The sequence below is a fragment of the Cyprinodon tularosa genome, unplaced genomic scaffold (assembly GCF_016077235.1).
Source record: "Cyprinodon tularosa strain WSP-4 unplaced genomic scaffold, ASM1607723v1 ctg695, whole genome shotgun sequence".
NCBI lineage: Eukaryota > Metazoa > Chordata > Actinopteri > Cyprinodontiformes > Cyprinodontidae > Cyprinodon > Cyprinodon tularosa.
The window spans coordinates 244794-366977 of record NW_024039446.1 but is presented as its reverse complement, the minus strand read 5'-3'; the positions used below and the strand labels follow the sequence as shown (position 1 = coordinate 366977).

Sequence of the window (122184 nt, the reverse complement as noted above, 5' to 3'; positions counted from 1 at the left end):
GTTTTTTTTGGGAAATAGATCTGTATTAGAGCGTAAATGGGAGACTTTATTGTGAAATTTGCTCTGGGGTATGTTTTGAAAAGGTCCCTAGAGTCTAATAGAAACAAGCTGGTAGAGTTTGGGTCATAATGCTGGGCCATTTGCATCAATTAATACACAAGTACAATACGGAGGCTTTTATTTTGAAGAGTCACTGGAGTCTTATTTTGAAAGTCTAGCAGGGTTGTGTGTTGAGACCCAGCAGTGATACTTGATGACTTTCCAATCATTAAATCACTCTTTCCCCTGTTATTAGGGCAGTAGATGAAGTGAAAATGGGAGGCTTTTATTTTGAAATTTGCTGTGGGGTGTGTTTTGAAAAACCCCTAGTCTCATTTTTTTTTAAAAGTGGTTGAGTTTGGGTCATAATGTTGAGCCATATGCTGGGAAAAAAATATGAGTTTAATGTAGGGGCTTTTATTTTGAAGGGTCCCCGGAGTCTTATTTTGAAAGTCTATCAGGGTTGCGTGTGAAGGGAAGGGTCATGGCCAGTAGTCATATTGTATCCACTTCCTAATGTTAAATCAGTGTTGTCTCCCTCCATTAGATTAAAATGTGCTGTTTAAAGTGGTGGAGGTAAAATCCTTTGAAGCACGGTTACCTTGACAACGCTTAACGAGCCTGTCAGTGACAGAGAGACATGCGCATCACTTTCGTTCCTTTCCTCTCAGGCTTTTTTGAATGGGAATAGCAGCTTCGAACAAACGAGTGCTGAAGACAAACCGTAAATGGTATCTAAAAAATTATTTCAGTCTAAGCCAGAGCTATCCTTTGTCTCCAATTGGGATAACGTTCATGGCTGTAGCTCATTCACAGCCTTAATGGGAAGGAGAAATTTAAAGGTTTATAAATCCTGCTGGTCTCATTAAATAACATGGAGTCACATGGTAGAGCAGAGCTCTCAAAAGCAAAACTTTCCCTCCGAACAAACGAGCGGTGAGCCAAAACCGTATTAGGTATTCAAAAAATTCTTTCACCGTGAGCGTCAGCCATCTTGGGACTACAACTGGTGTAACTTTCATATTTCTACAATATTTCGTCTAGGCGTGGTGACGATGTAAAAAAGTGTATAATTGTCAAAATCTTGATTTTGGGGTTCGGACAGATTTGTTACCCCCGAACAAACCTTTTTCCTGGCTAAACGATAAAAGATATCAACACACTTCCTTCAATGTGAGTGCTAGGAAGGTCTGAGGAACAACTTCCACAAGGCTCATGTTGCTACGTCGAACGGTTCCCGAATGGGAGCGATACGAAAAAGTCTGTTTTTTTTAATTTTCAGTTCGGATTTTCAGAGAGCTCTCATTGGATTTCTATTGGGGAAGTGTGGACTTATTCGTGGTCTGGGCCAAACTGTCGGAAAACCGTAAATGCCACACAAATTAGGGTTACATTTTCTGAATCCTGACAAAAATCCCTACATTTTGATGTAAAATTTGTCTAGATAGAGTAAAAGATGAGCGAGTGAGTTGAAGCTGTTCGGCATGAGTGAAATGTTTGAAAACGCTAGAGTGGCACACTCTAGCAGCTGAACATTCCGTCCATAGACTTCCATTATAAATTTGAAAATTTGTAAAAATTGTTTAAAAGTTTGAAGCTTCCCTGAAGCAAAACTGTAAAAGTTAGCAAAAAGCTGAGATAAATAGTAATAGCAGAAAGATACGGAAACATTTTAAAAGTTGAATGGTGTTTCTAGCTGAAAGTATGCTGAAGTAGTTAAAGGTCAAAGATGCTGAAGGTTTAGCTGAATTTTGCTGAAATCTAAGAATTCTACATGCATTTCAATGGGACAAAAAAAATGCATAGCATTCCCACTTGATAATAAAGAGAAACAGAAAAACAATAAGTGGGAATGCATAAGCATTCCCACTTGATGAGTTTAACTGAATAAACTACATTTCTTCATGAGCCAATTTAGAACCAGCCACCGGAATATTATATACAAGGTATAAAATGCTGCAAATGCTGTACAACATTACACGCGCAAAGCATAAATGAACTCCCAGTGTGCCTCATTAATATGCAGAGGTCAAGTATGTACTACTATAATAAGATATGAGAGCCTGTTTAGTTTCTCTATGCCAGGGGTAGGCAATATCAGCCATTCAGTGCCACTGCCCTGCAGCTTTTGCATGCATCCCTGCTACAGCACACCTGGGGAAAAAAGGCTAGATAACCTCCTAGGCATGTCCATAAGTTTAGCACAGGCCTGGCCATTAACCAATAATTTGTTTCAGGTGTGTTGTTGGAGGGATGCATGCAAAAGCTGCAGGACAGTGACACTAGAAGACCAACATCGCTGAATCCTGCTCTACATCTAACGATAATGCGAGAAGACTAGCAGCCTTGATTTTTTTGTTTTGTTTGTTTGAATTGTAACCTGTCACTGTAGCTGGTGCATTGTTAAAATCTATTGGTCACTTCTTACATTTACTTGCATTTGGGCAGTTGGGTTGCAAATTTCCACCCCTGAGGAATTCATGTGACTGAATGGAAGTTGCCAGAGTGGGTAAAAGCTACAATTAATTAATAAAATAAAAGAAGCCAAAAAACTGGATAAGCTTCCCACCAAGGTGTCTATATGATAAAATATGGGAAAAACAGGTCTACATTAAACTTAATATATTGAGATGATAATCAATGTATAGATAAGTAGATTATCTTGGATCATTAATAAACAGCTACAACAAATCACATCCACTTTTAGCACATATTCATATTATATATGTATAAATGTATATCAAAACATATATATATAAATATACATACCATGGAGTGCCTATTATTCATATTTATTAGTATTCTTTAATGCCGTTCACTTAGAGGTTTCTTTGTAATTTGGAGTAGTGTGTGTCCAGTCCAGTTGGTCCACCAGTGTGGGACCAGCGGGTTGTTCTGAACAGCTGTATTAAACTTATTAAAGCAATCAGAGTGAATACCTCACACCTTTTTAATTTTATGTATTGATCTGTGAGTGGAGAGATTTTGTAGATTATTATGAACCATATTATTTCCGTAAATAGCTGAATGCCACATTACTCTCTTTGCGTGAATTAACTGTTTCAGTTTATCTTGTTTTTTCCTTTTGTTTCTAGGATCTTGCTTTAGAAGTGTTTTATTTAATAAAGACATAGCAGATATGTTTGGCTGCAGTTTATTGTGTTTTCATTTTCCACGTTGGCACGCAGGTCTTATGATCAGCTGGACTTTGGAGTTTTAGCTCCAGAGCGGAGCTCAATGTTCTCACAGAGCAAACAGGTCAGATATTCAGAATCCTCCACCGCAAGGATATCAAAGGCTTTTCCTTCACTTGGTCAATATTTAACTTGAGTTTTCTTTTTTGGGAAATACCCTGCTGTGCTTTCTGTATCCCATGTTTCCTCGTGCAGTCCTTTCAGTTTTTCTCAGAAAGCTGCCTTAAAAACACATTTAAAAAGTGAGGAAGATCATGCAGTTAGTGAGTCTTCATCAAGCAGCTGCACTGTGACTCAATTTAATGCCATTTCACGCCCTTTTCTGCTTGCTACCGGCTCTTCAGCCAGCAGTCCGCCTCGATAAATGAGTCCTCCTCCTCCTCTGGCAGGCTCCCCTGTGGGGTGTGGCCTGAGGACAGACAACGGACAATGGTGTTCCTAAATCCCAACCCCCCCAATATGCTCCCTGCATCATTACACTCCTGCTGCCCCACCCTGTTTCCTCAGTCCCCAGAGGTTTAGATCCTAAAACGAGCACACCGTGGGGAGCATCTGTTCCTCTCACTTAGTTTTTCCTCTTCCTTTTGTCTTTGGCACCATCGCTTAGCTCTTAATTCTAACAAAACTCACCCTATCACTCACATTTATGAGCACCCTTCTTTGTGTTTTCATGCAGGTGAGCAGGCAGAAGGAGTCAAGCCAGAGACCAGGTCCCACTGTGCAGATATCTGAGATGCTCATGACCCACCTGACAGGTCAGTGCACAACTGCAGACACCTTCAGACACATAAAACGATTAGAAGCTGAGAGCGCAGGTTAATAAAGCTCACCTGGAGAGAATGTGTTGGTATTCGAGAGGGAAACCAGAGATACTCAACGATCTTTTGAGTTCCTCAGATTTTGACATTAGGGCTCTTTGGAGATTTTCCATCATAAAAAAAATATATAGCGGAAAACCTATTTTCTACGCTCTGCTAACATGTCAGCAGATCCCAGGTATTCTGATCATGATATCTGAAATGGGAAACATCAGAGAGTATGTCTATTTTATCCTAGCTGCATCGTTGCTGTTAGACAGCTACTTCTTTAGCCACATTTAGTTTTTATGATCTGGTCGACATTTGCCCCTTTTGCAATACAATATACAAAATTCCACATTATTTAGCTTAAATTTATCGGTTTGCCACAACCAAGTTTTTTACTATTTGTGTGATGGGTTAAATGGGGGGCTGCTCAGTGGTGCAGGGAGTAGCACTGCTGCCTTGCAGCAAGAAAGTTTTGGGTTCGATTCTGCAAACTTTCTGCATGGAGTTTGCATGTTCTCCCTGAGCATGCATGGGTTCTCTCCGGGTACTCCGGCTTCCTCCCACAGTCCAAAAACATGACTGTTAGGTTAATTGGCTTCTCTAAATTCCCCTTAGGTGTGAGTGCGTGCGTGAGTGGATGTTTGTCCTGTTTGTCTCTGTGTTGCCCTGCGATGGACTCGCCCATTGATAGCTGGAGATACTGTAGGCACCAGCACCCCTCACAACCCCACTTGGGATTTAAGCGTGTTAGAAGATGGATGGATGGATGGTTAAATGGGATGAGAGACTTTGTTAGCTGCAGCAGGTTCCTGTCTGCTGAACTCCTTAGAATGCAGCTAAAACTTGACTAACACAGAGCAGTGGCAGGTTTATGAAGCAGGAGAAGTTTTGAATGACTTTCTGTATCCACAAGATCAACTGGAACTCCGTTAAATTTGTTAGAATCTCAACAAGTCCTTTCAACAGTAATTTTTGCTCCCTACTTAAAAATCATCAGCCTTGCTAACTAGCTTTTTGCAAGTTTCCTCTAATAATGTGAGGATTCATGTTTTGTGATCAGCTCCTTGTGTTTGAGGTTTGAAAGCCTCTTTACCATCCCTCTAAACTTTAGCTTCATATAAAGATTTAGTATTTGAATTCCCAGCAGCAGTTTTGGTCTTTGGTAGAGCAAAAGCAATGTTTTAAGTTTGCTAAGGTTATGAATAATTTTCAGTCCCACTCTGTGTTTAGAAAGCGGATGTTTGAGTTACTTGGATCCATTCACAATATTCCTTCTATACTGAGGACTTGTATTGTGGTATTTTACAGCTTTTTAAACCGCATGTTTAAAGCATATGCATCACTTTGATGATCATCAATTTCAAATTAGTGTTCATTATAACTCTACAAAGAAAAAGCTTAGTGACTTTAATCAACATCAGACAAAACGCCTTCATTGGAGCATCCCCTGCTGATCAACCGCACTTTATATTTGCAATAGATTTTCTACGTCAGTTATTTTGTCTAAACACAAACATCCATAATGCAATGGTTTATAAATCCACTTTTGCATCAAACGCTTATTTTAGTTGACACTTCTAAGTAGGTGAACTTGATTTACTTCCCTAAAGTTAGAGAATTTTTTAAAGAACACGCTTACAGGAAAACCTCTGCACAATAATCCGTTTTTGTGGCATTGTTGTGAGATTTAAGCTTGTTTTAGTCTATGTCTGTAGTCATCCATGTAAAGTTACATGAAAACAAACAAAAAATAAAAATCAGAAAAGGGGGAAAATAGTATTTTGTTTGTTTTTCATCTTTAATAACCATAAATTAGTTGCCGTTACAGCCGCGGTTCTCAAAGTGTGTGGCGCGACCCACTGGTGGGGAATTGAGACGTGACAGGTGGGGCGCGCCAAGTTCCGGTGTGTGTGTGTGTGTGTGTGTGTGTGTGTGTGTGTGTGTGTGTGTGTGTGTGTGTGTGTGTGTGTGTGTGTGTGTGTGTGTGTGTGTGTGTGACTATAACGTGTGAGAGCAAACTGTCCTTATAGCTGTATGTTGCCGCTTTTTAGACTAATCAAACCCACAAAGTAATCATTACTAGCCTACATGCAGTCTAATTAAAAGAACATTAGATATGAGAAAAATTTCACCTGGAACTGAAGTGCCAAAATGATGATTGACGTGACGTCGGCATATTATTTGTAACGGAATAAACTTTCGCGCCCCAGTGTTGCCAACTCAGCGACTTTGTCGCCATATTTCAGACCCCTCCAGCGACTCTTTTTCAAAAAAGCGACTAGCGACAAATCTAGCGACTTTTGGAGAACATACTCCGTCAGCGCTCCGCCCCGCTGCGCTCCAGACCGCCTGCACAAAGCAAAGCCTACAGCCGCCGCTGTCCCCTCCGCTCCGCTCTGAGTTCCTTGGAGATCGTAGAGGGCATGCGCCAGATGAACCAGGGTTTCCGCGGATCATTAAAAATAATTACAATTCATAATTCTTTTTTTAGTCAAGCCCTTAATTGGCACTAAAATTAATTAAATATGTTTATCGTTGCATTTATGATTCTTTAATAAAAATGCTTCTAAAAACAATTTCATCAGATATATTATATCGCTATTAATTTGCGTGGAACTGTTTATAAAGCCGTATGTTCGGAAAGGAAGCTCGAGGCGGAGAAAAAGCTAGAGAATATATATACGTATATATATGTGTGTGTGTGTGTTTTTACATACATACAGGAGTCATGGAACTGTGCTTACAGCTCCATATTTCATGTACACTAATAACTTGTGTACATGGTTCTTGTTAATGGCATTAAAATCATTTCAAATAGCATTAAAATAGCATTAAATTAGAGTCACTCATTCCTGTATGAACCCTGTGAGCGCTTAATTTAGTATGACATATTAAAAAAATCCCACCATCATCCAGCATATGTTCAGTTTCTGCCCAAATATATATATATATATATATATATATATTTTTTTTTTTGTAGATTTTTGTAACAGAGATAAGGATAATTCAAAACTGCTTTTTTTTTAATGAACTTGTTCTCTACAACTCAGCATCTCTTTTCATTCATGTAATAAGAAGTTTCTTTTGAATGGATTTGATTAAACTTTAAGTCCCTCGGTATAAAATAAATATTTTAATGGAGATGAGAAATCTGCTTCCTGGTTGGTGAATAACCAATAGTTTGGATCCAATCATTTAAATAAACGGTGTTAGTTTTTTTTATTTTTTAGATATTTATAAGAATTGTGCTATAATTTCTAGTCACCGATCTGTTGCTACTATATTTTAATTTGACGAACCGGAATTTGTCAAGGTTCTTTTTCCTGTTTGGTGCGATTGCAATTGCGGATCTTGACCTGGCCGGACCGGAGCGGAGCAAAAAATAGCTCGGCTCCGTAATTTGTCGGTGACGGACGGAGAAGACGTACGTGGACGGAGACGTGCGGAGGAGTAGCGGTGGATGTGGAACAGCTCTCATTGATTTCCATGAAAGACAAGCGCTCCGCACGACGTACGTCAGCGGGGCGGAGCGGAGCGGAGCGCTGACGGAGTATGTGGAATCTGGGGGTTACGGGAAAGCACGTATCGTTCCTTTTCTTGTCCTGCTGCCGTGGGGCGCCTCCTCCCTCCCAAACCCCGTTCTCCCCCGCTATCGCAGGAGTCGCTCTCAGCGCTGCAATGTTTACCCTCAGCGTCCAGACTGCAAATAAAGCGCACATGCGCCGGGATTGGCGGCGCAGGTTGATCATAAATAACTGAATTTGAAATATTTTATCTTAAATAAATAACGGCGTTTGATTCACACAGCCACATGTTCATGTTTCTAGTTTGGAGTGGAGAGGGAGTATCCACTCATCGGGCAGAGAGCTGTGTGCATTCTTCTTCCCTTTGCCACATCATATCTCTGTGAGATGGGCTTTTCAGCTGCTGCTTCACTGAAAACAAAGCATGACTTGAGAGTGGCAGTATCAAGCCTGCAACCCCGTTTTGAGAAACTGTGCAATGCAAAACAGGCTCATTGCAGCCACTAATGCAGGGATAAATAGACCTGTATTGCCTGTTGGATTTCACTTATTTTCTTTTAACAGATTGCAGAGTGGCACATTAATTTTTTCTATCTTTGAGCTTGATACAAATTTTGACACAGCTGCATTTTTATTTTCTTTATTTTTGAGCTTGCTGTTATTTGACGTAGATAGTTTGTATTTAGATACTACTTGTTACTTCAATAAAATTGGAACATTTTAAGATTGTTTCATATTTCATTAGCATTGTGTTGGGGCGATGGGGACAGGCGGGGCTTGAAAATTCCCCCTTGTCCAAAGTGGGGAATGACAGAAAAAGTTTGAGAACCACTGCGTTACAGTAACTGGTTAGAAATAGTGTCACTTTGTCAGAGAGCGCAGTCTCCTAATGGTTGAAGAAAAGCATATAAATTATATTTGGTTTAATTTTTGCAGTAGTTTTTAGACCTTTTGAGCAGCAGTAGCAGTTTTTTTGTATTTTTTTTATAGGTGTTACAGATCATTTATCTTAATCTATTCTCCTCCTGGTATTGGAACTGGTTCTACAGCTGAATTTTTCTTCATGGTCAGTAATAAAACACATAAATATGTGTAATACTGAATTTATCTCCTACAGTAGATTCATGGGCACCATATTTGTATCTCTGACTCTTTACTAAAAGGCTGAATTTAAACACGATGTTCTGCTGCTGTATTGGTCTCTCCGAGCTACAAAGGGTATTTTTATGCCTCACCCACACGTGACTGTTCAACAAGATGCTTTGATTTGACCGGCTGCACGCTCTGATGTTTCATTTTGCATCATGCAGCCCACAGCCATGTGTCACAGTTGGCTTGGACCAAACTGATTACTGATTTAGGTCCAAACGGATTTTCTCCAGTGCAGAAACGGTCTGTCCTACTTACAGAGACACCACTGCAGCCCAACCTGCTGTTTCCAGCTGGTGCTGCTTTAAAATACCCCCTCCAACCCCCAACACACTATCCCCTGCCTCCTCCTCCTCCATCTCTTCTCCTCTCCTTTTATTTCATTTCATCTCTCGTTGCTCCGCCTATGATTCCCCGCTTCGTCCCTCCCCCTGCTCTCCGAGCTGAAACCTCTGCTGCGTCAGACACCTCCATTCATGAAAAGCGTGACGTGAGCAGGTCCTCAGCGACACTGAGAGGATCCACGCCGCCCACCGACTCACAGCTCAGGTGCTGCGGGAGTCACAGGGATGCCTGCCTGTTTCCCCCTCTGTCCCTTTCTGGACGTTTCTTCCTGGTCTCTTCCTAGTTTTCCTCCCCAGGGTTTCCAAACTGACCTCCATCCCATCCTCAGAGCCGAGACGGGACCATGAATCTGAGCCGTGTCTGCTGTGAGTAATCTGATAATGATGTGGAGGTGTCTCTCCTTCTCCTTCTTGGCTGATTTGCATCTGTTATCATACATGTATAGAAGAGAAGGGGCTCGTGCCGTTTGTGTATGTCTGGGGGTTTTGGTGTGTGTTCGGCAGCGGTGCTGCAGGAGTGTGTTGAGCAGTCGTGCATCGGTGCGCGTTGGAGCTATTTTCGGCTCGGCAGTGACGCCGCTGCTGCTTTTTGATGCAGTGTTATCTGTGCCCTCTGAAGGACAGGTGATGTAGGGTAAAGCATCACTCGTCAATTTCGTTTTTTATTTCATTCACTCAGACAGATTATTTCAATATAACCTAAAGGTTTTTCTGGAACTAATATTATTGTACACAAATCATACTCATCATGAGTGTGTCATTTAGCCTAAACGAACCCACTCTGCCTGCTTTAGTAGCTTTGCTTTGCCTCCCCCTGTTTGCACCAGACTTTTAGTTTGCTCGGCAGCTGGAAAGCTCAGAGTATGCCTACCTCTGTCCTCTGCTAAGCATGTTTATATAACTGTGGAGGATGAATAGCCAGCGGTCGGGCTTTAGAAGAGAGGAAGAGGAGGGGTGGTGCAGATTCACTCCTCCATCCTTTTTTTTCTGTTTTTGAATTGGACCAAAATTAAATAAAGTCCGACTTTGAGATTTATATATGTATGTTTCTCAGACCAGGCAGGGATCATGGAAAGCTTGGAACCACCAGGAGCACTAATGTATATTGATTTCCTGGCTTTCTGCTGTAGCAGACCCAGTCCCACTGGACTCTTATGACCCACTTTCTGCTCTTTAGCCTTGTGGATTTCCATCTTGCATCCATATAAAAAAAATGGTGTCAGTCACAGCCAGCCTCTTGTAATATGCATGTTGGTCTGTCTCTGTTCTTGTTGTTAGCAGTCCAGGCAGACCGTCCCATTAAAACAGCACAAGGGGAGTTGTTGTGGTGGCAGCTGCTCTGGTGTTGCAGGGTTTTGTTTTCTGTGGTTGTGTGTGTGCTGTTGTCTCCTGGTCGCGTCGGGCAGACAGGCCCAGTTCACACGGAGCCGGCTCCTCTTGTGCCCTTTGTTGTCGCTCTGGGAGGCTTTCCCATCAGAGCTCGGCCAGTACAGTAATGTGCCGCCGGCAGCAACAGAAGCTGCAGAAAACTAGTCATTTTTGTTTTTTTCATTCAGATTATTCTGCTTTAGTCTTTTTCTTGTGTTTTGGTTTCATTGGGACCAATGGTTTTCCTCGATCGCCTCTTTAGCCTTCCATCCCTTTACCTATTTCGCCATAAAAAGAGAATGCTTAAGTTGTCATTAATTACTTGGACTAAAACTACTGCCTGACCCAAAAGGATGATTTTAAACTCCTTTTATATGGTTCGCTGCTTATGCCATGCTTTAAATGTTTATGGTTCTATTTTGTGACACCCAGTCCATAAATGTCTTTGCTTTTTAGGAAATGTAAGTCTAAAAGAGTTTGGCACCGAGCATAAAGTTATAGCAAAAAGAAAGAGCAAACTAATTCAGTTGTAATGTTTTGGATACCTGAATATAATGACCAGGTCATCACCGGGTTTTTAGATAACCGAGTTTTAAGCAATTGATCACAAATCGAGTGGAGATTCAGCTGTTTATTTATTTATTTATTATTACATTTGCTGAATAATCATCTTTATCACTGTAATTGAATTCAACTGGTATTATTCCAAGTACTGGATGTTGCAGCAAATTCACCCTGACATCAAACTGTGCGATGGTTAGCAACAAGGCATTAGCACAGAGCTAAATATCAGGCTGAAGAGGCCTTAACTAGAAAGGTGAAGTTTTTGACATGACATTTAGAAAAAGGTGAACAACTATTGCCTTCTTTTCCTCTGCTGAATGACTCTTCTTTTCAAATAAGTGAGTTAGAGTGAAACACAAAGCTTCCTTTAGATCGATGAGACCAAAATAAAGATGTCTGGCCACACTGGATTTGTTTCTCAGGCCCAGAACCAGGACATGTTGTAGTCATTTCATCAACCATAACTAGGGGTGATTACAGAAGTATTTTATCCTACATATCCTATTGCTAGAATTAGGCTAAAACTGCAGGAACAAGAAGGAGCTCAATTAATTATTATGTTCTAATGGTTCTTAAAAATTTGAAAGACCCATAAACAAACAAAATCTTGTTCAAATTATTGCTAGTTTCATAAAAAAAAACCTCCACAGAGGGGGACAGCTCTTACATTTTGAGTAATAAATTATGAAAGATTGAAATCCAAAGTGATTTGAACAAATTTTGGTTTTAATTAAGATAATTTAACAGCCTAATAATAATAAAAAAGGGAAATGAAGTCCTGGTATATAAATGTAAAAGCTTTTTCACCCAGACTGTAGTTGCTGACATTAGCCTCTGCATGGCCGTGCGATCTGGCTCTGCCTCACTCAGAGCCTGGAGAATGAAGCTGACGTGTCTTTTCTTCAGTTATTTATTTTCTCCAGTTCTGGCTGGTACCAGCTGCGGCTATTTGAGGCTCCAATCCTGTGTGTGTTCGGAGCGCTAATGATTCACAGCCTCTCTGTCTCAGACATTTGGCGGATTCCTCCAGAACATGACGTTGAATCCATCAGCTCTGACAACATGGTTTGCTAAACTCCCATCTGATCCACCTGATCAAAACAAAACAAAACAAGCAAAATAAAAACAATAACATTTCCCCCACCCGGTCTTTTGCTTTGGATTCCAGTCAAAGCATTGACCTCGTTTGTGTTTGAAATGAACCTACCGCTAAGCAGGTGTTGTAGGTGGCCTCCTTTTCTTTCCAGCCATCATTGGGTATTTAGTTCTGCACAAATGAGTCACCAGCAGGTTCAGAATAGGAAGAAAAAGGGATTATTGGGAGAGATTTTTGAACTACAAATTGCGTTTCCCACAGCGGCAGATTATTCCTTTCACCTGCTTACTGTTGCTGACTCTACAGAGACAGAAAAACTGATTTATCCGTATAATCAAATCAAACTAGTGAGAGTCAAAACCTTTTTTCACTTCTGAATACCTTCTACTTTTTACTACTTGAACTATAGCTCTGTCCTCTGAGAATTCTGAGTATGTGGATTGTGTTTTATAACTCTGTTTACTCACACAGTGAGCAGAGGCCTTGAACGGTCCATAGTCTGGGGAAACAAGTACAGATATCAGAGTTAAGCTCTTCAACTATGACCGAGAAAAACAGACTATCACATGCTCTGTGGAGACCAGCGCAACTCTCACCATCTGTTTGTCTGGAGAGAGGAAGCGGAGCGGGACCGAAACTTTGCAGTGCAGGTATTTGTCCCAGAAATGAACTTCAGATGTTGAGAGAAGTCAATACTTCCTATAACCATGTGACGCTGGACTCAGAGCTGCGCATCCCTGGTGTTTATAGCTCTACCAGTTCAGCACACATTGAATCTTTCTTTGCTAGATAACTGAGGTTGTATCAGTTGAGTGGAGAGGATCTGTTTGAGTTTTAGTCTTCTAATAGATCTGGACTTTGACTGGGCCATTTTAACTTATGTGTTTACCTTGATCTAACTAGTCTGTTGTAACCCTGGTATAATGTTTAGTCAGGCTAGTTGTTTTTTTTGCTTTAAATTTAGCTCAATCCTTCCTTTTAACCAACATTTTCTCATTTTACTTTTCTTTTTTACAGTAGATAAATGATTTTACTCCAAACACCACATTGTTTTTATTAAAGCAACATTTCTGGGGCTGGTTGTGTTCAACAGCTTCATGAGTTTGGCCTTCAGCCTCTACTAAGCAGAGCACCGAATGGGATCAAGCTTGACTGCCAGCATAGGGTTAGGATGGATGCTGTGTCGACATGGTAACGCATGAACGATGAGGTGGGATAGACGCTAAATTAGTTCTTTGTTGGAGGCGCAGCTGTCACCTGAAAAGAGGTTCCCCCCATGGGTTGGTCCCAGCAGGGCTCCTACTAATGAGGAGAGGAGCCACATAGGCACAGATGCGAGCACAAATGTTATGTCTGAGGAAGTGAAGAGTCTCCATTCTGGCGTTCATACTAACTGGACATTTCAGCTGCTGTTTGTAAAGATACTACAGCCTTCCTTCCCCAGTGGATTGCTGGGAGTAGTGGGATTATTGGATCTAGCCAGACACGCCCAGGGCATGTGTGTGTGTGAACCTGATCCCCTCCCCTGCATCTCCACCAACTGCTTGGCACGAACACACTCACTTAATAAGGGATACAATAAGGGAAAATTTCCAACCCATTAAGCAGGAATTTGCCTTTTAAAAAAAGAAAAATGTTTCTAAATGATCTTCAGAAATCTGGATGTGTTTGTTTGACTCTGTCTCTGTAACCCTGTGGAGGGATTAAAGGATCAGCTCCTGATAATTTCTCCCCCTCTGTCCCTCCCTATCTGGCTGATTCTCTATAATATTCATCCTGCTTAGGTGGTGCATCGTGTCCTCCTCTGAACCAATATCCATGCTTTTTAAACTCTGCTTTTTAATCATCATAAAGCGGCAGTTTGTGTCCCTGTCTCAGTCACGATGTCTTTCGGAAAGTCCTGTAAATAAATGACTAAGTAAATTAAACCCTCTCCATCAGGCTCACAGATCTTCCATTAGGGATTGATGAAAGGCACCAAGAGGTTTCTTTCCTCCTCTTGGTGTCAGGAAACAGACATTAGAGGTTGGGAGGCATCTGCGCTCTGTGGTCATTAATCAGCCGAGATAATTGTAGAGTTTCAGTTGAGCTACAGGGGTTACCGTACGTCTTTATGCCGCTGCCCGGCCGACCACATCCACCCACTGCAGGGTCAACGTCAGAAGGCCAGCTATGAGGATTGTCTGCGAGGTGGAATTACACCGCCGGTCCTCGACTCGCACGGTTCGTTTGTCTCTACTTTGGTAGGGATGGATTTATTGGATACCTGAGAGAGCGTTCTCTCCTTCCCCTGCACTCTCAGCAGGCTGCTTCCACAAACGCCTGCATTATAGATGAGCTTCTGGCAGCTGCCACACTCTCACAGCGCTGAGGTTACCCCCAGGGGATACACAGAGATACACTACATGGGTTTGCACAAACATGCAAACATTAGCTCCACTACTGCTCATAAATCTTCACGTAGCTTCCAAAAGTCAATATTTCATGTATTCGGATAAATTGGTCTTTGACATTTTTCTCTGGACATCTTAAAGCTTTTATTAGCTGCTTATTAAAATCACTTAAAAGAAAATTAGAAAGTCTGTCTGTTGGAAGTAAGATTAAGGGTAGTTTCTAGATTTTGTATAGGAACTACAAATTTTTTTAAGTTATCTTTTTAAGGGATGACCTTAACTTGTCCATTTCAAAATGTTTTTAAAGATATATAATCTAAATTTGTAGGCAGATGTCCAGTTCTTATAGCAGATTCTGTCTTATCATGCCGCACTGTTGTTTGGGACATCAGAGTAGCATTTAAAATATGTTTTAGTTTTCTTCCTACCACAAATTGTCAATAATTGTTAGTTTAGTAATGATTAATGTTGACATATTGTGAGAAAGCAGGTGCTCTAAAAAAGTGATTTTTACAAATTGAAAATGACAACAATTTACAATATTTAACTTACCGTATATCACTGATTAGCAGTTGTAACAATGCTAAGCAGTTATGTCAAAGGTTCTCCTCAGGAGAATGTACTTTTTCTTAATGCTAACATTTCCTAAAGGCTGCCAACTTTCCCAAATTTAACAAGCTTGAAAACCGTAAACGATAAAAATGTGCAGCTGTTCTATTTTTTGTTCAGCCTTCCTGTTATTCGTTGAATGTCTTGCTCTCTCTTGAGCTCACTAACTGCCTGATTGAACTGCAGAAAGGCATCACCATCATTAAAAATACAGTTTTGCTTTAAATAGCCTCATATATCTAATTGCAAACAACTCCCTGTTAGTGAAATTAGCTATGATTAAGTGATTTTCAATCCGTAACGTACTTCACCAAAGAGTGTTGATATCAGTAGCACTTTGAATGCGGTTTTCATCTGCTCCTCAATCAAGGCCGATCAACCTGAAAATTATCACCTTGTTTGAGTCATGAGTGAATTTCTCTCTTTTAAACTATCATTGGGTTGCAAAAATTTTAACTTTTTTTATTTGTACAAAGATCCTGCCGTTTTACAGGTGATTACTAAATAAACCACGCAGTTTGTAAAATGTTAAAAGCCACAGTGGTCAACAAGTTTTATAGCATTTTTTTATTTCTGGCACCTCCTAGAGGCATTGATTGAAATAAAAACACGCTGACATGAAGTCTTACTGATGAATCTGGCCTGAGGTTATGAAGTTAAAGAGCAGAAAGAATGAAAGCTATGTCATCTATATTTTTGCTTTCACAGTGCAGCAGTTACTATTTAATAGTCCTAACCTGTAATTAAAGATCCAACATTAATCATGACTAAGAATTTAGGATATATATTTTATGAAATCTCTTTTATAATCTTTCCATCCTTATTCTCAATTCTACAACCAGCAGTTTTTTTAAATAATTTCTTTTATAAAGGCAAAAAAAGAATGCTATCCATACCAACCTGACCCTATGTTAACATTTGATTAGCTTAGTAGTTAAATTATGAATTATCTTTTATTCACCTCATCTTTCAGATTTTCCTCTCACACCTAGGCTTGGTTACAGCCTGATTTACAGAACTCCCTGAAAACATGAAGTAGGCCAAAAGCAACACTTAATTTTCCAATGTAAGTCACTGGCAACTATCAGCCTGGAATGGGGGACAATGCCATTTCAATGGCTTTGAGACGCCGGTGCACCACAGTGAGAGGCATCATCCACAAATGTAGAACACATTGAGCAGTTGCTACTCTTCCCAGGACAGATCTGTCTACCAAAACCAATCAAACATCACATCCACGACTCATACAGGAGGAACCCAGGTCTGAAGCGCTGCAGGTCACTTTAGGTCAGCGTTCGTGATGCAACAATAGGAAAGAAACTGCGCAACAATAAGGTTCTAGTCTACAGAAAGAGCACACATGTATGTCTCCTGTTTCTAAGATTATCTTGAAAATCAGAAGATTATCTTGAAAACCGAAAGCATCATGCCTCCAGTCAGACCTGGTGGCCTAGGGCTGTTTTTCTCTTTAAGCAAAGCAATGATGACTCTTAATTTTCCTCCCAACCAGTAAATCCTAAAGGAGAAGGTCCCACCTGTAGTTCCTGGCCTGAAGCCTAAAAACAGCGTTTGTGCGACGGATCAATGGTCCATATAAATAACCTAAATTCTACCTCTGGTTAAACAAAAAACAACAAGGATTGTTTTGAGCTTAAACAGGCCACTGTTAATAAGAAAAAAAAAAGAATGTGGTTTAATTAAAACAGTTCTATGAAGAGTGACTGATATTCCTCAAAGAGACCTCCATTTTTTTATTCTGAACAGGACCCTCTTTTGTTAAACTGATGGTTTTGCTTCTGAAGGTATGTGTGGTGCTGCTCTACCACAGAATCTACGGTAAGCAGAGAGAGTGGGCCGTGTGTGCCAGATGTCTTTTCTCTCAACCTTTAACCCTTCTGTTACCGGTCAGGGATCCCAGGAAAGCCCCAGTCTTATCTGTATCTGTGTGCAGCTGCTCTGATCTAGCTGTTTGCTTTAGGTTTCCCTGAACGCTATTGTTGGTATTTAGACTTCTGTCTCTCTTCTGCTCATCGTTTCTGCCATGTTTGCACGTCATTGCCTGAAATGATGACCATTAGTGTAATCTCTCTCAATCCCCGATCTGTGAAAGAGGATGAGAGGATTGAGTTTTTGTTTGTAAAAGTAATTTTCTGACATTGCAGCAACATCTGTAAAAAAAAAAATCTTTATAATTTAATGAAGCTATTGTTTTTTTGGTTTCCCTTTTTATTCTGCAGGTGTTTATCAGCATCCAGAGAAACCAGTGCGTTAGGACGCATCCCTCCCACTGAAACGCGGCTGCCCACTCACATGCACGACACCATGGGCAGCTCCCCAGAGGTGCTTTCCTGGACTTCCTGCCCCAGTCTTTTGGTGGGGAAGCTGAAGGAAGAGCTTAAACTCACTGTGGTTGGGGACAACATGAAGAAATCCAACTCTCCTAAAGCGCAGCCTCATCCTCCTCAGGCCTTGCCTCCTACTTTACCTCCTCAGATCATCACAGACCTCGCCCCGCCGACGAACCTGCCCGTTCCCCTGCACACTCCCGGCCAGGATGAGGACTCCGTTTTGGGGGGCATCAGCCCAGGAAACATAGCCCTGAGTGTGGACTCAACGCGGAGTGAAGGTGGACACTTCGATAACAGCGTGCTTCAGCTGCAGGAGCAGGAGGAAGCCGGTTCACCTGCTTCCTGTGAGCACGGTGGCTGTGGGAGTGGCATGGATGAGCAGGGAGAAGGAGACTGTCCGGTTGACCGAAGCGAAGAGGGGAGGCCGAGCCACCCGCGGCACCCCGACGACATCAAGCTGCACTTCCAAAGAGCCGGGCCTGGGTCTGGAGGCTTCCTGGAGGGGCTGTTCGGCTGTCTTCGACCCGTCTGGAACATCATTGGGAAAACGTACTCCACAGAATACAAGCTGCAGCAGCAAGGTTTGCTTTTGGTTTCATCTCTCCACATGGTGTCGGTTTAACAAACTAAATCCTCGCTGTTTAATTAAAAGGCTTTGGCTCTTCAACTCTTCTGAGAAACAATCAAACGGTTCTGTCCTGTAATGCACTCCTGAAACTGTAACTGAATATCTGTCCCCAGCTGTAGTCTGAGGCTGCTGTGCTGCTGTCAGTTAGAATTAAGGTCATGGGTAAAGGTATATTCACCTTGCTGCGGGGCTGCCTGCTTAGACTGGATGCTCACAGTAAAGATATGCGTCGAGGTCGAATGAGCTGAAGCTTTCATTGGTTCAGCAGTGGGCTAAAAAGAGGCAGCATAACTTCTCCTGGTCAAAACTGGCTGTAAAGCAGCAGATAGAGAGAAAAGGCAGCAGTGCATCCTGAAGGATCTTAGCTTTGTTTTTGCTGCACAGCTTAGTTGCAAACATTTCACAGAAATAGTCCCGCTTTATGAAGATGTCATTTTCAGATTGATTCCTGTATGAGTGCATAGAAACCTCATCCCATTTTTGTCCTGTTTTATTTACAACACTATGTTCGGTGGAAGGAAGTTCCTGTAAGTTACTTAGTATGAAGGTAAATATGTGCCAAAATGAACGAACTTGTGAATTTAATGTGAAAACTTGAGAATGCAATGTGAGAATTTGTACCACAAAAATCTGAACTTGTATGCCAAAATGTTCTGCTGTAAAGAAAAACCGCACACACACAAACTGAATTTGAAGTTGCACTAAAAGACATATCAGGCAAGAACATGTAAAAAAAAATTACACTTGTCAGTCCAATCTTCACCTGAAGAGGATTTTCACTCAAATCTGATTTAAATGTGAATGCACAAAAAAACTATTTACTGGTGTGTTCATATAGTTTTACACAAATAAAATTACAGCTGACAAATGATTATTGATAGTTTATTTGTAATTATTATTTTTTTGCATCTTGCATTACAACCTCAATTTAGCCATTACAGCTTCTTGAATCTGCTGCTTCAAGAACACAAACACGCTCTCGCGAGACACAGCACGTTTACACCGCACTTTGACTTTTGTCACATTCCTTGCGAGATATTTGTGCCAAAACGAACTTGTGTTTGAAGATGTGAGAGCAAATGTGGGGGGGGGGTTCTATAGGCCAACCAATCACAGGCTGCGTCTCAATTCGCAGGCTGCGTACTTGGGAGGACGCCTTTGGAGCACTTCTGGCTTCTTTTTTTTTTTTTTTTAGTAGTTGAAGAAAAAGAAGAAGAAAGTCGGATTTTCTTGAAGTTACGGACAACCGAAAGCAGCAGCAGCGCCGGCAGTAGAGCGGAGAACACCTTTAAATGTAAGTAGTTTGTTTTTGCTTTTTTTAAATGAACATCTATTAAAATACATGACGGTAACAGAGCCACCGGGATGTGTAGGACCAGCTAAAGCTTAAAGCTAACCTGTTGATACGTGATGTTCATCAACAATTAAAAGCCTTCATACAAATGTCACTATTTTTTATTTTAACCTACATCTTACTGTACTGATAGCCGTATCCCTCTCTAATCAGATCTATTTATTCTCAGTTTATTACAAAGTATTAGAACTTTTAAAGCTTAATGCAGCTGAAGAAATAACATTAGTCCAGCTGTACTGGGCTGTTAATACTGTAAACGTTTTGTTTTAATACTGAATAATGTATAGTTAATTTACAGTACAGTATAATAAGGTTTAAAGTATAATTCACTTGAAGAACAATACAGGCGTAATTATACAGAACAGTCATTTTGCCTGTTGACATAACAGAAATATGCTTTACATGTCATTTTGTTCCAGGGAGCAGACAGAGGAGTGGATAAAATGACCACTTCATCATCGGGGCCAAAAATACTGCTGCAGTCGGATGGAGCGAAGAGTTGAGGCAGAATTCCATCTACATGTTGCATTTCTATGTAAAAGTCACACAAGTTAAAAGAAGTCCTGTTCAAACACCAACGTACAAATATATAATAATTTGATTGCATCAAATGATGCCCAGATGCCACTTTTTGTAAATCTCATATTTGTGATAGAAGTGATCCTTGTGTGGGACAACTTAAAAAAAAAAATACAAAGTATGTTCAGGTTTGGATAATGTGACACACACACACACACACTATATATATATATATATATATATATATATATATATATATATATATATATATATATATATATATATATATATATATATATATATATATATATATATATATATATATATATATATATATATATATATATATATATATATATATATATATATATATATATATGTGTGTGTGTGTGTGTGTGTGTGTAGGGAAATTACATCTTACATTTATTATATTCATGTTAATTTTGAGTAAGCTTAAAAAAGTAATCTCCAGGTTACCATTCCAAAGTCTTTTTCTGTAGAATTTCATTAATCCATCCAAATCATGAAACCTTCCTTTTTTCTAGCTTTAAAGAAACACAACAGAAAACAGGGGGTCAGTGGGAAGCCTACTGCTGCCACCTGGCCCTGGTTTGTCCTCATGGATGAGGTATTAGGACAGAGGCCCCCTAATGCCCCACCTGTCCTAATTGCCTCCATCCCTGAGGAAACACCAGGGCCAGGTGCTGCAGAGGCTGAGCAGCATCAGGGTGAAGATGAGGAAGAGAATGAGGATGAGAGAGGAGGGAAAGGAGGAAGAGAAGAAGGAGTGACGAGTTGGTGGATTTAATCAGGGAGGATATCAGATGGCAGAGGGAAGCGGGATAGGATGGACAGATTATTTCATTTATTGGAGAGGATGGTGGACAGACATTATTATTTTTGGTGTTTTTTTTTTTAACAAGTTCAGGTTATGTGTTGCTGTTATTAAATTAAACTATTAAATTGTTTATAAAAGTTATTGTTGTCGGTGTGTTCTTAAAGTCTTTTATCTGTTTCATCACTTCTTTATAATTTAAGTAAACTTAGAACAACTTCTCAGTGACATCAGTTTATTTTTAGAGAAGCAAGTATTTACAATAAACTATTAAAAACATTTTTAAGTATTGACATTAGATTTTAAAATTAACTACTACAACTATTTACAGAAGATATACAGTAAATATTACTAGAGAATATATATATATATATATACATATACATATATATATATATATATATATATATATATATATATATATATATATATATATATACATATACATATATATACAATTGTGACTGAGCAGGAGTCCCTGGTGGTGCTGCTGGACTGGATGCGATGCCACACAGATGACCTTGGAGTCTTCTGACTGTAAGTGGGACATCATCTGGGGGGTGGGGGTGCCTCTCTCCACTGTTCACCACATCATCCATCAGGGTTTGCAGGGCTGACCCAATCGACAGCTGCCCCAATTGACGGCTGCCATGTTACTAAAAAAGTTTAAAATGACGAAGAAAATAATGACTTTACTAAAACTGTTTTCATTACCCTGAAATAACAGCTAAAATGTGATTAAAATGTGCTAAAATATGACAATCTAAATGTAATGGTGGTCGGGTAGACCCTCCTCCAGGGGCAGACACCTTGGCAGACAGCTGGTCCCTCCATGGAGCACCACTGACTGCCTCCAACACGTTCTCCCCTCCTCATCCTCTGGCATGTCATCCTCTGGGGCCGTGATATCACCAGCTCCCAGGCAGATGTTGTGCAGGACAGCACATGCCGTTTTGACCTGTAGAAAAAAATAGACAAAAATATTTATTTTTATTCAGTCATCTATCTTTATTACATGATTTATTAGAAATTAAATTTTACTTAATCTAGATCCACTATTTAACTTATTTTTTCGTTTTTATATTTTTATTTTTTTCCTGTATTATGTTTATATATATATATATATATATATATATATATATAATTGCAAATAAAATCAGGCAGTTAGGGGATAACAATTTAGACAAAAAATTATTTATTTCTCAACAGTTTGGCTTCTCAACAAAACATTAGTAATGGTGAAAGTAGTTATTCAAGTCAGTTATTTACAGGGTTTGTACACATTTAAGTATTCAATTCAAATTACTAAAGTTACAAACAAATAAATTACAAACTTAAAAATAAATATAAAATTTGATATTTAAATATATTCATCAATCTGCTGACAAGCGTTTATTTAATAACTGGTATATTCTGATCATTAGCAGGCCCCTGTGGGTTAGAATAGGGCTTGGTCGTCATGACATAAGCACTTCGCGTCGCCGCCATGTTGAATGCGTCTTTTACCGCGGCTCAGACTATTGCCTATGACTACCGCGTACTGTACTCCCTCTCAGCCGTGTTTTAATTTGATTAATTTCACCTTAACTTGATTTCAACCATGGTAAACCGTTGCTGTATTGCGGGCTGTAACAGCGCAACACGTGATCACCATGGGAAAAACATAGAAAATGGGTTAACTTTCCACCGCTTTCCTGACTGGAGGCGTAACCATGGAGACCAAGCTTTCAGAGATAAAGAGTCGTCGGCTAGCTTGGATCGCGGCTGTAAGACGACCAAACATAACTTTCCACAGTATTCCAATGTCATTGAGAGTGTGTTCCCTGCATTTTCATTCTGGTAAGTTAAAGATGCACGGTTTTATTTTATAGCCTACATTGTTTATTTCCTTCAAAGTTGGGATCTTTTACGGGAAAATAATAAAAACGGCAACGGGAAAATGCTCAAATACGCGAGAAACCCGGAGGGTTGGCAGTTAACGTTACTAACTACACCTTTTAAACACATAGCAGCTAGTTAAAAGTAGATTAAATGCGTGAGTGGTTGTTAGCACTAGCGGTTAGCAGTTGCTAAACTAGCAGGTTCCAGAGCCCGTCTGATCACAGCTTACCTTCGTACGGATTACTGTGTTCCCACTGTTTGCTGGCTTTATGATGTGCAGCTCCTGAACCCATCCATTCATGAACTGCACATGAGACTCCAAGGACTTGTAGCTTCGGAACTGTTTTGAAGTATAGGCGCTCACTCATCGGTGCTCCACTCATTGCTGGAACTTCATATGGATCCAAATGATTAATAATGCTGATTTTGTCAACATACCGGTCCCTGGCTTCTCTATTTAATGTGTCCCGGTAAATTCCAGTTCCTTTTCGGGATTTTAACATCTTTTTTCTCTCTACTTCTGTCTCTTCTTTCAACAACAACGTTGTGTCAGAGCTATGTTTACGTAGCAGTCAGTATGGCTGCGACGTCCCACAATGCAACGTGGATCCCGAGCCCTATAATAGCAGGTAGATCTTACCTCTCCACTGCGCACTGCCAGCCTGTGAAAAATCCGTCGCAGGTTTTGCTGCCGCCGAAGCCGTCAAAGCGACTCTCCTCCTCCAATAACAAGTAAATAAAAAAAAAAAATAAAAAAAATTTCCATATCTATTTTTTTGTTTTTGTTGTTTCTTTCCGTATTTCTCGAGCTGTCGGATTTTGTTTGGCGCTGTTTTTGGGGTAAACGTGATGACGTCGTGTCGTAACCAGGAAGTGCTCCAAAGGCGTCCTCCCAAGTACGCAGCCTGCGAATTGAGACGCAGCCTGTGATTGGTTGGCCTATAGAACCCCCCCACCCCCCCACATTTGCTCTCACATCTTCAAACACAAGTTCGTTTTGGCACAAATATCTCGCAAGGAATGTGACAAAAGTCAAAGTGCGGTGTCAACGTGCTGTGTCTCGCGAGAGCGCGTTTGTGTTCTTGAAGCAGCAGATTCAAGAAGCTGTAATGGCTAAATTGAGGTTGTAATGCAAGATTAACATATGCAAAAAAATAATAATTACAAATAAACTATCAATAATCATTTGTCAGCTGTAATTTTATTTGTGTAAAACTATATGAACACACCAGTAAATAGTTTTTTTGTGCATTCACATTCAAATCAGATTTGAGTGAAAATCCTTTTCAGGTGAAGATTGGACTGACAAGTGTAATTTTTTTTTACATGTTCTTGCCTGATATGTCTTTTAGTGCAACTTTAAATTCAGTTTGTGTGTGTGCGGTTTTTCTTTACAGCAGAACATTTTGGCATACAAATTCAGATTTTTGTGGTACAAATTCTCACATTGCATTCTCAAGTTTTCACATTAAATTCACAAGTTCGTTCATTTTGGCACATATTTACCTTCATACTTAGTGTCAGAGGCGGGACACCCTGCTGATTTCAGCTCATCCAAGGACACCTTAAAGATAAATCTATTTTTTTATTCTGCGTTTGTTGCTCCTCAAACACCCTAATGCCACTCTGGGCAACTTCCAATGTTACCCGTATCCCAAGCAGCTGTAACGATAACTTGATTAACTGCATGTTTTTTGTGGTTTAAAAGAAAGTAATGTGATAATACGACTGTAGTAGGATATTTCCCACCTTTATGGGACCTAGATCCTGCAAAACAGAAAAAAGCAGAAACCAAACTTTAATTTCTCTTCGCACTCAACTATATTATAATGAATTTACTTTACTTTAAAATAAAGTTAGATTTCCCTTTTTATAATGCAGTTACAAGCACGGTTTGTCATTAAGTTGCAAAGGATCTCAATAGAAAGATGATCTGTTTGAATGGTGCAGTGAAATCTTACAGCTTCAGATGCATACAGTAAAGGAAAAATAAAGCCATTTAAGTAAGAGAACGCATAATGAATTGGTGACATTACAGCAGCATTTTCTTTTTCCAAATGTTTTGATAACTTAAGATATAAACCAGTCAGAGAGGCTGCCAAAAAGCCTGATGTCGACTACTGGTCAGCCTAGTTAGTGGAACTATGGAGTGCAGTATGAAGTAACCAAGCCAGAACATTCAGGATCATTCTGGTGCAAAAATGAGAAAGAAATCACTAAACCGGAATGTTTGGTAACAAAATGCTGCAAGGTTTGGATTTTTTTTTTGCAAATAGAACTGAAGTTTTTCCCAAGGATGAAAGAGGATTGAATTATGACCATTGGCAAATATTAAGCAGTTTTTACCTTTAACAAGTAAATAAAGATGTAAACTGAGCGTCTACAATCAGTGCTAATCCAAGGATGCATTCAAATCAAAAAGTTAAAAAAAAAACATGTTAGCAGACCTTAAAATATGATAGAAATATGGCAGAGTGACAGGTCAGGTTGTTTAACAATTGAACTGGTTAATTAAATGATGTCATAATGATTTATTATGGTCTGATGGAGCACTTTCTGTGTTGTTTCTTTAAATATATAAGATTAGTACAAAGATTCTCTTCCTCTTATAACAAAAGATAGACTAGCTTATTTAAGATTAAATCAGAACAGACCAATAAAATGCGACTGATCTTGTGGCAGACATGTGGGAGGTCCCGTTTGAGGAGATTTCCGAGCTGCAGTGGCTGGGCAGCGGCGCCCAGGGAGCCGTCTTCCTTGGCAAGTTTCGCTCCGAGGAGGTGGCCATCAAGAAGGTGCGGGAGCAGAAGGAGACGGACATTAAGCACCTGCGAAAGCTCAAGCACCCCAACATCATCAGCTTTAAGTGAGCTCAAACAACAGAACTTCTTATCTGCTACCCTGATGCTGTTTTTTTTTTAACTCATTCTCTTTTTTTGTCTGAATCAGAGGGGTGTGCACCCAGGCGCCTTGTTACTGCATCATCATGGAGTACTGTGCGCAGGGTCAGCTGTATGAGGTGCTGAGGGCTGGGAGGAAGGTGACCCCCAGGCTGCTGGTGGACTGGGCCACAGGAATCGCAGGTGGCATGAACTACCTGCACCTACACAAGATCATCCACAGAGACCTCAAGTCTCCCAAGTGAGTCTCTTGTTTAAATGCTGTTATTACATGAGAGGATAGACATCCTCCTCAATGTTTCGCTGTTTTACTCTAAACTGGATCAGGTTTCCAATGCATTCTGGAAATGATGGGGTTTTATTTTAGGGTTTTAGAGATCTAAAATAGTCTAAATAGAAAAGCTTGTCTTTAATCCCTTCGGCTCTCTTCAGTTTGACATTTCCTCAAATGTTACACTTAATAAAAGCAGGCCGCTCCTCCCCTCCTCCTCCCTCTGTCTCATCCTCTGCAGTCGTGCCTGCAGCTCTGTCTCTCTAATCAATATCATCATGCTGCAGCAGAAAACACTGTATTAGTCAGCAGAATGATGGCTGGCTGAAAGCTCTGTAAAAAGGTCAGTCTCATTTAGCTAATGGGATGATTCAGGAATGCTTTTCACAAGAAAACACTTCAGTATACCACAAAAAAACAAGATACGGTTCTTTAAATTCAGCGAGAGAAGAAGCTTTATTAACAAACTGTATCGTTAACAAAAAAAACCCAGCTAATTCTGCTAATAATTCTGCTCCTTCTGTGTTTCAGTGTTTTAGTGACCCACAACGACACTGTGAAAATTTCTGACTTTGGAACGTCCAAGGAGCTCAGCGATAAAAGTACAAAGATGTCATTTGCGGGTACGGTGGCGTGGATGGCCCCAGAAGTCATAAGAAACGAGCCTGTGTCTGAAAAAGTAGACATCTGGTGAGCAGAAACCCACTCCTCATTTTGAATAAAATAGCATCTAATAAAGTAATTTATCTAATGCTGCAGTTTTTTGAGTTTCCAACCATGTGTTCTGCAGGTCATTTGGAGTTGTGTTATGGGAGCTGCTCACAGGAGAAATTCCCTATAAAGATGTGGACTCGTCCGCCATCATTTGGGGCGTTGGTAGCAACAGCCTACACCTTCCTGTCCCTTCTACCTGCCCAGACGGATTTAAAATCCTCATGAAGCAAACATGGTGAGTGTTGACTTTACTCTGACAGCTGCTTGCGGTTTTACTCCGCGACAAATCGAACCCCTTCAACATTCTCCTCAAATCCAGGCAAGGGAAGCCGAGGAACAGGCCTTCGTTTCGTCAGATCCTCCTTCATCTCGACATCGCCTCTTCTGATGTGCTGGGAACTCCTCAGGAGACCTACTTCAAATCTCAGGTTTGCATTTCAGACGAGAATCCTGCATACCTGGTATTACTGTATGCACCTGTCCTCTCACAAGCATCTTGGAAAAATGTTTGTTTGCTGGAAGATTTTCAGTTTTTTTTCAAACTTCTTTTGTTTTATACAGGAAATTTCATTTAAAAAGTAGCACAGTATGGAAAATTAGCCACATTTATTACACACCGAAATCAGAAAACCATGATCTCCATTTGCGTCAGACCTCCTTGGGCAATACTTTTTATATTTCTAAACATTTGAGCACATAAACACAATATTCTGTCCCTGCTGATGAAAACAGCGTGTTGGTCAACAGTAGCTCCTCTTCTCCTAAGGCCAGATTTAATGGTTTGGTATGATGGTCTTCCTTTTTAAATGGATGCCCTTCTGTTAGGTTCGTATTTGTGCCTTTCTCTTCCTGTTTTTAATTAACGAATTAAAAAGTGCTCTGTGAGACATTCAAAGAATCTCCAGGCTTATTTCTCACCTGGCTTATGTGCCCCTTCTTCTTCATGATGCCATTTATTCCAATAATACAAAGTTCCACCTTTTTAGTAACGAGGGAACATCTGGTGATAAGTGATTGTGCTGAATTTTGGATATCAAGAAAAGAATAGAATAGAAAATGCCTTTATTGTCACACAATGGGGAAATTGTGGTGTTTACAGCAGCAAAAGGTTATAGTAGAAGTGCTCACACAATGTGCGTCTTAGAAAAGAGTATAACAAATAACGGATAGGAAAGTAGAAACAAATAGAGTATTGTACAGTGTTTTTACAATATGAATACTCTGCATCTGGGGAATAGATGGGGTCTGTCTGCACACATTCTTTATTTTTGTTTGGATTTTTCTCAACTTTGTTATGGTGGATGACTTGGTTTTGTCTGCAGCTATTTCAACTCTACAGGTGCTGGTCATAAAATTAGAATATCATGAAAAAGTAGATTGATTTCAGTAATTCCATTTAAAAAGTGAAACTTGTATATTATATTCATACATTACATACAAACTCATATATTTCAGATGTTTATTTTGTTTAATTTTGATGATTACAAATGACAACAAATGAAAATCTCAAATTCATCATATCAGAAAATTAGAATATTACTGAAGACCAATAAAAACAAAGGATTTATAGAAATGTTGGCCAACTGAAAAGTATGAACATGAAAAGTATGAGCATGTACAGCACTCAGTATTTAGTTGGGCCTCCTTTGGCCTGTATTACTGCAGCAATGCGGCGTGGCATGGAGTCGATCAGTCTGTGGCACTGCTCAGGTGTTATGATAGCCCAGGTTGCTCTAATAGTGGCTTTTAGCTCTTCTGAATTGTTGGGTCTGGTGTATTGCATCTTCTTCTTCACAATACCCCATAGATTTTCTATGGGGTTAAGGTCAGGAGAGTTTGCTGGCCAATTAAGAACAGGGATACCATGGTCCTTCAACCAGGTACTGGTAGCTTTGGCACTGTGTGCAGGTGCCAAGTCCTGTTGGAAAATGAAATCTGCATCTCCAAAAAGTTGGTCAGCTGCAGGAAGCATGAAGTGCTCTAAAACTTCCTGGTATGTGGCTGCGTTGACCCTGGACCTCAGAAAACACAATGGACCAACACCAGCAGATGACATGGCACCCCAAACCATCACTGACTGTGGAAACTTTACACTGGACTTCAAGCAACGTGGATGAAGTGCCTCTCTTCTTTTCCTCCAGACTCTGGGACCTTGATTTCCAAAGGAAATGCAAAATTTACTTTCATCAGAGAACATGACTTTGGACCACTCACCAGCAGTCCAGTCCTGTTTCTCTTTAGCCCAGGCAAGACGCTTCTGACGCTGTCTGTGGTTCAAGAGTGGCTTGACACAAGGAATGCGGCAGCAGAAACCCATGTCTTTCATACGTCTGTGTGTGGTGGTTCTTGAAGCACTCACTCCAGCTGCAGTCCACTCTTTGTGAATCTCCCCCACATTTTTGAAGGGGTTTTGTTTCACAATCCTCTCCAGGGTGCGGTTATCTCTCTTGCTTGTACACTTTTTTCGACCACATCTTTTCCTTCCCTTCGCCTCTCTGTTAATGTGCTTGGACACTGAGCTCTGTGAACAGCCAGCCTCTTTAGCGATGACCTTTTGTGTCTTGCCCTCCTTGTGCAAGGTGTCGATGGTCGTCTTTTGGACAACTGTCAAGTCAGCAGTCTTCCCCATGATTGTGTAGCCTATAGAACTAGACTGAAAGACCATTTAAAGGCTTTTGCAGGTGGTTTGAGTTAATTAGCTGATTAGAGTGTGGCACCAGGGGCCATCAATTTTGAACCTTTTCACAGTATTCTAATTTTCTGATATGATGAATTTGAGATTTTCATTTGTTGTCATTTGTAATCATCAAAATTAAACAAAATAAACATCTGAAATATATGAGTTTGTATGTAATGTATGAATATAATATACAAGTTTCACTTTTTAAATGGAATTACTGAAATCAATCTACTTTTTCATGATATTCTAATTTTATGACCAGCACCTGTATGTGTCTCACTCCATCTTGGTTACAGGCAGAGTGGAGGGAGGAGGTGAAGAAGCATTTTGAGAAGATCAAAAGCGAAGGCACTTGCATCCACAGGCTGGACGAAGAGCTGATCCGCCGCAGGAGGGATGAACTCAGGTCTGTCAGCAAAGGCGACCATGAATTAGAAGATAAACAGGAGACACCAGTTTATAGATATTATACTAAATTATTATTATTATTTTGCCCTGTCAGGCATGCTCTGGACATCCGGGAGCACTATGAGAGGAAGCTGGAGAGAGCCAATAACCTCTACATGGAGCTCAGTGCCATCATGCTGCAGCTGGAGGTCCGAGAGAAGGAACTGATGAAGTACGTTGATGTCGTTTCCTTACAATAAGGCTTTACTGGCTGGTACTACATCAGTGTTTCCTCTTTCCTCAGCAGTAGAGTTCATTCCTGTGATGCTGCTTTGCAGGCACAACTCTAAATATTTGTTCTGTAGTTTCATCGTTTTTGTTCCCGCATTCAGTCGTCATCCTTATCCTGTAAGGCATCTGTTTTCAGGGGAAACTAATCAATCTTGTTTTGTCTCTCTAGAAGAGAACAGGCAGTGGAGAAGAAATATCCGGGCAGCTACAAACGTCACCTGGTCCGGCCCATCGTCAGATCCAACGCTATGGAGAAGCTCATCAAGAAAAAAGGAAGCATCTCACACAAACCTGGAATGCCGAACACTAAAAGGTCTTGTTTGAATCCACCATGATTTTTAAACCATACTCGACACACACACAAAAAAAAAACATTTTATATTTTCAAAAAACAGTTAACCCAAAGAAATCAGTTACAGGTTTTAATGCTGACAAGAGACAACCCACATAAACTCATCGACAAACAAAATAAGCCAAACATGTCATTTTAGTTAACCTCTGTAACTATTTGGTTTTATTCTTTTAATTTAATTTTCTTTTTTTCTTCTATTTAAGGGCTTTTCCTTGTATTTTCCATTATAGTTTGTAGAAACATGGAGCTTAAACTTTTTAATCACATCCTTTATTTTGGACTGCCTTCCATATCATTCATTCATTGAGCTAAACTAGCATTCATGGTTTCACCTTCACAACACATTTCATCAAAGCAAAAACTGACAAGATACAAATAATTATTTACATTTAAACTTTTCCATCTTATAGATCCAGGACAACTTATTAATGTAAGGAATTAATCAAATGCATAACGTTAAAGCTGATCATCTAGTATTATTTATCAATTGAAACAGCAGCAAAAAATCTGGTCTTTTAAAGGTAGTAAGCAAAGTGTTATTATACTATAAAGGCTAAAACCAGCTGTGTTCTTATTATCACCACCTGCTGGACTGCAGGTATATTGCAGTTTATCTCAGGCCGATTTAATTTTATTTATTTAACTTATTATCTTAAGGCATACGGTGGTCTTTAGAGGAAAAGAGGCTTATCATAATATTAACCTTTTGCTATTTTAAGTTCAGTGTTTCCCTGAGGTTCACAAACAACAAACCTACAGCTCTATAAACCATAAATTAATGGGAAAAACACATGAACATTTAACTAAGGCAGCAGTTTGGGAATTTAATAACTGTAATTTAATAACTGCAGAAAGATCATTGAGTTTGAATGTCAGCATGTACACATATTAATGGTCACATGTTAAGACCCCAAATGATTCTACTCGCTCCGGTAATGAGCTCCTGATCTTAAAGGTTGAAAAAGCTCAGATCCTTCACACTAATCTTTTGCTACGAACTAATTAAAGTCGAGACTTTAATAAAACAAGAATAATAGTTCCAGTCAGAAAAAAAATCATAAGAATAATTGAACTTTATTGATCTCACATTTGAGAAATTTACCTCTGCATTTAACCCAGCAGTGGGCTGCCATCGTGGGGCGCCTGTGAAGCAATCAGGGGTTAAGGGTCTTGCTCAGAGACCCAGAGTGGCAGTCTGTGGTAATGGGGTTCGAACTCAGGATGCCAAGCTCTATCATCTAGCCACTAGGTCGCCACTTCCAAAAAAATTGTTGGTAAAATTAGAAGATATTAAACCCAAAATGCTCAAAAGAGTATGAATCATTTTAGACTGAACTTTGTTTTGCTTTTTGCTTTTTTACTCAACTTAACTTATACTTGAAGGCTTTTTTTCCCTCCTTATTATTATTATTATTTTTTTTTTTGTTGTTGTTGCAAAAACCATTCTAGATGTGCCTGGTTTTGATCAAAGGATGAATAATTGGAAAAGCACTGCCAAGTAAATCTGATCTGATCTGTAAGGCTGTGGGCCTTTTTCTCTACTGCTATTATTATTATTATTGTTATTATTATTATTATTAATTTTATTGCTAGCATCATTTACCTTTTCAAATATGAGGAGGTTTTGAAATAAAATCCAGAGTCCTGCAGTAAAACTTTATATTACTTTGGCCACATCTTTTCCGGGGTTATCAATCATTTTGAATGGGGCAGTACTTTTCTTTTGTTTTTTTACTTTTTTTCTATTCTCTCCAGACCAGTTAGGTTGCCTTTTCAGTAAAATATGACTGTAAATTTCCAATCAGCATTGAAAGTCTGAAACCGATGTTCATATGTGGCTGCATCGTGTATAAACTAAAGCAGTCTTTCTAAATGCGTCTCTTATAGGCCGGACCTGCTGCGCTCTGACGGCATCCCCAGCATTGACCCCCTCCCCTCACCCTCGCCTCTGTCAGGCAGCCCCAAAGTCTCCACTCCCCCTGGGAAATCCCGCTACAGAAGCAAGCCTCGCCACCGCCGCGCTAACAGCAAAGGAAGCCACAACGAGTTCCCCGGCGCCTTGAAGTCCATCGCCGGGGCCTCAGAAGACACCCAGTCTTTGCAGGAGACACCATTCCATCATCACCACCATCACCACCACCACCCACCTCCTGAGGGCCAGTTTCTTCCCCTGAAAGGCCGCGAGGAGGCCGTTGTCAACTGTGCCAACAATCTGCGCTACTTCGGCCCCGCTGCCGCCCTCCGCAGCCCTCAGACCGACCACCTGCAGCGCCGCGTCTCTGACTCCAGCCCTGACCTCATTTCCACAGCCGTGGATGCCGACACGCGGCAGCGGACTTCCTCCACCAGCTCCAACCCCATACCAGGTGCTGGTTTATTATGCCCCTGCTGCCAGGCCCACCCTCTTCCCGGCTGCTTGCACTGTCAGGAGACCCCTCCCACACTAAGCCAACCAGAACTGCCGCACTACTCGCTGCTCAGCACCCAAGAACACAACCAGTCCTGTCTGGGACCTCCTAATAAAGAGGCACACTCAAAAGGAGAGGACACTAATAACACTGCCCTGCAGGAGCAGGAGCTAACCCAGCCCAAACAGCCGCTGCCGTCTGCTCTGCCCCGCACCCTCAGACCCCTCAGAAAGGTGAGCGTCCCTTAATCAATCTACCGACTGGTTCACACCCCTATCCCCCATGTTGTGACAACACAATCACAAATTTTAACATGTTTTCCTCAAGTTTTTTCTGTAGCAGAAGGAAACTGATTTTAAGAACAGAATCCAGATTAAATATGTCTATAATTGGGAAATAAAACAATGATTTGTGAGGATCTCAGGTGTTTGTTTGGTAACAATAGTGAATAAACATTGTCATAAAGCTGCAGGGAAGTTTAGAGAGGAGTGGGTTGTAAAACTATGTCCAAAGCAATGAACATCTCTTGGTTCAGTTCACAGTTTTCAAAGAGACTATAAAAGGATTGTAAACCTACTAGTTTGCTTCATGCTAGTAGAGAACGCTACAGCCGTGTGAAAGTAAATCTTCCTCTGAGATTTGATCCAAAATAAACTTACTTAAGTTCATCACTCTAAATAGGGCACCTCAAAGGTAATACATGATGTTGGCAGTGTCATGCTGTGGGGATGTGTTTCTACTAAATAAAGTGCAATAGGGGAAATATGTTAGATCCCTGCGACTGATGATTAAAATCCAGTCCTGCATCAGTGGCTGCTGTTTGAAGACGCTCCTCATCCAATCTAAGTGAACTGAAGCTACTTTTCACAGAATTAAAGGCACAACATGTTTGTGTGGAGATGTGCAGAGCTGGTTGTGACATCTATGTCCAGGAACCATTAAGAATTTTCTTTTGTCACTCTTTTATAAAAAGTTGTTTATTTTCCCTCAAAAGTCCCTCTGATATCCAATACAAACCTCTAGCTGTAAGGTCAGAGAATCTAGAAACACCTGTGAGGTATGAATACTTTTGATAGACTCTTAAACTAACAATCAGCTTAGTGTAAGGTAGTAATGTGAAGTAGTGGGGTGTGTTAACTTTAGGGTACTGTGTGTGTAGCGTGCCTGTCTGTATTAACGGGCATTGCTGCCATTTTTTTTCAGGGTGGTGATGAGTCATCTGAAGAGGAGGAGGGAGAGGTGGACAGCGAAGTAGAGTTTCCACGGCGACAGAGGTAAAATACTTTGCAAACTGACTTTTAATCGCATCTCAATGTTGTTAAATGAATCCATACAAATTAACCTTTCCATCTAATAATAAAGACGAAGCCAGAATGAAGCAAGACTAAGCAACTCAAATAAACGTTATTTTTCTCCATGAATGCCTGCAGACCCCATCGCTGTATGAGCAGCTTCCAGTCCTACTCCACCTTCAGCTCAGAGAACCTGTCTGTGTCTGACGGGGAGGAGGGAAACACCAGCGACCACTCGCACAGCGGACCTCTGGAGAAGCTGAGCGCCAGTCAGGAGGAGCACCTGGACGAGCTGCTGTCGCACACGCCGGACATCCCCATCGACATCTCCACCCAATCCGACGGCCTCTCCGACAAGGAGTGCGCTGTGCGCAGGGTGAAAACGCAGATCTCACTGGGGAAACTGTGCTCCGACGAACACAGCTATGAGGTCAGTGAAGCTGTAGCTTTATTTTTGCACTTAACTGAAAAAAAAAGACTCCAAATTATCCGAAACTGCTTTGAAAGTAGTTTCTACCTAAACCACAATCATTTTTATGGCCATTTGTTCTTCTTTTGTCTTTGAAACCATTAAGGCTCATGACCTACGGTACTTACCTAAAACTATCTTCTTCTGTGGTGGAGGGCTGATTAGAAGCAGGAGCATTTGCAGCGTCGGGCCGACCGTGAACACAGAAGCTAATCTATTGCAGCTGAACATAAGACTACTGACCTGCTTGAACCGTAAAGAAGAATTAATTAAAACTCCTCAAAAAAAAAAAAGAGAATCTGAGAGAAACGTAAAACAACCAGTTAAGAGCAAGATAGCTGGCTTGAAGTGCAAATAATTATATTTTACTCAGTGATGGTAAAGAAAAACCCAAACCATTTATTCAAAACAACGTTTGGTTTTCAACTAAAAACAACAATTAGTATTTAAACCATAGAACAAATATCTTCCATCGTGTTGAATCATTACTCATGCTTTGTTTTTTTTTACCTTATTTTATGTGCAGAACCCGCTGCAGTTCGGGGACTCGGACTGTGACTCATCAGAGGCAGAGTGCTCCGATACGACCATCAGAAACAACAAAGTCGGGGCTCCGTCGTCGTGGTGAAAGTGCCTGCAGGGCGTCGGATCGATTTTTGTGTTTTTAATTTAGCCTGGTGGCCACCGTGTCCTAATTAGAGGGCTCCTCAGAAAACACAGCAATAAGAGGACATCATAGTGAACAAAACTCCCCCTATAGTCCAACGTAACCCCCCCCCCCCCCCCCCCCCCCCCCCCCCCCCCCACCTCATCCAAAGCGTCAACCCCCGTCATTGCATCCAGGCAAACTCATGGCAGGGATTTCCTTTTGAATGATGATGTAGATAGTTTTATGTTCTTAATTTATTTTTGTCTGAGTTTTGAAAAGAAATTTAGGATTCTCTGATTCATACAGAGAAGAAAACAAAAACAACAGACACATTTAGTGTGTCTTAGTGAGATATTACCACTAGATGAAGGAGCAGGAGGACGTGTGGAGGGGCTGATACCTCCCAGCAGCGCTACAGGCCTTCATCTTGCTACAGCTGCTCTGAGAATCTCCGTGTCGGTACTTTCTTTGAAAAAAAACAAAAAAGACAAAAGCCACCTCTTCATTGAGTTTACAGCGTAGTGACCCCGGTATCCCTCATCCTTTTTGCTTTCTTCTTGTCAGGACTTTGGCCGAAACAGGGACCAATGAGCTCACGGAAACACTGTCAACACCAGCATGAACAACTCGCCTTGCAAATGCAACTGGTAACCCCTAAAAGAAAAGAAAATAAAATGGCGATAGGCGTGTCATTATCAGGTTCTCTTCAAAGCTATTAGAGCATGCTAGCAAGATGCAAAACGCTTAACAAGGACTGCATGAAGCAGAGAAGCAGGCAGCAATGAGGACGACTCGTCCGAGAGATAAAAACAAAGACACGGCATCAGCAAACAGACATCACAACCACTGTTTGGTGCGAATAAGCCCCCCTAACCATCAGACATTGCAGTTTCAAGTCTCATCTCAGGATCGCTCAAGGACTGTGAAACTGGACTGGACCAACTATCGTGTGAAAGAATGTTCTTCGACTGGCACATATTAATATAAAGGACCATGGAGGAAAAAGAAGAAAAACAAAAACTTACAGAAAAGCCTTGATGTTCAACCCTTTAGTTCTGTAGGTGTTTCTTAGCTGCAATCCAAATGCAGTATCTCTTTAAATTATTACTTTTCTTTTTTTCCTAAAACTTGGAAAAGCAAACCACTTACCATTTTCTTGCAGTGTTATTTTTTTTAGGCTGATCCATAATGATACAGATGCGTCTCTGTAAAAAAGGAATGTCATGAAAAAGAGGTTCTACACCCCTAAATGAGTCAAAGTCCATCAGCATTGTAGTCACTATATCCTTTCAGTTTTATTAATTTGGATTTAAAACTAAAACTGTTCAAATATGTTTTCATAGCAGTTTCTGAAATAATTCTATTTTTAATGAGATATGAGATGGCACAACCTCCACTATCAGGCAAAGCTGTACATGGTTACTGCTGAAGCTTCCCAGAGAGAACATATGAAATGAAGGTAAAGTGAAAGGAAGAACTAAGGCAGAAAAGGTGCACAGCAGCAACAACCACAGCATTAAGAGGAAAACAGCAACACAGAATTAAAAAGTCATGAAAAGTCAATCAAAATGAATGAATATACATCCATATTCTTTCCTTTTGCTCTTAATTAAAAGGTCCTACTCTCTTACTAAGACCTTATGAGTTAGTTCATTCACAATAAACATGAAGGCCGTCAGATTAAACTGTTGCACCCAGCTGGCTTCTTATATTCTGCTTTATACTTTCTTATTGTTCAGTTTTTTGCTTTATTCCTATAGGTATTGAATTTACACCACTAAGAAAGGCTCTTAGTTTTAGGTGGAATTTACTAGAACTTGCAGAAACCCTGTTAAAATAAGAAACTCTGGCTGTGTCTGAACATCCACCCTAACCCCTAAATCCCTCAATCACTATATATAGTGCGGGGACTATTTAGTGGACTTAATAGTGAACTCAGTTAACTTACCATTCGGACAGATGATCACTACTTTTCTCCCCCCGTTGGTCATGTGACTCCGCCTCCCCACACGGTGTCTGCGCCATCTTTGTTCTCTCTGACCTCCAAAACAAACCCCACTCTTTCTGGGATATATCTGCTTGTCTGGTGGCCATGGATATTCACTACTTTTTCATCCACTAAATATTTGAACACTCATGTAACATAGCGTAACCCCTCTATAGTGCTCTATATAGGGGGTAGGGCGGCTGTTCAGACACAGCCTCTGTGTTTAACGATTCTAGTTTCACTTTTTTAATTAATTGACTAGAATAAGTTGTCTTTTTGATGATATTCCACTTTTTTTTAGACACATTCGTAAATATTGTTAGCTGAACAGCAATAATGCACATCAGGTTGGCTCTCAGGTGACAAATGAGGGTGGGGGGCGGGGTAAGTCCAGCAGGCTGGATGTAACCATGGTGACAGGGGGATTAAGGGGGAGCAGTGAGTGAATATATTTTATAACTGATCCTTTCCTCTTTTATTCCTAACTTGCCTTTTTGAGGTAGGATGCTCAGGTTTTGTGTTGCTGAACTACAGCAATATATCAGCTGCCACTAGATGGTGACGGTTACATGCTTATTTTTACCTTTTCTGGTGGAAAACTCCTCCTATTCTGTTACTTTAAATCTCATAATCCAAGCAATACAACTTTTTTTTCATCTGATCATTTTAATAATAATAAAAAAGAGATACTGCATTTATCGAAGCATTATTATTTTTAAATCCTTCCCCATTTGTAATAATCCCATCAATGGGGATGGTCTTGAACGTTAAATGATGTCAGATCAGACGTGTGTGAGGATGGTTGTGAATCTGCATAAGGAACACAAGCCAGAGGCCTCAGAGCTTTAAGCTACCCTTGGTTTTCACCAACCATATATCTCAGTGTTAATCCTGTACATAATCCGATGTAAATGTAATGTGATACTTTTTTTGTTTTTTGTCCTCTTTCGTTACTGTGTTGCACAGCTGAGAGGCCGAGCGCTCGGACAGGAGGAGGTGATCTTTGTATCAGTATTGAACACTACTGCAGGAAGATGAATCTTGATGAAATGAGCTCGAGAGCTTTAAAAAAAAAAAAGGCTCCATCTACCTTCTTCTCTTTTGTTTACGTACATGTGAAGTAACCCCGTGTAATCTGACCGAGCTGATAATAACACTTCTTCTCTGGCGCCCATCCTGTGAAGAATGATTGTTGTGAAGTTTTAACTTAATTTTTGATCTTTTTATTGTTTTATTTTTCTCCTCTTTGTAGCTGGCCTACATTATTATTGAAATTAATTTATTTGGAATAAGTCATCAGGAGTAGTATTGTTTTAATTTCAGGTAGCTTCAGAAATGTCATGACCAACGGTTTCTCCTTTTGAAGGAAGCACAATGAATGGGTGTGGGGAAGAGGGCAGTATCTGGTTGCATCAGCTGCAGATGAACCATTCATCCTTTAGATTAATCATCGTAGTTTAAAGTATTAAAGAAGTAGTTAGCAGAATCGTTAGTTCCTCCAGCTTTTTCCAGCCTCTCGTAGGTCGTTAGGAATCCCCTCTGTCACAGCAGGGTGTTTGAACCAGAGGGAACATGGAGGGAGACTATTAGTTTTCTTCTCCTGCAGTGATTCCTTCTTTGCTTTTGTAATCAAAATCTGAAATACTTGTCTGAATTTCTGTAACAGTTATTGCCTCATTTTGTTTAGCAGACATCTATTTATTTTGTTTTCTCTCATTTCCAACCCTCTTCCCTGTTGAATGGCATTATGATCAACCAATCCTGTCAATTTTTTTCTGTATTATTCAGTGTACAGTGCAATAGGAAAATAAAATCAAAGCAAACAAGTTGCATGGAATAAATGCTGATGTACTGTACCAACAAAAGCATAGTATGTCTTTTTTTTATCATAAAAAAAAACAGGGAATGCATATGCAGTGCTTGGAAAAAGTAATAGGTTCCACATTTTGCATTATTAATCCATCATTAATCTATAAATATATTGAATTTAGGTTATCTGTGTTAGTTCAGGGGTGTCCAAGATGTGTCTGTATATGAGAATCTTTCCTCATATTTTTATTTACTGGTATGTTTTGGGTTGAACTTTGATTAGGCCATTTTACAAAAAATACCTTTTGCTATAAACTCTCACATTACAGCTCTTGATTGTATCTGAACCTCTTCCCTTTTCTCAAGTCTGCCTCTTTAGTTTTTTCTTTTTTTTTTTTTTTTAGGATTGCACTATATTTTTTCATCGATTCCATTTCCAACCATCCCCACAGAACAATGCCACCATCTTCTGGTTTTAATGTTGGAATGGTGCGTTCAGGAGGATTTAACGTATTGTTTTTTTTTCCCTCCAGACCTTCTATAGATTTTTTTTTTCATGTTGGCCTAAGAGATAAATTCTGGTACCTTCTTACGCAAGTTAACTGTGTCTTATACACGGTTATAAGGAATTTCTTATTAAATGCTGAATATGTAGAGTGACTAACAGCTGTGATAATAGAGTTGCAGATCTGATTAATGCTCTCCTTTCCTGGCCTGTAAGATGCTGATCTGTTTACATCTTCATCTGATCTAATCATGGATGTTCAATAGTTAGGTTATTCATAACCAAACCTCCAGCTTCCTCCCTCAACCTGTTTGCTGTAATCCTTGTTTTTTATGATGCTGTTTGTTTATTAATCTTTAATAAATGCTGGCAGTAACCGACAGGTAGATTTATAAACAGATTAAATCATACTAATTGGGTGCCGCCTGAAGAAATTTAGTTTTACTAGATTTTATTCAGCAGTATCTAAATAAAGGAGACAGGAAATCTACAGAGGATCCATATCCTAATGTTTAGGTTTCTATTGATTAAAAATCATTTAAACCATGAATTACTTTTTGTCTACTCGTGCACATAAGATCCAATAGAATACAATGATGTTCCTGGTTGAATGCAATAATGTTTTAACATTCAGATTTTCTTGTTTGTTTCTGGGAAACTTTTCTTCTCCATGTGGAGACATACTATCAGTAGGCCTCAAAGCAATTCTGGCAAACTGTCCACCTCCTCTGGAGGGGGGAGCGGTGCTTTGCTAACTCTGTTTTCAGCGGGGGTGGGGAGCTGCTGAACATTAATGAGGATATTGTCAGAGGATGGAAGGAATACTCTCAACCAGGATGGCATGCCTTCTGTGGAGAAACAAGAGACGTGTTCATCACCCAAACTGAAGTCAAGTGGTGTTCAAAAAAACGTCATGGTTGCAAAGCTTCAGAGGCGGATGAGATCCGCTTTAACTCGGGTCTCAGGATATGTTTGGGGTGTCATCGCTGATATGCCTCTTCAGTATCCCGTGATGGTATGGGACAGGGCCCCTAGATTAGCAGACTGGGGTGGGGGTTCCCCTCTGTAAGAAGGGGGACTGGGATGTGTTCCAACTATAGGGGGATCCCACTCCACAGCCTCCCTGGGAAAGCATGTGCCAGGGTGCTGGAGATCTGGAAGATTGTGAGAAGTGTGGTTTTCTTGCTCTTCCCTTCCAAGCCAAAGGAAAGTTTCTGCCTCAAATGAGTTGGCTTAAGAATCTTGGCTTCCTGTTCATGATCAAACATCTCTACATGTCAAATGAACTGTTGGTTGCTGCTATTTTCCTCTAAAAGAAGCAGAATAATTCTGGAAAACATTTCCAAATGAGCTCTCCTTCTTTAGTCAAATCCTCAGCTTCTGTCTTTACCGCCATGATCTTTAACCCCAAACCTTAAGTTTTAAATGCAGCTCTTGTTTTATATATAATGCATCTAAACATTGCACAGTCTGACCTGTGGTTGAACTTGCAGGGCTAATGACTGCGTTGGAAAAGAGCAAATATGTTTCTACACAGCTGCTTTGCACCAGTTGCAGCTCTGGAAACGCTGACAAAAGGATCGGAGAGACTTTGACACTCCTGACGTGTTTAAGACCCTCAGGACAGGCATCATGGAAAGTTATGTGGACTTTAAATGCTCTTTGTTATGATCCATACAAAGCTACAATATTTGGCAGACTTATAGGCTATGATAGATAAAACATGATCTTTTATTATTTTACATTGCAAGCTTCCACTTAAACTTCATCAGACAGCCTGACTGATAAAGGGCTTTTGCTGCTAAACTTCATACTCCTTCAAAAAAGGACAAATAGGAGAAAAAAAGACTTGGATTAGTTTGCTGGAACTCTCACTGAGGACAAGAAAAGTATGAGTCAGCTGTTTCTTCAGTGTAGCATTTCACAGACTGCCCTTAAATTAGCGCTATGTTGGCTATTTTTCTCCTGAGAAATGAAAAATGTAACAGGTGCTGCTCTGACACACCTACGATGTGGTTTTGTTCTAAATTGAGAACATCTTCAGAAACATTTGTTCAAACTGATGGTGTTGGCTCTTAAAATGGGAGCCAATTGCTACGCCCCAAGTCATGTTAATGCCTATTTAAGCTCTACAGCTAAATTAGTCAATATCTCCAAGCAGGATTAATTAAAATGACCTAGTAAGTTTTGTTAATGCAGCTGTGGTTATTGCACAGGCGTAACTTTCTGATGGACTGGTATGGACATGTCCCCACCAATAATTTCAATAACTGGACTTTGGCAATGTTATGGGACACATTTCTAAATTTGATTTTGCTGCTTTTGAAGGAGGATATTCACTAATGTAGCTGATAGGAAAAACATCCATCAATTTATCCACATTTTCCTGGGTTGATTGATGAATGGATGAATGAAACTGAAATAGTTTCCATACTAGGAAGACATAATATATGCTGTTGGCATCAGAATCGGCTGTTATTCATCCTTTTTTATATACATTAATGTCTACCTACCTATAAATATCAGTGTATTATGGTTCTTTTGTGTTCTCAACAATAGGAAAGCATTCAATAAATACGTTTCAGCTCATTTTTGGAATTTTTTTGTTTGTGTGGAGTTACTATAGGTCCATCAGCTGCCACCCTTAGAGTGTCCCCACCGACTTTCATCACAAAGTTACACCCTTGCGTTATTGGTCTAAAATACGAAAGCAGCAGGAAAATAGCTTATAAATTCCACAACTGCATTGATTTCTCATTTGTAAATTTGAAATATTGGCCACTATAATGTGTTGCGTCTAAAAACATCTGTGTTGTGTGTCACCTATGACCGTAAAAAAACTTTAAGGTGAACAGCCCTGGCTTTTGTCCAAACATTAAACAAAACCAGGAGGAATGTAGTTTTATTCCTTTCATTAATATTTTGATAATCATTTTGTGGTGTTTGCTTGTTTTAAATTAGGATTTAGATTGATTTCAAGTAAAGAAAAAAAAAAAAGTTAAAACCTATACAATGACACTCCATCTTACTACTGGATTTGATTGATTGATTTTATTGATCTCACAGTGGAGAAATGTAGTCAAAAAGGTACATACGTTATTTACAGTGCGTCCACACACACACATATATATATGTATATATATATATATATATATATATGGGGAATTAAATACTAATTGCACATTAGATGTTGCACAAGTTATTGCCGTTGCCATTGAAGTGGAAGTAGTTTCCTGTTCTCAGTTGTGTTATTTAAACAGAAACGTTGTGAAACTAACGCGGGTAGCAAAAACTTGTAGTTCAGCTATATCTTCCTGACATGAGCCCCTGCTGCTCTGTCACGTTTTCACCAGGCTTTTCTTTTTTTTCCTGTTTTTTCAGGCTCCACCTTTTTCACGTCGCAGGAAGCTGCACTCAAACGCACCTCAATAGATGTCCTTAATGTAATCAAGACCAGGATGGTTATCTTTTACAAAGGGTGTGGCAGTTTCTGCATGAACGACTCGGTTGATACGATTAGCATGATTAAATCGATTTATTTTATTCACTGTTTACTTGCTAAGTAACCCCCCCCCCCCCCTTTTTTTTTTTTTTTTAACAAACAGCCCGGTTCAGCGGGTATGCGTGGAAATCTCAGCAAATAGTGTGAAACGGTAATTCCGGGAGGTTCTGGAATGTAAAATAAACGCTCCCTGAAACGCTCCTTTGAGTGGATGAGGGCGGAGTCAATCCACGGAGAGGTGTATCTGCTGTGGGGGTGGAGGGGGGACTCCACGGATACACGAGGGTTTGGTTTGAGCCCGCTGCCAACAAGGAAGCGACCAGCTGGGAAAACACGGAGCAGGGACTGCAGCGTTTATTTTATCGACCCTAAAGTAACGGGATTTTATTTCCATTTTCCACATTCCGCTGTCTTGACGTCATCATGTCTTCCATGGACTTTGAGAAGCTGAAGATGACTGGAGCAGGTCGGGCCATAGCGGTGCTTACCAGCGGTGGAGATGCACAAGGTGACCTTAAAGCTCCTGATCTTCAGATGTTTGATGATTTCAGCCTTTGCTGAATGTGTGGATGTTAAACCGTGTTGCAGTGCAGATCTGACCCCCCCCTCAGGGTTTGTTTACACATGGAGGAGCTCATTTTCACCTTCACAGATATGAGAAGTGTCTATTCTTTTATGTTCACAATTAGAATCTGGGCCAAATGTCGCAAAAGGTCCACAGTGGGTCAATTTCCTGCCGTTTATAGCATTATATTAAAAGGTTAATGAGGTTCGGATATGGAGAGGGCCAAAGGCGAGGCCCCCAAGAGGCCCTGTGTGGATTGACAGCCCATGCAATGAACTAGGCTAAGATCTATGAAATAACCGCAAGTTCCAAGCTTCAACTCCTTTATTTTGAAATCTTATCTGTTTGCTTTTATTCTTGTTGAAATATGATAACAAAACATTTATTCTTAGTTTTGAATTAAATGTCTCTATTAAATCATGTAGAGCAGATGCAGCAACAGAAGTGCAGTTACTTCTGCTGTGATGCAAAGCTTGGTATCAGCTTCAGTCTCTAATCCCAAATCTAATGTCATTTTAAGCCTTAAAAAACACTTTTAATGCTGAATCATGGATTTTAATTATTGAACTCTAACTTAGTGATGCAGTGGGTACCACTGCTGCCTTGCAGCAAGAAGGTTCCGGGTTCAATTCCCGGCTCGGGGTCTTTCTCTATGAAGTTTGCATGTTCTCCCTGAGCATGCATGGGTTCTCTCTGGGTACTCCGGCTTCCTCCCGCAATTCAAAAATGTTTTATTATTAAGCTCTTAAAATGGTTTTATGTTCAAAATATGACTGATTCTGAAGCTGACTTACTATTTTTATAGTTTTTTATGATGATTGTGATTTTTTATTAGTTTAAACCTACTCACATCCACGCACTGCTACATATTTACCCTGAACATCTAAGAAGGTGTTGGGCAGTAGTTTATTTAGCTTAACAGCAGTCTACCTGCTATACTGCTGTTAAGATCAACAGATTCTTTACATGCCAAGCCGTTGTTTTTCATAAGAAACTGTAGATTTCCTCTAAGGCATGACTTGAAGAGAGATCATCATGGCTGCTAGAACCTGTAAGGCCAGTGATTGTTTTTGAGATTCTGGTGTTGGGTTACCTTGGGTCTAATGTCAGAAAATTGTCATTTGGTTGAGTAGAGATCCATAGAACTAGCCATATTGTTACATAAGTTAAACAGAGGTACATTTTGATTATTTGTATATTAAATTTAAATGTTATTGGCCTTAAAACATGTTGTTTGTAACCGGCTGAAACAACTGTTGTCTGTAAAATTAGCCGTTTTAATGCTACTTTTCCTTGCTGTTTTCTGAGCTCCATGTTTAATATGTTAATCTGTAGATTATCATCTAAATCACTGCAGATTTAAAAACAAACAGGCTGTCTTAGCAGCTATAGATATGGTTACAACTCAGAAGACTTGCTTTCCCTATGTTTATTCTAAATTCAGTGATAAAGAAAAAAAAAATAAACAAACCAAGAGGTTTTTTTTGCTGCACAATAATCGCAGCCAACTCAAAGATTTGCTCACTCGATTACGTAATAATAGTGAAAGGCTTAAATGTGAGCACTTCTCCCCTCCCCACTTGCAACATGCTCAGTAAGCCTTATGTGTCATGATCTGCTGGGACAAATCTTGTCGGCAAATGGCACCTTTGCCCAATAACTGATAACGAGGTAAAATGCAGCTGCACACAGTTTGATTTTCACATAAAAAATAAAAATAAAACAATGATGCAAAAGGCGGTGTGCAGATCAACTGAAGCTGGATGTCATTTAATTCTAACGGTATGTGTCCCAGGTATGAACGCCGCTGTCCGAGCTGTGACCAGAATGGGCATTTATGTCGGCGCCAAGGTCTATCTCATCCATGAGGTAAATGAAGAGTTTTACGACCCGAGTGAATCTACACGCCGTCACTTCCTCTTTTATGGCTTGGCTGGGACTGATTGCAATGTTCTTGTGATATTTCAGGGATACGAAGGCTTAGTGGATGGAGGAGACAACATAAAGCTTGCCCACTGGCACAGTGTGACCAACATTATCCAGCTGGTGGGTTAAAAGGCAAACGCTGTGATGTTTCTATGTAAAACCAGGAAACTTCATATAATTTAGCTATACTAGATCCTCTTTAGATCTATCAGGTGCAGATTTAAAAATAGACACATTTATTTTTTCATTAGTATATAATGTTTGCTCTAGAAAAAAAAACAATGAAATCTTCAGCCCACTCTGATGGCAGTACGTTTGGGTCTAGACATCATCTGGCAGTTCTGCTGACATCTTGTCTTCATGCTTGTTTTTATTGTGCACATTCAATAGTTTTGAAAAACAGCTGTTTATAGTAAAAGCAAATATTTTGCTACAATTAAACAGTAAAATGAAGCCTAAGCGAAGCCACATTTTGCAGCAATATTTTCTGAGATTTCATGGTTTTTTTCTTTTTTTAACCTTTGCTGCAGTAGATGCTAATTCATCAATCCTTGCCTCCAAAACAAGCCTGAGCTTGTCTGATAGAAAACCCTGTTAGTAAAAAAACAGAGCAATAAAAGTGATGGGTGGTGCTCCAGTAGGTTGCTATTGTAACTGGAAATAGTTCCAAAGAGTTTCATTAAACTGTTTTGCAAGTGATGGGGGGAAAAAAAACTAGTAGCCATTGAGTAGCCTTCTTTCAGCCAGCTGGCTGGCAGTTTGAAGCTAAATTTAAAGGAAAACAATCAGGCACGTCATTAAAAAGACATTATGTAAAAATGGGTGGCTCATGGGCAACTTTTTGTTGCTGTTCCAGGCAGGTCGATCCCTTCCTGTTTAGTTAAGAAACACAAAAGTTATTTAAAATTCGGCCTAAACAAAGGGGATGAAAGTCAGACTTAGCTCATTATTATCATTATCACTCATCATTAGAAGAGTGCATGTTCTTTGTCTCTGTTCATCAATAATTTGGTTTGACGATTATATTTATAATCGTTCCTTTACGTTTCATGATCTCACAGTGCTAATCTTTCACTGTCACAATAGCTGAGGAAATAAAGATGTGATCCTGCCTTTCGTTTTAGCAGCAGATCATTTGTTTTGGTTGGTTTTCACTTCTGTCTGTGCTGCAGGGGGGCACGGTAATCGGCAGCGCCCGCTGCAAGTCATTCCAGACGCGCGAGGGCCGCATCGCAGCCGCCTTCAACCTGGTGAAGAAGGGCATCACCAACCTGTGTGTGTGCGGTGGAGACGGCAGCCTGACGGGAGCCAATATCTTCCGCTCCGAGTGGAGCGGCCTGCTGGATGAGCTCGTGCAGAAAGGTCAGCTCCTCACAGGGATCTGCTGAAGTTGCTGTTTTTAATCAGGATGTCTGATCAATCTAGTGTTCATGCCATCCCCGGTGCTGTGTAATTAGTTTTAAAGAGGAAATGACATCTTTGGATGTTCAGGGAGGATCACAGACACGCTGGCGAAGCAGCACAACAACCTGAACATTGTGGGACTCGTGGGATCAATAGACAACGACTTCTGCGGCACTGACATGACCATCGGGGCTGATTCTGCACTGCATCGTATCATGGAGATAGTCGACGCCATCATGACCACAGCGAACAGGTCAGACTCAATAAACAGCTGTACTGTGATGCATAAAAGCTCTGATTTATTACAGCTTACATGTGGTTTATTACAGTTTTATGTCCCCACATATCAGGAAGTTAATATTGTAGTAATTAGGACCTGGATAAAAAGGGATGCAAGGATTTTTATTTTTTTATTTTTTTTAATTATCAATAAACTGTCAGGCATCCGTTTTCAGCACCTTTATCAAGATACTTTCCAGTAATACGCCTTTTGCATTTGTCTCCACCTGCTTTACTCAGTTAAAAAAATATTTTTTTTTTAACCATAGCTCAAACTCTTTCCAAGCAAGAATCTTTCGACTTGCATGCTCTTTGTTATGTCTTACAGTAAACTAACTTGGATCCCTAAACTCGCCCTATCTACAGCGAAACACGGTCATGGCGGCATCATGCTTAGTGATAGTTTTCTTAACCAGGGACAAGGAAGTTAGTGATGATCAATGGGAAGATGGGTGGAGCCGAATACAGATCAATCCTGCAAGAAACATGGCAGCTAATTGATCGTACTGCATGCCACCTTTTTCTTAGTAGTTTTATGATGTAAACAACTTATGTTTTCTACCTTATAATAATGGGATGCCTTGTTTGTCTATCAGATAAAAACACCGTTAGATCTATTCGCGGTAATCTGATAGATCCTAAAATGTGCAGAGGATGTACATATTTTAATACGATACCGTTGCTGTGCTATATATATCATTTTCAATATTCAGTTTATTTTGAATTCAGGAAAACAATATAGATCTGTTTCCCATTGGTAGTAAATAGGTTTTCTGAATCAGACATAACGTAATTTTCGGACTATAAGCCACGACTTTTCACCCATTTTTCGACCTTGCGGCTTATATAACAATGAGGTTATCTATGGACTTTTACAGCTAACGGCCACTAGGGTAATACCTAAATCTATGGATTTTACCATCCACCATGTTGACGTCACATTTCCTTCAACACACAAGTATGGTAGCCTCGTGCCCGGGAATGCGGAGGTCCTCCGGAAGCAGACTTCTACCGCGAGTGGTACGAGACAGAACGGCAGCGAGAAACACGGACATTGCAAGCGCGCAATTTAGCTTCTGCGGCTTATATTCAGATGCGGCTAATAGTCAGAAAATTACAGTAGTTCATCCAAGCAGTTATGGTGAAATCAGTGACTAACTTAGACTTAATCACATTTAAATGAAGCAACCAAAGGCAGTTAGAAAGAGTGTTAACGGTTTTAGTTGAACCAGAAATTGTATCACCTGCTGTTTGCGCAACTATTTCACAGACCAGCCTCTTAACAGACACAAACATCAGATTTAATGTTTAAAACAATAGTTTTTTGTTTTTTTTTTCATTATTTTAAGTGTAGACTGTTACCTATATTCAGCTTCCAACCTAAGAACACGAATCATGTTTTTTTTTTTAAATATATATTTAATGTTAAAAGAATGTGATCATAAAACACGTTTTTTCTCTGCGTAATAGAGCTTCAGGTCTGCCAGGTACAGTAAGACTATTACTTAATGCGGTTGTGTTTGGGGCCCCTAGCCATGTAAACTCAGCAGATGGTATTTTCCAAAACTTGTCCAGACTTGCTCGCAGTTTTTCTTTGTTTTGATTTTTTTTTAATGTTTTAATGCTGCTTTACTTTTTCCCTCCTGCAGCCACCAGCGCACCTTTGTTCTGGAAGTCATGGGTCGCCACTGTGGGTGAGTAAGCCATAGATTATTCTCTGTTCTTCTCTATGCAGTGGTATTAATTGGTGTGTTTTGGCTGAAGGTATCTGGCCCTGGTGTCGGCTTTAGCATCTGGAGCAGACTGGCTCTTCATTCCAGAGGCTCCTCCGCTGGAGGGCTGGGAGGACCGCATGTGTGCTCGTCTGGAAAGGGTACGGCATCCACACACAGAAATAACCCAGATTTCACCGTAGGACCCTTACTCACAATGCCCGAAGGTTAATCCAAGCACCATGCTTCTGCTTTTTGACTTTTTAAAAATATTTTTTCTTTTTCTTTCAGAGCCGAAACAAGGGGTCAAGACTCAACATCATAATTATTGCAGAGGGAGCCATTGACTCAAATGGAAAACCGATCTCTTCAGCTTATCTTAAAGATGTGAGTTCTTTGTTTTACAGACTGAATAACTCAGATAATGACTTTCTGAAAGAAAGGGGCATGCTATTCAACATTAATAGTCCTGCTCCTGCTATAGGACTGTTCCTTAGTGCATGTACATTTCTTTGTACTTCATTGTAAAATGAAATGGGTGATTTACTGATATATTTGTACATATGTTTAAAGCTGGTGGTGAAGAGGTTGGGCTATGACACCAGAGTGACTGTGCTGGGTCACGTTCAGCGAGGAGGAACTCCGTCTGCATTTGACAGAATCCTGGTGAGCGGCACTTGAAAAAAAGTGTTTTTTTATTTGGTAATATTACAGCATTCGGAACTTATTTATTTGTTTCTTAAACCTGTTGAATTTGTTGAATTTGTCTTTTAGAATTTGAACACCTATGTACCTTTTTACCCTTTATATATTGGCCTTTTGGTTTGGCTAAATGCAGAAACAAAATGCCACTATGATTGTTAACATAGAGCTGTAGGTTCTTCTGCTGATTATAGAAGCTTTTGTTTGAATTCAGATGTCCAGTTTAGAGTGGAGGTCTTCAACTGGGGGTCCATGACCCCTAGGGGGCCCACGGAGGTACTGCATGGGGGTCGCGAAAGATTTGGTGGATAAGAGTTTTTTTCTTTTTTCTTTTTAATATTCCCCCCTGCAATTTTTTTCCACTAAGTGAAATGTCCTGGGGGTCCTTGGCCTGAAAAACTTTAAAGACCCCTGGTTTAGAGTATTATTGCTGTTTCTGCATCAATGCACACTTCCTTAACCTATTTTTTTTTCTAAACTCATTGAAGAGCATGCTGTTTTTTGGATACTTACATTTTTATAAATTTTTAGCAGGGCACTTTACAGTCAGCTGTATTCAAGTAAGAATACAATGATTAAAACAACAAAAACATTAACATAAAACAAACATCTCTGCAAAGCATTCTGCAGATTCATGTGGTTTCAGCATTACCATATATCCTAAAAGTCATTGCTTTTGGAAGGTAGTGCTGGTTTTACAAGCCAAAGTCCACTTATTGTACCTTTGTATTATTATTAGCGCTTCTGCAGGACCCCAGCGTAAAATAAAGGTAGTCATTTGGAGTCATGGTCCATTTGGACTTACATTTTGGGATGGTGGCTCTAATTGCATCCAATGAAATGGTGGAAAACATTTAAAAAATATAATTTATCTCGTCCTTGCACAGTATTAGATATAATACAGAGTACTAAAATGTTATATTCTTTGATGTATTCTCTTAGATATTAGAAGAAATATTCAGCTCTAGACTAAAGAACACAATTAAGAAAATTAACACGGCGATAAAGTGATAAAGCCGGTTCCATCATACATTTCTCATTCAATATTGTCTTTTTTTTTGTTAAATATACTAAGTAAATATTGTTTTGGTTGTAGATTATCATCTTTTCAGCCCCTATCTCTGAGGGCTTTCTATTAAATGCTGGTTAGATTGGAGGTTTTGTTTGTTCTCCCCTATTTATAGAAGTCTGAACGCCTTGCCTGACAGGACTGTGTATACAACATCAGTCTGTTTATGAAACCACAGGGGCAACGATCAGGGCAACATTGAACGCTGCCTGCCCTGCTCAGGCCACTATTTAAACAAAAGTTCAAGTGAATGTAAAAACAGTTTGGATACGTTTGTATTCCTGATTGGATTTAAATCTGACTTTAATCTTGAGTTAATATGGACCAAACTGAGCTGTATATAATTAAAAGTGAATTTGACCTGTTTGTCCTAAAAACAATGTTCATACAATATAAATAACTTGTATAAAATCCATATACTGATTATAATGGAAACTTTCATAATGTCTACTCTAATCTTCACTCCTTTTAATCCAATTATCCTCAGGCATCTTATATTTTCATCCTGTTTATAACGATTGTGTTCCTCTTTGTGTGGGTGTGTGTATGCAGAGCACCAAGCTGGGTGTGGAGGCAGTTATTGCCCTGATGGAGGCCACCTCAGACACCCCACCCTGTGTCATCGGCCTCTCTGGCAACCATGCCATCCGTCTGCCTCTCATGGAGTGTGTGGACATGGTAAGCGTCTTCTCTCTGGTGGCATTGACTAAAATGGATGGTAATCATGTGCTATAGTGGGGGGGCTAAGCATTTTTAATGTACAGTGGGGCAAAAAAGTATTTAGTCAGCCACTAATAGTGCAAGTTCTCCCACTTAAAAAGATGAGAGAGGCCGGTAATTTTCATCATAGATATACCTCAACTATGAGAGACAAAATGAGAAAAAAAAAATCCAGAAAATCACATTGTCTGATTTTTAAAGAATTTATTTGCAAAATATGGTGGAAAATAAGTATTTGGTCAATAACAAAAGTTCATCTCAGTACTTTGTTATATACCCTTTGTTGGCAATGACAGAGATCAAACGTTTTCTGTAAGTCTTCACAAGGTTTTCACACACTGTTGCTGGTATTTTGGCCCATTCCTCCATGCAGATCTCCTCTAGAGCAGTGATGTTCTGGGGCTGTCGCTGGGCAACACGGACTTTCAACTCCCTCCAAAGATTTTCTATGGGGTTGAGATCTGGAGACTGGCTAGGGCACTCCAGGACCTTGAAATGCTTCTTACGAAGCCACTCCTTCGTTACCCGGCCGGTGTGTTTGGGATCATTGTCATGCTGAAAGACCCAGCCACGTTTCATCTTCAATGCCCTTGCTAATGGAAGGAGGTTTTCACTCAAAATTTGACGATACATGGCCCCATTCATTCTTTCCTTCACACGGATCAGTCGTCCTGGTCCCTTAGCAGAAAAACAGCCCCAAAGCATGATGTTTCCACCCCCATGCTTCACTGTAGGTATGGTGTTCTTTGGATGCAACTCAGCATTCTCTCTCCTCCAAACACGACGAGTAGAGTTTTTACCAAAAAGTTCTATTTTGGTTTCATCTGACCATATGATATTCTCCCAGTCATCGTCTGGATCATCCAAATGCTCTCTAGCAAACTTGAGACGGGCCTTGACATGTACTGGCTTAAGCAGGGGGACACGTCTGGCACTGCAGGATTTGAGTCCCTGGCGGCGTAGTGTGTTACTGATGGTAGCCTTTGTTACTTTGGTCCCAGCTCGCTGCAGGTCATTCACTAGGTCCCCCTGTGTGGTTCTGGGATTTTTACTCACCATTCTTGTGATCATTTTGACCCCACGGGGTGAGATCTTGCGTGGAGCCCCAGATCGAGGAAGATTATCAGTGGTCTTGTATGTTTTCCATTTTCTAATAATTGATCCCACAGTTGATTTCTTCACACCAAGCTGTTTACCTATTGCAGATTCAGACTTCCCAGCCTGGTGCAGGTCTATAATTTTGTTTCGGGTGTCCTTTGACAGCTCTCTAGTTTTGGCCATGGTGGAGTTTAGAGTGTGACTGTTTGAGGTTGTGGACAGGTGTCTTTTATACTGATAACGGGTTCAAACAGGTGCCATTAAGGAAGGTAACGAGTGGAGGACAGAGGAGCCTCTTACAGAAGAAGTTACAGGTCTGTGAGAGCCAGGAATCTTGCTTGTTTGTAACTGACCAAATACTTATTTTCCACCATATTTTGCAAATAAATTCTTTAAAAATCAGACAATGTGATTTTCTGGATTTTTTTTTCTCATTTTGTCTCTCATAGTTGAGGTATATCTATGATGAAAATTACCGGCCTCTCTCATCTTTTTGAGTGGGAGAACTTGCACTATTGGTGGCTGACTAAATACTTTTTTGCCCCACTGTATTTATGTTTTCTAACTAAACTTTATGCAGACCAAGTTGGTGCAGAAGGCCATGAATGAGAAGAGGTTTGATGAAGCTGTTAAACTTCGCGGAGGGTAAGGACTAATAATTACATGTCTTACATTACTTTTAATTCATTACACAGTGATGTTTTGAAGTGTATTTTCTGAAGATGGAGATTTTTAGAACCACATCTTTTATACATCTATCCTATAACCAGCTCTGAAATTGGACTAAATTGGGGCCATAATGTTTCTCAAAAACAAAACAAAAATATTAAAATAAAAAGAAGTTTGTTGGAAAAATAAAATTTCTCTGGGAAAATAAGTATGCTTGGTCCTGGAATAAACATTTTCAAAAGAAAAAAAATATATTCTTGGAAATAAAAAGTTTAGTGAAAAGAAAAAAAAAAATTACCTAAAAAAATTTTTTATTTATTTTTTTTAAGCAAAAAATACTTTTCAGATTCAAACTTTATTTTTTTTCAAAACTTTTTTTTGTTCTTAGGTTTCACTTTTTTTCTTCACTGTTTCTCAGTAGTTCAATGTTCTCTTTCCAGAAACAATTTGAATTTCATGTGGCACTAAAAGTCAAATTAATAAATCAGAACAGAGTAGTTAGTAACTGGGGGTTAAGTTCCTTGTCAAAGGGCACATCTGCATATTTCAGGGCAGGAAGGTGGAATCTAAGCCATAACTTAGTTAATCTCTCTTCTCCAACCAAATGATCTCAGTACGGCTGTGTCTGGTTGGACAGTAGCCGGGCCTTAATATAATCTGACTTCTGTTTCTGTAGGAGTTTTGAGAACAACTGGAACATCTATAAGCTGCTGGCCTTCCCAAAGCCTGTCACTGCTGAGGTTAGTTCGTCACACTGTAGCTTTAACTCATGGTTGTTTATCTTTGAATATGGAAACCGTCTCTGATCATAATGTCTGTCTGACACGGCCTCTCTTGGCTCAGAGTAACTACGCTGTGGCCATCCTGAACGTCGGAGCTCCAGCTGGAGGCATGAACGCAGCAGTCAGGTCAGCTGTGAGAGTTGCTCTTGCTCATGGACACAAGGTCTATGGTGTCCATGATGGCTTTGAAGGACTCGCCAATGGATCAGTGAGGATGTCTTTTATTATTTTTGTTTGTTTGTTTTGGCTAAATTTGAACAGTTGCAGATAATTTCAAACAAACTGTTGTCCTACAGATATTTGAAATGAAATGGCACAATGTGGCTGGATGGACGGGCCAAGGAGGTTCACTCCTGGGGACAAAGCGGTAAAAGAGAAATGCTACTTTCTGTCTCATTGTCTAAGATTTGAATATATTATTGGGCAAACTACAGACTTCAGGTAATATTTATTTCCTTTCTGTTTTTATTTGTATGCCTTTCTCAGAACTCTTCCTGCTACATGTATGGAAAAAATTATAGAGAATATCAACAAGTACAGCATCACAGCCCTGCTTGTAATCGGAGGGTTTGAGGTATTGTACTAAAGACTCCTTTTTGCATCTGTGAATATTATATGTTAAAGACTTCAGAGTTACAAATTGGTTGTTGAATTCAAAGGGATATGAAGGTGTGCTGCAGCTGTATGAAGCCCGGAGCCACTACGATGAGCTCTGCATCCCCATGTGTGTCGTACCGGCCACCATCAGCAACAACGTCCCTGGAACGGACTTCAGTCTGGGAGCGGACACTGCTGTTAACGCTGCCATGGAGGTACGTCTGAGCCAAGACTGATCAGCTAAAGGTTCACCTTCCTACTGAATCACACAGATTATAGGCAGATAGATTAGACTTTAAACTCCTCACGTTTATTGGTAGAGTCATTGAAAGCCTTGAATTAAGTTAATCTTTTTTTGCAGTGGCATAATCTCACACAAAAAAAAATTATTTGATATATTAATCTGTGGGGAAACACCTCTACCAATCCCTTTAAAGTAAATAAAGTCAAGTAATTCAACATTTTACTTAATTGGGACACATTTAATTTTCCATGAAAGGCTTCCAAGGTTCTTTGTTAGCAACACGCTGCAGAGAATCCATGGATCAGGAGTCACCAAGTTTCTATAACCATTAAACAGTGCAGACACGTAAATAAGACTTCTTCTGTCAGAAATGCAAACTTCTGTAGTTTAGTTACCGTAAGCGTTTTGGCAGCATTAGATAAATACTGAGCTTTTGCTCCACCACTTGGCCATATGGCACCCCAGGTTTTATCAACAAGTCTTCCAAGCGTCTGGTTTGAACTAAGCAGAGAATGTGAGGAAAAGTACTTCCTGTCTGCTGTAGTGTACAGATCTGTAATGCTCTGATAACTAAATGGCTTTTTGGAGGCTTTCAGGTGCCTGCACATTTCAATGGATGGCCTGGTTGATACAGTAAAGAGAAAAGTGAGAGATCACCTGGTGCCTTTCTACAGACAATGAGACGCACAGTTCAGAAGACACTAAATCTGCAATACTTCTACCGCCTCTGTCACACAGATCTTAATCATATAGTTAACCAAAAAAGAAAGGAAAATCTAATTAGATGTGTAAGGAGGGATGGTTAAAGATCCTTCTATTGATTTGTCTAATAAAAATGTATCTGAGTTTGGAAAACACCCCCACTTAGGTTAAAGTTTTGCTGCTTAACCTTTGACCTTAAGTATTGGCTTAAATTGGGATGTATTGAATGATTTTTAGGTCAACATACAGACCCAGCTCTTCTCAAAAACTCTGCTGGATCAGTCGTGTGACCTAAGCACCACTTTACTGCATTCTGAGGAGCCTTTGACTACAACTGTGCTAAAAGTCGTAATCAGCCAAACAGATCTGTCACTTAGCTAATTAGACATATTTTCAGTTCTCTGATACAGGATTTAATCTAGTGCAGTGAATGTTTCTTTGTCTTCACTAGTAACTCAATGGCTTCTCAATCTGCGGGTCCAAAGTGCTCTGCTATCAGTTTCTAAAACATGGAGGGCTATGTTTGATTTTTACATCACTAAACCTGGGAGTAATGTAAAATGTAAAACCCCCCTACTGAATAAATGTCACTCAATCTTGCTTTAAAATTGTGATTTTTCTACTCTTTTTTTTTTTTTTTTTTTTTCTGTATTAAGTATTTTTGTTCCATCTTAACCATTTACAGGCTAAAAGACAGAAAGTCTATTCTCTGGGAAACCGTTATTTGAGTAAATTTGTCTCATTTAAACTTGTTCTTCAGGGATGTGACAAGATCAAGCAGTCTGCCTCTGGGACCAAAAGGCGAGTGTTTGTGGTGGAGACGATGGGCGGATACTGTGGTTACCTGGCAACCTCAACTGCTATCGCCGTGGGTGCAGATGCTGCCTACATATTTGAAGAGCCGTTCAACATCCATGACCTCAAGGTGAGGCTGAGATGAAAACAATACCCTTTTCTCTGAGTTTTTTTTTTCTGTTAGTTTAATGTATCTTCTCTCAATGTGTCCTGTCGATAGACCAATGTGGAGCATTTGGCTGAAAAGATGAAGAAGGACATCCAGAGAGGTCTGGTACTACGGTGTGTAACATCTTGTGGTTTCCTGTTTTTCAGTATATTGCTGTTTGTTTCAGAAACCCAGACTGAGAATGTTTTACTGGCCTCAGCAAGTGATGCATTCAGCACAGTGCAGCCGATTCAGCACAAGCTGGACTAGTTTACATATGAGCCGTTTCTAGCTCGCCTCCTCGTCATTAGATTTTACTTTTGCAAAATGTTTTTTTAAATACACTAAAATGCTCAATTTCTGCCAGGTTCTGAAGTTACATTTAGGACTTTCTACAACCTTCATTAGACATCTGCGTTGCCTTTAAGACTTTATGCAGTATAAAGATGATTTTCATGTATTATTTCAGTTATTCTTTATAATGTTTGCATAAGTAAAAGTTAAGACCAACATTGTCAAATCTAGAAACATTTAAAACCTTTAAAGGAAATCACTTTGATTATCTAGACCGAAAAGAACTGCTTTAAATGGTGTTCAGTTAAATATAAAGTTCTCATTTTATAATGGTCTGGATCTTTTGTGATTACAGAAACATTAAGGGGGATTTAACCACTGAGTTTTCTATTAACAGTTGTCCTCCTGTGGTCAGTCAGTGTGATGAATCTCAGTGGGTACACTCTAAAGGCTGAGTTTATTAGTAGGCAGGCATGCGTACATTAATGACATGTTTATTAGCTTTATTTTCTATTATATTTGCTAAAGACTAAAGGAAAGTGGTGATTTACAGGTTGTCTCTGAGAGTTAGTGTTTTTTCTTTTTTTCCAAACTAAGTTTTTAAAGTATTTGTAGTTTAGATTCACCTCGGAAATACAATGACATGATTGTGTAATGTGTAATAACTTAATACTTCTGTTGATCTTCAAACCAGGAACGAGTATTGCCACAAGAACTACACTACGGATTTTATTTATAGGCTGTATTCAGAGGAAGGGAAGGGCGTCTTCGACTGCAGGGTTAATGTCTTGGGACACCTCCAGCAGGTATAGTATTTAAAATTAAATACCATGGCTTTATTGTGGAGGATATATTCCTTATATACAACATTTATCTGATGTAATAAACAAGACCACTAGGAGAAAAAGGCCCCAACACTTTTAAAATGCTCTCAACTTATCCCTCCCATGAATTATAACCAACCAAAGCGAAAATATGTTGATCTTTACCTTTTTTAATCTCTATAAGGTGCATAAACTTTGTTTTCAAATCTTCCACAGTATCTCAGTATTTTTCCAAATAGTTAAACTAAATTTGTTGATTTGACACGATGGGGTTTGGGGTCAACTGTATCTTGCGTGTTATTGCTGCAGGGAGGAGCTCCTTCTCCCTTTGATCGGAATTTTGGCACCAAGTTGGGTGTGAGGGCAATCCAGTGGATATCAGAGAGGTTGACTGAAAACTACAGACAAGGTAGGGTCTCCCTGGATTAACAGAAACTGCTTTGTGCTATATGTGCCAATGAGAGTGATTTTTTATTTTTATTTTTATTTCTTACTCCAGGCCGCGTGTTCGCCAACTCCCCGGACACAGCGTGTGTGCTCGGCTTGAACAGGAAGATCGTCTCATTCATTCCTGTGACTGACTTAAAGGCCATCACCGATTTTGAGTAAGTAGTAGAAAAATAAAAAACCGGCTGTTTTTGTTTAAAAATTTTAAGCCTAACCATTTCTATGTATTTTTTTTTAAGGCACCGGATGCCCAAGATTCAGTGGTGGTTCAATCTGAGGCCGATGCTGAAGATGTTGGCGAGGTATCAAACTAATTTCGAGGAATATGTCCCTGGAGAGATGTACCATGTGACTCGACGCTCCATCAGCATCGATGCTGGATACTAGGCTTCCTGACAAATGCTTCTGTATGCAGTTTTTAACCTTTACATTTCCCTCCTTCGTCCCATTTTCACTCATAACTGTGGTGCCTAAAAGCGTGGTGTATAAAATTCCTCTGAACAAAATGGCCTTTTCTGCACCAACATGGGGTTTTTATCTTTTTTATTCTGCTCCATCCGAATCCCACCTGCCTTAACTTTACCAGAGAAACAAGGACTCTTTTCTCCTATCATACTGGTAGATTTTTGTGCTAAGCTGCTGGCATACTGTTTATTATCCTGCCATACATGTTGGCTTATCTTAAAATACTTAATATAAATCCAAGAGTTAAAACATTAAGCCAATTCTGTGAAATTCAAACAACACTGTGATGTGAATCATGTCAATGTGTCCCTGTACCATATTTTAAAAACTGGGCATAAGGTTGTAAAATCAACACTTTTCCTGTGTCAAACGGAACACATTAATAATTTCTACCATGTAATGATCAGCTCACCATCTCAGGCCTTAAGTTTGATTCCTGAGTAGATCAGATATTTAAATGAGTTCAAATAAATTGGGTGATTAAATCTGTAAATAAGGCCATGTGTTCTGCCAAGCCCTCAGCATGCCTGGGTAAGTTGGTCGTTACAGACAGTGCCTTCGTAAAGCATAGCATGAGATTAGGTACCATTATCACAGTATAGCTGCAGAATTTCTGTGGCTTCCATGTATGTAAAGTTGCAGTGCAGCAAAAATCTCATGTCTAAAAAAAATACTTAAGATACATTAGTGCAGTTTTTAAATACTAAATTGATACAGCGTATCTTGATAAAACCACTCAAATACAAGGCAGGTAAACAGTGGGTTGAATTAGATTATCTAAGGCTTAGCACAGCGGCTCTGAGAATCCAGTTCCTGTTTCTCTAAAGTCAACGCTTTACCCGCTGAAGCTCAGTCACCTTCCTCTTGAGTGAACATGGGACTTTCTAATGTTTGATACCACTAATCAGTGTCATGCTAACTGCTAAACATCAAGTAACAAAACTGATTACCAGTATTCATTTATTGACTGACACGTTTAATACAGAGAAATTTTGTATTTCCTCCAAGGTGCTCGGAACAATTTTTTTCCTACACAAATTGCTGCTATAATCCAGACAGCCAGAGGTGCCACAGACCAAAGTTTTACAGGATATTTATCAAAAATTGTGCATGCAAAAAAAAAAAAAAATGAATGTAGATGCTGTTAGGTGGATTTTTTTTATGTTTAAAACCACAGAATGAAACTGCATAAATTCTGAGCCATAAAGCATGTAAGCAGGAGCGTTCAGTAAAGAAATCATCCTGGTAATGTTTTAACATGTCATTCCTGGAAAAAAAATAACATTTTACAAGTTTTCTGTGTTTCATCTGAATATATTATGTGACTCATGTGACTGTGCAACTCAAGGGACCGTTTAAGATGTTAATTTTTCTGTTTTTTATAGATATATGTGTATATTGTGTGTGTGTGTGTGACTGAAACAATATATATCTAGTATTAATTCAAATCAACAGCCCTTTCTTAACTGATCAACAAACACTTTGTTACACTATAAATGATGTAAAATTCACACCTACTGTACCTTAAGAGAAATCTTTAAAGACAAATGAACCTTTGGTGTTTTTAAAGTTGATAATGATGGTGTGTCTATCCAGGTATCTGTTATTACATACACCTTGTGTAATTTACCCAATTAAACCTTAATATTAAACATCTGATTCAGGAACTAACATCACTGCCAACTAAACAACACAAGGAAATAAACAGAAACCTAATAAAATATTTGAATGTTTTTCTTGTATATTTCTTAGAAGTTGAATGAGAAGGGAAAATCTTTTTTGGAGTTCTCCTTGGGTGACTGAGGACTTTTTGATGTAAAAGCAAACGGAAAGTCTTCACTTTGCTCCGCTGCGTTAAACAGGAACTCGTTACCTGCAGGTTCACATACAGAGGCATGTCAGAAAAGTTCTTTCGTTTTACCTGTATAGTTCAGGAGGTTAAACATGCATGAATTTGATAGACACTGGTATATTCTGATGGTTGTGGTTTCCAGATGGTAAAACCAAACTATTTTGTTTTCTCAGATAATTTCTTGACTGTTAACCTCTACAAGGATGAAAAGCAACAAAAGGTCTCAGATAAACAGGCTTTTTAGAGCGTTGTATCTTTAGTATTTTAAATAAGGGTTTTCTTGAAGGAAAGCTGGTAGAACTAATGAGCGACCAACATAATGGCTGCATTCAGACAATTTGAAAGCAAAATGCAGGATTAGGACATTAACATCCTGGCTAAAGAGAAAATAGACTAAGTTTGAAATCCTCTTTTTAGATAAAATTTGGATTTTCATTTTAAAAGATGTCTGATCAGTGAGGATATCATTGAACATTCACACTGAACCAAATGGTCTAGCCAAAGTAAATTTAAATAACGGTTTAAGCTTTTAAAATTAAGTATTGAAAAGAACTTTTCTGTGATGATCTAATTCACTGAGATGCACCTGTAAAGGTAATATAAAGAGAAAACAGCATATGAACATATACTTACTGCCTGTTGGTTTAGATTCTGATGCTTTCTGTAAACAAATTGACAGCCTTTAGCATATTTGCTCCAGCTGTAGGATTGTTCTATAAACTTTTTAGTATAAAACTCACCTTCTCGTTGAAAAAAGAGCCAGAAAACCCAAAAGATGACTCCTGCAATGACATCTAGAGTGAACTTCAAAACCAAGGAATGATCTCTGTAAGATTTAAAAAAATGTTTTGCAAACTCCCTACCTCCTCTTGGGATGAGCCCATATCAAATCCAAATCCCGGAAATGCTGGGGTGCTATCGTTGGAGTTCAAATTGAGCACAAAAGCTGGAGATTTGGAATCAGCTCTGCCTTGGCAAGGAGAGCTGGTGGGAGTGAAGCTAAAACAACAGATAAACGGTCTCAGGTTCTGTTAACAACTCGCTTTAAAGCCTCCAAGAAATCGGAAAATCTTACTTGAATGTAAATGGAGTTGAGGAAACGGATGTTTCTTTTGTAGAGAGAGGTTCTAGGTTGGCTACCATAGAAGTGTGAGGACAATCGTAGACTCCTTGATGTTCCTCGGCATCGGAGGCTTCACCCTGCAGGTCATCTGTTGGGACAGCCTCTAGAACTGGTGAAGTGGGAAGCTGCAGCTTGTAACAGAAAGAGTACAAACATATTTAGACAGAGTGGATCACAAAACAACACACAATTGCTAAAGGATGTGAAGAAAAACACCCAAATTAAAATAATGTATTCTTGTTAATGTTAAATCGCTTAGACTCAATCAGGAAACAAATAGAGCTACATGTTCCTCTTGAATGATGCTGTAAAAAAAAATATTTTTCTGTAAATCTGCTTAAGCTGCTCTGCTAGTACTCTTTAGTCCACCCCCTCATGTGGCAGATGGTGCTCTGGTCATATGAGATCAGCACTATTTGGCCTGTATCCTCTAATCAAACCAACCCTACTGGTAAACATGTGGTAGCAGCATCATGCTAAGATTATTCACCTTAGTAGGAATAGGAAAGCTGGATATAGTTAATAGGAAGATTAATAGAGCTAAATACAGAGCATTCAGGTAGGTGGTTGTACATATTGATGTTAGATTTTCCCATTCAAAGTCAATATATATGGTTGCTCCCCATATAAATATATTTGTGATCCTTTGCAAATAAGGTGCTGGAGATAAACCTCAAAAGACATGCAGCTTATACTTCAAAGACATGCATCAAATCATAAATTCAACCCTTTAGTTAAATCAATAAAAGGAGACCCAGTTTTCCAGGTTGTTGCAGCTGCAAAACAGCCACAGTGGCAGCAGCTTTCTCATTAGCTCAACATCCTCTTGACTTGTGAGCAAAAATCATTATATCAAGTTCTACTAAACTGAAAAGATGCATATTTTTTGTGGAAGGAAGCCAATTTAGAATGCTGCTCCATCATTAGCAGGGATGATGATGCAAAGCTGCCTTTGATTTACCTACTTTAGAGGGGTTATTGTAGCAGTTTACCTGTAATTTTCAACGTATATATATATACACATATATATAATATTTATATCTCAATCAACAATCAACAACATTAATTTTTGCAATTAATATTGGGGAAACGATGAATATGGGAAACTATGCCTTTTAAAAATCAGTTACTTAATAACTAACTTGGTTAAAAGTCTTCTAAAACCTAATAATACAGTGACTTGATCAAAAGTTAACAAAAAGAGACTGAAACCTGTTCCTCTTGTGAAAGTTCTTGATCTTCTGCCGCAGCGTGCAACTCTTCAGATGGATCTAACTCTGAGAAAAAAACAAAAACATGTAATTAAAAGTTCATATGTAAGGATTTTCTTGAAACTAAATCATGTGGAATTGGAACTTATTCATATTTTTAGGGCATCTTTTACCATCTGACTGCTGATGAGAAATCTGCTCTTTATCTTTCTGCTCAGGGGCAGAAAGGTGGCTGATGGAATCCTGGACTTTGTTTTCCTCATTCATCTCCTCTGTGGTTGCTTCTTTGGTAGGTTCAGGGCTACCCTGTAAAAGCACACTCAGGATTGATATAGTTTTAGAGAGCAAAAGCTCCTTTATATTACCTTTATATTAGCAGTTCTAAAAAGTGAAATGGATGAAGTACAGCTGTTTGGTTGAGATCAATAGATGAGATGTCAATGGAGCAGTCCTCCCTTTGCTGCTCAGGTTGTTCTTCTGCCATTGGCTGTTGGTCTAAAACACTACACAGAGATTATAACTGAATTAGTATAAAAAGCTTTGAAAGATTTTTTTTTATCATTATTTTTTGCGGGAATTTGCAAACCAAACCTGTCTGGCAGCTTCTCTAAGGAATAAGACATCACAGGTGGACCTGTTCAGAAACAATTATTGGTTTAAGAGCTGTAAAGATTTGAGTTGAACCAGAGCAAAGCAGAATAACCATTACCATTAAGATGTTCCAGCTCCTTCTGTTTCATCATCATGTGGTCGTCACAGTCTCTAATTCTGCTCTCAATTTCCTGAATCTCGGCTTGCAGCAGGAGGAGCTTCTGAGCGGCAGGGTTTTGGAAATAGGCTTCTTTGTGTGACTGCAGTGTCTCTATGTAGCTTGCAATCCTCTCTTCGTAGGCCTCCCTAGTCGGTGCCCAAATCAACAACTAATTTTCGTACCTTTACATGCATTGGCAATAGATAAAGTGATACAACAACCTACTGGTCATGGTTGTAGCTCTTTTGTCTACTCTCCAGTTCTGCTTTCAGTGTCTGTTCATACTGAAGGAGCAGGTTGTTGGTCGTCTTCATGCTGCAGTGTCATAAATTACAGAAACATAATAAAAAAAAAAGTCTCACTACATTATAACTATTATTAAAACAATATCTGATCATGGTTGACCTTCATTGCTGTACCTTTTTGCCTTTTCTTTATTCCACTTTATAGCGATCTGCTTTACTTGTATTTCCTCTTCTAGATTATTGATATCTTGTTTCATCTTTTCAATGTGAGACTTCTTCTCAGTAATGCAAGTTCTGTACACTGTTAAAAGAAAAACCCAATACCTATTTTACTATATTTCAAAAGATAATGTCTGAGGAAGGTCTGCTCAGTGAGGATATCATTGAACTCTCCCACTGAATGAAACACTCTAGCCAAAATATTACATTTAATTGGGACCATCTAGCATAATCATAATACATTTCAACAGAACACAATGCTACACATCTGTTGGGCCATAAACCATGATAATAATTTTCGACATGGACCAATGTCCATGCTGATATTGACTGCAATAATGGGTGTAAGAGCATGCAGTTTGCTCTCTTGTGGATAAGTGGACCTGGTGGCTAACTTCTGAACCAAATTGCTACAAAAACAGACTTGTACAATGCTTCTCTCTGACATTACAGGAAACTTTGAGATGCCAGAAACTGGAGAAGGGAAGCATCCAAAGACAAAGCACCGCTTTCCTGCTGCAGGTCTGACTTGCTAAGCTGCTGAATACTAGAGAAAACTCAGCCTTAAAAAGAGGTTACAGGTCTGGTGAAGTTAGAGACAGAGTTTCCCGCTAAACAGTTTGCGTTTTGAATTTTTTTTTTAAACTTTCATGTGAAAGACAACCTAACAAGAGGACCGCATTGAACCTCATGCTGACATGTTTTCATCTGTTGTTCATAAAGCTAAAACAAACTTTATTTGACTAAAAATTTAAACAATAATATAATGTTAACAGTTGTGTTTTTCCTCATATCAACACATTTGATTACCAAAATATTAACAGAGTCCCCTAAGATTAAAAATTTGTGAAACGCTAATTTGCCCTCATTCATTGTTCTCAGTTTTATGAGTTATGGTGTTCTACTATGTTGGAAAAAAACACTTTTGTTTGTCTTTTGTTTGTTTTTGTCCAAACATACAGATAGTTGAGAGTGTGTTGACATAATAGTTTATGACAGTCCAAAACTTATTTGAATGAATAGCATATAGGATGCCTTCCCCCTACTCCATATTGCATACTTCTCAAGAGATCACACTTGGTTATAGGATTAAAGCCTGAAATTATGGCCATGTTATGAAACATGACCCAAAAGATCAGATAAGATAAACTTTATTTACACGAGAAGAAAAAAAAAGGTTAAAGGAGTTTAAATCTAAGATACTACTGCCTTTAGTCACAATTTACTGCTGATACTTTGTAAGGTTTTAATAGAAAGTGGAACAAATAAATTCATCTTAATTAATACTCTGATATTACTATATCATATGCTCCTGTTGAAATGTAAGGTAGGGCAGCAGAAATAGATAGATAGATAGATAGATAGATAGATAGACAGACAGACAGACAGACAGACAGACAGACAGACAGACAGACAGACAGACAGACAGACAGACAGACAGACAGACATCCGTGACATAACTCCATCAAACCTTTAATCTGTTGCTGAATTTCATCCTTCTTCTGAGAAAGCTGTCGAACTTTCACAGCTTAAAAAAAGAAATGACATGTTTTTGATTACTTTCCTGTGAGCAAAATATTTCGATTAAACACCAATGTGACATCCAACACTGATATCAAATTATTATAATTTAGTCAAAAAAGGTAAATAAACTTGACATCAATCTTTTGAAATCAATTTGATGTATGTCAAGTAAGGATTTTATTGTTGTCATTTAAATAATAATTCATTGTAATTTCTGAAAAACTGCCGTCCACAATTTAGAAAACTTTCTTAACCCTTTAAAACCAATTGTATTGCATTTGATACATGAGTTTTTGAGACCTCTGCATCATCAGTGTGATCTTGCTGATCTTAAAAAACCTGACTAACAAAATCAGACACATATAGTGAACAGAAAATGTATATAATATTCTAGAGAAATGCCTAATGTATTAAAATTGATGCAGATAAATGATCTAATATAACTTATACTATATATATATATATATATATACAGGTGCTGGTCATAAAATTAGAATATCATGAAAAAGTAGATTGATTTCAGTAATTCCATTTAAAAAGTGAAACTTGTATATTATATTCATACATTACATACAAACTCATATATTTCAGATGTTTATTTTGTTTAATTTTGATGATTACAAATGACAACAAATGAAAATCTCAAATTCATCATATCAGAAAATTAGAATATTGTGAAAAGGTTCAAAATTGATGGCCCCTGGTGCCACACTCTAATCAGCTAATTAACTCAAACCACCTGCAAAAGCCTTTAAATGGTCTTTCAGTCTAGTTCTATAGGCTACACAATCATGGGGAAGACTGCTGACTTGACAGTTGTCCAAAAGACGACCATCGACACCTTGCACAAGGAGGGCAAGACACAAAAGGTCATCGCTAAAGAGGCTGGCTGTTCACAGAGCTCAGTGTCCAAGCACATTAACAGAGAGGCGAAGGGAAGGAAAAGATGTGGTCGAAAAAAGTGTACAAGCAAGAGAGATAACCGCACCCTGGAGAGGATTGTGAAACAAAACCCATTCAAAAATGTGGGGGAGATTCACAAAGAGTGGACTGCAGCTGGAGTGAGTGCTTCAAGAACCACCACACACAGACGTATGAAAGACATGGGTTTCTGCTGTCGCATTCCTTGTGTCAAGCCACTCTTGAACCACAGACAGCGTCAGAAGCGTCTTGCCTGGGCTAAAGAGAAACAGGACTGGACTGCTGGTGAGTGGTCCAAAGTCATGTTCTCTGATGAAAGTAAATTTTGCATTTCCTTTGGAAATCAAGGTCCCAGAGTCTGGAGGAAAAGAAGAGAGGCACTTCATCCACGTTGCTTGAAGTCCAGTGTAAAGTTTCCACAGTCAGTGATGGTTTGGGGTGCCATGTCATCTGCTGGTGTTGGTCCATTGTGTTTTCTGAGGTCCAGGGTCAACGCAGCCACATACCAGGAAGTTTTAGAGCACTTCATGCTTCCTGCAGCTGACCAACTTTTTGGAGATGCAGATTTCATTTTCCAACAGGACTTGGCACCTGCACACAGTGCCAAAGCTACCAGTACCTGGTTGAAGGACCATGGTATCCCTGTTCTTAATTGGCCAGCAAACTCTCCTGACCTTAACCCCATAGAAAATCTATGGGGTATTGTGAAGAAGAAGATGCAATACACCAGACCCAACAATTCAGAAGAGCTAAAAGCCACTATTAGAGCAACCTGGGCTATCATAACACCTGAGCAGTGCCACAGACTGATCGACTCCATGCCACGCCGCATTGCTGCAGTAATACAGGCCAAAGGAGGCCCAACTAAATACTGAGTGCTGTACATGCTCATACTTTTCATGTTCATACTTTTCAGTTGGCCAACATTTCTATAAATCCTTTGTTTTTATTGGTCTTCAGTAATATTCTAATTTTCTGATATGATGAATTTGAGATTTTCATTTGTTGTCATTTGTAATCATCAAAATTAAACAAAATAAACTTCTGAAATATATGAGTTTGTATGTAATGTATGAATATAATATACAAGTTTCACTTTTTAAATGGAATTACTGAAATCAATCTACTTTTTCATGATATTCTAATTTTATGACCAGCACCTGTGTATATATATATATATTCTTTTCTTTCATTTTTCAGAGAGTTCAATGACAGCTCTAAATAAAAAATTTGAATTTTCTCTCAATTATTTCATGGTCCAGGCTTTAAAGGGTTAAGTTGTCAGTTGCAAACTGGTTCCATCCGGTTAGCAAAATTGAGATAAAAAAACAACAGCAACAACAACAACGCAACAACTCTAAGACGTTTAAATCCAATAAAGTCGTAAAAAACTAACTTACCAAACTGAAAAACAAGGCTGTCTATATTATCGAGGGAATGTTGCTCCTCCATGTTAGGTAGCAAACGGATAATCAAGTAAATAACGACGTTAACACTTTAGAGCTGAGAAATGACAGTGTTGTTATTTTAACACAGGATACTATCGGTTGTATAATAATGCAGGCCGATAGTTTGCGATGTCTTATTATACCAAAAAGGTCGTCGAAAGAAACAAACAGGTGTTTGCTGTCTAATTAACGGTTTTAGTTACCATGGCAACCACAGCGGACCTTAGCGGATAACTAACTAGCTGTTCCAAAACCTCCCAAATACAAACATGATTAGCAAAAAAATCATTATGAGACATACATCAAATTAATGTCAAAAGATTGGTGTCAAGTTGATTTAGCCTACTTCTGATAATTAGATATCAGAGTTTGACGTTATTTTGATGATTAATTGACATCTTTGGCCCACTGGGAATAAGCTGTAGTGAAATATCTCACTTTAAATAGTAAAAAAGGATTCAAAATTTAACAAAGTAAACCTTTGATTTGCAAATTAAATAGCTGGCACCAAGTTAAATATTTATTTATCAAAGTAAATATTTAGTGAATATTACGTTTGGAGCTAAATTTTTATCTAAGAAATTAAATATTTGACTTGCAAACTAAGTATTTTGCTCCAAGCTAAATATTTATTTACCAAACTAAGTATTTATTTTGTACAATAATTATTTAGGTAAAATAATAAATATTTATTTTGAATGATAATAATTTGAGTTTGGTGCTAAATATTTATTTAACAAACTAAATATTTGATTTGCAAACTAAGTATTTAGTTTGGAGCTTAATATTCATTTAACAAACTAAATATTTGATTTGAAAACTAAATATTTGGCTACAAACTAAATATCGATTTAATAAACTAAGTATTTATTTTTGGAAAATAATAAATATTTATTTTTTACCTGACAATCTAAATATTTAGTCTGGAACGACTTTGAAAAAAAAAAATAAACCCATTATTTTTCTCTTTAAAAACGCTAAATAACCTTAAATACTGTTCCTAATTTTTGTCAACTTAACTTTACAAAAGAAACCCTATATCAAAATATTATAAATAGAACTATTTCTCATAACGGGCTACAAACTTTCTCAAAATAATTGCTTCAAAAATAAAATATGGACTCTGTATTTGATGTTCTTTTATTTGCAAAGACAAAATGCTACTTTTGTATTTTATAAGCAAGGCTGATTTGAATGAAATCAACCTTGTTATGCTTATTTTACCGCATCATTTGACTTAAATCTTTTTGGATTCTCAAAGAGTTTTACCGCTTTCTCTCTGCGCAAAGCGTTTGACATTTTTGCTCCTAATTCATGTATTTTTCTCCCCAAACAGAGAGTTATTATGTTGCTGCTGGAGCATGGGGAGAGCATGGATTGGTCTGATTTTGGAGTTGTTTTTTGCGGAGGGGTGGGATTAGTGCTATTCCTGAAGCCATTCTACGCAGCGCATCTGTATGCTGGGAATCAGCGCTGGGTGTGTTTGTGTGCCGCGTTCGTGCGATGTGTTATCAAGATCCGCTGCTTTTTTCTCACTCGGCGCCGTTTTTCTCTGTCTGTTTAACGGTAAGTGCGCACATCGATGGAAACATTGAGAGATATTGGCTGATATCCACCGGCTGCTGTGTGCAGACAAAAGAGCGGACATGGGTGGGATTCAAATGGGAGGAGAATCAGCTGTATGAAGGGTTGCATTGTTGATTTTACCCACTCCTGTAAAAATCTATGCATACTTTGCGATTTATAACCTCATTCTTTCATGTATACTTGCCTTTAAGGAGGAAAGCTGATAATAATTCGCTTTAAAAATAATGTCTTTTATCCTAAACACCCCCCTCCGGCCCCAACCCCAACCAATCCAGGCTATCCTGCTTTGTTTTCTACATCCGCTGCCATTCCAGATGGTGTTAGATCTATAATATCTTGAGTGTAAGCAGTCTGCAGCAGGACACAGAGAAAATAGAAATAATTATGAGAAAATGTGGCAGAAGAGGCCTTCATAGGGATTAAATAATAAGTGAGCTTTCCCTAACTGCTCTCTCTTCCTCTCTGTGTTTGTGTCTGTGTGTGGATTTCCTCTCAGTAATCTCAACTCGCATATATCCCATCAGAAGAGTACCCAGCCATTCAGAGTTCACTGGTTTCAAGGAGAGGATGGCCCATGTGGAGGAATCCCACACTGAAGGGGAGAGCAGCCCGCAGATGGTCTCCTTAAGGTCAGATGTGTCGGTGAGCCAAGGGAACGATGGAGAAGTGGGACCATCCATGAGGAGGAAGAGGAGGAAGAAGAAAGAGCCCCGTCCAGGGTCCATCATCGTGTACCGCTCTGAAATGGAGAGAGCACCAGGAGAGGAGCAGAGCGGGGAGGAGGCAGGGGAAAGGAGCCTGGAGGAAGGAGCCAAGTTCCTGGGAACACCAACAGGAGAAGGTGAGAGCTTTTCCCAGGACTTGTAGAGCAATATGCAGATTGGAATGTGGTTTGGACAGTTTAGTCCAAACCAAATCCTTAATTTTATTGGACTGTCGTCCATCCACTGAAAGCAAACCTTTGAAAATAGCAAACGTCCTATCCCTCGACTACATCCACCCACCAACCTATAAATACCTTTAGGCCCTGCCCTCTCAATTTAAATTAGCCTATCACATGGCAGGGAGAGAAAAGAAAACAATTAAGGTACGATTTCAGATAAAATAATGTGGACAACCATAACAGTCATTTACCAATAATAGAAAATAAATAAAAGCCAATCTGTCATGTATATACGCTCACAAGTCCTCTCATATTTTTCTCTTAATCACTTTGCATTTCTACACCTTCATAGTCAATCAATCGAAGTCTTTCTCCTCCCAGCTCACATCCTGTTTCAGCTGCAAAACAAAACAGGCTGAGTCCAGCTTAGGTAAATAGCAGCTAATAGCTGCTGTTCCTAACTCCTGTAAAGGGAAACCTTATAGCTGTGGATGGGAATGTCATAATGTCCCTATGCTAAATTAACTATCTATATGACGCCTCCTGCTTCCTTTTCCTACCTCCTTCCTTACTTCCAGCCATATTCAGACAGAACTTATCATGACACACTTCTGATTTGGCTAATTCAAATGAAGCCATGGTCACAACAGAACCACACCCACATGGTAATTCATTGTTTTACCATTTACAGTGGTGCACAATAGATTATACAATTATGAAGTAGTTAAGTAAGAACTTACTGCTTTATAACACCATTATTATTTATAACAATATTTTTACAATTATACACCCGCTTTTTTCCCCATAATATAACCCAAAAAATCCTGTTGTGGAAAAATTTAAACATTTGATTTCTAGTTAACATGCAATCTACTTTTGCTAAGTTACACAATAAAACAGAACAAAATACAAAAAACCCAATAAAGTATAAGTTTTGTGTATAAAGTAATATTTAATTCCTACTGAAAAGCACTTATCTGAACTCTTGTCCCATAGTGACTGACAGAGTTATGTTTCCATTTTTATCAGAACATTTGCAATTACTAATTAACAGGAAATAAGTAAATTATTTTATTTTTCTTTACAAAAACTGCACAACAAAAGAAAACCTTTTCTTCCTTCTGAAGGGAAATAATACATGTTTATTCACATGTAAGACATCAAGCTGCACTTGGGAAAAGAATCCTTAGAAATCAGTTTCCACTCCCCGTTGTGTTTTCAAAATTATTTGAACCTATATTTAATTAGGAAAAGTCTCATTAGGATTAAAAATCTCTTCTTCAATAGCCTCCTGGCCAAGACCGGCAGCAGGGTTACATGTCAGTAATATTCATCCACACATATACCAAACGTCAGGTACAGCAGGTTTTACAATATAATTAAAAATATTCTTTTAAAAAGCAATACATGTTAAAGTGACAGCATTTGTGTCTTTTAAAATGTCTTTTAAAAATTCTCATGGGACCAGCTCCCTCAGATTTCAGTCGTTAGGTAGAAGGTAAAATGCAGGAGCAGCAAACTGAAAACTCTTCTTTCCCAGCTCAGATCAAACCTTTGCCTCTGACAATAAAATAAGTCAACAGAACGAATCTAAAAGGAACCAGTACAATTATGGACAATATACATTTGTAATTAATAAGGAAGCTGACCAAGTAAACATTTATAAATAAGTAAATACCAATGCTAAAGCCTGTGGGATGCCAGAGCGCCAACCAGCAGGACATAAAACACACAGTAATGTGAAAGAGCTCTGAGGCTGGTGGTGAATCTCAGAGCTCCATGATGGAGAGTATTAAGAGCCCTCAAACTCTAAGCTAATGAGTGCATGTATAATATATTGATATAGTCCAACACTGGCATTAAAGTGGTTGCATTAAGCCTCTTCCTGGTCTTAAAGGAGGAATAAAAACAGCCTAATCAAGAGTTCCAGGGTAGTCTTTTGATGAAAAATTGCTAACCTTAGTTTCAACATAAAAGATACATTTGAAGAAATAAGCAAAGGAACAAATATAATGTTAGAAATTCAATGATGGAGCTGAGAATCAACATTAAAACAATGTTTTGCTGGTACCCTCCCAGAGCAGGAGGGAGTACATTTCCCAAAGCTTTGGGATTCCAAACAATGAGTTGCAAAGTGTGTTTGGGGAGAGATCTATGACTTTCTGAATCTGTTTTCTCCACAACTTGATTAATAAATAAACAGAAAAAATAAGTGAAAATACCTAAATAAAAATAATAATAACGAGGCCCTTTTGTTCTTTTTCCTCTTAAAATACTGTCTTGTATTTGGTTTATGTTTAAAACATATTGAGAACTTGGCTACCGGTAATTTAAAATATATGGTGTCAGTTTTTGTACCATACAGTTTTTATTTCCTGCAACCTTATACTTACAAATAAGCTCAGTCCTAAACATGCAATACTTTTCTCTATTTCATTTTTTATTTAAAATCTGTTTTTATCAATATGCACATCTAAAAGTAACTCTGTTTTTAGATGCAACAGTGGTCCAAATGTTGAGAGACAAATCTGGAAATATAAGAGTAGACAACAATCTGAACCTTTTTTTTTCTATGTTTAATTTAATGAAGTCTGTTTGTCTGAAATGTTTTTTATAGCATTTCTTAATTTACTTGTTATTATAAAACAAATTAACTTTTTTATCTTTTTCTAACTTGTGCTAACGTAAAGATCAATCAAATAACTGTTGTTAATCATTTTAATCTCTGAACAGGAGGAGACTGGAACCTGCCTCCAGACAGCCGGTATGTCACGCTTACTGGCACTATCACAAGAGGAAAGAAGAAGGGTCAGGTGGTAGATATACATGTGACTTTGACAGAGAGGGAAATCAGAGATCTGGCCAAGTCCAAGGAGCGTCTCAATGCAGAGTGCGAGGCCGGAGAAGGGTCCAAACGCAACTGTACCTTAGGAGTGTGCCAGGGACCCCACGTGGTGCTGTGGACCATCTCCTGCGCTCCTGTGGTTTTTCTCCTTTCCTTCATCACCTCCTTCTACTACGGCACGCTCACCTGGTACAATGTCTTCCTAGTGTACAACGAGGAGCGGACGTTCTGGCACAAGATTACCATTTGCCCCTTTCTCATCATCTTCTACCCTGTGCTCATTATGCCAGTGGCGCTGTCTCTGGCTCTGTACTCAGCCGTGGTGCAGGTGTCCTGGGCCTTCAGTGAGTGGTGGCAGGTGGTGCGAGACCTGGAGAAAGGCTTTTGTGGCTGGGCTTGTGGGAAGTTGGGGCTGGAGGACTGCTCACCTTACAGCATTGTGGAGCTACTAGACTCAGACACGGTTTCTGGGACTCTGCAGAGCAAGGCGCCCAGTGAAATCGCTCAGACATCATCAGTTTGAAGAAGCGGATGTTGATTTCATGGCACATAGTGCCTGGTAATGATATTCATTGGGTCTTTTCACACTTTGTCAGGTTGCAACCACAAGCTTCAATGTATTCTGTTGGTGTCATATGTGATAAATCAACATATGAGTACCTTTATGCACTTAAAGATGCAGACAAGTTTTAGTATATCTTGACAGGTTTTGCACATCTTGAGAAGCAATTTCTTCAGAGTTAACATTCTTCTCTAGGTTTTCTACTGTACTATTTCCCTGCTCAAGTAATGAACCAGACAGTGTTCTACAAGGTGCTCAAGGTTTGGGTGTTTTATAATCTAGACCTGCTTTATGATTCTGAGCTTTTTTTTACCAATGTCCCTTGACCTTCATACTGTTTGTCTTTTTTTTATATAGCGCCAATCCACAACACCTGTCATCTAAAGGCACTTTCCAGAGATTATTAAATCAGATCCGACTGGTAGGGGTGGGTATTGCCAAAGGAGTCACGATTAGATTCGAATCACGATTCACAGGCCACGATGCGATTCTATCACGATGCATCACGATACTTGAATTATTGCGATGCATTGCAATATTTTCTCCTCCATGTTTTGTTTTTGAATGACTCGGCACAGTAGAAATGCTTGTGACACAAGGCAGTGTGCATCAACACATCAGCAGCGACATCTACTGGAATGGAAGTTGCATTACACTTGTTTTTGGCTGATGTTCGCCAACCATTCATGCAATTTTATTTACTCATTTTTTTAAATTAATAATCGATACTTGGCCTCAAGAATCGATGCAGTACATCATGAAAACTAGAATCACGGTGCATCATCATGACGATTATTTTGCACACCCCTACCGACCGGTAAACATTTTCTGTCAAATTAAAATCAGCTAATTGCATTGAGTAAACAGTAGCCCTTCACACCGAGCATGCACGTAGCGACAGTGGAGAGAAAAAAACTACAGGCAAATAAGAAGAATCCTCCAGCAGAAGCAGGCTCAGTGTGAGCAGCCATATGCTAGGGCTGATTGGAGGTTCAGTGTGACTGAAGCAGACATACACTACAAGCGGAGCGCAGAAGCACTGATCTATAAATACTTTCTATGTATGAAAAGATATGGTAAACTAACTCCATAGGTGTTTATTTCTGGTAAAGAAGCCTGGACTAAACACTAAAAAAAAACAGTTCAAACTATTATCTATGACCAAAGGTGTTGCTGGCAGCAGCCCAGCTGATATTTCTTTCCAGGTTCTTGTCACAGCCAAACAAGAACAGACCAGGGCTTCTGGTTACAATCTTATTTATTGCAGTAAACAGTGAAGAATTGACATGCTTATCATACTTTCAAATTTATATATATATAAAAATACTGTCCAAAGCATTAGTTAAAACACATTAATGTTTGTGGTTGTTATTTGACAAAACTTGAAAAGATTTGAGATATTTGAACACTTTTGCAGGGCATTGTGTTTCTTGTGTTTCTGTCGGCATCTTGTGCCGATGTCCTCTTAAATTTTTATTTCAGTTTCAAAACAAGCACCTGAAAAATTGAATTTGTTCAAATAGATTTATTTTGGGCTTTTGAAAAATTGTAATTTTTGCAAAATTCCTAACCTCTTTTCCATTATTTAATAATTTCCATTATTAAGATTATTTTTATTAAATAAGAAAAAAGACAAAACAATCATGTGAAAAAGGTTTGAAAACTATTTTATTACACTTTCCTGCAAAGTAGAACTCAGTATCCACTGCCTGAACTGTCTTTAGGTGCTGAATAATTTTTACCCTTATTTACTATGAGCGTATTCGGGGATCAGGGGTCAGCTTTTATGTTTACAAGTTATGTCACTAAACAGCTTCCAGGGATTACTAAACAGATCTCAGAGACCTTTCACTACAGCTTGGCCTTGGCTTGTGGAGATCCAGTAACACCAAAAACTGTACATCACATCCAAGCTTCTCCTTTTTCTGTAAATACACTATATTGCCAAAAGTATTTGCTCACCCATCCAAATTATTGGAATCAGGTGTTCCAATCACTTCCATGGCCACAGGTGTATAAATTCAAGCACCTAGGCATGCAGACTGTTTTTACAAACATTTGTGAAAGAATGGGTCGCTCTCAGGAGCTCAGTGAATTCCAGCGTGGAACTGTGATAGGATGCCACCTGTGCAACAAATCCAGTCGTGAAATTTCCTCGCTCCTAAATATTCCACAGTCAACTGTCAGCTGTATTATAAGAAAATGGAAGTGTTTGGGAACGACAGCAACTCAGCCACGAAGAGGTAGGCCACGTAAACTGACGGAGCGGGGTCAGCGGATGCTGACGCGCATAGTGCGAAGAGGTCGCCAACTTTCTGCAGAGTCAATCACTACAGACCTCCAAACTTCATGTGGCCTTCAGATTAGCTCAAGAACAGTGCGCAGAGAGCTTCATGGAATGGGTTTCCATGGTCGAGCAGCTGCATCCAAGCCATACATCACCAAGTGCAATGCAAAGCGTCGGATGCGGTGGTGTAAAGCACGCCGCCACTGGACTCTAGAGCAGTGGAGACGCGTTCTCTGGAGTGACGAATCGCGCTTCTCCATCTGGCAATCTGATGGACGGGTCTGGGTTTGGCGGTTGCCAGGAGAACGGTACTTGTCTGACTGCATTGTGCCAAGTGTAAAGTTTGGTGGAGGGGGGATTATGGTGTGAGGTTGTTTTTCAGGAGCTGGGCTTGGCCCCTTAGTTCCAGTGAAAGGAACTCTGAATGCTTCAGCATACCAAGACATTTTGGACAATTCCATGCTCCCAACTTTGTGGGAACAGTTTGGAGCTGGCCCCTTCCTCTTCCAACATGACTGTGCACCAGTGCACAAAGCAAGGTCCATAAAGACATGGATGACAGAGTCTGGTGTGGATGAACTTGACTGGCCTGCACAGAGTCCTGACCTCAACCCGATAGAACACCTTTGGGATGAATTAGAGCGGAGACTGAGAGCCAGGCCTTCTCGTCCAACATCAGTGTGCGACCTCACAAATGCGCTTCTGGAAGAATGGTCAAAAATTCCCATAAACACACTCCTAAACCTTGTGGACAGCCTTCCCAGAAGAGTTGAAGCTGTTCTAGCTGCAAAGGGTGGACCGACGTCATATTGAACCCTATGGATTAGGAACGGGATGTCACTTAAGCTCATATGTGAGTCAAGGCAGGTGAGCAAATACTTTTGGCAATATAGTGTATCTTCAGTGGACATTTGGGATCGCTGTGCAAGGGTGTCAGAAAAAGCAGTCACCTCCACAGCAGCTTCCATTCGTTTGTGAAGCTGCTGCAAAGACTCAGATGTTGGAGATCAAAACACTCTGTTAACACATTATCGACTGAAACTACATTGCCTTATAAAGAGGCGATTTTCCAACACCGGTTATCCATTGTGTGTCGCAATCATTTGTCTTTGGTCGTCAATCCTATAAAAAAGAATGAAAGCAAGAAAACAAAGCTGCAGCTGTGTGTTTGCTGGTTTTCTAAGAATCCTTTTAGCATCATGGCTTTAATTAAAGGTTGTGTTAATTCATCAGTTAAAATATTTTTGCTGCAGCATAACAAAACCATCCTATGCATAGAGTCTGCTGAAGGTTCACCTGTGTAATTTTACATTTACCGGTTTATTTATGTAATGAAATGATATAAAATAATACTATTTATATTTTGAATCATTTTGCATTATTAGAGAAAGGTAAATATCGGAAATATTGAACTTAATTTCAATTCTTGAAAAGATGAGGAGGGTGTCTTGAGTTCCTAATAGTATTAAAAATGTAAAACTTGCTTCATTTTTAGAAAGTACATTTCCAAGAACATGACTGGATTGGATTCTAAATGCTTAAAGACTGTTTTGACGATCCATTTTATTTATTTATTTATTTTTGTCCAGCATTTTTATTGTCATTACACTGTCATAAATACAGTGCAACGGAATTCACTCATTTAAGCCATCCCTTTGGGTAGCAGTCTGGCATTACGGAGCCTAAGTGGCATTCTGTGGGAGTAGGTTTCAAACTCACAACCTCAGGCCAACCAAGCTCCATGCCCCAACCACTCCCCCCTTGATTTGATAACTTAGTCTGATAAAGCCGAAAGCAATTGTAAGATCAAGCTATTATATTTGTATTTTTCAATTCTGTTTTCTTTCCATTGAATTTAACGTATAGACATTAATTAGTGTGGACCTCAGCTGCATTCATGGATTAAAAGAAACATACAGTCAACCATTAAATTAAAGAAAAGTGCAAAGGATTCCTTGACTATTAGACTTACTTTGAATCCAATTTAAAAAGGGATGCTACATGACAAATCCCATTTAAACATACATTTATTTTTTACTTGTTTATTAAAGGGTTAGACATTGGAACATTAGGAAGGTTTTAATTTAGTTTTGGCTGGGGAGGTCAAAAAATTTTTTTTTTTAGTTTTAGACCCATCAGTCACTGGTTCGAGCTAAGTATTACCTTTCATTATCACATTGCCGTCCTGTTTAAGCTCCATCAAATAAACTGTGTCACCCGAACCTCATTATGCTTTTTTTTTGTTAAAATATTTGTAGCTTTCTAGTCAGGAATTTGGTCAGATTCCTAAATATTTATTCTTTATGTCATCCCTTCATCCTCATCATTGATTTCTGTTATCCTCTCACAAATGTTGAAGCTACTGTATGTGTTTTATACTATGGCACTCTGACATAATCAAGAATTCGCTTTAGATGAATCGGGTGATTTAAATGGTTGGTGAGACGACTGTTGAAGTGTTTAGGAATCTTTATCTATGAACGATCTCTATCTGAGTGTGTTGTTTTTGTTTACAAAGAAAAACATGTATGTGGTTTGGGAATGAATCTGTTTTCCACATTACTGTTGATAATCCACGCATTGCAAAACAATAAAAAAAAAAGATGCATTACGACATTTTTAATTGTGGAACATTAAATGAATCTATACACCTTACTCTAGCTGTAAAATAGAAAATTATGATCAGATCTTATTTTCGGTGTTTTCATGTAATGTTAAGTGAGCTGTAAGGCCTGGGTTCAAATCTAGGCTAGATGATGCTTCTATTACCCCACTTGATGTTTGGCTTCATGTTGGGTAAAGCGCCCACTCTAAATTGCCCTCAAGAGGCGGCATCTGTCTGCTTTTATGCTCGTCCCGCATATTTTTATGTAACCATGTGATCGATCAGGAACCTCCCCAGCCTATTGATCGCTGTTGAAGGGAACCAGCATCCAAGGATTAATTAATGGATGGATGCATGTATTCACAAAGGCAATAACCTGTGACTCCACATTTTGAGATCAGACAATTAGCACAGCAGTGTTACACTAACTTCGTCAACTGACACAGGTATTTTAACAAAGATTAAATAAATGGGAACAACAGAAAATATACTAACCAAAGAGCAATAGTTTGTGCAAAAGAGCACAAAGATCAGCAACTTCCTGCTTTTTCACAGACAATGAAATTTTATGTGATTTTCAGATTACCTCTACAACACATGGAGTGGGTTTCCTCAGTTGAGCAGCTGCATCCAAGTCTCTTTATATTGGTCTGTCTTATTAGATTTGAATGACAAACATTGCAGTTTGTGGGTGTGGCACAGCTAAGAACATTTTTGAGGGGTGAGAATATCTTTGTGAAGCACCAAGTCAAGCAGTCAAAAGGCAAGAGGTTGTTTTATACCTTGGACAGGACTCCAGTTTATTACGCAGTAATGTAGAGTAACACAAAACAATCAGCCATTATCAATAAAGTACTACTTATTCAACTCAGATAATTACAACCATACCAAAAAACAAAACAAAACACCATATTCATCAATACACAGAAAATGAGCAATAGCAAAAAAAAAACCCAAAACAAATTAAGAATTAAGCTAAAGTCCATGTTTTCCAATGGAAGTAGCTGTGATGCGATGGTAAAACCAAAAATGTAGAATTTGTGAACTTTTTGGCCATTATCATTCTTATTAACTTATTTAATGAGCTAATATTTCACAATAACTGAAGACAGTTTTACAAACACCACACATATAGACAACACAGCTGCAATATGAACACAGAATGTTCTTGCTGCAGGGCACCAGTGTGAGAACAGGAGGTGGGTAGAAACTAGTTACAACCTCAGTTACCTCTGCATTTACTTCTAGATGTAGGTTTCCTGCTCTTCACTTTGTACTTTTACCTTACATAGTATTATTTTGAGGTGTCAATACTAATACCTCAGTACAATGTCTGGCTACTTTATGCACTAATATCAGTGATTAAAGAGCAAAGATGTTTTAATCCAAAAACACACCTGATACAGTAACATCCATTCATCCATCCATCCATTTTCCATCACGCTTATCCCAAGCAGAGTCGCGAGGGGTGCTGGTGCCTATCTCCAGGTGTCTAAAGGCGAGAGGCAGGGTACACCCTGGACAGTTCGCCAGTCCATCGCAGACAGTAACATCCCTACATTTTATATTAAAACATTTCTTCTACACATAATCTTCACAGGTCGCCAGACTGTCAGTCTGTCAGAGACAAAGAGAGACACCTACAACATAACATAACATATTTGGATTGTGGGAGGAAGCTAAAGTACCCTGAGAGAACCCACCCCCAACATGCAAACTCCATGCAGAAAGAATTGCTGAAAGGCAACAGTGCTCTCCACTGCACCACCTTGCTGCCCACCTAAAACATTCACTTTGCAATTAAACAAAATCACAAAATAAGCATTTATTAAATCATTATTATTAAGTCTTAAAATACCAGAATTTTAATGTAAACCTATCTGTCTAGGTACATTACTTTGTATCATGATTTAGTAGACCTTTTTAGCAATAATGTTTAATTCATGTTTTTATCATTTTGAATAACTTCTTGAATGACATTTCATTTCACTTAACCTTTAACATATTTTAATTTAATACAAATCTGCAACAGGAGTGATTTTCTTAATAGAGTTGGCTGGTTATTTGGTTATTGTGGTTATTTCGTAACTAAATAGTGTTTCCTATAATTGGAAATCAGCTATTAATTTAACAGATGGAAAAAAGTGACTCAATATTTCTTAATGTCTGCAGAGAATTTTCTAAAAAAAATAAGGACACAAATACTTTTTTATTCCTAATATTGTAAAATCCAACAAAGATCCACTTTATTTGAAAACATAAATGTTTTAGAACTTAATACACTTTGAATCAGTTTATCGTTAAGTTGATGCTTTCATGCTTACTTAGGAAATTATTATAATCTTTTTTTTTACTATTTTTCTGCTTTTACTGACTTGCGTTTATTTTTTTAAAAGCCTTTATAAAGTGAACTCCCGAACACGAAACGCAAGAGGGCGCTTCATTTACATCGGATTTTCAGTCGATACTGGGCGAACGTGTTCAATATTATTATTATAATCAAAATGACACGTTTCCTTAAGTATATGTATAATATTTTGCGACCAAACACAAAAGTGAAATCGTCCAAATCATTAAAGGAAGAATTTACACGGTAGCTAGGAACTGAGCAGCCAGCTGTTGTTTCTGTCCGGAGTAATAACACGGTGACAACCCCGGTAGAAGAGGGAAAAACCAAGGAGGATGGCAGGAGCAAAGGTAAGTTATTTTTATTTTAATACATTTTAATGCTCTCGAAACTGGTGTTGAATATGTAGTTACAGGGAACACGTTTTAAAATAACGTTTTTTAAATTACTTTTTGTTTGTTTTCGCTGTTTGTAAAGGTTAAAGCTGCTTGTTTGTGTGTTAGTCTGTTCATGTTGAGGCATGTCCCATTCAGTCTATGGTCACGCCTCTCGGCACAGATCCTGCTTATTGTAAAAATATAAGATTTCGATTTTTTTTTAACAAGTCTAAATATAGTTAAAAATATTGAGAGAAATAAAAAGTTTGGATATTGTTTGGAAAAAAAACCTGTTTGTGTTAGCTCTGGTTTATATCTAACTGATTGAGAGGAAGTACAGCATTTATTATTGTCACTCTAGTGACTTCATATTGAAACTTATTCTGCAAAAGTAGGTTTGTTAAAAAGATGAACACTTTTTAATGAGACATGCTTTGTTTGCTCTGCAGTCAGCCCTGGTGCTCTGCATGGATGTGGGCTTCTCCATGTCCAACTCATCCCCTGGGGAAGAACCTCCCTTTGCTATGGCTAAGAAAGTCATCCAGAAGTTTGTCCAGCGCCAGGTACAGAAGCACAGTCAGTTAACCTGAACCTGCTTATTCAGCATCCTTAAAACAAGCTTCCTATCTGTCTTTATTGGGCAGGTTTTTGCAGAGACTAAGGATGAACTGGCTTTGGTTCTGTTTGGCACCGATTCTACCAAAAACTCTCTGAGCCAGGATGGGCAGTACCAGAACATCAAGGTGCATCGGCATCTTATGGTGCCGGACTTTGAATTGCTGGAGGAGATTGAACATCAGATCCACCCTGAGAATCAACAGGCTGACTGTATCCTTTGTTTCGACGGTGCCTGACAGGAAAATATTGTAAAAGATTACATGTTCAAGATGGAGCTTAAAAGATTAAAATGTTTTTGATAATTTGTAAGCCCTATTGCTATTGGAAATCGCAATAGGGCTACTGGAACCTTCTGGGGTTTCTCAGAAGGTTACAGTGCTGAGAAAAAATAACTGCCCCATAGAAATTCAAAAACATCTTGAGGGTTTTAAAGACATTTGGCAACTATTCTGCAGTCAGACAAACACTATGGGGGTGTCATGTAAAGGTCTGGGGCTACCTCTCTGCTTTCATGTACGAGATAAGGGGCCATCATTGCTCGCCTAGGATTCTGCTCTTTGGCAGATTATAATGATGGTTAATCTGACCATCAGGTCACATCCAGCTAAACAATGCACATAATCAGGTTAACTTGGATCAGAATAGACAAAACTATTGTTTTTAAGTAGCCTGGTCAAAATCCAGACCCAACTTAGCTCAAGTTGTTATTTTGTGACCTTAAATCGACTTGTTATACCTGGAATAACTCTCTAGTATCACTGGATTAGATTCTCCACAGAGATGTAAAGACTCCTCAAAACATTTTATATCACTTGTTGCAGCCAGGATTAGCACAGCCAGTTATTATGTTTAGCAGGGAATAACCTCTCCTCCTCAGGGTGGGATAGCTTTTTTTTCTTTTTCTTTTTTTTTCTTAATACATTAAATCGTTTTAAATCAGAAAACAAAAATCATTGAGGAAAAAATATTTTTTCACTGATCAAATTAGAGAAAAAGTTTATACCTGAATTTCAGCCAGCTTCACAGACATAACAGCATCAATGCAGGTTGGCGCCGAGGTGTTAAACCTCTCTGTTTATACCGTTTGCATTCCTTAACTCGTGTTCAACAGGGCTGGATGCTCTGGTTGTCTGCATGGATGTTCTTCAGAATGAAACCCAGTAAGGAGCAATGTGCATCTCACTCTACAAAAAGAAAAACTTGAAAAAACTGACGTAACCATTTGTGTTCCTCATTAGGTTAAAAAAAAAAAGAATAACTGATTGTGCCTTTGTTTTAAAGAGGGAAGAAGTGCGACCGGCTCAACATTGTCCTCCTGACTGATCTGAACACAGAAGCCAGTTCAGACAAACTGGATGTTATTATTAACAACCTGAAACAGTCTGGAATCACCCTGCAGTTTTTGTAATACATCATTTTGTTAATTAAAGCGAGGCATTTTCTTTCTCTCATAAGATTGCTGCTTTTTATTTTGTTTTAATTTTTTTACTTGTTAAAGTATAATTTTTCTCCCGTAACCAACTTGGTTTGTTCCAGTTTGCCTTTCCAAGTGGAGGATGAGGAAGATGGTAAAGGAGATGAAGACGGACCGGGTTCTGGACACCCTGGGAGGGGCAAAGGTCTCTCCAAGGAACAGCGCAGCGGGCTGGAAATGGTTAAACACATCATGCTGAGTCTGGATGAGGAGGAGGGTCTGGATGAAATTTACACATTCAGGTTAAATAGTTTTTAAGTTTCTGGATCTTTTTTTTCCAAATGAAACACTCTGTCTCGAGTCTCGTGTTTTTTTTTTTTTTTCTGTAAATAGTCTCCTCCACTGAAACCCTCCCATTTCTGTTTGCATTTAGAAATAAATGATCCTTGAAGAAGATGATGTTTTATCAGTTTATTTCCATTTTCTTTGATCTCACTTTAGGAATGCTGTGGAGCAGCTGTGTATGTTTAAGCGCATAGAGAGGAGACCCATGGCCTGGCCCTGTCAGCTCACCATCGGCAGCTCTCTGTCTATCCGCATAGTTGGCTACAAAGCAGTAAGTTGAGCACAAAGAGATTTCCCTTTAATGTATGTGTTTATTAATGAGCTTTGCTTAAAATAAAAACCCTTATTCCCATCTATTTATTTCCATTTTCTTTTTGTCACAACACAACCACAAAATCCACTGGATATTATGGGATTTTGAATGATAGACCAACAGAAAGCATAGTAGAATAAAAAAAAAAAAAAGCATATTCCAATGATTTGTTTGCAGTTTGTCAAAGGCATAAAGGGGGAACAGCAAACATATGGCTCTGCACCCATGGCGAAAGATGGTGGTGGCAGCATCATGCTATGGGGAGGCTTTTCATGTTTTAAAGGTACACTATGCAACCGGTGTTGATTTTCCAGCGAGGCTCCCCCCAGAGGGCGAAAGTAAAAGTGCACTGTCGTAAATATGCACAGCTGTTCTCCTGGTTTCTCCGTCAAGCCAGGCGCGGTTGTTTTGAGCTTAGCAGCGAATGACTAATGCTGCGTTCACACTGGACGTAGCTGGCGCGACAGAAGCAGCGAGTTTACATGGAAAGTCAATGGTTGACGCGCATCAAGGCGCAGCAAAAGGTCCCGCGGCGCGTTTTGAGCAGCAGGCGCAGCACGTCTGAGCAGCTGAAGCAGCGCGTCGGGCTAAGCATCTGACGCAGGGAGAGAGACACAGCGCTGATGATCAGAGGCTATGATCACTCCTCTTAAACAGTTTATTGACGCCTAAATTAACTTAAAATGCAGAAATCTGCTGGCAGAATATGCAGTTTGGATTATTTAGATGAAAAACACCTACCAGCTGCCAGAGGAGGCAACCCGGCCAGAGGCTGCTGATGAAGGGATCCCTACTTTCGGCGCATCCCTGGTATGTGGGGGTCTGAGCGGCTCCGACAGAAAAAATATTGAAGGCAGGATAATAATCTGAATGAACTGACGGCACTGATTACGTTTTCAGGTGTATTTTCTCACTTAAACACATATTAAAACTACTTTATTCCCACTGATCACAGCAAATATAGCTGCAAGGCAGAGAAAGGATAGTGAAGCTCCGCCCAAAGCACGTCAGACACACTTTTGCACCGCGCAGCCAGAGCAGCAAAGCTGCTTCAGCCACGTGTCAGAACTAACTGGTACAAGCAGCAAAAATGAGGCAGCAGACGCGATTTTGCTGCTTTTGCTGCGTGAACGTAGCATAACTGCACAAAGATTGCCACTGTGCTAGCAACGAGAATGCTTTTAACTGGGGGCGTGTAGCAGTTCTCGCCGTAAAGCAAGACTGACTCTCACGAGACTTCTGAGCCTGTGGGTGCGGGTCGGTGCTCCTGCAGTTGCAAGTGCGGTATTTCCCCCACAGACCACCAGGGCGGCCGAGAATACCTTTGTTCAACCTGAAGTGAATCATTTAATCATCCATAACGTTATGGAACACATTAATTAACTGAAAAATGTTGCATAGTGTGCCTTTAAAGTACAGCCTTTAAAGCTGCAGAGAAGCAGTAGAACAGCCCTAAACATGCAGCCAAAGTTACGGCGACGCGATTTAGATCAAGGCTCATTCATGTGTCCGGATGGTTCAGTCAAAGTCATGATCTAACTACAAATTAAAATCGGAGTGAATATTAAAGATGAATATCCAAATGCAGCAAAACTGATCTTGAGCTGTTTGTTAAACAATAAATAAAAAATCTTTCCGTTGAAGTAAAGATCATTTAGATGGTTTATACATAGATAACTTTGCCAGATACCAGATTTTTATGGCTGAAAAAGCTTTTTAGGACATTTCCTTTGATTTCATTATAATCCATCGAGTTGTTTTGGTGTGTGATATAATAATAAATACAGGTAATAAATAAAGGTTTTACAAATTTTTAGGGCTGCAACTAACGATTATTTTTCAAATCAATGAATCTGTCGATAACTTTTTAAATTAATCGCGTAATAATCAGTTAGCCAAAGGATTCTTAAAGAAGACTTTTTACAAAAGTAAACCAGGTGAAACTAAAACTTTTCCACTTGAGGCATTCTGGATAGAGCATATTGACAGGTGAAAATGTTCTTTTTTTCTTAAATACAAAATGTTTATATATTTGTTTTAAAATCTTGGTAAAATTATTGCTCTTAGTGGTTTGCTGTGCAGCTAAAGGCATGTTTTAGAGTCTCTATACTCCAGTTAAGGATTAAATGATACCTAAATTAATTGACGATTATTTCAGTAATCGATTAATAATCTGATTAATTGTTTCAGCCTTATTAATTTCACCCAACCAGTTAACCTATTTTGTTTCAGCCTGAATACGTCAAGCAGTGTAACATTGTATGTATGTTTCCTCCTCATTAGTAGTCACATAAACCTCCCTGTTAAATCTCTTCTCCCACCAGGTGACAGAAGAGAAACTGAAGAAAATGTGGATTACGGTCGATGCTCAGACCAACGAGAAAGATGATGTGAAGCGAGAGACTGTTTACTGCCTGGATGACGACAATGAGACAGAGGTGCAGAAAGAAGACATTATTCAAGGTGAGAAGGCGCTAACATGTTGTTCTTTCTTAGCTCTAAATCTGACAGACCTGCACTCTTTAGTCAGAGCTCCTCTCTTTTTGTGTTTGAAGGTTTCCGTTACGGAAGTGACATCGTACCTTTCTCCAAAGTGGACCAGGATCAGATGAAGTATAAGCATGATGGGAAGTGCTTTGCTGTTCTTGGCTTCACCAGAAAGAACCTGGTAGTTTATCCTGTTTTTTTAATCAGGGTTTTGACTGATCTCAGCAGCTGAGGCGTAACGCTACGCTGTCTCCATCTGTAGGTTCTTCGGCATCAGTTCATGGGCACACAGATTGTCAAGATATTTCCTGCACGGGATGATGAGGTAGCGATGTGCAGAGCTGATGTTTGAGGAATACTTATATCTCCAAACTGATCTTTGGTTTTTATTTTTCTATTTATTTTTTTCCTCTCTGAGCAGCATGCAGGTGTGGCCTTATCAGCTCTGATCCGTGGTCTGGATGAGCTCAACATGGTTGCCATTGTTCGGTACGCTTATGACCGGCGCAGCAATCCTCAAGTGGGAGCTGCCTTCCCGTGTATCAAGCCAGACTATGAGGTCAGGTCATTAAGAACTGAGATTAACAAATCAGTTCCTATTTGCTCAATGTAGGATAACAAAGATATAAACTTGAAAAGTTTGCATATTTGTTAATCATTTGTTAGAAACAATTTTTAAACCGTATGACTCAAAAGTTTTGAGTATCTTTTCATAATCATCTCAGAATACTGTGCTGGGACCATTCCTCCTGTCCAAACCTTGTTCTTACCTGCCTTTTAAAATCCCAATCTGCCTGAGATCAGGGCTTTGTGATAACCAGTCCAAGATGGTGTCCACTTCTAATAACTGTCAGTGCTGAAGTTCTTCCTGTGTGATGTCTTTATTGCATCTATATTTCCACATAACACTCTATCCTCACATCATCTGTTGTTTTGAAATGCACCAGTTCCCCCTGCAGCTGAAAATCAACAAAACATGATGCCACCACCTCTGTACTTCATAGTTAGGTTAGCTTTTTCTCCATAGTAGGCTTCACCTACTTTCTTATACCTCTAACAGTTCCTGCTATGAACGAACACTTCACTTTTAGCTTAATCAAATATGATATGTCCATCAGATGAAAGCCTTTGTTTGCTGCAAACATCAATCTGTCTTCTCAAGGGCATTTCTTTTTGCTATTTAGGTTGGTTCATATATTTTGCAACAAAGCAAGTTCATTATAGGGAACAGCCTTTAGGAAATTCATGCAACAATAAACCAGAATGGTTGAGGTCATTAATAGTTCTTCTGTAATCTGAGCTGATTTCAACCAGAAGCTCATCTACTAAACTATCTGTCAGGTCTAAGCACCTAAAACATCATACATACATACAGGGAAAGAAAAAGGCACAGAGACAATTAGTTTAGTTTTACTCGTGAGGAGAGTAGGAAGGGACCACACAGTACAGCTCTCCACCCCACTCTGCTGGTCTTCAGCTTTCTCCTCGTTATTTATTGAAGTCAGGGGATGTCCCTAATTACACAAGCTGAGGTTGTACTAAGGGAAAGGGAAACAAATGATCTTACTTTAAACCTCAGCATGTATGTTAAACCAAAGCATGTGGTTGTTTTACAGTTAAATTCATTCCAAGAACACATGTTTAGAAGAAACATATGATAGAGGATGTTCAGGCCTCTTTCACAACCCGTCTGTTGCATGACCTTTATCTGGAACGATCTTTAGCAAGAGTTAATAAGCCATGAATCACACATTATACATCATAGTAACATAAACGGAGTAAGAGTATAAATAAAATATTTCTAACACTATCTTAGCATCCAAAATGAAACACTGTCACAGTGTCCTTATGTAGTGCATGTGTCTGATTTTAATTTCATTTATCCTCTACAGTGCCTGGTGTACGTCCAGCTGCCCTTCATGGAGGATCTTTATGGAAGACAGTTTACGTTTCCTTCTCTTGAGAACAACAAGAAGATCGCTCCATCAGGTGCAGTGCACACAGAAACATTAAAAAGCTGATTGTAAATTAGATGCATCAGTAGGATTTTTACAGTTATTTGCACCAAAAGAATATTTAATTGTAGAATGGTATCAGTCAGCAGAAGGATGCAAAGGAAATACCGCAGCATGTGTATATATATACCATTGTAAGGTCATGAATATGTGATGATTTAAAAAATGGGTATTTCTCCAAAATGGATTAAAAGACCAAATATTGTTGGACAGTTTTCTTTTTTCTCCTTTATGTCTGAAGCTGAAAACATTTAGGCCCAGCTCAGATCTCTAAAACTTTGTGGAAGATCATGTTGACAAACAGAAACCTGTTTTCTTTTAATGTCATAATTTCTAAGGTTTAGTCCCTGGAGGTAATTTGAAGCCTGATGACTATTGACAATTCTGCTATGTTAATACCAAGTTGTTACTCCTTTTTAAAAATTTTCCCTCAAACAGATTTTGTTTTTTAAATTAAAAAGTCATGAGATTAGTGGGACTGTTGTGTCCGTTGTTTCCAAATCACAAATATTTTCATTTATTAAAAGCACCTAAAATCTAAATGTATTAAGTTACACATTAAAAAGTGCCTTATTTTTCTTGTTCTTCTCTTCCTGTAGAGACGCAGCTGGCAGCTGTAGACTCTCTCATCGACTCCATGATGCTCGTAGCAGAAGATGAGAACCAGGAAGTGAGGGATCTGTTTAAGCCCCACCATCTTCCCAACCCTGCCTTCCAGAGACACTTCCAGGTACATTTATAAAAGACTGAAACTTTAAAAACAAAGGTGTTCACCACACATTTGGGAAAAGTGTGAATCTTGAAACTTAACTATACTTCACCTTATCAATGTCTCAGTTTTCCTGACATATTACACGTATTATGTTACATTACTTTCAAAAAGTTAGCTTTTGACAGCATTTTAATTTAAATGAAAACCATATCTGTAAATTAATTCAGCGATAAATGTCTGGTAATTATGTTGGTTAAGGGGAAATATTGTATTACACATTTTATTACGACCTAAAGAAGCATACATTTATTGATATCATCCTTATGGAAGGCGATTATGAAAGAAGAGAGTTTGCTGTAAATTTGCTTGAAATTAAATGTTAAATAAGAGGAAAAAGTGTTGGAAAAAGATGCACAAAAACAGGCTTAGCCAAAGTTTTTAAGGATTTCATGCATAAAAGGGTCCAGGGGAGACTAACAGGACATGGAGTCAGAGCTACAGCTAGCCTGAGGCTACAGCTGTCACCTTTCTTGTGTGCAGCTTGTTGAAAACCAGAAGCGACATTAGAAGGTTCTACCTGGACTAAGGAGAGGACAAACTGAGGGTCTTGCTAAAGACACTGCAGCCTTCCTCCAGTAAACCTAAGAGCAGCTTCACTCTGTCGATGATCTTTATGGTGATGCTCATTTATTTTCCAGAGCCTGCCAGCACTGCCAAAAGCAACAGTGCTGTCTACTTTTTCTTTTTCTATATTTTTAGTTTTTAAAATCTTCTAAGAAGCTGAATTTCTTTTTTTTTTTTTATCAGCTTTGAGAGGATCAGCATAACTGCTGATTTACTGCAGGGTTCTGTTCTGCAGAACATGAAAATACACAGATATGCAACACCACACCAGCATACTGAGAAAACAACACAAACATACCAGATGGTGTTTAGCAGTATCACTATTAACAGAAATAAACTTCAGATTCTTGGCTAATTGCAGATTTGTTGTGTTTGGATTAGGGATCGTTTACATTTGAGTATCAAATCTTACCCGGCTGACGTTATTCATCCTGTTCTGTTTTTGTTCTCATTGAGTTCTGGTTTCACCTTTTATAATTATTTTATTATTTTAGTGTCTGCACCACAGGGCTGTACACCCTGACTCTCCTCTTCCCCCCATGGAGTCATGGCTGGAGGCAGCTCTGGATCGCCCTGAGGTCATTAAGGCACGCTGCCAAGCTCCACTGGAGGAGATAAAGAAGTTGTTTCCACTCACAGAAGTAGAGAAGAAAAAGAAGCTGAAAACAAGTGCTCAGATTTTTGGCAAAGAGTGAGTTCTGTCGGGTCTTTGCAGACCTGCTGTGAAACCTTTACAGGGTAACAGGCATATTATTTTTCTCATCACAAGAAGTGTGAAGGATTGTAAATATACTCCTTTATAATTCATAGCTCTGAGGAGCCAGATGCCAAGAAGGCCAAAGAAGACGAAGCAGAGGAGGAGTATAACCTGGCAGACATCGCTGAAGGATCTGTTACTTCTGTACGTGTCAGAGGAACTGGTTGACATCAAAACAATCCCCACAGACCACACAGAGTTCCTACACAGTTTGGAGAAGTTTGGCATTTGATTACACGATCTCTCATTTCTGGATAATGAAAAAAATAGGAATGGAAAACTGTTTATATTCCACTTTGTGTCCTTCGTTCCTCTCAGTCTTTCTTGCGTCCTTCCTTCCTTCCTTGAGTCCTTCCTTCCTTGTATCCTTCATTGTGTCCTTCCTTGTATTCTTCCTTGCTTGTAGCCTTGTATCCTTCCTTCCTTCCTTCTATTCTATTCTACTCTATTCTATGCTATTGTGTTCCCTTAGGTTGAGATTTTTAATGTATTCCCGCTATAGAGATATCTGCTTTAAACCAATGGTTTACGTTATTATTTTGCATTTTGAAATTAAAGGATCAAAGTGGAAATTGTCTGAAACTTGAACAGCAAAAGCTGTTCCTAAGTGATTCAGTCCATAACATGTTTTTAACAGATGTGTCTTAATGAATGTCCTTCCTCTCCCACCAGGTGGGAAGCGTCGATCCAGCGCGGGACTTCCGTGCTCTGATCAAACAGAAAACTATTCCGTTTGGAGAGGGTGAGGCCCAGATTTACTGTCTTTTGTTTTTTCAGTAGAGCTGGTCAGATGGAGATAGGTGTATTATAAACCACAGTGACTCACGCTCGGCCTCTGTCATTATGTTGCTCTCTCTCTGGCTGTGGTGACCCCTGTGTCTTTCCAGTCTGTCAGCAGCTGACTCACAGGATAGAGCAGCTGCTTAGCAACAAGACCATGCAGTACTACATGAAAAGCATCACCTGTATCCAGGCTTTTAGAGAGCAGTCTGTTAAGGTAAATCTAAATTTTGGCAATGCATGGTGATGATGTGCTTTCCTCTGAGATTAAAATGAGTCTGTTTCTTTTCTTGTCATTTGAGCTGAGGCCAGTTATTCTAAGCGTGTAAGAATTTTACGAGAGCCATAAATGGAATTTGAATGTTTTATGTCTTCCATAATTCAGCAGGGGAATGCTGATCTGTTCAACAGTTACCTCCAATCCCTGAAAAGGAGTATTCCCAGCAGAGCCCTCGAGGTCTTCTGGGACCTGCTTGTTCAAGGTACGATAAGCCTCTTTTTAAGAAGCTGCAAGGTCTCTACTAAATTATTCTTCCCCTGGGACGAGATGAAGCCTTTACATGATTTGAGTGCAGAACGGCGCTTTAGTTGCAGCAAAAGTCTGGGAAGGAGTTCATTTTTTGTTGACTTCTTTGTTTGGGCAGATGCTGTGACTTTGATCAGCAAGGACGAGGTTGAAGGAAGCTCCGTGTCAAAAAACGAAGCCAATCAGGTGATCTTAATGTATATACACCACCATAGAGGTGCATATGATTTAAGTTGTTTTAGTAGTTGGATCTAAAAAAATGAAACTTCATAACACACACAGTGTATGGGAAGTATTTATTTTATTTTATTTTGGTGATTATGGTTTAAAGAAAATAAAAGAACAATGACACCATTTTGGCTGTAAATTCATAGCTAAGTTGTTAAATTGTCTGAATTAATATAGTCATAATGTCTACTCAAAGCGATTCATGCTGTGGCCACATCCACCCAGTCACTTTCTCAATGATGTACTAATTCAAATGCAAATAGGCTAGAAAACAGAACCTATCTGACTACATAAAGTAGGCTGCCTAGCAAAATTACTCCAGCACATCCTCATTTATCTAGGAAGTCACAATAGGCCGCATCAGTTAATGTTAGTATTCATAAATCAACAATATGAAAGAGCCTGGATAAAAATGGCCTCTATGGAAGATATCCAAGAGGAGAACCTCTGCAGACCAAATAAAAAACAAACAAAAAACTATTACGAATTATGACTTCTGCTCCAGAGTAGAAACTGGGACTAAGTAGCTGTATAGGGATCCACAGCACATAAGTAGGTCCATCTCAGCTAAAGTAAAAAAAAAAATCATAATTTTTAGAAGTCCAACCAAGGTACAAAGAGAGACCTGTCAGTGTGACTAAAATACATTTATTAGAACAGAGGCTAAAAGCTCAATAAAGGCATTCTGGACTTCCTTCCTAATAAATATTGAGGACAAAAACGTCCATATTCTTGCAAAGGAAGGAAGATTGTTTGAGCGAGGGGTTAAGGAAGCCATATTTGTTAACCTGGAAAAAACTATCTCTCAACAGAGGAGGTGGTCTTATAGATAACCTTTCACTTACTTATGAAGCACTTTTAGGAAAAATACCCAGAAGATTCACCTCTCACCTGCCCTCACCTGACACTTCAATTAGGCATTTGACCAAAACCACTCTGACGAGGGAGTTAACGACCCATCAGAACTCCCTAACCACCATTAACAGGAAGCTTCTTGGATGGGAGGAGAGACGTCTTCTAGAAAACTTCACGTCCAGTTGCCTAAACTGAACTTAATGCTATTAAAAGTCATGTTTCCATTTATTTTAAATACTATTCTACTTTATAAGAAACCGATTAGAGGATTTTTTTATGAGCTCTAAGCTGTAATCAACGTTTAAATAAATCGGAGAGACATAAATAACTCTATGGTGTAAACTTATATCTGTTTTTTTCTGAGTTAAATTAGGAAAATAATGACCTCTTTAAGGATTTGAAAGTTTTTTAAAGGCACATATAGTTAAGGCCTTCACTCTCTGCAGTTTCTCCTGGCTGAGGAAAAGAAAGAACAAGCAGCTCCTGAACCGGTGGAAGATGCAGGAGATGTTGATGACTTGGTGAGTGTGAAAGTGTACCTACCAACAGCAGATGGTGTTCTCCTTTAGTATAATACATATAAACAGGGAATTATGTTCACGTTAGAGGTGTTTTGTAATGTTCTTATGATGTTCTTTGCTGGTTGGAGCTTTTAGCTCCTCATTATAAAATTTTCAGACTCATATCCTGCTCTTTGTTCTCTCCCTGTGCAGCTTGACATGATGTAAGAAAGGAAGCAAGAAGAGTGTTGGCAGAAATCTAAGCAATCTGATCCATGAACCCACCCAGAGGAAATCGGTTAACCCGTACTTTGTCCTGCTTCCACCACTGGAAATCCCCATTAGAGGTTGCATTTTAATCAGTTGTAGACCACTTTATATAAACTTTTAATGGAACATGAGAAATGTTCAGACCAAAACCCCGCTGTTCAATTTCAAATGTAAAATTTCTGTAATTGTACGAATTATTGTCCATTGCACTGGAAATTGTATCATCCACTGTTTTACAGGTTTATTAAGTCACATCAGTAATTGAGAATATGCGTGTAGTTTTTCTTGTGATTAAAATCTATTAAAACAAAAGCTGAGTGAGAACAAACCCAAACTGTAGAATGCACTATAATTGTAATAAACAAGTTTTTTTGCCAAAATTTTGAGCCCAGTTCATTGCAAGCTTACCGGTATAATCCATTCATGGAAGTATTGTAATTGTCTTGTGCCTTTTCATATGTGGGATGTTTGACAACAAACATCAGAAAACTCAATCCCTACTTTTTTTTATCAAATACTATTAACGATATACTAACATACTAGCTTGTTTTATATTAACAATATAAAACAATATATTGTTTTAAAGCTCTAAAAATACTTTTAAGTTAATAAATGAAACAAGCAGAAGGGGTACAGTAAGTCTGCCAACTCCACAGCAACTTTAATGAAAACATTTTTTCACAGCCGTATTTAACATACATCTTAAGGAAAGGCTGCCTATACTTTGTTTAAGCTTGGAAAGGTAGAACCATAAACAGACCCTGGATTTATTGCAGAAAAGAAGATTAAAATCTTTATGACCCTGTTTGATTTGTCTAGGACAGGTGAGTCCAAAGTATTGTCCAGGGGCCATATGGTGCCATCAGAACATTTGGGCGACCATTTGTCACAATTCAAAAGTCTGAACTTGGATGTCGGCTCAGACTTTTAAAAATGTTAAAGTGCAATTCTCACTGATGAAAAGGCTCTTCCAAAGTTGTATGGGCAGAGTCATCCTAAAATGGACAATGTAGGGTGCAACACAATTGTTTTCCCATATTTTTGCTTTTAATGTGAATTAACAGTAAAAAGGACTTAAAACACTAAAAAGTAAAAAAGCAGACATGGTTGGTCTCTTTTTTTAAAAACTTGAAACAAAAAATAATAGTGTAGGATGTTTGGTGAAAACCGGGAACCCTGCAAGTCTCTTGATATAATCAAACATAACATGATACAGAAATTAGATTGCTTTGCTTATTTCATGGCAATGTGTGTTTAGTTCATTCTTGAACAGGTAAAGGGTTAAAACTTTTTTCTATTTTGATTTTAAAAAAAAAATCTTTAAACCTGACGTTTTTGGGACACCAATGGCTGAAGACATTAAAGTCCAGATCTAAAAAAATACACTATAACACACCCAGATATCAAAGTTGTTCATGTGACGTTCTTTTAAAAAGTTAAAGGCTGTTGAAATCTTAAATATATTTTATATGTCACAGCATCTTCAACTGGTATAAATCTAGATTTTTTGTTCCACAGAATGAACCTGTTAGCTATTCAGAAAGAAGTCTAGACACAGTTTTAAACAACTCTTAAAATATGTCATAGCAGTTTATATAAGGGTTGGCGTCACACCGGGGCTGGAGCCTATCTTCGGTTGTCAGTTGGCAAAAGGGTGGGCACACCTTGGATAGGCAATCACATTATTGCTATTAAATTAGGAAAAAATTTTGTTCTAAAGTCGCCTCTTTCTGAGCCCCTTCACTTCCAGCCTCTTGGACCAACTAGAATAGAATAGAAAATCCCTTTATTGTCCTACAATGTGGAAATTGTGGGACAATAAACTAACCAGGATTTATATTAAATGACGACTGCAGGTGTAACTGCATATAACTCATTAAAAGAACCTGTCTTTGGACATCTTCAACTATCTTTTTATCTGTTTCAGTTGCTTGAAGATAAAAAAACTCAGATTTGTAACTTAAAGGCAAAAATTTAAGGCTTATATTTTATAAATTTAAAGAATTTAGAAACATTTTAACAGAGTTCAAGCCTCTGTATAACTTACTACTCAAATAAATGAACTATTACTTTCCTCATCCTTGTTTTTGAAAAAGAAGGCAACCATATTGGATTTTAAGTTGTGGATTAGAGGGAGCACGATGCGGTCTACAACCGGTGTCTTTAATTTTAGGTGCTAACAGACAGAGTAGCCAAATCCAGTTTTCCTGTAATATGTGTTTGAGAGTTTGGTTTGTTTGCATGCGTTTAAAAGGGTTTAAAAAAATTAATATTGTATAATTTTTTTGTATTGAGGCTGAGTTTCTTTTAACTTTAAAAGTAAATTCAAACCTTTTGTATTTGTAGACCATTTTACATTGTAAGTTAACCTATTAAGAAAAAAAGTAATCAGAAAAAAAGTAACCAAAAATAATCTGGCTAGATGATATAGGCATTTGCCAGTTAGCTCTTACCATAAGCTTCTTTCATCTTAATAAACAACAAATATTTCAGTTTTTGCAAATTTTCTAATGATCTGACTGATGTGAAAGTAGTACAAAGTTGACCTGATCATGATTTTTGATACAAGGTTGCATTAAACTTAAATCATCTATTGAAAAATACCAAAGTAAGAGTAGCACCAGTATGATGTTCACAATGAGCACAGTCTTGCTAACAAACCCACCTGATAAATTGGTTAAACAAACTAGGTTGTAAGAGATCAGAAAATTTCGGTCCCTTAAAGATGGCGTTCCGGTCACCCATAGCCAACTTTATGAGGACGTCTTCATCCATATCACTTCCGGTTGCAATCACAGTTGAAACAATCTGTTCCCTGCGCATCGCTGAAGCGGCCTCATCTAGGTTGGTAATGTTAGTAAAGCCATCTGTGATGAAAACAAATGAAATCTCGGCACCACGTCTTGTCTTCCGTGCGGCTCCTTTGCCCATAATCTCATTGATGGTTTTAAAGACAGCAGGACCAACAGCTGATGAAACGTCAAGGTAACGTAAACTTGATAGACCCGAAGCAATACCCTTCTGGTCGTGTGTAAGGGGAAAGGCCACTTGGTTTTCACTCTCCTTGCCAAACTCTATTAGTGCCAGGCGAACCCCTTTTTGGTCACTTCTGGTCTTGGCTATTGTCAACGTGTTTGCCACCATCTGAACAAACTGAAGGGCGTGGTCAAAGTTTTCCATCCCAAGCCGCTCCGAGCCATCAAGCAGGAACACCAGATCCACAGGTCGTCCAACACAAGGAGCTACATCCAGATCTGGGATGATAGAGCAAAAAATTACTCACTTCTGTTAACTTTGTCAGGATTAAGCCAATAACCTTACCATCAACAAAACCCACCAGTTTCACAGGGAAGAGCTGGACACTTGATAATCGGATCTGGAAATTTAACAGGGAAGAACTGCAGTTCAGACAAATACCAAAAGGAGAAGGAAACACTGTAGAATTTGATAGACTTACCAGGACATAGAACCGTTTCCATCTTCTCAATGAAGTTATCAGCCACCAAGTCTGTGTATTGCTTCATCTCAGTAGTTCGGTTCTTATTATTGCAGGCTATTGACAACAGGGTCTCACTGTCGTGCTTCTTATCAAACATGTCACCAATCCCAATGGCATTCACTACCACATTAGGGTCATTGCAGAGGTACCTGAGCTGACTGTCATCATCCCGAGGGTCGAAACGACCATCTGTAACCACCACTATAGATACCTTAGCACGGGCTCTCTTGCTGTTTCTGATCAAGCTATCATAGGCAAACTTGAGTGCAGAGGGTGTAAAAGTGCCCCCTGCAATCCACTGAAGTTTCTTCACCGCCGTCTTAAATGAAGACATGGAGTTTATGGAAACATCATCGAGACCTATGGCTTCAAAGGTTCCTTCATGACTGAACTGCACAACTCCAACTCTTGTACCTGAAGACACAGACATTGTAGGTATTAATGTGGAAAGTTCAGAGCAGAGCAAAAAAAAAAAAGTAGATATGGTGCAAAATGCAGTAGAAACACTGAGTTGAGTTCTATTTTTAAGATTCAACATGTAGCGCCAGTAGGATATTTTCAGTGTGTCGATTTGTGACTTGATTAGAGTTTTCAACAGTTTAACAGTCTAATGGCAGCGGGGGAAAAACTGTTATAGAACCTGCTGGTCGCGCTTTTGGGAGCAGGTACAGCATTGTGCATGTGCATTTTTTTATTTATTTATTGTAGAGGGTCTTTTAAAAAAATTGTGAAAATCCTCGACTATACCTGTAATTATCAAGAAATCCTTTAAAATGTCTCTAGTTCAAATTATGTAGAAATATGTCACAACATTTTTACATTTAAAATTGGAAATTTAATCATATATGATGTCAGATCTATTTGACCGAGCTCTAGTTGGAAGATGCAAGTCCTTTCGGATCCACAAAGAGCTGTTTCTGTCCCTTCTGTGCACTAAAATAAATAGCTCACAAACAAATATTGACCTGCACTATCTCTGCCATTGGTTAATAAGATGGATAAGTGAAAACGACATTTTATTCCAGCAACGGTTTTTTACACATTGCATGTATGCGGCACGCATATGGAATGTGAATTTAGAGTAAGCACACAATGTCGAATTCAAATCCTAAATTTGCCACTTGACTTCATTTTACAGCTTAAAACCTGTGAATTACGGGTGACAGTATTGCAACCAACTTTTGTAATATGTGCATTTTTAGGGCGGATATATGGTATTTTTTAAAGTTAAATTCTTATGTCTAAAGATTACCTGTAACCCTAACCCAAAAATAACTCCTTCAGATAGGAGTTTATATTACCTTCTGTACAGCCTACAAGTGTCTATAGATGAAATCAGATGCAACAGGTACCATGAAAATACATTTTTAGGAAGAACACAGTAAATGGAAAGGAAATTAATCAAATAACATTTTTGCTAAATACAGTTGGAAATTACAATATATGCAGACAAACTGTTCTTACTAAACCAATAAAAATCCCACTTCAAGCCCAGTGCATTAGTAGGACAAGAAATGCTTGACAATATTTTCATCCTAAGCTAATTAGCTAGATGCAGCATATTTTGCCGTCAGCAAAATTTTGGATAATTTGACATTTCTATATATTTATATTTTGTTATATACATTTCTGCCATATATATATATATATATATATATATATATATATATATATATATATATATATATATATATATATATATATATATATATATATATATATATATATATATATATATATATATATATATATATATATATATATATATATATATATATATATATAAAATTAATATTTATCCATTATATATATTATATATATATATTGTATATTTCAGTAGCAATAGCTTGGAATTATATGATATATACATGTTAAACCAGTGTTAATATAGTTATAGGAAGACAAATAATGGAAATATAATTGTAAATATACAGTATGTTATATTGCACTGGGAAAACTTTGTGTTGTGATTTTTTTTTTTATCACCTGCTCTCTAACAAGTTTGAAATAATGTTTTTGTTGACTCTACCGGTTGGTGATTTGGGGTCGGAGGCCATGGATCCCAGCCTGCTGATGGTGTTGATAACAAAGTTCTTTTCCAGGGTGAAGTTGGACAGTCCGACACTCTCAGAGCTGTCGATTACAAAGACAATATCCAGAGCTCCACATTGCTTCACACAGTCTGAGTAAAATAAAAAAAAGCAGATGAATCAAATGGATCAGCATGTTTAAAGATTATTACTGCAACGCCGTGTTGAAATTATGGTCACGTCTGTCTGCCTACCACAACAACCGCATGTCTCTCTGATATATGTCATGACATCACAGTCCTGCAGCAACATAAACACAGACATTGCATTTTAACTGACATCAAGAGCTTGCTTTTATTCACTGTTATACTTTTTGAATTGACTTACAGTGAGCCCAGGATCCCCGTCTGGTCCTGGACCCCCCTGAACAAACACATTACAAGGAGACAGCAGAATTATTTGATCTGAAATCTTTATGCATGGTCTAGCATTTACTGATATGGTTTTGATGGTGCTTCGTACAGGTTTTCCTGCTTCTCCCTGGGGTCCTCTCTTTCCTGGCTCTCCTGGATGGCCTGGTTCCCCCTGAATACAACATAGTTCAGGTGAAGTGACTCATACCTCATACCAAACATGTTCTAAGTAATAGCGACTGATTCTCTGTATATGCATAAAGTATTAAGCTGAAGTACTTGGGTAGTTGTGCTCACTCATTTTGGTCTTTGTTTTAGTGTTATATTGTACTACCCAGAAATATGTCAATCACGGAAAACTCTCACAAATAAACATGTGTTATTAAACTATGATAAAAACTACAGTACAACACTGTGTAGTTACGTATTTTTATATGTTCTGGTAAAAATACAGTAATTAATTCGGATGCATTTAATAAAGTACAGCATCTTCTTTAAATTAGATCAATCAATCTTCTTGTTGGATTTCATACCCCATTCCCAGGTCTGATCATTTTAAGATCTTAAGAATTAAGAAACCCCTTAAATAGAACTTGTCTCAAAAGTGAGGTTAAAACATCTCAAAAGCATCACATCATGTCCCAGTTTAAATACATTCAAAATTTGCATTGTTCTATAGGCATATAAACAAAACAAAAAAAGTTGAACAAAAATATTCGTTGTTAATTAATTTTATTAAAATTACTTATCTGTATGGATGCCAAAAAAATCTATAGATAAACATGCAAAGGTTTCCTTCAATGGTATTCATGTGAAAGACAATTTTTTGATATTTCATAGTGATTTACCCATATGTTAAAGGGTAGAGAATGACACCATAGTCAGTAACTTTTAAAGTCTATACCAACACCATAAAACAATCTTTGCCTAACTGGCCTCTACACGAGCTACTCTTTGTGAAAGAGGTTTTAGGGTGACCCTTTATATTAAAATTAAGGAAAAATATTTATATATTTATAGAAATCTGAAGAAGTAATGCAGAATTTTTATTTAGGATGACCTAAATCATAAAAATACTCATGACCCTTAACCTGGATTGTTACACATATGATGCAGGAGTCCAAGTACTTGAAGCAGAACAGTCTGCATAGCATACCTTTTTAAGATAAGAGTTATTCCCTGTTTCAGCAGAATTATATAAACATTGTTCTAAGTTTATCTGCTCAGCATCTCTTTAAACTCCAAACTGCCCTTTCATTAAAAACATTCTGTTATTATTCTTACAGGCTCTCCTGGTTCTCCTTTATCTCCAGGATCGCCTTTGGCACCACATTCACCTCTGGCCCCTCGGGGCCCTCTTTTGCCTGGATCCCCCCTGTCTCCCTGCAAAGCAAAGAGTAGCCTTTGACTCAAGAGTCAGAAACCTGGAGGAGATTTTTTGATGTGAACAGAAAAACCATACATTAGGTCCTCTTGGTCCTGGGTAGCTGAATCCTGGTCTTCCTTGTTCTCCCTTTACAAACAAGAAAGTCGATCGATGCTGAATGTTAACTAAAACACAAAGACTGCTCAAGAGGAGTGTTGGATTGTGGTAGCTGGTAACTGTCATTGTTGGTCCCCTTGCAGGACCATTGACCTTTTTGTGTGCTCCACTGGTATTTCAGACTGGCGGCCCACTGCTCTCTAATGCATGGCTTTAACTATTAGACCACTGTGGGACTATAAAGGGACATTTCCTTCATTTCTAAATAAGACTTATTTAAAGTAAGTGATTTTAAAACAACAATTAAGATTCACTAACAATTCAAATAATGCTACTGAAATTTTATTTAAAATTGAGCTCGTACATAGAATTGGAGTTCACATTGGTCAAATGGCTTCAGAGATTAATTAGTAAAACCATATTGTTTTGTCCACAAAATAAGCTAGTTTGAAATGGGAATGCTACACTGGAAAAATGATCTAGAAATAAGTAAAAGTGTCTTAAATTAAGTGTATTTATCCTTAATTTGAATAGGTAAATGAGATAATTTGCCAATGGAATAAGTATTTTTACTCTTAAAGTAAGATAATTAGATGATATGCACTTGAAATAAGACAATGCAATTTTATCTCCTCAATTCAAGAACAAATGCACTTATTTTAAGAAAAATTGCTGATCTAGATTTTGATTTTTTCCAGTGTGAACAGATATGAACCTGTTTATTATAGGAACACAGAAAAGGATGGAGAGAAAACGTTTTTTTTAATCCAAGATTTTAGCTATGTGAGTTAGAAAAGTGAAGAGGCAAAATAAAAGTAAATTTAAACTTCTCAAGCATCCAAAGCTATATTTTTCTGCTCATAACACTTTTGAAGACAAGATTCAGACATTTTACAAAAAAATATTTGTTTCAAAGGAGGGAATAACTCAGGGTAAAAACATGCAAATATTTTCATTAATCTTCTAGACATAACAAAGAGCTTTAGCCATAAGTCGTCAGCTGGACTGTGAAAACGACCACGGGTGTACATGGAAAGAAAATATAATTCAGGCGGAAACGTTTTCAGTATTATTACTTCAGTACCTTTTTTTCTATTTTCCTGCTCTCTGTGCCAAATCAAATGTGCAGGTTGCATTGATTAATCCTTTATTTTTTCCCCCAAACTTTTATTTTGTATGGTTTTAATCATGATAATTAGTTACAGCATCAACTTTCCTCAGTGTTTGAGCCAAATGAATGAAAAGTGCATTTAACTGCAGCTGCATTCTGATTGCAAAAATGTCCTTTAATCACTAGAAAAGGGATCCAATTTTAGATTTAAAATTAATACTTGATTATCTTACTGTTTATGTTTGGATAAAGACCCAGATGAAATTCACATATACTTTGGAATATGTCTCTCTCATAGATTCTCTGTTTCTAACCATTCAAATAGAATGTAAATATATATTTTTTTATTGTCATAAAACTGTTTTCTTTATTTCCTGTGAATATCTCAACATTTTACTTCACATATAAAAAAACAACTTCTGAATTTTTGTGGCATTCAATGTTGCTTTAGAGGTTCTCTGTGTAATTTGTTATATCAAGCCTGTATGAGGGGATGCAAAAAACTTTTTAAATAGATGAAACTGTTATCACCATATGTATCACCATTCTTAAGAGTCAAAATTAATGCTAATCTTTTTCAGATCTTTCTTTTGACAAACAGTTCTATCAGTGTTACATCAGTCTCAGTATAGCTGAAAAAAAAATAAAAAATCCCTGGTAAATTTTATAGCCATAATGCCAGAAAAGGATTTTCCATCTACTGAATAAAACGTGACATTTATCGTTAAATATTTCAAAAATGGATTGAAAAATGCGTGAATCAAAAAAAGTATTCTGAAAATACATTTTTTTTGTGCATTTTTACTTTGAATTTATCATCAAATATTAGTCAGCCCTCAAAGCTTTTTATGAATCATTCTTGAATATTCAAAATGGAGGCAATAATGCTCAAAGTCTAAAGTTAAAATGTGTATTTTAGCCGTTATATATACATTATATTGGTCTATATCAGAAATACCTTTTTTTCAAAATGCATGTAGGGTGTGAGAAAATTTTTTTTCAGAAAATGTAAAACTGCTTTTACCTGTGAGTGCAGGTGAAACCTTAAGTAAAACACATGCCAATTATATCCAGGGAAGTGAGACTTTCGGGTGCCTTTCTCACCCATTGCTCAGTCTCAATAAACTGTGTACAGCCATGAAATACTTTCTAATGACAGTTTCAGGGAGAAAGTGTGAATAAATCAAATTATTTTAAATATGCATTTTTCATCCTAAGCAGCTCTAATCACTGCGGCAAAAAGACGAGGGTTTTAGATATCTGGGTAGCATACCATTCGCGAGGTCTCTAAATAAGTATGTTAATGAAAGTTATTTGAGTATTATTTTAGATGTATTTTAAAATGTACTGAAATTGTCAGACTGGGATAAAAGTTTATTAATGTTTCATCATTTGAGATCTGTGAATATTAAATTTACAGATGCTAAGAACAGCATCTCGATTTGTTGACTTTACATGAAGACCCTTCAAAAGATGGATGGACTGTTTAAAAGCATCTGACTCTCAGACCTACAGTAAACTTTGAAAAAGCAACAAGCCCTTTTCAAGCTGCTTCTCTGACATTTATCCAGATTTTCTCCCTCCTCCTCAGTGGAAATACAACAATATTAATCTTAATGAAATCAGCTTACATTTGAGCTGAAGACTCACGTTACTCTTCTTTGGGGGGGCCATTGTGATGGAGAGATTGGTTTAACTGCTGGTAGATGTCTGATACGTGTCTCTTATTATTTTTACATACAGGTATTCCTGATTTTTTATTTCAGACACCAAATGATATTACTGAAATGCCAGTAAATTGAAAAAGTGTAAAAAAAAAAAAAAAATCAATTTGGACTCCAAGTCTCTTCAGCTCACCTTTGGTCCTGGAGGTCCAGGTTCTCCTCTTGGTCCCGGGTCTCCAGGATTTCCTTCAGTGCCCTTCAGCCGCAGAGGATAACAGTAGCATCAGCTCATGTGCTTCAACAATAAAACGTAAATAATTATACTATGAACAGCTCACATTTCCTCCAGCGCTGCCTGGTTCTCCTGGCCGACCCCTTGGTCCTGGAAGTCCAAGACCTCCCTGGGAACAGTCATAGAAATGCTCTCTCTAGACACTGCATAGAATGACTAATTTTGATGGGAATTTTCCACCCCCGACTATAACATTTAACAAAAACAGTGTTTTCCCCAAGGAAAGACTTTTTTAACAGACTCAGTTGCATTTTTTTGGCAAAGTCATCAGTGCATCAAGGCATAGTTCCATTATCTGACATGTAACAAGCCTCTGAGTCATCCCTCCAGCCAAAACCCACCCACACTGTGAACCTCTCACCTTAGCACCCTTAAATCCATCCTCCCCAGGTCGACCTCGTTCCCCTGGTGCTCCTCGCTCTCCCTTTAAAAAGAAAACAACTTTGCAAGAGAATGTTATGTATTTAATACTTTCCTAATCTAAATAAATAAGTAGGAGAAACAAGTCTTCTTCAATCTTCCTTTCTGAAATAAATAGTCTGAAGCAGAGCATAACAAAATGACAGGAGGGCGTTCGGTTCTCTGGAGTGTGAAATTGTGTAGATAGTCTAAAAAAAGCATCTTTCTTTCTGCAAATATATGCTGCGAGCTCATGTCTAATGACAGTCATGCTGTTTGTCAGTGTTTAAAAAAACAAAAACAAAAAGAAAAGGGATATATTTTAATATTTTTTCACATGTTCCATAATAAGCTGAGTGAATCTGCAGCTTTGCTTTAGTTGTAGTTTCTTAACTTTACTTAGTCAACAGACCCGTTAAGCTGTAAAAGTGAATAACAGCCACATATTTTTCTTAAAGCAAACCTCACCTTTGCTCCTTTGATCCCACCAAGTCCTGGTTCCCCATTCACGCCAGGATCTCCTCTCCTGCCCTGTTAAAATGTTGCATAGTATGCATGTTAAAATTCAATTAACTAAACAACACTTTAATATTCTTTGAAATACCGGGTCGCCCTTGGGTCCCTCTCTGCCACTGAGCCCCTGAAAAAACAAAAACAAAACGGTTGTTTAGAAGACAATTATCTAACACACATTTTTTATTTCAATAAATCTACAAAACATACAGGAACACCGTTTTCTCCAGGTGGTCCCGGATTCCCAGTGGTTCCTTTTTCACCCTAAGAAATGGTAGTGCAGATAAGTCGCTCTGCTTTTTCAGTAAGAAAAAAAAATATTATGCTTCTGTGTTTCATTTTAAAACTTACCTTTGGTCCTGGGTTACCATTAGGACCACGAGGGCCTTGCTTTCCAGGAACTCCTGGGTTCCCCTAAACCAAATGAAACAGCGCAAAGATTAGCAGCTACATTAAAAACATGGAGTTTGTTATACAGAGACAATGAATATAAATTGCTTGTCCAGCATCCATCATGAAAATGATTCAATAACATTACATCAAGAGCAACTAGACTTAAAAATAACTTATTTCCCAGATCTGTGAAAACAGCCCCTTCCCCTCATTTCCAAAATGAACCTGTAGCTTGCAACTCCTCAGATATATTTTTCAGCAGGTATAAGTGATCCACCTTTCCTCCTTATATGCCTTGCCGATATAATTTTTATTATTTATTTATTTATTTAAATCTGTGTTCTATTTATGTGTATTTTGAGACCTGTCAAAATGTCCTTTTGGGTCCCTAATAAAATGAAAATTCTTGATTTGTTTCCACAGCTTTAAAAATACAACTACCATTGCATTCTGAAGCAAGACAATCTCAAGATTTATAAAGTAAATAAATCACAGTCTGCATTTTTATTGATTTTCATATGAAAAAAGACTTTCCATCGAATCCGACACAATTGAGCTTCAAAACAGGATAGATGGTTCAGCTCCATGGGAGTAAATACTGTACAAGTAAGGAGGATAGATTCCTTACCAAACATATTTGGGGCTTCTTGGTATAAGCATTATGTTTACAAGGTAAAAGAATATCAGTTGTTGCTGTACGTATTATTAGTAACAGAAAACTTTCTTTTTTCTGTGTTTGAGGCAAAGGAGTCAGATATGATGTCACAAAATTAGGTTCAGGGTTCTTCAGACTTGTTTTTTAGTACGATTCTACCTAAAAACAATGCTGGGCCATCTTTGTTCCACTATAAAAGCCATTTATTACTCTGATCTATATGCCAGAGTTAAGTGCCTAGAAAATGCCAAATATTCCTCTGTGAGTGTTGAGGATCAACTTGGAAGAAATACGAACACCCAAATAAAAAAAAGGAATCTTCTAATCTTTAGAAAACATAGAAAATATAGATTAAGATGGCATAAAATACATGTAGAATATTCATTAGCATACATATATGGGACCTTTTAGGTCACTATTATGTCGGGTAGTTCACTCATCCATCCATTTTCTGACACGATTTATCCCAAGTGGGGTCGTGAGGGGTGCTGTTGCCTATCTCTAAATTTCTAAGGGCAAGAGGCAGGGTTCACCCTGGACAGGTCGCCAGTCCATCGCAGGGCAGCACAGAGACAATAAGGACAAACAGCCATTCACACACACACTCACACCTAAGGAGAATTTAGAGAAGCCAATTAACCTAACAGTCATGTTTTTGGACTGTGGGAGGAAGCCGGAGTACCCGGAGAGAACCTGTGCATGCTCAGGGAGAAAAGGCCAACTCCAAGCAGAAAGACCCTGGGCTGGGAATCAAACGCTCAACTTTCTATCTGCAAGGCAGCAGTGCTGCACCCACTGCTCCACTGAGCAGCCCGTGGTAGTTAACTCAGTACAAAAAATGTCTAAATTATTTTAGATAATTTTTGTACACAAACAAAAAAAAAGCAGTTTAACACAAACAATAATGCTACAATTTCAATATTTAAGACTGAGAAGAACAAAAAGTTTCTCTTTAAGAATTTTTAGCACTAAGAATATTAACATTTTCAAGAACATTTAAGGCAAAAATCAGCTGTTACTTATTTGAGAACAGAGGTGTCAGAACAGAAATAGTGAAGTACAAATACTTTGTTACTGTACTTAGGTACACTTTTTAGGTATCTATACTTTACTCCATTACTTATTTTTCTTCCTAATTATGACTTCTATTCATTACATTTTCACACAAGTATCTGTACTTTCTATTCCTTACATTTTTAAAACAAAAGTTACTCGTTACTCTTGGCTTCAGTTTAATGTTTTAAATATTTATTGCAGATCAGTGGCACCATCCACATTTAGTGAAAACTAGTGTAATTGGATGAGTCATATAACGCAAACACTCATTGGTTAGCTAAAGGAAATCATCAGAAGCAAGCAGGTGTTCTTCAAACTGCAAACGTGAACTGTCTATGCCATGATACAATGTCGGATTCAGAAAAAGATGTTGAAATGTCCGAAAGGTCGCACACAGGCGAGAGCGTGTGATGGAGACGGAGACCAACAAGACCTCACTCATCCTTGGCCCTATCTCAAAGAATTTTTTGAAATACCGGTAGTTGAAAAATTGTGCTTTCAATTCATAAAGTGGCATCTGGCAGCTTTTTTTTTTTAAGGTTACTTTATACTTTTATACTTTAAGTAGTTTTTGGAGCACATACTTTTTCACTTTTACTTGAGTAAAGAGGTCAAGTTGATACTTCAACTTTTACCAGAGTGTTTTTAAACTGCAGTATCTATAAGTAACAAATGTGTGTACTTTTGACACCACTGTTTGAGATTATGCTTGTCTTAGTTTTAATGTAAATAATTCTCAAAACCTTTAACTGTGTTAGATATGTGACCATGGTAGCTAGAATTAACAAGTAGATCGACAAATATTGAGAAAATGGGGGACAAAAGAAGGAAATGTTTTTGCTGTGTCAGTAGTTTGATTAACTAAAACCTGCATAGCTGCATCATTATGGAAGATATTTCTGCCTGGCAAAGATCATCTTCATACATAATGCTTTTTTCTCAGCTGGGCTGCTTGGAGATGGCTGAGAACAACAGGGACACAGATCCCCCACAGAGAAGAAATGAAACACTGAATGAGTTGGAGATATGAAGTCAGGTTGTGTTAAAAAGGAAAATTTATGAAGGTTTACAAGAAATATTTAACATTTCAAATTGTTTATTCTGATACATTATCCTGCTTAAATAGACCTTTCTGCAGATTGTGCAGATGTGAATGTCATATTTTCAAATTTTCTCCTATTCTCTTTTTGCTTTAACGCAATGGTTGCAATTTATACTAAGCCTATTGGAGATGAAAAAGGTCCTAAGACCATTTGGTTATTACGTCACCCTGACTGTTTCATGGTGCATCCAACCAACTATGACCCTGGAGCTATATTTAATGTTAAATGCGTTTTTTTCACCATTGTTTTTGGTTTCCCTCTTTCATACAGATAAAAAATATGTACCGGTAAAAAATATACTTTTTCACACCTTTTCTCCTTTTTCTCCAGATGCTGCAGAGTCACCAGCATCTCCTGGGTATCCATCCAGTCCCTTAAAAACAGGTTAAAAAAAAATCAGTGAGACGACATCTGCTGCAATAAACTATCAAATGAGTCATTATTTGTTTTATCTAAGTGTCCCATATTGAACCGGTTCTGTTCTGTCTTACAGTGGCTGTGATAAGACTAAGATTTCAGGTAAAAAGCAACATCCTCACCTTCTCACCCGGATCCCCTTTGCAGCCAGGAGTTCCAATACGGCCAATTTTACCCTGAAATTCCCATAAAGGTTAGTGAAAAAAGTCATCATTATATCATGCTGTGAAAAAGTATTTTTCCAAAGCACACCACTTTCAAAATTCTAAGAAAAGGCTTTTGTACTGTATGAACTTTGTCTAATTTACTATAGAGGCAGCATAATCTTAAATGGAAGGTGGAAGCTTGAAAGCCCTTCTGAATTTAAACAATACCTCAAACTAAAATAGAGAAAAAAGTTGCTAAGCAGTGATGTAAAACACCTCTTGCTTGTCATAACATGCTTGTCATAACTGCAGTCATGGGCCACAGGGATAAAATAATATATTTTTTACCTATAGGAAACAATGTAACTTAAAGCTGAAGTCTGTAAGTTTTTAAAAATCACTTTTTTGTCATATTGGCTAAAACTGTCCCTATGCCCAGACAGCAGTACATGTGATATGTAACCTGTGAAAAAAACTGCTTCAATTGGTACCGCCTACTGCCTGTATTTCAATCTGGAAAGAATAATTCGGGACGAGTCAAAACAACCAATCACAGCCAGAGGAGCGTCTGATGGAGTGTCAATCACAGCTCACACACACTGAATACCGCCCCCCCCCCCCCCCCCCCCCCCCCCCCCCCCTCTGGTGGCATGCGGTAGCCGCAGATGCTGTGAGAGGGGTGGAGCTTGGAGGTGGGGCATGAGTGAAGCAGAGATGGTGGGGGAGTGGAGTGAAACCTGTTTTTCTTCAAATTTTCAGTCGAAGTCTGCTCTCTTCTCAATGTTACAGACTGCAGCTTTAACCTCACACCAGTTTTTTAAAGCTAACTTTTTTCCCTCTTTAAAAGTAGTTTCTCAAGATATCTTAAAATTGTTTGATGATCTAAAACATAAAAAATAACAACAACACAAACATGAATAAATCTGTAAGGGCCAAACAATATTCCATGGCCTGAAGTCACGTGTCAAACTTCTAGGTATCACCTTTTGTCCATCTGTTCCATTCCTTCCAGGAGAACCAGCTATTCCCTGCATAATGAAAAATTAAGAGATTATTAAACTATAAAATCCAGAAATATATGCTGTAGCCATTAAATTTCACTATACCTTTGCTCCAATTGATCCAACTTCACCCTGTTCAAATGGAAAATAAAACCCATTAATGTTGGAATCATCCTTTTCACTCTGAGATATAATAGGAAGGGCTCAGAAAATCTCACCTTTTCACCTTTAAATCCAATTTCTCCCTAAAGGCAAAAATTTTTTTTAGAATGATGAAACAACTCTTAAGTACAGGAAAATGTGAGGTTAGGCACAGCAAACCTTTGGACCTGGTCGTCCAATTGAACCTTCAATCCCAGGATCACCCTGAAATCAAAACATTAAATTCAGTAAGGTTGTCACTACAGCATTAGAAAATGGAAATTCCCATTTGTCTTTTGTTTTTTCTTTTCAATTTCTAAGGAGAAACACTCTTAGCCATACCTGATTGCCTATCTGACCTTTTGGTCCAGCTTTGCCTCTTTCACCTTTAGCACCCTAGAAAATCAACATAAATAACAAAACATTTTGGTAAAATAAAAAGGAAGGAAAACAATATAAAAACTAACAATAGTAATTAATCTTTGGGGACTCACTTTTGGACCTGAGGGCCCTTTTGGTCCTGGGCTCCCAGGAACAGCACGACATGTAGGTTTATAACACTGCAATTTGAAGAAAAAAATTTCTAAATTAAATAACACATAGGCAGTTTCCCAAGTAAAAAAAAATGCTCTGAACAAAATATAAAACTGTTCAAGTTGATTCTTTCAGGTTGTCAGGTGTCTATAGATGTGTTTTGTCGCATAGATCAAGTTGCCTGATATCTCTATTTTTGATTATACTAGAAGAAATTAAGTAAATCACCCAGGTTAATGTGTTCAAAGTTTATAAAAGTAATTTTGAAAATATTTTCTGCTTGAATTTACTTTTTCATTTGTCATTAGAAATTATGTTTCCTCTATTTTTAGAAAAAATTAAAAACGCATCTACAAACAGGTCCTCCATTTGGTGTTTTTTTTTGTTATGTTATTTTCCTCTATAGACTCATAACATCATAACATCTTCACATTGGTCACTTATTCACTGCAATGGCAGTCAGAAAAAAACAGAAAAGAAAACACGAAACAACTCAAGGGTAGAGCATTTGGTATAAGTACCTCCTTCATTTCTTTTGAAGGATATTTTGATAAACAATGTGGACTGATTCTTGTTTAAGATAAGTTGAAATTAACCAGATATGTTTTATGTGGATAGACTGCTACAAACTGTTGCATGCTCCAATAAGACAGCCCATTCACCAGCAGGCAAGGTGGGAGAAACAGGAGGCAGATTATGAGCTTCAGTTTAGCAAATCAATGTTACATGATGCTTGCTTCTGGCATTAGGCTTACAAATGAACACTGAATATTAACGGCACTACAAACATAAATAGCCAGTAAGAATATGCCTGAACAAAAAGTAAATGACAGTATGACATGAGATATCTCATACTTTAAAAGTCGTTAATGTATAAGCACTGTATAGCTCTATACCACTATTTCTGCTCTACAAAGCAGCACCGCTGACTTCTTCTTCATGAGTATGGTCACATTGAGTTCCATTTCCTCTCTCCACTTTGGCCATTTTTAAACCCAACCAGGTAATAGCTAATAACTAAAACAACAAAATGATGAAAACTAAAATTTAACAGCCTAACTAAAAACACAAATTAAAGGTATCATCGAGGTGGATCATCAAAATAAGTGGTCCTCCTAATTGTCAATCATACTGGTGATATCTTTACGTAAGACCATTCTACGTGCGCAACCCGATTTTCACTTACGGTGTTGAGTCTGACATGGTGCAAAAATTGTACATCTTTTTTTGGAAAGTAAGCTCTCAGGAGTGGGTACAGGGTTGTACATCTGCATTTTTTTCTTCTTAGTAGAGATGGCGAGGTCTTTACAAAATTTCACGGAAATCCTCCACCTTACCTTTAAGGCTACCCAAAACACAAAAACTAACTGAAACTGTAATAAGAGTTTGCAAAACTATTGAAAACTAAGTGAATTTTAAGAGAGAATGTCTTCATTTGTGTCCTTATCATAATGCATTCATATAAGGTCTAGTTTCCGGTTGCATTACACCAGCAGGTTGCAGATATGGCCGTCATGTCATTTGTGTTGCTGCAGTGGTCTATCTTTATCAGGGATTTTATTTCAATTGTTACTATTATTGGTTTATCTATTTTGTTTTTTTCCCTGGTATGTAAGTCATATTACATAAAAAAAATAAAACTATTACTGAAATTAATAACAACTAAACTGACACAAAGCATTAAAAAAACTAATAAAATAAACTAATAGATACCAAAAAACAACAAAAAGTCAAAACTAAATAAGAATAAAAGCTAACGTAAAAGTTGCATACAATTTTTTTGTCCTAGCCTACATCCAATTAACTGGATTTTTATCAGAGCATCAACAATAACTATTAATCATTAATTAAAGGGTAAACATGTTTCTGACCTGTTAGGAATAACAGACAAAGGACTGCTTACAGGAAGAGGTGGAAAATCTTGAAAAAGATGAAGGAAGTCTGTCTTACCTGTAGATAGGCTTGATATTTCTGCAAAACAAAAGCAACAGTCGGTGAGTGAAGATGAATTTACCTATACAAACTTTTGAAAGCTCTCTTAGGGAATGCAATCTCAAGTCACCATGACTTTGATGATACGATCGATGGTCTCCTCGCTCATCCTTGGTCTTCCATCAACAATCTCCATGACTATGTAATTGTCCCGGTATAACTCTACGGGTGAGCTGGCTATCTCTTTCATCCCTAGTTCATCGATGTTGCTGGATGCTGCCACTGAAAAAATGTGGATCCCTTGATCCCGCGCCTTTTCTGCTGCCATCTTGATACCTGAGCATGGACTACCCGTCACATGACCGTCTGTGACAACCACTGAGAAGAGGACAGGCTTTATCTCTGAGTAATGGTGTGTCATCTGTTGGGTCATATTCCTGAGGGCGCAGTCGATGTAGGTGCCTTTGCCCAGGTATTTTATTTGATTGAGACTCTTTATGAAGCTCACTCTGTTTGTAAACTGACTGAAGACCACATGCTTCTGAGAGAAATGCAAGCCCCCAAAAGCCCAAGTGATCTGGATCTGGCCCCTATATGCCTCGTCTTCAAGTTTCTGGGCAAACATCTTCATGAATTCCTTGATGCTTTCCACTAGACTGCCAGGCGGAGGCTCCTGCAAGGCGATGGTCTCGGATGTGTCTATGGTGAAAAACAACTTGACTGGACAGTAGATGATTGCTGTGAGACAGGAGGACATCAAAAATGTGAATATGTTGCAGCAGTTACATAAGAGAATAAGAATCAAAGGGTAACAGAAGGCTTTTTTTTCATTTGAAATTTCCACATTTTTGGGGAATCAACACATACAGAATTTTTAACCCTTTGAACATACGTTTTATATGATATATAAAGGACGTATGGATGGAATCAGAAGATACAACTTTACTGCTGTAGTATATTTTCTTTTTTAATACCTAACCAGAACAATGAAATTCCAAAATTTCCTTTCAGTATTTTTCCATTCTCCTCCAGCCCTGGTGGGAAACTTCCGGTACGGATTTCGCAATGTTTTATTAGGATTTTTGCATAGAAATAGAGGAAAATATTACACATGCAATAGTTTGAAAAGGTACATTTTTCATTCAAGGTCTGGGAACATTATTTTGTACAAAACAAGCATTATGTTTCTGAGTTAATGGTTTCTCTTTGTCTGAAATAAGCTGAAGTTCAAATTGAAAAAGCACTAAATGCTGCTCTTCTGCATTAATTTGAATTATCTAATAAATTATAGTGGAAATGAAGTCTTTCACATGCAAATAATTCTACAGCCTTTGTTTGGCTAAATTACAGTAATTTGACACTCCTGGAGCACAATTAAATTGTTTTGCACTCTATTTTAGAAGAAGACGAACACCTCCTTCAACCCTCTTTACTATTTCTATTTATTCTTCAGTCATGCTCAAACTTTATTGCACTTTTAACCCCTCTACCTTTTCGTCCACTAGATATTTCCAGCACTGAATATAACAATGGTAGATTAAATATGAATCAAAACAACCTCTAAATCTTTAAGGCAACTCCACAAAAGTAGATTTCCTGATCTAAATTGTAATAAAAATAACTCACTCTCACAACCTTGTGGTCTTGGTGGTGGCATAGTTGGGTCTGGGTCGTCACCACGCCCGGGTATGGGTCTGGGTCCTCGAGGATTTAAGACTTGAGGCGCTGCAGCTTTGAAAGTAGTTATAATGATAACCCATATAATCAGTGGGGCGAGTGGATGAATTCCAGTCATTTTTCCTGAAACACAGCAGTAGTTATGTGTCAGTGTTCTGCTCCATAGCTCTGCTTTAATACAGGAAGTCTCTGTCAGAGAACTGATGCTCCGCAGAAAGTGAATCACCAGAGTCCCAAATGTTTATTGCAGTTTCAAACAATGTGAACAAAGTGTCTCCCTTTATTTATATCTACATTTATCTGTTCCATTAAACCAAAATCAAGGACGAAAATTCCTAAACAATATGGCATTCTGTTTAAAAAAAAAAGGGGTCCACCCCCACAAAAAACCCCCAGAACAAAACAACAAAAACAAACCTAATAGCCTGCTAAGACTTCATAAAAACTGAGAGGAAGTGTTTTGTCCGGAATGAAGCACTGCAATGTGAGCCAAAATCAACAAACAATAAACAAAAAGCACAGTTTGATAGTTGGAAGGCTGTTTCATTTTTCTGTCTTAGGAAACGTTATAAAGCCAGATGATCAAACTAAAAGTTTTAAAAGCAATGACACATGTAAAGGTCCTTCCTGTTTAATCTCTCATTTATTCTTATTTAGTTAAGAGTTATTGAATGTTTAAGAGGATACAATCATCTTGTTCTCACCATATTTGTTTTTCTCCTTTTGGTTGCTTACATTTTCAGGTAGTTTTCCTCAGGAAGTTATAAGGAAGTTTTCATTCCTGAGGTAACTGGATTTAAAAACAAGATTCCCCACATTACAGACTTAAGCCACTTTAACAAAATGACTAACTATAATCTGGTGTATTGAATATTAACATTTATGCATGTATAAAAAAGCTTTTTCTTGAACGGAAAAAGTGCAGAAATACTGCAAATACAAAAACTGTAAAAACATCCTTTTATTTATATTTAGTGACATTTCATCTAACTAAAAGTGGAGGAATCTGAATGAATGTATCATTGAGGACTTTATTTAAAAAAACAAACACACAAATTATGACAATTATAGAATAAGGCCACACAAGAAAATACTCCCCCCCCATCTATCTAAATAAGTTATTTTTCTAATAAGTGCATTTTTTGTTGTATTGAGGAGGTAAGTGAGACACTTTACCAATGAAAAAAGACAATTTGCTTTTAATATAAGAATAAAACTATTGCATTGTGTTGGGTTTTTTTTTTACTTTTTTCTAGATCGTTTTTGCAGTGCACATTGTAGAAAAATGATAAACAATTGATGAACAACACAGCAGCTTTTTACTCAAACAATTTCAATGAGCTTGATGTTTCTGCAAAGCAAAATCAATCCCCTCTCTACCCCCTCCATGTGTTTTTGTTGCCCACCAAGAAATGGTGCCCCGCATCCTGAGCCATAAAACTCATAACAGCGCCACCACTGCCAACATGCACAAACAAAAACTATGTAATCTAACTAATTTGGCTACAAATAAGTAACCAGATAAGGTTTGCTCCACTTTTACCAGATTTCTTTAACTTTATGCTGGGTTAATTCTATAATAGTTTCAGATTTCTTCTCTGCCTTACCACAGGCACAGTCTTTAGCTGGTACCTTTGCATAAAGACTTTCAAATAAACCAACATTAAAGACAAAAAAGTTAATCATTAAAAGAGTTTCATTATATATACCAGAGGCCTATCTAACACTATGGTCCCTGACTAAAATGTGGGACCTTTGAACTTTGAAGCAGAATTTTGTGAGTTGAGAATTTGTGTGATAATCTCTTACAGTTGATTAGGATAACATCAAGCTGCTCTCTAAGAACATCTGTATTACTGTCCTTTTAACACTGTAGTTTGCTCAAAACTAAAGAAAAGTAAAAAAAATAATAAAGCAACACAAAACAGAGCACAGGCTTCTTACCTTGGCAATTGCACACAGAGAATGTAAACTCCAGGACCGTGTCAGGAAATTCAAGCAATCTTCACAGGCTACAAATTCCACATAATTATCTCAATCGGAAAGTTCCCATATCAGCAGATTCATTCGGGGTCAGCCTCTGGTTGGGTAGAACTTCACTGGAGAGAGATGTTTAGATGAAAGCTTATTACTGGACGGTAACAGCAGCAAAGGCACAAAATTCTGCAGAGTTGAAATAGATTTGGTTAAATATGGCATGCTTCAACGAGCCATTTATCTACCCAATCTGACACAACACACGTCGGATCGCAGACTGATGTTCTTGAAAGATCATCGTTTTTACAAACACATCAACTCCCACTGCTGTGTAGCCTTACATGGAAAGAACAGCTTACAGTCACTCCCTGTTTATACATCTGGATTACACAGCCTGGGAGATGTCAGGCTGGAATTCAGGCAGTGCTGCTTTTAAAGTAAATGAATAATTTACAGATTAGGAAACTATTTATTGTATTAGTTTATCTGCAGGAATGCAAAAAAAAAAGTGCAATCACTTTGAATTTTTAAAATAATTTTAGATAATAAATAAGATTTCCCTGTTAAAGAAAGTGAATGATTTGATGTTTCGTTTCATTCAAGTTAACTCTTTAAAAACCAGGATACGCTGACTTTTTTTCAAAATGTTTTGGATCATGTAGACTTACACAAACCAGGCATTTCATGCCTTTTTCTCATATCATCATGTCTAACATTGTGTTTTGTTCAAGTTGTTATTTCATCACCCTATTTCGAATATCACTACTTAATCACCATAGTTCAATTGATCCATGTAAAAAAAAAACACACACATTTTATTCAAAATTGTCTTAAATTTGGTTTTAAATAAAATGGCTGTTTTGAGAATTTTCCTCTTGTTTATGCTGCAAAATCCATCTAGAAATACATCAACATTTCTTAAATTAAGTGCATTTACCCTTAATTACAGAAGGTAAATAAGATGATTTGCCCGTGAAATTAGTGTTTCTACTCTTAAAATAAAATAATTAGATAATATGCACTTAAAATAAGACATTGGTAAAGTGTCTCAAATGCCTGCTCAGTTCAAGAAAAACTGCACTTATTTTAAGAAACGTATTATTTATGTACTTATGATCTATCTTTATTGTCTAACATTACTTCACTTTTATTTTCTCTATATATCTCATGTTAGGCATAAAAATCTCATCATATAAATCCCCTTTCACACTAATATTAAGGCTCAGGAAATGTGTGTTAATTTTTTACAAACTTTCATGATTTAACATTTAAGAGATAAAACATGTTAGCTTTTCTTAGCTTGAAAGTTAGCTAATAAATTATTAAAATTTTGTCTTCCTCTGATATTTCTGCTGTAATATCATAGGAAACGACTTTAGCTGCTGCAGCCTTTCTCTCCACACTATAAGATATGACATCAATTTTTCATTGTCTCTTGAAGGACATCTTTTTTGTTCGCAGTCATACCCTGTGGAGAGATTAATACAGATGACCTGCATGTATTTTCATGCCCCTATGATTTTATTCATAATTTAATGAATCAAGGGCAGGGACACGTCCTCTCTCTGCAGAAACTACCACAGTCAGTTGTCCTGCTGATTGAAACTCTACACTTCATTTAACCACAGCATTTTAAAGCAATTATAGATGTGCACTTGTGAGCGAAGTTATAGGAGGCACTCAGACTCTGAAGTGGGTAAGTAGGCAGTGGGTTTTCTGAAGTTGGATCCCTACCTTTAATGTTATAAACCCTATTCAGTTGCAGAGCAAATGATAAGGAAATCAGAGGCACAACATAAAAAACAAATAACACACACTCTCTACAAAAATATTCTTATTATCCAGCTATTTACTTTATTTAGGTTAAACTTATCTCTATAAGGAAAATTAGTCCCATTGGAGTTTATCAGTACTTTAATTTGTAGATTATGTTTGGCCTTTTGTGTAAGTTCTTCCTTTTCCATCAGCAGAATAATCAAAGCTATGGCCAGATATGCTGATTGTAGTGGAATAAATCAAAGGGGAAGAAGCTTAAAGGAAGGGAACAAAGGCATGTCCTTGATAGCGGATCAGTGGCTCTAAGCCTCATTGATTTTTTTATTTTCTTTTTTGCTTAATTCTTTCCAAATTTCTCCAAGTAGGAATAGGGATAACCTTGGATGATATAAGCAAGATTATAAACTGCTTGTGATGGAAGCGAACCTGCATGAGCAGCTGCTGAATGGGCAGCCAGCTGACCAAGATGGGAGGCATTGTTTTTTTTATTTTATTTTTTTTAAGATTAGCTGTGAAGATTTTCATTCTTAATTTTAGTCATTGTTTCGTTGGATTGCAGATTCCTGTCTAAATTCAGTGTATGAAAATGAACACATTTTACATCAGGTTAGATTTATTTAACAGAATCCTAATCTGAAAGCAGAAAAAAAAATCCTCTGTGTTGTTTATCATAAGCCATATATGGCATGTGAGAAGGAGTTTGTTCTGATTCATTTCTGATGAGACAAAAATGTTAGTTTGGATTCTAGGTTTACATACTGACTCCCATATGGCTGGAAAGTAGGAATGCCTCTCTTCAACAAGGGCAGGGAGGCTGGATATAGTTGAAGATAAATGCAACATAACAGATGTTTAAAATCCTCCCTCTATCAAACACTGCACTTTGGTCAAGTAGCACAAGCCTACAATAATAACGCTACCAATTTCTGTCAAAAAATAATTAGAAATCTCTAGTAGTGCTGTCTATGTAGACCTAACTGCTTTCCTGATGAAGTATCTGTGTTTTCTGTTCTCTCATGGTCTGTCCCATGTTTACATTCCTTCAGTGTTACCCTCCTTCCCTCCGTGTTAGTTTATCCTTCTTATTAGATATATATTCTCTCCTCTTGCACCTGCTGATGTCTTGTATGGTGTTAAGATTCTAATTTTTTCTTACTTTTGCCAATAATGGGCAGTTTTAGAACAGGATGGAACTAATCTAGCATCCAAAAGTATTTTTTTTTATGTGCAGGAATGATCCTGCTAAAGTTGAAGTAAAATGGGTCACAACCTTCAATTTAGGAAGCATTCACAGTATTAGATAAAATTGGTACCATTGATTGCAGAAGAATCAAACGTAGTGGGGACTTGTGTGCTTCATTCTAGCTATGACTGACAATAGATCATTAAGGGCGATTAAAGAAAATGAGCTGAACGGCTCACTGCACTGAGGGGAGTTCAGATTAGAAATAAATGGAGGAAGTTTGACCTCAAATCGGATGGGCACTTATGTCCCATAATTGTTTAAAAATGTATCAGTCGTCATTGGATGCACTGGTGTTTTATGGGCAGTTATGAGGTGAAACTGTTTAAATAAACCCAGGGATTATTCCTGCTTTGGGAAACACAAATCATAAAACACTAAAACCTGGAGCTTTTCACAGATTTATTGTGGAAAAGAATCAATACAATGAAATGTTTACAGTGGTCGTCTCTGCAAATAACCTAATTATTTTGGTCCTATTAATCCATGAAAACCAAAACATTTTTCACTTGCCAGTAATTTGACAATTTTAACCTACTCTGTAAAACATGTAGGTCGTATGAAAAGATGAAAACATAGAAAAAAGTTTCCATCCTGAAATCGAACTCACTTTAAGTGAGCTATAGATACAAGTTCTTCACAGTCATAGTTTAATTCTATTTTTATATAAATTAAAGTAAGAATACATAAATTTAAGCTATCAAATAGAGCAGAAAATATACAGTAGTTAAATTGTCTCTTTTATCCATAATCATAGAGTGATGTATAGTACATATATTCCTAAATATTGAAACAGGTAAGGATTCATCCAGTATACCTTTTCTTGATGGTGTTAGGTTAATATCATGCCCAGGATCTAAAACTTCACAATTTCTAACTGCAAGCTGATTTACAATTGGCATTACAGAAGCTATATTTTAATGATTTGGATGGGTAACTGCACATTTTATGCATGAAGCAGTGAGAACACCTGAATTTACTTCACCTGCAGCTGTAATTAATAAGTTAGATGGAACTGCAAACTTAATACGACAGCTTATTCGATAAAACACATATGGGAACATGTTTCCTGCACATTTTTGGATCTGGTCAGGGGTGCAGATATGGAGACTATAGACTGCTTCTGGGGGTGTTAGTACAGCTTTTTTTTCTTCCTTTACTATTCTACGTCGGGGCACCTTTTTATGGAGATACTTTTAATGAACTATAGCTGGACAATTTGCATAGAGGAGATGGAGTCCAATTACCGAGTTTTAGGAACACAGAAACAAGTCAGAGTACAATCCGGTGTTCTGAACGGATGAACATTAAATATGACATTCCACTTGAAGGGGGATCCCCTTCTTCAACGCTTTGATTCTTTCTGCCTCTGTGTTATGATGCTGATGACACAGGTAAAGATTTATCCTTCAGGGGGTGTGGGACACCTGGGCCCCAAGACTTATGGTTCAAAGTTGCTGTGGTAACAGTGGGTAAACTGATGGAAACTGAACTATTTTGCATGTTTGAGAGGATCAATCAAGAGACACATTCTCTTCCAAGACCAGTCGTAGGATGGGTCCTGACCCGTTTCTCACATATAGACCCACTAACACAGATTCACACACACACAAATACATTCACATACAATGAAAAAAACATGGTTTCAGACACGTAGGACTCGCAAGGGTCCACATGGGAATTATGTTCTTTCATACACTGACATTCAAAGTTACTACGTCTGACGAGGGAATTTTCAGGGGGGAATCAGCGCCAGGCTGGTTATTCTTAGAGATTGAAGTACTTCTATCAATTTTAACGGGTAAACTAAATGAGAGAGAAGTAAATAAGAGTAAACTAAAAATGCTGTCATAACTTTAGAAGAAACTAAACTTAGTATGCTGTGATGAGCTGTAGGTTTTAGATGAAAATATTCAATATTTTTCTTTTGATTATCTATGATTTGAATGTTTAAATGTATAAAACAGGGTTAAATGCTTTCTAAATATCTATAGCTTTCTTTACAGGTTCTTAAATGAGACTAATTCATTCTAGTTGCTGTGATTTGTGGTTATATGAACAAAATAATGGGCTGAAACATCCATAGGATGTGTAGGTTGTGTACATTCTGTTACAGATAACTTTCAGCTGCCAGGCATTGAAAGGTAAGACATGTTTGATGTTTACTGATTTACACCTGAAACGATCTGCTGAATAATTATTCGGACGACAGATCATTTAAATGCAATGATTTTAATGAAGACTTTAGAGATAAAGTTAAAGTAATTGTGGATAAGAATATCTAGTTGTGACTGCAGTGAAGTTTTGAATAAATTATGAATTACTCATTAAAGACACTGCTTATCTTGATAAGAACAGTAATTGGACTCTCTTGTGTGTTGGAGGATCCTGGTCGAACGGACTGCTGGAATGTGATGTGAGCACACCATGAGGAACACCGCGTGGATTCAGCATCTAACTGCCGTCGGACCACATGTAGACCAGAGGGACTGTGGAGGAGACCATACCAGACTCTGATTGATGAGCTCTATACTCAGTGATGTTCATCATTCGCCTTTAACTCAGACCAGGATAATTCTTGATTTTAACTCATTGTGATTTATGTGTTTGATTCATTTTAATTTGTTTTATTGAAGAACATGGTAACATTTTGCTCTCAATCCACCAAGATCAGGTTTTATGCCACTTTCGCTTTAAAGTAGAAAGACTCAGAACCTGATTGCCTTAAAAGGTTCTTTATTTGGTTGGTAATGATAATCGTCAGATTCAAAACAGGGTTTGCTTGCTCAGATTGGCCGAGAGTGGGATTTGCCTGGGGTCTACCTTTTAGATAAGGTAGGATTTTCTGGTGGAGAACGGCCCGATCTGTCCTGTGACGTCCCCTGCTGTGACTGAATGATTGGTAAATGTGGATGGATGGTTTATTCATGATGAGCGGTCACATTTAGGAGGCTTCCAGGTGGGAGTGATAGTAAATGAATTTGACCTTATCACAGTTATAGGCTTAGGTTACCAAGTCAAGAGTAAATTAAAAATAATGTGCGCATAGGAAACTAAAACAGCCTTCATTTAATTAGATTAAATTAATGGTTAAATGTAGTTAAACGCTGAAACTGTGGTCTTGAGTGACAACATTTGGACTGTGAAGTTTTGATTGTGATTACTTTTGATCCCTGATTAATGCTACAT

General features: G+C 38.3%; 6 protein-coding genes and 2 long non-coding RNA genes across 10 annotated transcripts; 5 read left to right on the top strand and 3 right to left on the bottom strand.

Moving 5' to 3' along the window:
* Positions 1-9174: 9174 nt before the first annotated feature.
* Positions 9175-35185, top strand: si:ch211-45c16.2 (mitogen-activated protein kinase kinase kinase 13). Its single transcript, XM_038268153.1, has 14 exons — positions 9175-9422; positions 17324-18015; positions 25334-25517; positions 25601-25792; positions 26354-26512; positions 26613-26771; positions 26856-26964; positions 29513-29622; positions 29719-29835; positions 30064-30207; positions 32134-32887; positions 33861-33928; positions 34085-34376; positions 34942-35185. The coding sequence occupies exons 2-14, from the start codon at positions 17397-17399 to the stop codon at positions 35041-35043; spliced, it is 3009 nt and encodes a 1002-aa protein (XP_038124081.1). The 5' UTR covers positions 9175-9422; positions 17324-17396; the 3' UTR covers positions 35044-35185.
* Positions 19245-19995, top strand: LOC119771914. The gene is made up of 2 exons (XR_005279204.1): positions 19245-19356; positions 19836-19995. It is a non-coding gene; the product is annotated as an uncharacterized LOC119771914 (long non-coding RNA).
* LOC119771913 lies at positions 21234-23316 on the bottom strand. The gene is made up of 3 exons (XR_005279203.1): positions 23292-23316; positions 21580-21728; positions 21234-21426 (listed from the first exon to the last, which is right to left on the bottom strand). It is a non-coding gene; the product is annotated as an uncharacterized LOC119771913 (long non-coding RNA).
* Positions 35186-43115: 7930 nt separating the features above from the next.
* On the top strand, positions 43116-60042 carry pfkla (phosphofructokinase, liver a). Its single transcript, XM_038268154.1, has 22 exons — positions 43116-43375; positions 45228-45301; positions 45401-45478; positions 46531-46720; positions 46850-47015; positions 48691-48735; positions 48806-48914; positions 49045-49140; positions 49327-49419; positions 51077-51202; positions 52923-52987; positions 53688-53751; positions 53855-54001; positions 54090-54160; positions 54280-54367; positions 54453-54605; positions 56097-56261; positions 56352-56413; positions 57268-57379; positions 57707-57806; positions 57897-58002; positions 58084-60042. Exons 1-22 carry the CDS (start codon positions 43291-43293, stop codon positions 58229-58231), a joined length of 2343 nt encoding a protein of 780 aa, XP_038124082.1. The 5' UTR covers positions 43116-43290; the 3' UTR covers positions 58232-60042.
* LOC119771916 (coiled-coil domain-containing protein 186) lies at positions 59256-67758 on the bottom strand. Its single transcript, XM_038268156.1, has 14 exons — positions 67556-67758; positions 65182-65238; positions 63666-63792; positions 63472-63561; positions 63205-63392; positions 63087-63129; positions 62902-62998; positions 62669-62801; positions 62497-62561; positions 61237-61415; positions 61025-61160; positions 60902-60943; positions 60795-60822; positions 59256-60182 (listed from the first exon to the last, which is right to left on the bottom strand). Exons 1-14 carry the CDS (start codon positions 67605-67607, stop codon positions 60058-60060), a joined length of 1362 nt encoding a protein of 453 aa, XP_038124084.1. The 5' UTR covers positions 67608-67758; the 3' UTR covers positions 59256-60057.
* Positions 67759-69023: 1265 nt separating this feature from the next.
* On the top strand, positions 69024-74028 carry tmem169b (transmembrane protein 169b). 2 transcript variants are annotated; one of them, XM_038268169.1, is made up of 3 exons: positions 69024-69169; positions 69687-70031; positions 72807-74028. In XM_038268169.1, the coding sequence occupies exons 1-3, from the start codon at positions 69061-69063 to the stop codon at positions 73439-73441; spliced, it is 1089 nt and encodes a 362-aa protein (XP_038124097.1). In that variant the 5' UTR covers positions 69024-69060; the 3' UTR covers positions 73442-74028. The 2 variants fall into 2 exon arrangements, with proteins under 2 accessions (XP_038124097.1, XP_038124098.1); XM_038268170.1 differs by having other exon boundaries at positions 69032-69169; positions 69715-70031.
* Positions 74029-80910: 6882 nt separating this feature from the next.
* Positions 80911-93920, top strand: xrcc5 (X-ray repair complementing defective repair in Chinese hamster cells 5). Its single transcript, XM_038268160.1, has 21 exons — positions 80911-81069; positions 81546-81659; positions 81741-81924; positions 82826-82874; positions 82996-83118; positions 83251-83430; positions 83630-83744; positions 86111-86249; positions 86342-86454; positions 86536-86598; positions 86695-86832; positions 88166-88262; positions 88888-89018; positions 90119-90315; positions 90435-90525; positions 91054-91123; positions 91269-91378; positions 91547-91643; positions 91806-91873; positions 93217-93291; positions 93484-93920. Exons 1-21 carry the CDS (start codon positions 81055-81057, stop codon positions 93496-93498), a joined length of 2184 nt encoding a protein of 727 aa, XP_038124088.1. The 5' UTR covers positions 80911-81054; the 3' UTR covers positions 93499-93920.
* A 735-nt stretch (positions 93921-94655) lies between these two features.
* LOC119771918 (collagen alpha-2(VI) chain-like) lies at positions 94656-116148 on the bottom strand. 2 transcript variants are annotated; one of them, XM_038268158.1, is made up of 28 exons: positions 115944-116148; positions 113949-114122; positions 112453-113060; positions 112341-112361; positions 110351-110416; positions 110199-110252; positions 110037-110081; positions 109934-109960; positions 109821-109847; positions 109698-109742; positions 108691-108744; positions 108462-108524; positions 105296-105358; positions 105155-105208; positions 105036-105071; positions 104900-104962; positions 104394-104456; positions 104079-104141; positions 103934-103996; positions 100945-100995; positions 100767-100865; positions 99592-99654; positions 99457-99492; positions 99324-99369; positions 99069-99221; positions 96998-97453; positions 96878-96916; positions 94656-96794 (listed from the first exon to the last, which is right to left on the bottom strand). In XM_038268158.1, the coding sequence occupies exons 2-28, from the start codon at positions 114115-114117 to the stop codon at positions 96193-96195; spliced, it is 3129 nt and encodes a 1042-aa protein (XP_038124086.1). In that variant the 5' UTR covers positions 114118-114122; positions 115944-116148; the 3' UTR covers positions 94656-96192. The 2 variants fall into 2 exon arrangements, with proteins under 2 accessions (XP_038124086.1, XP_038124087.1); XM_038268159.1 differs by having other exon boundaries at positions 113958-114122.
* Positions 116149-122184: the final 6036 nt, after the last annotated feature.

Coding starts and splice junctions, on each gene's coding strand:
- LOC119771916 (XM_038268156.1), bottom strand. CDS start 67,607: ATGGAGGAGCAACATTCCCTCGATAATATAGACAGCCTTGTTTTTCAG. Junction 65,239..67,555: donor CAGCCTTGTTTTTCAGTTTG/GTAAGTTAGTTT, acceptor TCTTTTTTTAAG/CTGTGAAAGTTCGACAGCTT. Junction 60,944..61,024: donor TGGGCTCATCCCAAGAGGAG/GTAGGGAGTTTG, acceptor ATGTCATTGCAG/GAGTCATCTTTTGGGTTTTC.
- tmem169b (XM_038268169.1), top strand. CDS start 69,061: ATGCTGGGAATCAGCGCTGGGTGTGTTTGTGTGCCGCGTTCGTGCGAT. Junction 69,170..69,686: donor TTTTCTCTGTCTGTTTAACG/GTAAGTGCGCAC, acceptor ATTTCCTCTCAG/TAATCTCAACTCGCATATAT. Junction 70,032..72,806: donor GGGAACACCAACAGGAGAAG/GTGAGAGCTTTT, acceptor ATCTCTGAACAG/GAGGAGACTGGAACCTGCCT.
- LOC119771918 (XM_038268158.1), bottom strand. CDS start 114,117: ATGACTGGAATTCATCCACTCGCCCCACTGATTATATGGGTTATCATT. Junction 110,082..110,198: donor AAGGTCAGATAGGCAATCAG/GTATGGCTAAGA, acceptor TTTTGATTTCAG/GGTGATCCTGGGATTGAAGG. Junction 109,743..109,820: donor TTGGATCAATTGGAGCAAAG/GTATAGTGAAAT, acceptor TTCATTATGCAG/GGAATAGCTGGTTCTCCTGG.
- si:ch211-45c16.2 (XM_038268153.1), top strand. CDS start 17,397: ATGCACGACACCATGGGCAGCTCCCCAGAGGTGCTTTCCTGGACTTCC. Junction 26,772..26,855: donor ATCCTCATGAAGCAAACATG/GTGAGTGTTGAC, acceptor CCTCAAATCCAG/GCAAGGGAAGCCGAGGAACA. Junction 32,888..33,860: donor CCCTCAGACCCCTCAGAAAG/GTGAGCGTCCCT, acceptor TTTTTTCAGGGT/GGTGATGAGTCATCTGAAGA.
- pfkla (XM_038268154.1), top strand. CDS start 43,291: ATGTCTTCCATGGACTTTGAGAAGCTGAAGATGACTGGAGCAGGTCGG. Junction 45,302..45,400: donor AGGTCTATCTCATCCATGAG/GTAAATGAAGAG, acceptor GTGATATTTCAG/GGATACGAAGGCTTAGTGGA. Junction 54,368..54,452: donor TTGTAATCGGAGGGTTTGAG/GTATTGTACTAA, acceptor TTGAATTCAAAG/GGATATGAAGGTGTGCTGCA.
- xrcc5 (XM_038268160.1), top strand. Junction 83,431..83,629: donor GATGAAATTTACACATTCAG/GTTAAATAGTTT, acceptor ATCTCACTTTAG/GAATGCTGTGGAGCAGCTGT. Junction 90,316..90,434: donor GCTCAGATTTTTGGCAAAGA/GTGAGTTCTGTC, acceptor TATAATTCATAG/CTCTGAGGAGCCAGATGCCA.